At 48.0% G+C, this 135356-nt stretch overlaps 1 protein-coding gene and 1 non-coding gene across 4 annotated transcripts; one reads left to right on the plus strand and one right to left on the minus strand.

Moving 5' to 3' along the window:
* Positions 1-7794: 7794 nt before the first annotated feature.
* On the plus strand, positions 7795-115453 carry ARHGEF37 (Rho guanine nucleotide exchange factor 37). Of its 3 annotated transcripts, none has more exons than XM_040497399.1 (13): positions 7795-8073; positions 27561-27757; positions 29283-29406; positions 38830-38977; positions 49248-49447; positions 50750-50880; positions 51583-51687; positions 53645-53755; positions 54548-54877; positions 57301-57429; positions 59749-59944; positions 61462-61619; positions 114858-115453. In XM_040497399.1, the coding sequence occupies exons 2-13, from the start codon at positions 27572-27574 to the stop codon at positions 115134-115136; spliced, it is 2097 nt and encodes a 698-aa protein (XP_040353333.1). In that variant the 5' UTR covers positions 7795-8073; positions 27561-27571; the 3' UTR covers positions 115137-115453. The 3 variants fall into 3 exon arrangements, with proteins under 3 accessions (XP_040353333.1, XP_040353352.1, XP_040353343.1); XM_040497418.1 differs by lacking the exon at positions 114858-115453 and adding an exon at positions 77333-79279 and having other exon boundaries at positions 7798-8073; XM_040497409.1 differs by lacking the exon at positions 114858-115453 and adding an exon at positions 64109-67024 and having other exon boundaries at positions 7801-8073.
* Positions 115454-134154: 18701 nt separating this feature from the next.
* On the minus strand, positions 134155-134262 carry LOC121016825 (U6 spliceosomal RNA). The gene has a single exon (XR_005784475.1). It is a non-coding gene; the product is annotated as a U6 spliceosomal RNA (small nuclear RNA).
* Between the last annotated feature and the right edge of the window lie 1094 nt (positions 134263-135356).

Consider the following 135356-nt stretch of genomic DNA (forward strand, 5'->3'; position numbering starts at 1 on the left):
TTTTTTTTACATCTCTTGCCTGAATTACTGGAATAATTGCCTCCTTAGGCAATCCAATTGTCTCCTTATTATCTCCCTGTTTCCACCCTTATCGGCAGAGTCTTTTCTTTTATTTATTTATTTATTTTTTTTATTTTTTGTTTAATTTATATATGAAATTTATTGTCAAATTGGTTTCCATACAACACCCAGTGCTCATCCCAAAAGGTGCCCTCCTCAATACCCATCACCCACCCTCTCCTCCCTCCCACCCCCCCATCAACCCTCAGTTTGCTCTCAGTTCTCAACAGTCTCTTATGCTTTGGCTCTCTCCCACTCTAACCTCTTTTTTTTTTTTTCCTTCCCCTCCCCCATGGGTTCCTGTTAAGTTTCTCAGGATCCACATAAGAGTGAAACCATATGGTATCTGTCTTTCTCTGTATGGCTTATTTCACTTAGCATCACACTCTCCAGTTCCATCCACGTTGCTACAAAAGGCCATATTTCATTTTTTCTCATTGCCACGTAGTATTCCATAGTGTATATAAACCACAATTTCTTTATCCATTCATCAGTTGGTGGACATTTAGGCTCTTTCCATAATTTGGCTATTGTTGACAGTGCTGCTATGAACATTGGGGTACAAGTGCCCCTATGCATCAGTACTCCTGTGTCCCTTGAATAAATTCCTAGCAGTGCTATTGCTGGGTCATAGGGTAGGTCTATTTTTAATTTTCTGAGGAACCTCCACACTGCTTTCCAGAGCGGCTGCACCAATTTGCATTCCCACCAACAGTGCAAGAGGGTTCCCGTTTCTCCACATCCTCTCCAGCATCTATAGTCTCCTGATTTGTTCATTTTGGCCACTCTGATTGGCGTGAGGTGATACCTGAGTGTGGTTTTGATTTGTATTTCCCTGATAAGGAGCGACGCTGAACATCTTTTCATGTGCCTGTTGGCCATCCGGATGTCTTCTTTAGAGAAGTGTCTATTCATGTTTTCTGCCCATTTCTTCATGGGTTATTTGCTTTTCGGGTGTGGAGTTTGGTGAGCTCTTTAGAGATTTTGGATACTAGCCCTTTGTCCGATATGTCATTTGCAAATATCTTTTCCCATTCCGTTGGTTGCCTTTTAGTTTTGTTGGTTGTTTCCTTTGCTGTGCAGAAGCTTTTTATCTTCATAAGGTCCCAGTAATTCACTTTTGCTTTTAATTCCCTTGCCTTTGGGGATGTGTCGAGTAAGAGATTGCTACGGCTGAGGTCAGAGAGGTCTTTTCCTGCTTTCTCCTCTAAGGTTTTGATGGTTTCCTGTCTCACATTCAGGTCCTTTATCCATTTTGAGTTTATTTTTGTGAATGGTGTGAGAAAGTGGTCTAGTTTCAACCTTCTGCATGTTGCTGTCCAGTTCTCCCAGCACCATTTGTTAAAGAGACTGTCTTTTTTCCATTGGATGTTCTTTCCTGCTTTGTCAAAGATGAGTTGGCCATACGTTTGTGGGTCTAGTTCTGGGGTTTCTATTCTATTCCATTGGTCTATGTGTCTGTTTTTGTGCCAGCAAAGTAGATTTAGAGGGTATCTCCTAAACTTCAAAACTAAGTTTTCACATCTTTCTGCACATTAAGAACAGGACTATGACAGAGCTCAGGGCTGAGTCTGTGTGAGAAGGTTGTGCTCTTGGGGCGCCTGGGTGGCTCAGTGGGTTAAGCATTGGACTCTTGATTTCTGCTCAGGTCATGATTTCACGGTTATAGGATGAAGCGCCACCCCACCCCCATCCCACTGGGCTCCTGTGCTGAGCATGGATCCTGCTTGGGATTCTCTCTCCCTCTCCCCCACCCCCCCTCTCTGTGCCCCTCCCCCACATGCTCTCACTCTCTGTCTCTCAAAAATAAAGAAATAAACATTAAGAAGAAGAAGAAGAGGGGCGCCTTGGTGGCGCAGTCGGTTAAGCGTCCGACTTCAGCCAGGTCACGATCTCGCGGTCCGTGAGTTCGAGCCCCGCGTCAGGCTCTGGGCTGATGGCTCGGAGCCTGGAGCCTGTTTCCGATTCTGTGTCTCCCTCTCTCTCTGCCCCTCCCCCGTTCATGCTCTGTCTCTCTCTGTCCCAAAAATAAATAAAAAACGTTGAAAAAAAATTAAAAAAAAAAAGAAGAAGAAGAAGAAGAAGGAGAAGGAGAAGGAGAAGGTTGTGCCCTTGACTATGGGAAGAGGGAGCTGGGAAACTTGGAAGGGAACAGGGAAGAGCTCTGTCTTTATATGGTGATTATACCCATGACAAGTTGGGAACACAGATGGAAGCCACTGGAAACCAGGAGAAAGAAACAGAAGAGATGCTAGGTGGTGTTTCTCAGTACAAATTATAGAAGTGGCCCAGAAAGAGCGTGACATCGCGGACCAAAGGAGGCTTCAGAGTCCCGGTTGCTGAGGCTGCGGTCCTAGGTTTGCCCCTTTGGAGCAGCGAGGCCCCTGGCGAGTTTCTGTCGCTGAAAATCTCAGGTTTCTCACTAATAAAAAAGAACATGGTTAAACTCATCTTTTAGGGCTAACTAGCATAGTAACTGGCTTGTAATTTGGGCTGAATAAAGCAGACACTCTTGTTATAAAAATTTTTATACATTAGTAATGAGGTTATTAAACTAGCCTGTTAATGTGATAAAAGCTTAATTCTGCTAAGGACACGCAACCGATAATTTCTTGGCTTGTCTTTCCGAAGATTTAATATCTCTGAAGATAGAGGAAATCATTACATTCAGACTTAGTAGAATTAAAAAAAAATTTTTTTTCAACATTTATTTATTTTTGAGAGAGAGAACATGAGTGAAGGAGGGGCAGAGAGAGAGGGAGACACAGAATCTGAAGCAGGATCCAGGCTCTGAACTGTCAGCACAGAGCCTGACGCAGGGCTCGAACCTATGAACTGTAAGATCATGACCTGAGTTGAAGTCAGACGCTTAACCGGCTGAGCCACCCACGTGCTCCTTCAGTATGATTTTTTTTTTTTTTTTTAAATGGCGATGAGAATCTTTGGAGAAAGCAGCCATCTGAGATACAGAATTGTGTACTGGATAGACCTGGCTACAGATGTCACCTATGAGCCATGTAACCTTGAATGGGTTAATCTTCCTGAGCCTCCATTTCCACAATTATAAAATGTAAATCATATAGGGTGGTTGTCAGGATTAAAGATCATCCATGAGAAATTTCTGACATGTATTAGGCATTCAGTAAATAGCACCTATTTTTTAAATTATTTTTTTAAATGTTTATTTATCTTTGAGAGAGAGAGACAGAGAGACAGAGTGCTAGCGGGGGAGGGGCAGAGAGAGAGAGAGACACACACACAGAATCCAAAGCAGGCTCCAGCCTCTGAGCTGTCAGCACAGAGTCTGACTCGGGGCTCAAACCCGTGAACCACGAGATCACGACCTGAGCCGAAAGAGGATGCTTAACTGACTGAGCCACCCAGGTGTCCTGCACCTATTTGTCGTATCAGTGTAGAAATTAGAGTGTGGATTTAAAAAAGATGAATGAAAAAATCGATATGGTCTCAAGACCGAGGCTCTAAAAAGAGGGAAGCAGTTTGAACAAAAACACAAACTTATCAGAAAAACAAATCCGATTCATTAGGCTCATGGCACTGCCTGTGTTGTGCTGCTAAGTACACATTTGGCATAATTTACCTCTTCTCAACCTTTCTTTGCTCAGCTGTGCAATTAGAAGTGATTCCACAGAGAAAGAGAAGGAAAGGCTTGGGAAGAAAATACTAGTGCTATAAAGAAGTTCTTAGATGGATGAAATTTTAAAAGGTTGGGAAATGGGCACCCGGCTGGCTCAGTCGGTAGAGCATGTGACTCGATCACGGGGTCATGAGTTCAAACTACACATTGGGTGTAGAGCTTACTTTTATAAAATTTAAAAAAGATTGAAGGTTCGGTAATAACTGTAATAGCCACCTCGTCTGGTTTTGCGAGTTCAGCTCAGATGCTGTATTATGCAGCACTTTTTACAGATTATACTCTTTAATTCTTTCCCTTTGGGGCCTACAAATTACTAGAACATAACTACATGATGGACATTTATCATTTTCCTGATTGCCCAACCTCCAAATTGCCCTTGTAAGTTTGGAGAGCAGGGCCCTGCCTCTCACTCAAGGAAGCCAAAAGTGTTCCCTGATCGCTGACTGTTTGGGACTCAGGCATGACCGATCAGCCAATCCCACCTGGATCACGATTCTAGAGGTAGGAGCCAAGAGAAGCAGGCAATGTACAAAACTTATTCCGGTAGTGGTGGCACGCGATATCTGGTGGCAGCAATGACAGCTGGGTCAGTTGTAGCACCCGTCCTCAGTGCATTGCCGATGTCCAGAAGCAGCGTTTTTCCTGTCGTGTGGTTTCCTCTGCGGGTCTGGCCCCCCAGCCTCCCTTCACGCCTATCTGGTTCTCCAGCCTGTCCATTGATTCTCTGAGCTCAGTACTATTCAACAAATTCCTTTGATGCTTCAGTTAACCAGAAGCAGTGAGTATCGCTTGCAGCAAAAAGACTCTGGCTGGTACGTAATCTTTAGATCGTGCACCATCCAAAAGGGTCTAATGCCGCTGCTTTTTTTTTTTTTTAAGATTATTCATTTTAGTAGTAAATAATATTTTTTCAAGATTATTTAAAGATTTAAAAAAATTTTTTTAATGTTTATTTATTTTTGAGACAGAGACAGAGCATGAACAGGGGAGGGTCAGAGAGAGAGGGAGACACAGAATCTGAAGCAGGCTCCAGGCTCTGAGCTGTCAGCACAGAGCCCGATGCGGGGCTGGAACTCATGGACTGTGAGACTGTGACCTGAGCCGAAGTCGGACGCCCAACCGACTGAGCCACCCAGGCGCCCCTAAAGATTTTTTTTTAAAGATTATTTATTTAAGTAATCTCTGCACCCAATGTGGGGGTTCAATTCATGACCCCAAGACGAAGAGTCGCATGCTCATCTAACTAAGCCAGCCAGGCGCCCCTGAGGCCACCGCTTTTAATACAGATCTCTAGATAAAGTCGTGGTCAAATTTGCAACTGGTCTGGGAGTTGTTGCAACTGGCTCCTTTGAAGCCCACGCATCCCAGGCAAAATGTTTGCTGCCCCATCCTAACTAAACCACTTCTTCCTCTGTCTCCCACAACTTCTTCATCACACTCATCCACCCAGTCGATCAACACTTATTCATCACCTACTGTATACAAGGCAGCACGGCGGGCACCGAGAGGCACCCAAAGATCAATAAGCTGTAGCCCTAACGGTATACTTTTGAATTTTGAGCTAGGTAAATACAATTTCTTTTCAAAAAAGAAATTTGAAAATTGATCACTGTTGAGGATAGAAGAGAAGAGGAACTTTTAATCTTTGAATTAGTGTCACTGGGGGCAAGGTGATGTCCATTCATTTGTGTATTTTCTAGAAACCAGTCCCAATCCTCCGTTCGAGGTTTCCAGTTTGAAAACAAACAAGTAGCTGTCTAGAGCACCGAGAAAAGAATGCCTCCTCCGAAGTTGGCAGTTCTAGATTGCTGCGCATCAAAGTATTTGTGACCTAAGATAAGAAATGGGATATTAGTGTTAATACCTTAGGAATTTAACTCAAGATAAATCCAGAGTCCTCAAACAGAATCTAAGAAACATCAGTTTCAAATGAAAATACTCTCCAGCTTGTCTCCTTTTTCCTTAAATTACCAAATAAGTCCTTCTTGCGGAATTGGGACCCCGCTACCCCTGAGACCCCAGTGATACAGCAGTTGCCCGGGGAGTGTTGACACTTGTGTCTGAAATCACAGAATATTCAACACAAGCAAGGAGGAAATGTGCACATTAATAATATAAAGTGGAACAGAGAGAGCAGCTGATTCCATACTCCCAAGAAAAGACTGGTCTCACAGACAGACACACACACACACACACACACTTTACAGGAGCAGAACTGAGGTGTTGAGCATGTAAGACTTTCCCCACAAACAGAAAGTCTGATTTATTTTTTATTTTTTTTATTTTTTTTTTAATTTATTTTTGAGACAGAGAGAGACAGTGCATGAACGGGGAAGGGGCAGAGAGAGCGGGAGACACAGAATCGGAAGCAGGCTCCAGGCTCCGAGCCATCAGCCCAGAGCCTGACGTGGGGCTCGAACTCCCAGACCGCGAGATCGTGACCTGAGCTGAAGTCGGACGCTCAACCGACTGAGCCACCCAGGCGCCCCAGAAAGTCTGATTTAGAAGTCAGCCTTGCTTTGGGGTCAGGTCTTCACTCCTGGGGGGCTTTGGGTATGTCACTTAAGCACTCTAGGATTCCATTTCCCTCCAGAATTCCTTCAGAATGGGAAGAAAACTTAGAGATTCCTAACCCAGTCTTTAACTTTTACAGGACTCTTCTTTGAGGCATTCCTGATAAGCCTCTCTGCTTCAATGTTGACTATTTTAAAACATTCTTTTTATTATTGAAATATAGTTGACATGCAATTTTATATTTTTTTGTTGTTATTTTAAAGTTCATGTATTTATTTTTAATAATCTCTACACCCAACGTGGGGCTCAAACTCACAACCCCAAGATCAAGAGTCACATGCTCTTCCAACTGAGCCAGCCAGGTGCCCTACAATGTTATATTTTGAATGCTGACCCTTAATGGCATTTTCTCCAGGCGCTGATACCACTTGTGAAATGTTCTGTTGGAGAAATTCTGCCTTATGTGTTGCAATGTGTCTGTCCTTCATAGATTTCCCCATGCTAGTGACCTCTCAGGTCATACGTGCCAAGTCTAATCCATGGACAGCTCTTTCAGAAAGCTCTCACCTTCCCTTGTTTTTCTTGTCTACAGAATAAACCACCCTCTCCCCTTCCGTTTTTCTCATCCATCACATTGAAGACAACCTCATTTTGGTCTTCATATTTTTATGGGTGTAGAGTAGAGATGAAGGACCCTGAGGCCTCAGAGAGTCTGAATTTGAATACTGGTTCTGTTGCTTTGTAGCTATGCCATAGTGGACAAGTTACTTTTCATTTCTGGCCTCAGTTTCTCTAAAAGGAGGATAATATTAACAATAATGAGAAGTATGCCTATTGCATAGAGAAGTTGTGAATGAGGCTAATGAAAAAATACAAGTAAAATGTTTAGTATAGTGCTTGGCACTTAGTAAGCAATACTACTACTGCTGTCATTAATCATAATAAAAAATAATGAGCCCTAATAACGAGAATAAGAATAAGGATTAGGACCGAGAAGATTTAAGAAAGTTAATCTAGTCAATTCCTAACCCCACAAACAAGGTTTGGTTGTCCTGATGGGAACCTTTTTCAAAGCAATTATCACATTTTTTTTCTTGCAATTATCATTTCAATGTTCACTGACCCCCTTCACCCACCACCCCCCTAGGAGGACGGGGACCTTTTCTGCCCCGTGGACTGCTGAATACTTAGTGCCTAGAACAGCGTCCCATTTCACAGCAGGGAGAGAATGGAGAACACCTTCAGATCACAGAAAAGGAGACTCGGGGGGCAGGGAGACTGGCAGATTTGTCTAAGACTGACTTCACGGGAGGCCTGGGTAAGAACCCAGAGGTCCTAGGCAGCGAACTCTCGGAATGAAATCGAGGTCCAGCCCTAATGTCCAGTGCTTCGGGCCGGGGCACAGATAATACAGATATTCAGTGATCCAGGGGTCAACATTCCAACCGGGTGGCCTAAGCGCTGGTCCGGGTGTTGGGGGTGCCGCGCCCCCCCCGGCGAGAAGACGGCTGAACTAGAAGGCAGGGTGGGCGGGCCCCCGGGCGCGCTAGGCGCTCAGCAGCTCTCCGCGCTGGCGGCGGGCCAAGGCCAGGGCCACCCCGGTCCGGCCCGGCCGGGTCCCGGGCGCAGCGAGTGGAAAACAACCTGGCCGCAGACAATTGACAAAGGCGCGAGAGCGGGCCGCCCTTCCGCGGCGCACGCACGCGCGCAGCGTGGGCAGAGCCGCGCCCGCCCGCGCCCTCCGTGGGACCCGCGTCGCCGAGGCCCAGACGCGGCGCGGGGCAGGGGAGCCGGGCGCCCTTGGCGCCCCCGCGGCTGCGTCGCCGGAGGCAGAGATCCGCGAGGTGAGGGCTGCCGGCTATTGGGGCGGGGTGGGCGCGGAGAGGGGGGGCGCTCGGATTCAGGTGGGGAGGTGGGGAGCGCGGAAGCCGCGACGCCGGGTCCCAGGTGGCGCGGTGAGCTTTGTTTGCGTCACGGGTCTTACGGGCATGCTGGCAACCTGATCCATGTGACCTTTTACAGGTGGAAAACTAAGGCCCAGAGAGGTAAGGTGGCCTAAAACAAACAAACAAACAAACAAACAAACAAAAAAACCAACAACTTAACCCCTGCCTGCTTCAGTGTAGGATTTGGGGTGACTTTTAATAAGAACCCATAGGTTAAAACAATGGAAAATGCAAACAATATTAAAGAATCTTTGAGAAGGAAAATATAATTGTGACTAGTCAGTCCAGGCCAGGGTAAAGGGAAAGGAAATTTGCCTCCCTGCGGTGAGCAGCCTTGGCCAGGAACCCCAGAAAGGTTGTGCCAAAGCTGGGACCGAGAGCCGAGAGCCGGGGCTGTCCCGCTCCCCCTACAGTGCTCCGTGCACTGTGAGCGCTCAAAACTTGGAGGGGAGTAGAGAAACTTGACAGCAGCCTGCCCACATGCTTAACCTTCTGGGGATCCCCGACCCCTTAGAAATCTGAGTCTCTCCCCGCCCCAAGGTTCACGCATAACCTTGCACACGGTTTCAGGTTTGAACGAAGCATTCTGCTGTAAGAAGTGACTGAAGGCTGGCATTCAGGCTGTGCTGTTCGGAGCATTCTTTTGCTCCTTTAAAGGGAGGCAGCTGGGAAAGAAGTGAGTCCAATTGGACAGTCAGTCCAGTGTCCTGACCCTGCTAGCTGTGTGACCTTGGACCAGTAGTTTAACCTCTCCAGGGCCCAGTTTTACCTGTGAAATAGGGATAAGATTGTCTGCTTCATCCTTCAAGTTATATTCAGACTTAAGAATGAAGGCTGAGCCCTTCTGTGCTGGTGCACAGAATCCAGTGGCCCGCTGCTGTGCCAGTTAGGAAAGGTGATGCCCTGGGAGAAATCGGGCTGTGTCTGAGATAATTAAAAAAACTATGAACATGAAACTCTAAAGTGAACCCTGTTATGGCTTAGAAGAAGCAGCGCATGTTGTGATGACGATAGCCTAAATAAAACCATAGCAATGCCTAGCATCAGTATTTGGCCCAAGGTGAAATGCTGAGAGTAGAAGCTACCAGACATTCTTTTTTTTTTTTTTAATTTTTTAATGTTTATTTATTTTTGAGAGAGAAAGAGAGAGAGAGAAGGAGAGAGAGAGCATGAGCGGGGGAGGGGCAGAGAGAGAGGGAGACACAGAATCCGAAGCAGGCTCCAGGCTCTGAGCTGTCAGCACAGAGCCCGACGCGGGGCTCGAACTCACAGACCGCGAGATCATGACCTGAGCCAAAGTCCGATGCTCAACCAACTGAGCCACCCAGGTGCCTCTGAGAGAGAGAGAGAGAGAGCCCCACGCAGGCTCCACACACAGTGTGGAGCCCAACTCAGGGCTTGATCCCATCAACCCTCAGGGATGATGACCTGAGGCTAAATGAAGAGTTGGACTCTCAACCCACTGAGCCCCTGGGGTGCCCTGAAGCTACCAGACATTCTAACAAGGACGGTTTATTGGGCCTTACTTGCCTTTTTCGGATGGAGCCAACACCTGCATAGCTTGGTTTTCCATGAGAGGATAGAGGAGGGCATACATGGGGGCCTGGGCAACACACAGTCTTACCAGGTGATGGGGGCTCAGCTGAGTCCCTGCCAGGGGACAGGAGTTGCTGGCAGCTGGCTCTCATCCCTCTTCGATCAGCAGCTTGCCATGGTAAACAGTGCTCCCGTTGAGTCTATTCTAGATCAAATAAATGGCTTTTTATTTAACTCCTGAGGCGGGTGTTTGAGCACTGTAACTGAAGCAAAATGGCGTTTGTTGAGCTTGATTGTCCAAAGCCTATTGGTTGTTCATTAGGAGTTTTAAAGTCTGTGGATCCAAAATTGTGAGGACAGGGCCTGGGCAGGCCTACTTATAAAAAGAACTGCTCTTACAAAAGGCTGTGTGGTCTCCTTTCCCTACCATTTTAGGCCTTGCAAATAGAGTCAGGGAAATATGGCTTAGGGCAAATAGCTGCTATTTAATTTGGATTAAGACACACACTACCTGTCTGGTGGCTTACATTCCTCTCTGGGTATTTATAAAGGAGAGTTTTTCCTCAGAAACAGAGAATGTGTATGTGTGCATCTGGGATGCCTCTTGCCTCCTCTCTGTCTCACCTTCAGCCAGTCATTTCTCAACCTTTTTTTTTGCAAGCTCAGGGACTTTGGCAAGTTCCTTCCCTTCCCGGCTCTGTGGCCTGATTTTGTTTCACAGTAACTCTGTTACAAAGTTGTTTTTTCTCTTAAAGTAAGTGGTACACCCATGGCGAGGCTTGAACTCAAAACCCCAACAGCAAGAGTCACCTGTTCTACCAACTGAACCAGCCAGGCGCTCCTACAAAGTTTTTTCTCTAAAAAATATTTCTTTAATGTTTGTTTATTTTTCGAGAGAGAGACTGTGATCAGGGGCAGGGCAGAGAGAGGGAGACACAGAATCTGAAACAGGCTCCAGGCTCTGAGCTGTCAACACCGAGCCAGATGCGGGGCTGGAACTCACGGACCGCGCTAGATCATGACCTGAGCCGAAGTCGGATGCTCAACCCGACTGGACCACCCAGGTGCCCCTAGAAAGTTTTTTCTAATTTGACCTTTAGGTTCCAAACATTTGGTGCCCCGTAGGACGACATCAGGCAAATGTGCTCACTCCCTCAGGCCAAGGTCCTTCCTTATTTGAACACAGCCCACGCAGGCCTTTCCAGACTGGCTGTCTTCATTCTTTAAACAATTCTTTAGTAGGAAAAGCAGAATTTCTCAAGAAAGGATCTACAGACTACTTGCATCAGAATCACTTAGGGACTTGCCGAAATGAGCCATCCCTGACCTCCTGAATCAGAATCTTCAAGAGTGGGGACAGGGCACCAGGGTGGCTCAGTCAGTTGGGCTCTTGGTTTTGGCGCAGGTCATGATCTCATGGCACAGAGCCTGCTTGGCATTCTGTGTCTCTCTCCTCTCTCTCTGACTCACCCCCACCCCCACCCCTGCTCCTGCTCTTTCTCGAATGAACGTTAAATACGTACATATACAATAAACTTAAAAAAAAATCTTCAAGAATGGGGGCAAGAATTTGCCTGCCTGACCAGTGTTCCTGATGGTTCTTATGCACCTTAGGTTATCAGTGTGTGTGTTGGAGGTGGGGATTGGTAATAGGGGACTACATATTCTTTATAACATTCCGTATCATTTGTCTAAATTATGTAAGGAGTGAGAGCCTCTTTTGTAATTTGAACAAACCATAATGTCCAAGGAGGACATATGGGTGGCAAGTAAGCACTTGAAAAGATGCTGCAGATAATTCATCATTAGGGAAATGCATGTCAAAACCATAATGAGATATCACTTGCTACCTATTAGGATGGCTAAAATTAAAAAGACTGACTAGAGGATAACTGATGAGGATGTGGAGGAACTAGAAGTCACATACACTGTTGGTGGAAATGTAAAGGGGTACCACCACTTTTGAAAAGTTTGGCATTTTCTTAAAAAGTTAAAGGGGCGCCTGGGTGGCTCAGTCAGTGAAGCATCCAGCTTCGCTCAGGTCATGATCTCACAGTTCACGAGTTCGAGCCCCGCATCAGACTCTGTGCTGACAGCTCAGAGCCTGGAGCCTGCCTCAATTCTGTGTCTCCCTCTCTCTCTGCTCCCCCCCCCCCCGCCCTACCCCGCGCTCACATGCGCGCGCACTCTCTCTCTCTCTCTCTCAAAAATAAATAATAAACATTAAAACATTGAAATGTAAGTCATGTAACCCAGACAGTACATCTCTCCGTCTAGCTCTGTTGTAATAAATGGAAAACAACCAATTGTTTATCCAGTGTGATAAATAGAAAGCAACCATTGTGCTATATTCATGCAGTCGAATACCACTCAGCATTTAAAAAGTAATGAACTCTTGATACATGCCACAACATGGATAGATCTCAAAAGAATTCTGCTGAAAAGAGAAGAAAAAGGCCAGACCAAAAAGAGCCCATACTCTATAATTCCACTGATATAAAATTCGAGGGGGGTTTGCTATCTCTCACCTGACCTTGAGCTTTTTGGTGGCCCCTGAGAGTTGTATATGATTATACTAGTCTGACTCCATTTGTTACAGTGCCATTGGCAATTTGATCATTATTCCGCTGGTTCATCCTCATCATTCATTCATTCAATTAATTGAGCACTTACCATATGCTAGATCTGGAGTCAGCACTAGGAGATGTGTTGGAAAACAGATGTGATCCTCCCCCTGGCGGGGCTTATGCTTTATTGAATGAACCTGTAAAACAAATAGAATAAGAAAAATAATTACGGGGGGAGGGGGGGAAGGAGTAGTTTTTTGGAAGGAGGATGGGAATCAAGGGAAAGCTTGTCTGGGTTCCAAGCAGTCAGTTGCACGTTTTTGAAAGACGCTCCACTCTGGTGCTGTGCATCCAGTCAGGAGACTTAGCAGTCTTCCAGCAGAAAGGTGGTGGAGGTTTAGACTCAGGTGGTCTTGGAGATGGAAAGCACTGGAAGGACTGACAGATGGCCTTAAGCAAACGGAGCAGATCCCAGAGGTTGACACTGATCAACATTTTTGAATTGTGTGGTTTTATCAGTTTTTACTTCATATTATTGTCCTATGATTCCCCCCACCTTCAGTCCCAGCCTCCATCACCTTTGTCTTACTCCCTAGAGAGACTCCTTAAAGGGGGCACCTGGGCAGCTCAGTTAGTGAAGCATCTGACTCTTGGTTTCAGCTCAGGTCATGATTGCACAGTTCGTGAGTTCAAGCCCTGCGTTGCTGACAGTGCGGAGCCTGCTTGGGATTCTCTCACTGCCTCTCCCCTGCTCGTGCTCTCTCTCTCTCTCTCTCAAAATAAATAAATAAACTTAAAAAATATATAAATCTTTAAAAAAGAGAGAGAGAGAGATAGACAGACAGACACTCTATAGAAAGACGTCATCACCTTGTGGGGCCAGTTACCCTAGCTTACAGGATTCCTTTGATCCACTGGCCTAGTTGCCTTTCAGTAAGAGAATGAGGATAGTCTGGCATGACCTGTTACTCTGTTTTTGTTTTTTCTTCACCTATGCTGGCTCCCAGTGATCTCGGTTTCCCTTTCTAATGGCTGGCAGGCCATCTGTTTTACTCAGGTGGCAGAAACCCAGCTCAGAGTGGCCAAGTCTGAAGAGGCATGGGGAAAGAAAATGTATTAGCTCATGAAAAAATCCAAAGTCAATCGGTGTCCATCACGGCTGGACTGAGTAACGTCATCAAGGCTCAGTCTCATGATCCCTCCATTCTCAGCTCCATTTCTTTGGTGTTAGCGGCATCCTGAGTCAGGCTCTGGTGTACCGTTCCTATTACTTAGTATTGTCATCATAATCAACTGTTCTTGCCGTCTGCTTGAATGTGACCAGCCAAGTGCCTTAGACATTTCTTGATCCACTGGATCCATGGTGATACTATCCTTTACAGTTTGACATTAATAGTAACAAAAGCAACTGCTACAATTACTGATAACTTACCTTATACCAGGCACTCTGTTGAGACACTTTACATGGGTTATCTTATGAAACCTTATAATCACCCTACAAAGAAGGTTATATCATTATCCCAGAAAAGCCAGCCAGTTGATTGCAGAATCAGAATTTGAAATCAGGTTTCCCCGCTCCAGGGTCTGGGCACCAAGCTTTCACACTGACTGCCTCCTAAGTCCCTCTTTAGGGCTGAGAAGAGGAAAGCAAAGCCATCAAATAGTGTGCCTATTTCTTACTTTTTCTGAACATGCATCTTAAAATATATGTGGCAGTCATAGTAGGGGCAGAGCTTTGGAAGTTATTCTTATAATTAAAAAAAAATTTTTTTTTAAACGTTTATTTATTTTTGAGACAGAGGGAGACAGAGCATGAACGGGGGAGGGTCAGAGAGAGAGGGAGACACAGAATCAGAAACAGGCTCCAGGCTCTGAGCGGTCAGCACAGAGCCCGACGCGGGGCTCGAACTCACAGACCGTGAGATCGTGACCTGAGCCGAAGTCGGCCGCTTAACCGACTGAACCACCCAAGCGCCCCGTTATTCTTATAATTTTATCAATCCCAGCTCCTTCTGGGTGTTTAGCGTTTTGGAAGCTCTTTGTAGAGGACCTTCCTCTCTGACTGTCGTGTATGTCTTTGTAATTTTTTTTTAAGTTTTTTTTAATGTTTATTTATTTTAGAGAGAGAGAGAGAGAGAGAGAGCGTGAGTGGGGGGACAGAGAGAGAGGGAGACATAGAATCTGAAGCAGGCTCCAGGCTTATCAGCACAGAGCCCGACGCAGGGCTCGAACTCACAGACTGTGAGATCATGACCTGAGCCAAAGTCGGACGCTTAACCGACTGAGCCACCCAGGTGCCTCCCTCCCTTTTTAAATTTTTATTTTGTGTGTGTGTGTATATGTTTTTATAAACCAGGCACCAGGTTAGGCAGGATCCTAGCGTGGCTACTCTTGTTTCTATAGGTGTTTCCTTCCTTTGTTTTTCAACAAAGCCTTTTGCTATCATGATAGCACCTTTGACAATCTTCCATGAACCCTCATTTTTACAGTCTCAGACCAGATGCACACATCTTACTTTTTTTTTTTTTAATCTTAAGTATTGAAATTGATCTCTGTCTAAAACCTGGGGTGGGAGGCTCAGGGATGTTGGACTTTCTCTTCTGTGACATTTTACCTTCTGAAAGAACTTTAAGGTGACAGTTTCCCTTTCCCCAGGGATCTACTTCTTCTGTTCAGTTCTTTGGCCCGGTCTGACGTATATATTCTTTAAATTATTTTTTAAATAATCTCTAAACGTGGGGCTCGAACTCACAGCTCTGGTATCAAGAGTCATATGTTCCACCGACCAAGCCAGCCAGGGGTCCCTGGTTAGAATTAGATTTGATGCATCATTTCCCCTTGTCACTTCTTCTGTCTTGAAAGGGATGAAATAATCAGGATGTCCATAACATTTACCGAGTTAGTCCTTCTGCTTTTAGTGGAAAGAAACTTGGGGCAAATAACCAGATGTTTTATTTTTTTAATTATTTTTTTTAAATCAATTTTTTTTGAGTCTGAACATTTAAAAAGATTTTTTAATGTTTATTTATTTTTGAGACAGAGAGAGACAGAGCATGAATGGGGGAGGGTCAGAGAGAGGGAGACACAGAATCTGAAACAGGCTCCAGGCTCTGAGCCGTCAGCACAGAGCCCAATGCGGGGCTCGAACTCACAGACCGTGAAATCATGACCTGAGCCGAAGTCAGAAGCTCAACTGCCTGAGCCACCCCAGCGCCCCAATAACCAGATGTTTTAAAAAAAATTTTTTTTTCAACATTTACTTATTTTTGGGACAGAGAGAGACAGAGCATGAACGGGGGAGGGGCAGAGAGAGAGGGAGACACAGAATCGGAAACAGGCTCCAGGCTCCGAGCCATCAGCCCAGAGCCCGACGCGGGGCTCGAACTCACGGACCGCAAGATCGTGACCTGGCTGAAGTCGGACGCTTAACCGACTGCGCCAACCAGGCGCCCCTACCAGATGTTTTAAATACCCTGTCCTTATTGTAGATCTGTTTCTTTTCTTGATCTTTATATCCTCAGAATCTAGGAAAGTGCTTGGCATAAGGTAGGTGCTCCAAATATTTGTTGAATGAACGTGTGCTACAGAAAGAGCTGTTTTACACCATCCTGGAGTCTGAAGCTGTGGCTGCAGAACATTCAACAGGCGTTTAAAAAAAAAAAATTTGGTTTTTTAGTTTATTTATTTATTTTGAGAGAGAGAGAAAGCGAGCCCGAGTGGGGGAGGGGCACAGAGAGAGGGGGAGAGAGAATCCCAAGCGGGCTACACGCTGTCAGCACAGAGCCCAATGTGGGGCTTGATCTCACAGACCGTGAGATCATAACCTGAGCCAAAATCAAGAGTTGGATGCTTAACCAACTGAGCCACCCAAGTGCCCCATGAACAGACTTTTTTTTTTTTTTTTTTTTTTTTTTTAGCATCGCCTGTATGCTAAACTGATGTTAGTTCTTAATTGGCTATTACAGGGCATGAAAGAGATCTCAGGAGCGAGCATGACTGGACTGTAAGAATAGCCATGTTTTCTGAGCATGTTCTCTGAGACCAGAGTTCTTATCAGGCCAGACCAGGAAATGGAACAGGGACACCCAGCCTGCTCTCCCAGGCGTTTGAGTTCCGCTTGTCCAGAGAGAGTTGCAATGATAGTGGAAAACGTAAGCTATGTAATATTTTGTTTGTTTTTAACTTTTTATTTTGAAATATGTACAGGCAGGAATAAGGCGTACAGGCTTGTTTAACAGCAAGTTGCAAGGACAGTACCGGGGTTTCTGTGTGCCCTTGACCAAGTTCCTCCAGTGGTTCTCTCTTATTGAAATATAGCACACTATCAAAACCAGGAAATTGGCATCGGCACACTATTTGTGAATGCTTGTTTTGTGTTATTATATCACATGGCAAATTTGTGTAACTATCACTTCGATTAAGACACACAGTTCTTCCTCGTGTTCTTTCTTTACAGTAACACCCCCATGCCCTTCCCCCTTGTCCCTAACCAGGTGACCCCTATCTGGCCTCTGTCTTTATAATTTCGTTTCTCACATAAGTGGAATCACACAGGGTGTGACATTTTGAGACACAGTATAATACCTTCAAGAGCCATCCAAGTTATTGCAATGTATCAGTATTTTATTCCCGGTTCCTTCTGGGTGATCAGTGATATTGGATCTACCACAGTTGTTGTTTTAAAGCATTCACCTATTAAAACAGCATTTTGTTTTCAGTTTGGCTATTACAAATCAAACTTGTACGAGCATTTGTGGACAGGTTTTTGTATGGACTTAAGTTTTCTTTCTCTGGAATAGATGTCCTGAGGTATGATCGCTGCTAAGTGTTTCTTTTTCTTTTTTCTTTTTTTTTTTTTTTTACATTTATTTATTTTTGAGAGACAGGGAGAGACAGAGCACAAGTGGGGGAGGGGAAGAGAGAGAAGGAGACACAGAATCCGAAGCAGGCTCCAGGCTCTGAGCTGTCAGCACAGAGCCTGATGCGGGGCTCGAACCCGTGAACCGTGAGATCATGACCTGAGCCGAAGTTGGACGTTCAGCTGAGCCAGCCAGGTGCCCCTGTGTATGTTTTGTGTTTAAAGAAACTGACAAACTATTTTCCAGAGTGGCTGTACCCCTTTATATTCCCATCAGTAATATATGAGAGACCCAGTTTGCCCACATCCTTGCCAATAGTTAATGTTATTTTGGTGACAGCTTTATTGAGATATAATATGTATCATATAATTCGCCCATCGAGGATGCACAAATCAATGGTTTTTAGTGTATTCACTGAGTTGTGCAACCATCACCACGATAAACTTAGAACATTTTCATCATCCCTAAAAGAAACCCTGTACCCCATAGCCACCAATACCCCTATCCCTTCAGCCTAGGAAATCAATCATCTGCTTTCTGTTTCTACAGATTCGCCTGTTCTGGACATTTCACATAAACCAAATCATAAAATAGGTGGTCCTTTATGACTGATTTCTTTGACTGACTTCTAGCATAATGTTTTCAAGATTCATCCATGTTGGAGCACGTATCAGGAGTACTTCCTTCCTTTTCATTGCCAAGTAATATATTTTTAAAGAAATAAAAGTGTGTTCCTTTCCATTACACAGACTATAAGAGATAACAAAATGCTGTTACAGAGAGGTTTTGCCAGGCCTGCTTGGAGGTCTAGATTTCAATTAACCTAAGTGCAAATTAATGCCATTTTAAATAGTTAGCAGTTCTCTATAAAGTATTATTTGTGCTTTTTGTTTATTTAGCAAGAGTTCTGAGTAGTGGAACCTGAGTAGTTCTCCTGAAATCCTATTGGGATCTTTCTAGAGAACCTATGCTCTGGGTAGTGAGTGTCAGCGGATCAGGCCGGGGACAGGTCAGCAGGCCACAGGCAGTGTTCAGAAGCTGGAACAGAACTGTGCATCAGACAGATGCATTCCGAGAGCTTTCTAGGCCCATTGCTCTCCACAGTCAGTTTACATAATATCTGATGGCCCAGGACAGAAATTTCTGCTGCTACTCATGCCTCTCAAAGGACCACTGACATCCGCAAGTGTCTTCATTATTGTGAGGCACAGCGGGGGACACGAGGTGAATGGGTGTTTATCTTGTCTCTAAGTGCTTAGTGTCTGGCCAGGAAGATGAGGCCTGGTCCTAAATGACCCTAAATAACCAAGTGCAAGTTTGAATGGGATGTGTGCCGTTTTAAATATTAGGAAATATTTTAACCATCCAGAAAAAAAAAAAAAAACAAAGAACAGTGCAACAAATACCATGTTCTTACCATCTATCTATGTTTAATTTTAACGTTTTTGCCATATGTGCTTCATTATTTTTAAGCAACTAGAACCTCTCAGGTCCTCAGCAGTAAAAAGGAAGGAACTGTTGATCCATTCAACGGTTTACAGGAATCTCCAGGGAATTGTGCTGATTGAATAAAGTCAGTCCTAAAAAGCTTACACGCTATAATGATTTTGTTTACATACATTCTTAAAATGACAGGATTATAGAAATGGAGAACTGGGGGCGCCTGGGTGGAGCAGTCAGTTAAGCGTCCGACTTCAGCCAGGTCACGATCTCGCGGTCCGTGAGTTCGAGCCCCGCGTCAGGCTCTGGGCTGATGGCTCAGAGCCTGGAGCCTGTTTCCGATTCTGTGTCTTCCTCTCTCTCTGCCCCTCCCCTGTTCATGCTCTGTCTCTCTCTGTCCCAAAAATAAACGTTGAAAAAAAAAAAAAAAAGAAATGGGGAACTGATTTCTTTTAATTTTTTTTTTTTTTTGATGTCTATTTTTGACAGAGAGAGAGGCAGAGCATGAGCAGGGGAGGGGCAGAGAGAGAGGGAGACAGAATCCAAAGCAGGCTCCAGGCTCTGAGCTGTCAGCACAGTGCCCGACGTGGGGCTCGAACTCAAGAACCGTAAGATCGTGACCTGAGCCGAAGTTGGATGCTTAGCCGACTGAGTCACCCAGGCACCCCAAGAGAACTGATTTCTTGGGGGCCAGGGGTTAGGGATGGGATGGGGTTGGGTGAAAAGGGACCCTTGTATCAATGCCAGTATCCTGGCTGTGAGATTGTGTTGCAAAATGTTACCATTGAGGAAACTGGGTAAAGGGTACATGGAACCAATGTATTACTTATTACAACTGCATGTGAATCTCTATCTCCAAATTAAAAGTTTAACTTAAAAAACCCCAAACCGTCAGATGCCATTAAGTCATTTTTGATACTGTCTTAAATTCTGTTTCTCTGCTTCCCTTTCCAGAGGTTACTACCATTTGAATTTATTGTTAATCACTTCCACAAAAATTTAAAAAAAATTTTTAAATGTTTATTTTTGAGAAATGAGAGAGAATGTGAGCCGAGGAGGGGCAGTGAGAGAGGGAGACAGAGGAGCTGAAGTGGGCTCTGTTCACAGAGAGCCCACTGTGAACCCACGAACTGTGAGATCATGACCTGATCGGAAGTCAGATGCTTAACCGACTGAGCCACGCCGGTGCCCCACTTCCACAAAATTTTTAATACTGGTGTTCCATATGTATATATCTCTAAACACTATCTAGCATTGTTTTACGTATTTTAAATTTTAGAAAATAGTATTATAATCTATGTGCCCTTCTGGAACTTTCTTTCAAACCCCCCCTTCTAGAACTTTCTTTTTTTTCCCTTTCTTTACAGTGTTTGTGAGGCTATCCATGTTGATACATGAATTTATAGTTTGTTCATTTTCACTGTTGTTCAGAATTCCATGATATGTATATATTACAAGTTATTTACCCACTCTCCTGTTGATGGACATTGAGATTGTTTCTAATTTCCAGTCATTATCAGCAGTGCTGGAGTGAACATTCTTGTGTCCATTTCTTGTGTATATGTGAAGAAGTTTCTTGAAGACAGGATATATCTAGGAGTAGAACTGATTGGCCTGACACTGTGAGCATTTTTAACTTTTCTAGTCATTGCCAAATTGCTCTGTGCAGTGGTTGCAATACTTTCCATTACCGTATCAGTACGTGAGACTTCCCCATTCACCTACAGTCTCACCATTTTTATATTTTGCCAATCTGATGAGCATGAAATGGTATCTCATGGCAGCTTTAATTATTCCTGTTTGCCTAGTTACTAGGGAATCTTTTCTTCTTTTTAAAATGTTTATTTATTTATTTTGAGAGAGAGAGAGAAAGAGATTCCCAAGCAGGCTCCACTCTAAGCACAGAGCCCGACTCGGGGATTGATCTCAGGACTGTGAGACCCTGACCTGAGCTGAAATCAAGAGTTGGATGCTTAACTGACTGAGCCACTCAGGCGCCCCACAAGTGAGTCTTTTCATTTGTGTGTTAGGCATTAAAAAAAATGTTTTTTTAATGTTTATTCTTGAGAGAGAGAGGAGAAAGGGAGAGAGACAGACAGAGCATGAGTTGGGAGGGGCAGAGAGAGAGGGAGACACAGAATCCGAAGCAGGCTTCGGGCTCTGAGCTGTCAATACAGAGCCTGATGTGGGGCTCAAACTCATGAACTGTGAGATCATGATCTGAGCCACAGTCGGATGCTAAACGACTGAGTCACCCAGTTGCCCCGTGTATTAGGCATTTTAATTTCTTCTTTTGTCAATACCTATTCACACCTCTATCATCCGCAGTTTAGTTGGAGAGAACACAAGTCATTCTGTTTTAACCAGTCGGGTATTTATTTATTTATTTATTTATTTTTTCAACGTTTATTTATTTTTGGGACAGAGAGAGACAGAGCATGAACGGGGGAGGGGCAGAGAGAGAGAGGGAGACACAGAATCGGAAACAGGCTCCAGGCTCTGAGCCATCAGCCCAGAGCCCGACGCGGGGCTTGAACTCACGGACCGTGAGATCTTGACCTGGCTGAAGTCGGACGCTTAACCGACTGCGCCACCCAGGCGCCCCTCCCAGTCGGGTATTTAAAAGAGTGTATTAGGTGCTTACCATAGCAGCAGAGCAGCTGGACAAGCAGACCACAGAATAGGCCACTGGGAATGAATCCCAAGGCCATGCTACAGGAACGCCCCTCCAGAGGCATTGCTACCCTCTGCAACAATCAGGAAATTAGAGAATTGGGATGCTGCTGGCCCTACTGCTGGCTTCAGAATTCCATTACTTTAGCCACAATCTTTTGCCAGAATTGATGACTTTAAACCGTGCAGTACCTACCCCATTAAATGGATATCTCAAGCATCACCTCTCTTCCTACTTAGCTCAGTTCTAAACTCAGTGCTCACGTGAGACCATCTGATTGGTGGGGCTGAAAACGCATGTTGGAATGTTAGCTGCAAGGAAGCTGGGGTTTAGCTGTCCAATTTCAGTATTACGGGATGACTTAATAGGAGGAGGTTAACACTGACATTGAATGAACCAATATATTGTATGTGCAACAGTATGCTTTGTTTTTCTTTTAAATTGCCTGGCTTTAGTGATTCATAGAAGGTTCTTTATGTAGTGTAGATAATTAAACTTTTTGCAGGTTACATTCATCACAAATATCTTCTGGTTGGAGGCGTCTCTTTTCCATTTGATTGTAGAATTGTTTGATGAAGAGAACATTTCAATATTACTGTCATCAGATTTATCAGTCTTGTCCAATCTTTTCTTTTGGGGTTTCTTTTATGTCTTGTCAAAGAAATCCTCAGAGAGCATAAAAATATTTTCCTATGGGAGCGCCTAGGTGGCTCAGTCTGTTAAGTGTCTGACTCTTGATTTCAGCTCAGGTCATGGTCCCAGAGTTGTGGGATCCAGCCCCGCACTGGGCTCTAAGCTGAGGTGGAGCCTGCTTGGGATTCTCTCTCTCCCTTTCTCTGTGTCCCTCCCCGCCGGGCACACATGTACTCTCTCCCTCTCTCAAAATAAATAAAAATATAAAAATATTTTTTCTATGTTTTCTTCTCAGAATTTTAGAGTTTCGTATTTGACGTTTAGGTCTTTAACCATCTGGAGTTTATTTGAGTGTGATATGGGATTACATTCGTTTATTTTTCTATATGGGAGGCCGCTTATGCTATGACCATCCTTTCTCAGTGACTTATACTTATGTCATATAAAACGTTTCCATTTTTATTGTGGTCTATTTCTGGGCTGTCTAATCTGTCCTACTAATGTGTTTGCCCTGTATCAACACCATCCTTTTTAATTACTATTGGCTTTCAAGTAGATCTAGATATCTCATAGGACAGGTCCCCACCTTGTTCTTCAGGATTGCCTTAGCCAGTCTTCGCCTTTTACTCTTCCATATATGTTTTAGAATTTTCTTGTTGTGTTTTAGCAAAAAAGCAAAAAGTGAAACTCTGTTGGGAGTTTCATTGGAACTGGAATTGAATCTGGTTGGGGAAAATTTTTTTCTTTTCTTTATAATATTGAGTCTTCCTATCTATGAACATAGTGTATCCCTACTTATAATTGTTTCTTCAATTCAGTAAGTTCAATAAAGTTTTATAATTTTTTTCATAAAGATCTTATATATCTTTTGTTACATTAAGATATTTCAGAAGGAATAAATAATATTTGTCTTTATTATATGATCAAACCTTTTTATCTTTAAATTGCATTTAAAATATATTGTTGGTATATACAGTAATATGCTTTATTTTTGAATATTAATATCCAGCAAAATTGAGGAACTCTCACTTTTTCTTACATTTAGTTTTTAGTTCATATTAAGGCGATGAAAGCATATAATTTAAAGAGATGGGTGGTTGTATATTTGTTATGAGAAACAGAAACAGATGATTCTCTAATGTTTATTATGAAAAACAGCTTATTCTATTTCCTTCCTGACTCAGGCCTGACCAGGCAATTCCGTCTCTCATTTTTCACTGATTATTTAAAACTTTATTTCCTTGTTTTTTTGTTTTGTCTTTTTACTCCCTTGTTTTTTTTTTTTTAATTTTTTTTTTCAACGTTTATTTATTTTTGGGACAGAGAGAGACAGAGCATGAACGGGGGAGGGGCAGAGAGAGAGGGAGACACAGAATCGGAAACAGGCTCCAGGCTCTGAGCCATCAGCCCAGAGCCTGACGCGGGGCTTGAACTCACGGACCGCGAGATCGTGACCTGGCTGAAGTCGGACGCCCAACCGACTGCGCCACCCAGGCGCCCCACTCCCTTGTTTTTAAATAGCATGTATGTACTGTTAAATCTTAAGTTTTTGATTTAGGTATTGTTCTTTGACTTTCTGCTATGGAAGATGAGGATTTAGGTTTTTGGTTTTTGTTTTTACTCCCCTGCAACTACGCATGTATACCCCTCCCATTATCGTATTCTCCCGGTATAGTTATACATGATATTAATTACATCACTTGTATTATAATGTGTGTAAATTGTATTTACAACTGAACCAGGCGGTAACATACAATTACTTTCATTTTTTCTGCACAGTTTTTTTTTTTTTTTAACAACTGTGTTGTATTTGTTCTTTGGTTTGCCTCTTAGTTTTGTATGTATGATCTATGTGATTATCTCCTAAAGAAACACCATACTCTCTACCAATCCAATACATCTATTCTCAAGATATTCTATTACTTTCTGAAATACTCTAATTTGAACTGTTTGTCATCTGCCTGTAGCCAACGGTCCATCTTAGGATTTTCCTTCACCTGTCTGGGGATTTCCTTGGCTGCTGTCACATTTGATCACCAGTCCCCTGTACCCCATGTCTTTTTTTTTCTATTTATTTTGCTGGAGCACATTCTCCCATAGTTTCCTGAGAACAGGAACATAAAAAGATAAATTCTCTAGGCCTTCGAGCTTCTGCAGTTTCTCTTCAATGTGTTTAGATGTGAATTTTAAGTTTTTTTTTTAACATTTATTTATTATTGAGAGGCAGAGAGACACAGAGCGTGAGCAAGGGAGGGGCCGAGAGACGGGGAGACACAGAATCTGAAGCAGGGTCCAGGCTCTGAGCTGTTAGCACAGAACCCGGCGCAGGGCTCCAACTTACAAACTGCGAGATCATGACTTGAGCTGAAGTCGGTCACTTAACCAACTGAGCCACCCAGGCGCCCCATGGATGTGAATTTTAAAAAAAACTTCTCCTGAGAGGGACTTGTACTTCCTGGATCTAATAATTCAATTTTTAAAAAATGTTTATTTATTTTTGAGAGAGGGAGAAAGAGTGCAAGCTGCGGAGGGGCGGTGAGAGAGGGAGACAGAGGATCTGGACCGGGCTCTGTGCTAACAGCAGAGAACCTGATGAGGAGCTCAAACTCATGAACTGAGAGATCATTACCTGAGCTGAAGTCAGACGCTTAACTGACTGAGCCACTCAGGTGCCCCAAGAATTTATATATTTTTTAATAAATTCTGGACAATTCTTACTCTCATCTCTTTGAATATTGCCTGTTCTCATTCTCTTTATTCTTGCCTTCTGGAACTCAGATTTGATGCATGAACCTTCTTATTTCAATATCTACATCCCTTAAATTCTTTTATATTTTCCATGTTTTTCTCTCTCTTTAGCAGTCTAGATAATTTCTTCAGATCTATATGCCCTTTTGCGATTTCTCTTTTCTAGATGTCTGTTAAATCTGCCCATTCAGGGGGTGCCGGGGTGGCTCAGTCAGTTAAGTGGCTCAGGTCATGATCTCAGGGTTCACAAGTTCAAGCCCTGCATCTGGCTCTGTGCTGACAGCTTCCAGAGTCTGCTTTGGATTCTGTGTCTCCCTCTCTCTTTCTCTCTCTGCCCCTCCCCTGCTTGCACTCTGTCTCTCTCAAAAATAAATAAACATTAAAAAATTAAAAAAAAATCTGCCCATTCAGTTTTTAATTTCAAAGGCTAAAATTTTAATTACTGTAAGTTTTATTTGGTGCTTTAAAAAATCATACAGGTCGGGGCGCCGGGGTGGCTCAGTCAGTTAGGCGGCTGACTTCAGCTCAGGTCATGATCTCGCAGTTCGTGAGTTCAAGCCCCGCATCCGGCTCTGTGCTGACAGCTCAGAGCCTAGAGCCTGCTTCAGATTCTGTGTCTCCTCCTCTCTCTCTCTGCCCTCCCCTGCTCATGCTCTGTCTCTATCTCTCAAGAATAATACATAAACTTAAAAAAAATTAATTAAAAAATCATACAGGTCTTTTTTTTTTATATAATATGGAGTTTTTTTTTCCTGCTTATTTTATACTTTGTATGTGATAGTTTGACTCTCTGATGTTCTTGGGGTCTAATTCTGCTCATTTTCATGGAGTTCTTATAATTTTGGATTGTCAACTCATCTTCAGGACAGGGTTATCTACTGGTGTACCACATGGGCTAGGCTAAGGATATATTCTTCTGGATACATTATATTTCTTTTTTTTTAATTAAATTTAATTTTTTTAATTAAAAAAATTTATATCCAAGTTAGTTAGCATATAGTGCAACACTGATTTCAGGAATAGATTCCTTAATGCCCCTCACCCAGTTAGCCCATCCCCCCTCCCACAACCCCTCCAGTAACCCTCAGTTTGTTCTGTCTATTTAAGAGTCTCTTATGTTTTGTTCCCCTCCCTGTTTTTATATTATTTTTGTTTCCCTTTCCTTATGTTCATCTGTTCTGTGTCTTAAAGTCCTCATGTGAGTGAAGTCATATGATATTTGTCTTTCTTGGACCAACTAATTTCGCTTAGCATAATACTCTCTAGTTCCCATCCACGTAGTTGCAAATGGCAAGATTTCATTCTTTTTGATTGCCGAGTAATACTCCATTGTGTAGATATACCATATCTTCTTTATCCATTCATCCATCGATGGACATTTGAGCTCTTTCCATACTTTGCCTATTGTTGATAGTACTGCTATAAACATGGGGGTGCATGTGCCCCTTCGAAACAGCACACCTGTATCCCTTGGATAAATACCTAGTAGTGCAATTGCTGGGTCCTAGGATAGTTCTATTTTTAATTTTTTGAGGAACCTCCATACTGTTTTCCAGAGTGGCTGCACCAGTGTGAATTCCCATGGAGACATTATCTTTCCATGGGCACTCAGAATAGCATTGGTCTACAACTGTTTCTGTTAATTTCACAGCTTTGGGTTACTTGGACCACATGTGTAATATCACTTTGAACCTAAAGCCCAGTGAAGGCAGGGCTACTTTTATGAATTTTCAGAGGGGATTTTTTTGGTCCTCTGTTGGACCCAGACCAAGATGACCTTATCTTCTGTGTGAGTGGGAGACTTTTTTTTTTTTTTTTTTTTTTTTTGATGCACCATTTCATTGGAGTCTTTTGGTGTCCCAGTTCTGTGAAGAAGCTTGTCTCCTGCTCTGGTCTGAACACCAGCACCTAAGTCCCTGGTTCGCTGAGTTTGGCTATGTCCTCTTCCCTGCCCACCTCTCCACTTTGGGCCCCAGCTGCTCCTGCTCTGGTTTCTAGTTCCCTCTATTTGGGGGCCCTGCTATTCCCTTTATTCTCTTGCAAGCCCCACCAGGCTGTGAAAAGGAAGTTGGTTATACCTGATCCAGCATTTCTGGGTGTTTGTAGTAGGGGGTTTTCAGGCCGTGTTGGTCCATAGTATTGCCATTTGTACTTTTAAACCTAGAGATAAAGGGGTCATGGGAGTTTCAATGAGGGAAATTCCATCTGGCTGGGAGGATCTAGGGAAGATGAATGTCCAAGGATAGTGTCCTGGGAGGGGGGCACAGCAGGTGCAAAAGCACAGAGGCAGGAAGTGAGTGTGCACGCATGGAGGAAAGCACGTAGCTCTCTTTTGCTGAGAATGTCTGTGGAAGGGAAAAATGAGGTTGGAGCCGGACCCCAGAGCAGCAGGGAGCTGTTAAAGCCTCACAGCATGGAACGCGGTGATCACAAGCTTCGATTCAGGAAGTTTAAACTGGAAGCACATCCAGGATGAATGGGTGTGGGGAGCAGCAGGAGGGAGAGGGGTTTGGACTTGGAAAGGTACTCCTGGAGGCTGTGGAGATAGCCCAGGGGATGGATTGTGAGGCCTGAATGAGGTAGTGGGGGTAGAAAGGAGGCAATCCCTGGGATAGAGCGTGCGATAGACTTGGCTGAACCAGATAAATAAATCTGGGTCAAGAGCTGGGGGTGGAGGGGGGTGGAATAGAAGAAAAGCTAGGCAAGCACATTATCTGGATCCTGGAAAATGTCAACAATGATCTGAGCTGCGTTCTGCCTTTTAACATTATTCAGATACTGCCCACAAATGCTAACACATAGTTCATCTTGCAGTATGTAAGCTAGAGATGTTTTTAGGCCACTTGATGAATAGTCGTCTTTGGATGAGAGACAGCATGTTCCAGCAGAGCTCCCGGAAGTGAGTTGGGATATGTTTGCCTTTCCTAGAACCTGCTGACATGGCTGAACATGGGACTGATGAGCCGTCCTCCAGTACAGGGAGTCCCGACGGAGAAGGTCGGGACTCTGGGGGCAGATTGTTGCTGCATCAGAGGCTGGCTGTCAGAGAGCTCATTGACACCGAGACCTCCTACCTGCACATGCTCCAGCTCTGTGCCTCAGACATCAGGAGCCGCCTGCAGCAGGTACCTGGGTGGGGCTGCGCACAGCCTCCCTTTACAGGGGCAAACGTGGGTCCTGGCTTCTGAGACCGCACGTCTGTTCCCGGGGCAGGCTTGATGGAGGGGAAGGCGTGGTGGGCGTGAAGTCACCTGGATGTAAGCCCCGGTACTTCCCTTTATTGGCCATGCCACCTCCAGCGAAGCCTTTAACACATTGAAGCCTCCGTGTATTCATCTGCTGAATGGAGAGGAGTAATTGCCTCAGAGAATTAAATGAGCTAATAAAAGGGCTAATAAAATAGCCCTTTATCAGATTTAGAACAGATTGCTTAAAGTGACCTATACTATTTTTAAAAAAATGTTTATGTGTTTATATTTGAGAGAGAGTGTGAATGCATGTGAGCAGAGGGGAGAGGGCAGAGAGAGGGGGTGGGGTGGGGTGGGGGGGAAGGTGGAGTGGCAGAGAGAATCCCAAACAGGCTCCTTGCTGTCAGTGCAGAGCCTGACAACGGGCTCGAACTCATGAACTGTGAGATCATGACCTGAGCTGAAATCAAGAGTTGGATGGTTATCTGACCGTGCCCCACCAGGCGCTCCCAAAACTGACCTATATTCTAATTGTCTCATTTAGGAGATGGTAACCTGGAGAAGTTTTCACTATGATGGGTTTTTACATCTTTTTTTCTCCTGATTTCAGAAATAATACAGGCTCTCTTTATAAGATTTTAAGAATCCCTTAGCATGTAAGCTCAGTTAGGGCAATGCCTGTTTAGTTCAATATATCCCCCAGTTCTGGACACATAAATAATAGGCTTCAGTTCATTTTTTCTTGAATGAATGAAATACTCAAGTAGGAAATGTGGAAGGTGAAAGGCCTCTCGTATTTTACCCTCCGGAAATGAGGATTTTTCTCTGTAGGCATTAAACAAAAAATATAGATTGTTACGTACTCTAACAAAAATGAGAGCCTACTCTAGATATTTTTCTACAGTTAGCTTTTCCTACTTGATTTTGCATTCAGGATAGACACACACGCGCGTGCACACACACACACACACACACACACACACACACAATGTCCTGTATGTGCCTGTGCACATATATAGATGTCCTGCATTCTGTCTCACGGTGGTACCACCAGTTAATAGTGGCTGGAGTTCAGAATACATTTCAAGGTAATGGTGGGGGGGGGGCCAAGTATATCAGAGCTCGAAGGAAGTCCAGCTTCCCACCCTTATATGACAGATGGGGAAACTGAGAGCAGAAAAATGATAGCTTCCAGCAAATCTAGGGGAAAAAAAACCCAGTTCAGCTTTTATTCCATGCTGAGCACTCCATCCCTTCCTGTTTCCCCAGAGTGATAAGAGTACCTAATTTATACCTAATTTGTAAAATTTTTCTAAGCCTTGCAGACATTCCACTGGGGCGGTCTCCCCAAGAGTCATAGGCCCCTGATGGTGTGAATGTTCTGGACTGCTCTCCAAAGCCCATGAATAGAGCCACTCAACCCAAATCCCAGATAGTCCTATGGCTCCTTTGTTTCTTCTAGCTGCCCCAGGGAGACCTGGATGTCCTGTTCTCAAACATCGATGATGTCATTGAAGTGAACAGCAAATTTCTTCACGATCTCCAAGAGACAGCATCCAGGGAAGATGAACAAGTGCACTCAATTGGTAAGCAAAAGACAAGGCAGCTGTCAGCCTCAGATTCCCACGGAATTGTCCTCAGCATGTGGGCATTGCTGAACCGCCTCCAGTATTCCAGGGAAATGCAAATCAATGGGAGCTTCTTTTGGGGATTCCTGAAACACAGCGTGTCAGAGCTGGTAGGACTCTCAGATAATGTCCAGCCCAGTCCCATCACTTTACAGAAGAGAAGACCGGGGCCCAGAGACAGGGAGGAACTAATGGGTCAGTGGCCTGGCTGAGCTTTTCATTATTTACTAGACGCAGTTATTTACTGAGCACCTGCCGATCCCTGTGCTGTGTGCTGGCATCACAGTATCAACAAGCGAGTCCACGTTCCCACTCTGAAAGGTCTGGCAAGTTAGAGTGACGGAAGATAAACAGATAAATAAGAGAATTTTAGGTAACAATTTGTAATTTGAAGAAAAGAAACAGTTGTAGTAACTTTGGGGCATGAGAGCAGTCCTCCTGAGAAGGGGACATTTGAGCTGAGACCTGACTATTGGGAAGGAGACAGCTCTGAGATCTGGAGGGAGAGCAGAGAGAGTGGCTGTGCAAAGGCCCTGAGACAGGGATGAGCCTAGAATGTTGGGAGGATGGACGGAAAGAAGGCTGGCGTGGCTCCAGGGGAATTAGTGAGGAGAGTGTGTTAGGGGATAAGGTGGAAGAGGCAGAGAAGGACCAAATCACGTAGGGCCTTCTAGGCCATGGTAAGGAGTTTGGATTTTACTCCGAGTGTGATGAGAAACCATTGGCCAGTTTTGAGCAGGAAAGTGATATGGTCCGATTCATGCTTTTCAAAGACCTCTTTGGCCCTTGTGGACAGTGGGTTGTGAGGGGGTGGTGACAGTGGAACCATAAGACCAGCGGGAGCCTTCCTGTTGCCCAGCTGAGAGATGGTGGGAGTGTACTCATTCTGGAACGGTTAGGATGACTGTAGGGCATGAAGGAGGAGGGACAAGGGGGTATAAACCTCACACCCGTGTCCCTCATTCTCATCTGCTGCCCTGGGGTCACTTGACAAAACTTGTAGGTCAGGGGTTTTTGAGTGGAGTTGGGGGAAGGCAGAGGAGGGGGGGGGGACACCCAGCACCGTGACCACCCTAGTGGCCTTTTACATCCCCAATCTTCTACCCTTTCCTAGACATGATGGGGCTTAAAAATAACAAACATCCAATTTTTTAAAAATGTGTTTATAATTATTTTTGTAAATGTTTATTTTAGAGAAAGAGTGTGAGGGGGAAGGGGCAGAGAGAGGGTGGTGGGGACTGAGGATCCGAAGCACGGAGAGCCCAGTACAGGGCCCGAACTCACAAACTGCGAGATCATGACCTGAGCCGAAACCAAGAGTCAGATGCTTAACTGACTGAGCCACCCAGGCACCCCACAAATATACACATTTTGTAGAAATCCTACTTTCTGAGTGTTTACTAAATGCTTAGCATTGTCCTGATGTACATGTATTAACTCATTTAATCTTCACAACCACCCTGAAAGGTAGCTGCTGTTATCTCATTGTGCAGTTGAGGAAACAGAGGCACAGAGAGAGGAACTAACCTGCTCAAGGTCATTTGGCTAATGACGGAGCTGCGATTTGAATTCGGGCAATTGGTCTCCAGAGCCAGTGCTCTCAACTACTGCCCCCAATAGCTTCAATGTAGCAGATATGGGATTAAAGCCTGTGTGTCACATGTTTATTCTTCCCTTGAAAATAGAGTTCCTGGGGTGCCTGGGTGGCTCAGTCGGTGAAGCGTCCGACTTCGGCTCAGGTCATGATCTCACAGTCCGTTAGTTCAAGCCCGTGAGTTCGAGCCCCGCGTCGGGCTCTGTGCTGACAGCTCGGAGCCTGGAGCCTGCTTTGGATTCTGTATCTCTCTCTCTCTGACCTTCCCCCGTTCATGCTCTGTCTCTCTCTGTCTCAAAAATAAGTAAACATTAAAAAAAATTAAAAAAAAAAAAGAAAATTAAAAAAAATAGAGTTCCTTATTAAAACAGCAATGTGAATGAGTTACTATTTCCTCAAAAAGACGGATGAATACAAAATTAAAGAACAAGATTTTTTTTTTTAAGTACCCGGGAAGCTATTCTCAACTTTTATCATTTTGTCCTTGTTTCTGTTACTAATCACCACCTGCTTGAGTGGGAATCAGTATAGCCTCAGGCCAAAGACACTCTTAAGGGGCTGCAGACTGAGGTTAGGTTCTTCTGTTGCTATGGGCTTGAGGTTTGATGTGGTGTCTTGTTTAAGGGTCCTTGCCTGCCAGTCTCTGCCTTCCTACTTGACTGGCAGCAAAGAGTCAGAGTCAGGATGTCACTTTGTTTCCCGACCACACCTGGTGACAGCTCTATTCCCTGCGTTCCTAGTAGAGTTGCCAGATGAAATACATGTGCCCAATTAACATATCTTTTTTTTTATACTTACATATTTATATATTTGAGAAAGAGAGAGCGAAAGAGAGCACACTCAAAGCAAGGGGAAGGGCAGAGAGGGAGGGAGAGAGAAAATCCCACGCAGGCTCCATGCTGCCAGCGCAGAGCCTGACGCAGGGCTCGGACCCATGAACCGTGAGACGACAACCCGAGCCGAAATCAAGAGTTGGGCACTCACCCGGCACCCCTACAGGTACCCAATTACATTTGAACTTCATGTAACCAGTGAGTAATTTTTTTTAGTATCAGGATGTCCCATGCAACCTTCGGGATATACTTATACCAAAAATTTATTCATTGTTTACCTGAAATTTAAATTCCACTGAAATGTAGTCCTATATTTTTCCCCCTCTAATTTGGCAGTCCTATTTCCTGACTGTAGAGTCTACACAGAATAGCCTCCTCGTCCGCTGCCCATTGTGGTTAGCAAAAAAAGAGGCACAAAGAATCCACGTGGCTTTTCTTGTCTTTGGTGCATTCTGTGCTGGGTCAAGACTGCCCTGGCTTCTGCCAGCTCTTTATTCCCAGTCCAGCCCCCACGCCTTGCTATGCTAGGATCGCCTTTCTCGCAATCCTGTAGCCACAGCATTTTAAGAGAGTTTGGGCCTCAAGCATGACTGTTTTTAACAGCCTTTTTTCCTCCCAGATGACTTAGGTCCCCTGTCATTACGAACGATTCCAACGCAACTCCGACGTTCCCAGGGGGCCCTCCCAGGGTGGTCTCACGACAGGGCACCATGCTGTAGCTCAGTGCAGTCCCATAGAAATGTCATTCCAGCCACACATTTATTTGAAAACTTTTGAGAAGCTACATTTGAAAAAACTTGAAGAAGCAGGTGCAGTTACTTTTAACGATATATTTGATTTTATCCTGGTATGTCCGCAGGCTAACATTTCAGCATACAATCAATATAAAAATTATTCATGACATATTTTACTTTCTTTCTTTTTCTTTTTCTTTTCTTTTCTTTTTTTTTTTTGGCACTAAGCCTTTGAAATCGGTGTCTTTTACAATGACAGCACATCTCAATTGGGATCCTGAAATTTCAAGTGCCCAAAAGCCACATGTGGATGGTGACTGCTGTATCTGGGCAGTGCAGGTCTAACAGTTTGGAGTCTTGACTGGCAAGGCTGTGTCACCCACAAGTCCCTTCATGTCTCTGAGCCTCAGTTTTTGCCCTTTGAAATGTGCCAGCCGCGACTCTGAGTACCTAACATGTACGAGCTCTTTCATTTCATGATGCTGTTACTTGCTGATGACTATTTTTACTGTCCCCATCTTACTAAAGAAGAACCTGAGACCCGAGTGACAGGGCTTGTCAAGGCTGAACAAGAGTCCTAACTCTTGACCGTCCTGCTTCCCTTTTTTTTTTTTTTTTTCCTTTCTGACTGATCCTAGGTCTCGGCAGAGTAGTCTTTTGATACTGGGAGGAACTTTTTCACTACTGTGACTTCCTTGCAATCTGTGACCACAGGACAAGAGGGAAAGAAGTTAAGTCTTTACTTTCCTATTCCTGGCATTCCTGCTCCTTTGGCTAGCTCTGCTTTCTGGGAGTTTGCCTTCCTCTGCCATTCAGTTACTGGAATGCCCCGGCCCTGGTCACACTGGCTCTGATACAGTTTCTTTGCTCTCAGTCACATGCCTGCCGACGCACCCAGGTTCAGGAGAATGTGGGAACCGCCCTAGATTTTAAGGCTACGCCCAGGCTGTCTCTTTATGATCTCTGCAGTTGGCTGACCTCCCGGCGTGCAGATTCCCCCTGGCTGCAGCTTTGTGTACTCTTCCCTGTTCCCCCTCCTTCTGGGGGTTCTCCTGGGGGAGTTCTCTCTGGAGACTGGCTGGACCAGCATTGGAGAGGAGGACCGGTCCTGGGTGGCAGTCTCACTGTGGGCGTCTTTGCCGAGGGCTGGACCACGCTGGGCTAGGCACCAGCCCGTGTGTCCCCATGTGACTCCGTGGGGGGCTTGGTCGAGGTCAGGGGCCCAACCTGTACCTACAGCAGACAGTGGGGTCAGCTGGGCTTCCTGTGGTCCACGGCTCCCCACCCACTTTCGTGGCTAATACATTTGTCTTCATCCTTGCCACTTCCCCCTAGATGGACAACCAAAGACTCTTCTGGGTACTTGAGGTAGCTCGCGTTCTCACAGCCATTCCTATTACCGCTTTTAACTCCTAGTTTAGTCTCAACATACTACAGCTAGTATAGATCTTTTTTTTAATGAATAGACTTTACTTTTTGGAGTACTTTCAGGTTTGCAAAAAAATTAAGGGGAACGTACAGAGAATTCTCATATAGTCCCATTCCCCCAACCCCAGAATTTTGTAGTTTCCCTGCTCTAAAAATCTTCCTATTCATCCCTCTCCCTCCCCTCCCCCCTGGGAAAACACTGATCTTTTTGCTGTCTCCATAGTTTTGCCTTTTCCAGAGTGTCCTATGGCTGGAGTCGTGCAGTACACAGCCTTCGCAGAGTGGCTCCTTTCACTTAGCAATGTGCATTTAAGCATTCTCCTTTTCCTGCTTAGATAGCTAATTTCTTTCCTTTTTCTTTTTTTAATCACTGAATGATATTCCATTGTATAGACATAGCACAGTTTATGCATTTACTTCCTGAAGTACATTTTTAGTAACTTCCAAGTCTAGGCAGTTATAAATAAAACCGTTATAAGCCTTTGTGTGCAGGGTTTTTTAAAAATCACTTTTTTATTTTTTATTAAAAAAAATTTTTTTTAACGTTTATTCATTTTTGAGAGACACACAGAGAGACAGAGCATGAACAGGGAAGGGGCAGAGAGAGAGGGAGACACAGAATCTGAAACAGGCTCCAGGCTCTGAGCTGTCAGCACAGAGCCCGACGCGGGGCTTGAACTCACGGACCGCGAGATCATGACCTGAGCTGAAGTTGGACGCTGAACCGACTGAGCCACCCAGGTGCCCCTTTTTAAAACTCACTTTTTTTTTTCTTTTTTTTCTTTTTTTCTTTATTTATTTATTTATTTATTTTTTTTAATTTTTTTTTCAACGTTTATTTATTTTTGGGACAGAGAGAGACAGAGCATGAACGGGCGAGGGGCAGAGAGAGAGGGAGACACAGAATCGGAAACAGGTTCCAGGCTCTGAGCCATCAGCCCAGAGCCCGACGCGGGGCTCGAACTCACGGACCGTGAGATTGTGACCTGGTTGAAGTCGGACGCTTAACCGACTGCGCCACCCAGGCGCCCCTAAAACTCACTTTTAAACTTTTTTCTATAGTGGTAAAATACACCTAGCATGAAATGTACCATTTTACGCATATTTAAGTATGAGTCCAATGGCGTTAAGTACCTTCACATTGTTGTGCAACCATAAGTACTGCCCTTCTCTGGAACTACTTCCTCACCCTGAACTGAAACTCTGTACCCATCAAATAATAACCAGCCCCTGGTCACTTCTAGTTTACTTTCTGTCTCTGTGAATTTGACTACTCTAGGTAACTCACAAAAGGGGGATCCTACAATAATTTGTCCTGTCGTGTTTGGCCTTCAGCATAATGTCTTCAAAATTCTTTTTAAACTTTTTAAATCTTAAAAAATGAATCTTAAAATCAGCTTAGACTTACAGAAAAGTGGCAAAAATAATGCAGAGGTCCTAAATAACCCTCGATACAGCGTCCCCTAATTTTAACATCTCAGACAGTCACAGTACAGATGTTGAAACCAGGAAATTAACAGCATTGGAACACTATTGACTCTCCTGACCTCACTCACATTTTGACAGCATACCTATAAACGTCCTTTTTCTGTCCCGGGATCTAACCTAGGATACCACATTTCATTTTATTGTGATGTTCCCTTAGACTTCTTTAGTCTGTCTGTCTTTTGGGACCATAACACTTCGGAAAGTCCAAGCCAGATTTATAGTATATCCCTCAATTTGAGGGTTTCAGTTGTTAAAACTAAAAAGATTTTATAGATTTTGTAAAATTTTATAGATGTATAGTTTATATTTTATAAATTATAAATGTTTTATAAACACTTTGTATTTCATTCTTAAATCGAAGCTGGACATTTTTGGCAATAAGATCATGGTTAACGTCCTGTCCCTCTTAGTGGCTCAGAACAGGGGCACATGATGTTTCTATATGTTATTACTTAAAATATTGTTAATTTTGATCACATGATTGATAGAAGATAGTGTCTTCTGTGTTTTTCCTCTACAAAGTTACAATTTTTCTGTTACAATTAGTAAATATGGAGAAAAACTTTTATATTACACAAATGTTCTATTTCATTTCAAACTTAATTTTAAGTAAGCATTAATTTTAGCATCCATCAGTGGTTCTGCCCTGCAGTAATTATTACTGGTGGTCTTGTGGTAATTTTCTATTTCCCTTATTCCTTCTACATTTATTAATTGCAATTTTTCTATAAGCAAGAATTGTCCTTTCTTGCCCATTCATTTATTCAGTTATTTATATCAGTATGGACTCTTGGACTTTTTATATATATATTTTTTATTTATTTATATATTTATTTATATACGGACTATATGTTTTATATTATATGTATTATATATATATATAATACGTATTATATATATATATATATAATATGTATTATATATATATTCTTGCTCAGATTATGCCAGTGCTGGCCGTTGAGAGCTCCTTCACATTGGCTCCTGTGTCCTTTCTGTATGCCTCCAACAGTTTTTGAGCACACCCTTACTTTCAGACACCACAAGACGTTCCAGGTTCATCTTGTACTTCCCTGTCCCATCCTTGGAATCAGCCATTTCTCCTAGGAGCTCTGGTTCCTATTTTGGCGGAATGGTATTTAGACACCAAGTTCTAGGCTCTAGGTATGCTCATTGCCCCTGGGGTGTCATTACCCTCTCAACTAATAGAGCTGGAAAATATATGTGTGTATACTAATGTGTGCATATGCACTTATCTACATTTCTTTCTATCTCTATCTTTTTTTTCTATCTATCTATCTATCTATCTATCTATCTATCTATCTATCTTTATATATTTAAGACCATGAGTTTGTACTGATACCTACAATTCCAGTCCATCCAGTCCATGCTCCCTCTCATCCCTACTATCGTATCCTGTTCCCTCATTCTTTCCACCCCATTCCATCCACCTGCTGCAGTAACCAACCTCATAAATTTCTGATTTAAAAATTTGGAATGCTCCACAGACTTGCCTTTTATTCTTGTGCATTAACCTTCTCCATATTATTCCAACTTTGGTATATGTGCTGCTGAAATTGAGCACTAGAGTAATCTATTTAAAACAGAAAGCAGATCGCCCCTGTTCAGACCCCTCTGGTTGCTTCTTACCACCATTAGAATTAGAATAAAATCCAAACCCCTTATCCCACCTTACCTACTTACTTTGAGGCCCTCTGGGATCTGACTTGTGTTTTCTGTTTATTTTCTCTGCTTTCTGCTCTCGTTCACTCTGCTCTGGCTATTCTTCCCCCTCTTGCTCCTGCCCTTATGCCAAGTGCTCTCCTGCCTTAAGCCCTTTGGATTTTTTCCCCCTAAACCTGGATTGCTGTTTCCACCACACACTCCCAGGGCCATGTGCTTCTGGTCTCTGATAAGCATGCACATCTTCATGGAGGCCTTCCTTAAATAGCTCTCCTACTACTTTCTAATGTTTTGTTTTGATTCTTGGTAACAAGAATCAGTATAATGTCATATATTCAATTTGACGAATATAATATATTTATTTACTGTCTCTCTTCCCCACTAGAATATAAGCTCCATGAGGCAGGGGCTTTGTTTTGTTCACAGAGCTTAGAAGAGTGCCTGGCATATAGTCCATAAATAAGCAGTCGGTAAATATTTGGTGAGTAAAGTTTGTGTCAGGTGTTTTTACATGTGTTATTTGATTTAATCCTCATAAAAAGACAATTGGAAGTGAATACTATTTTTATTCCAATCTATCGGTGAAAAAATGGAGGGTCCAGGAGGTCAAGTACTTGCCCTAGGGTATGCCCTTGGGGAAGGGTTGACTGGAGATCTGGCCCTCGTTCTCTCTGACTCCAGAGTCCGTGTGTATGCTCTGCTTGCTATAGTGTGTCTTTGTAAACTGGGGGTTTGAAGTTGTACTTGCCATGTTGCATCCACGCGACTCCTGAAACAGAATGCTACAGGCACCAGTGACAGTTGCAACAAAGTTTATTACAATGAGAGGCAAGGCCGACCGATCGGGACCAACACTCTTGATAAGAGTGTGGCCCTGAACAGCCGGGGTACAGAGTTTTTAAAGCCGATCACATCATTTTATCGTTATCTGGGAACAGAACAGAGAAACAGTTCCCAGATGAGTTAGAAACAGTTGCCAGATGAGTCAGAAACAGTTATCGAATGAGGTGATTATTTTAGACTTTCTGCCGCTAAGTTGCAACCAGTGGATCTCCTTGACCTTGTCTCTGATGCTCTTTTTTGAGCTTTTGTTTCCTTCATTGGTAAAGCCTGATTCACAAGAGTATGAAGTATGATTTACAAGAGTAAAAGCAAGGTTGTTATCTTTTGACCTTCAGTGTCAGAACAAAGTTGTTATCTTTCAAGCTAAGCCTTAGCCCTACAGTACAATTTAACCCTTACAGCCACACACAGTAATTGTCAAGATACAATTGTAAAGCTATAACACGAGTGTGTTTTATGAGCTGTAATGCACTGTACAGATAGGGGAATTATTAATATCGTTGCCATAATTATACCTACCATTTATTAAGACTCACAGTGCACCAGCCTGAGCCCTGTATCACCCTGTCACTTAATCCTTCTAGCTGCCTTTTGAACGTGAGATGAAAAACCGGAAGCTCAGGAAGAAGCGTGAACGTGCCCAAAGTGACAAAGCGGGTCAGGCCTGGCAGCCTCACTCCCCAGCCGAGGGCTTAGCTGTCTCTCTCAACACCTCCGTGTCCCAAGCAAGGGTACGGACAGACATGCCTCTGAGGGTTTCTTGTCGCTCTTTCATCACCAGGCAACTTATTCCTGGAATTCCAAGAGGAGCTGGAGCGAGTCTATAAGGTCTACTGTGCCAGCTACGACCAGGCCTTGCTGCTGGTGGAGACCTACCGGAAGGAGCCAGAGCTTCAGCGAGAGATCCAGGGCATCATTGAGGCAGTGGTGTAAGTAGTATGACCAGTGAGCACTCGTTTCCACTGCCATTGACTCCGAGGTCAGGAGCCGTTAAGGTCTCACCCCTCCTCGGTGCCGCTCACGCTGCTTCAGGAGTGTCTCAGTCAGGCGAGGCTGCAGAGACAAACAGTCCCCCCCCCCCCCCCCCCCCCCGCTCTTGGTGGCTTCAAACAGCAAAGCTTTATGCCTTCCTTATGCGCCACTGCGGTTGACTTGAGGCCCTTGTTTGTGTCATCCTCACACTGGGGCCCAAGCTTGATGGGAGCCACTCTCTGGATTATTGCCAGTAACTGTGACAAAGGGAAAAGAGCTCTGCAGGGTCTAATGCTGGTAATTAAACGCTCCCGACCAGAAATGGTCTCTATCAGCTCTCGTGATCCGTGGGCCAGAACTAATCACGTGGCTTCATCCGACCACCAGGAGGCCAGGTCTTCTACCCTGCCATGTGTCCAGAGGTGGAAGAACAGAAACATGTGGCGAACAGCACTCGTGTCTACCGTAGGAAGGGCAGTGAGACGGTTGGAATTACGGGCTGTGGGACAGGACGGCAGTGGCACGAAGCTGGTTTGTATCACCCGGGAGGGCCTCTCTCCAGAGAGCTGAAGACTGTCCCACGAAACAGGATCAGAACTGCCCTGGGTGGCTTCACTGCCCAGAGCTGGCCCCAGCGGGTGGAAGCTCTAGCAGGAAATATGTAGAGAACAAATATATTTTTTTTAATTAAAATTTTGAATGGATAGCAGTTATGGTTCAGAAACTTAAAAGCATCCACATTTAGGCAGCCAAAAATTCTTCCCAACCCTGTCCCTTCCTCTACCCAAGTCTTACTCCCAGCCCCAGCGTTAAGGTAGCCACTTTGAAATTGCTTATGGATCTTGGCAAAGTTCCTATGTGCGAACACAAGCAAATACAAATATATACTATCATTTTACTGCCTTTTTAAAGAACGTTTGTATTTTTTTTTCACTTACACTGTATCTTGGATAGCTTTCCATTTATTTGTTTAAATTTTTTTTTAATGTTTATTTATTTTTGAGAGACAGAGAGAGACAGAGTGCAAGTGGGAGAGCGGCAGAGAGCGAGAGGGAGACACAGAATCTGAAGCAGGCTCCAGGCTCCGAGCTGTCAGCACAGAGCCAGACGCGGGGCTCGAACTCACGAACTGTGAGATCATGACCTGAGCCAAAGTTGGATGCTTAACCGACTGGGCCACCCAGGCGCCCCAATATCTTTCCATTTCAATTCCAATTTCCATCTTTCCATTTCCATTTCAATACATACACGTGTGATCCTGTGAATGCCATTCGGTTTTGTTTTGTTTTTTTATGTTTATTTATGTTGAGTGAGAGAGAGAGATGGAGTGAGAGAGCTCTGAGAGGGGGAAAGGCAGAGAGAGAGAGAGAGAGAGAAAGAGAGAGAGAATGAATCCCAGGCAGGCTTTGCTCTGTCAGCACAGAGCCCGACACTGGGCTTGATCTCACAAACTGTGAGATCATTACCTGAGCTGAAATAAAGATTCAGACATTTAACTGACTGAGCCACCCAGGCGCCCCTAACTGGTCTCTTATTTTTTTTTTTTTAATTTTTTTTTCAACGTTTATTTATTTTTGGGATAGAGAGAGACAGAGCATGAACGGGGGAGGGGCAGAGAGAGAGGGAGACACAGAATTGGAAACAGGCTCCAGGCTCTGAGCCATCAGCCCAGAGCCCGACGCGGGGCTCGAACTCACGGACCGCGAGATCGTGACCTGGCTGAAGTCGGACGCTTAACCGACTGCGCCACCCAGGCGCCCCATAACTGGTCTCTTATTAACGGACATTGGTTCACTTCTTTTCTTTTGATATTACAGGTAGTGTTGAGTAATTATTTATGAGCATATGTCATTTTACTCAGGTACAGGTATTTCTGTGAGGTAAATTCCAGACATGGGTTGCTAGGTCAAAGAAATTATGTATGGATAATTTTGATACTATTGCAAAATTTCCTTCTGTAGAGGCTACACCAAGTTGCATTCCCGTGACCAAGGTAGGGGTGTCTGTTTCCTCATAGCCTCACCAGACTATGTTATTAAACTTTAGAATATTTGCCTCTGAGACAGGTGACAAATGGTGTCTCAGTGTAGTTTCATGTTGCATTTGCTTCTTGTGATTAAAGTTGGTCATCCCTTTGTATATTTAAGACTTGTTTATATTTCCTTGCCTGGGATTGTCCTGCTTCTTTTCTGTTTTACAAAGGCTTATGTCTTCCCCAGGACAAGCTCACCAAATGGAGAGAGATGAAGGTTATTCTCTGGAAATCAGAATAGTGCAGGAGGAGCAAAGGTTATTACCATTTCATCTTGCTTAGACATTCCCTTTACACCCAAGAGAAACACAGTATATAGATTTAGATCTTTCTCTCTCTTTTTTTTTTTTTTTTTTGAGAGATAGAGAGCAAGCAATAGGGATGGGTAGAGAGAGAGGGAGAGAGAGAGAATACGAAGCAGTCTCCACACTGTCAGCGCAGAGCCCAACGCAGCCCTCGAACTCACGGACCATGAGATCATGACCCAAGCCAGAGTCTGGAGTCGGATGCTTACCCGACTGAGCCACCCAGGCGCCTCGATTTAGGTCTTTGAAGATGACGGTATCTCATGTGGAACCTCCTGCTACCTCCCCTCCTCCTCTCTCTTACCTTATGCCCTCAACCCCCCTGAAGCCTTCTTTTCAAGTACCCATGTCCTAGCCCCTCCCTGCCCCTCAAAACCTACATTCACTTCCTCCTTTGATTCATCCTTCCACGGGTCTTAACAAATTTAGGCTTTCGCAACGGTCACTAAATACATTTCAGTAGGAGAAAGGCAGATAACGGAAATGAGGGAAGCAAGGTGCCCGGTGCGAGGCAAAAGGGAGCAGTGGAGACTGAGGCCAACCGGAGCCAACAGACCCTGTGGAGAGAGTGGTTGCAGCCCACCTTCCACTGATTGTTGCTCTATCAAGTAGCTTTTGCTATGTAGCAGACCACCCCAGAATGGAATGGCTTAAGACAAACATTTGTTTGGCTCACGTTGTTGCCTGTTAGCAATGTAGCCGGGCTCAGTAAACCGTTCTGCCAGCCCTGGCCGAGCACCTTCACGTGACTGTGATCGACCGAAGGTCAGCTTTGCTGATCTTGGCGGGGCTCTGTCGTGCATCTGAGACATGTGAGCTGACTCAGCTCTGGCGGTACAGCCTCTCATCATCTGGCAGGTGGCCCAGGCTCGTTCACACGGTGGTCACAGGATAGAGAGAGGGAGAGAGCAGGAGGGAGGGAGAAGGAAGGTGAGAGGGCAGGGCAGGCCTTTAGAGGTCTTGGCTGGGAATTGGCATGCTGCGACAGACCCAAGGGGTGGAAAAATAGAATAGAGGAGCTTCAAGGTCATATTCAGAGGGTGTGGATGCAACCACCACCACCACAACAAAGGGTGCGAACACAGAGAGTAGAATGATTACAGCCCTATTTTACAAACCATCTGCCTCAAATGCCATGTAGGAATGAGATCCTCTGATTTTTCCAGAGAAGTCAGAAACTTTGATATAACGTCTCCCAGGCGCCAAATGCTGGCATCTAGCTCTGACATGTTAGAAGCACTGTTGGGGGGCCGTGGTTGGTACAGAGGCTGCTGTTTGTCGTGCCTTCCACAGTCTGGTCTTTCCCAGCCAGGCCAGTCCAGACTTTTCTCATGGGCTCCAGTGCCACACGGCCCAGTAGCGGACCTGGCTCTGCTCCTAACTCACCTTGGTGAAGCCATTTCATGAATCAGAACCTAGTTTCCTTACTTAATGGGGGAGTAATAACTACACCTCATGGGGACACGGACTCATTGTACCCAAGTGACACTCTATGAACCCCAGCTCTCATCCTTGTCTTGGCTGTCCTTGTCCCTTGAAACCACATCATGGCTTTCAGATCGAATGGTTCCAATGCTCCTTTTTTATAACAGACATTAAATTATTATCCTGAGGGGTGCCCGGGTGGCTCAGTCCGTTGAGCATCTGACTCTTGATGTCAGCTCAGGTCATGATCCCAGGGTCGTGGGATCGAGCCCCATGTTGGGTTCCACACTGAGCGTGGAGCCTGCTTGAGATTCTCCCTCTTCAGGGGCGCCTGGGTGGCGCAGTCGGTTAAGCGTCCGACTTCAGCCAGGTCACGATCTCGCGGTCCGTGAGTTCAAGCCCCGCGTCAGGCTCTGGGCTGATGGCTCAGAGCCTGGAGCCTGTTTCCGATTCTGTGTCTCCCTCTCTCTCTGCCCCTCCCCCGTTCATGCTCTGTCTCTCTCTGTCCCAAAAATAAATAAATGTTGAAAAAGATTCTCCCTCTCCCTTTGCCCCTCCCCCCCACTAATATCCTGAAATATATTCTCGAAATCTACATATATATGCTACCTATATACAGAACTTAAAAAAAATCAATATAATGGCTCAAAATAAAAAGGAGAAGTAAAAGGAAAATAATGTCTAATCAAGTTATATGTATTTCTGTGTGCAAATACTTGGGCACCACTACCCTAGAAAATCTAATGAAGCAATCAGATGCTGGCACCTACTTATAATAAAATAAGTTTGGATTCAAGGAAAGGAAAGTCAGAAGCCATTCTGCATAAGAAAGAAGTAGGGAAAAAGGAGAGAGCAGAGAATGTGCGTCCCCTAGAATGACAAGTAGCAATGATAGCAAATTTGACTTCCCTGTGTATGATATGAAAAAGAAGGAAACGACATAGGTGATGTAGGGATAACATCACATCTGGGCGGGGGTGGGGGGGCAGTGGAAGTGAGGAAGTATGATGTTCTTGCAGATGACCTGGGTCTTGTTTTTGAAAGGTAGCATCATAATAATTTCCAGTGTTCTGGTAAGTGACTAGATGGAGTTCAGATCTCAGTTCTTGAAATCACAGCTCATTCTGAGGCATTCATTCAGTCTCTGAATGTTCAGAGGGACGTAGGAGACATAGCACTATTCTGCACAGTGTGGGACTGTTGTTGCAGATGTCCCGCTTCCCTGGTCCCTGCCCACTAAGTGCCTGTAGCTGCCTGGTGCCCGAAGGTTTCCACAGTGCCCCTCGGGGAGAGCCTCTGTCCAGTGTTGCACCAGGGATGCCGTTCTTCCTGTCAGCATTGCTGTCTCCTCTCTCTTGAAACAATAATCCTGGCTTTCTTGTGCTTCTGCAGTGAAATGCTCTACCAATGAGCTATACCCACTCTTGGCTTTCTTGTGCTTATGATCATGGGACTCTTTCCAGAGCTTAGCCAACCAGAATCCCCACACCGACCGTAAGTGGTTCTTTCTCGTCCGGATAGGATGGACCATCTGATCAGATTCTTTGTGATTCCAAAATGCATGCTGCCTCCCGCCCTTTATTTGGGTGGGTGAGTGGGTGAGGTGTTCAGTTTATCCTGTCTCTTAATGCAGCTCCCACCTTGAGGGCCAAGGGGATCAAAGGCTCGCCCTTGCCGTATGCAGCAAGTTCTGCCTCTGATTGTACAGCTGTCAGCCGGGGGAGGCTGCCTTGCAGAGGCACGAAGCACTCAGAATGATGGCGGAGGCAGTTTGCAGAAGGCAGATAAACCTTCTTTGTTTTCCTTTATTGGCAATCTTGGTTTGTTTTATTTTTATTTATTTGTTTGTCTATTTTAATTTTTATTTTAGACAGAGAGCACGTGAGCTGGGGAGGGGCAGAGGGAAAGAGAGAATCTTAAGCAGGCTCCACGCTCAGGGCAGAGCCTGACACAGGGCTCAATCCCATGACTGTGAAATCATGACCTGAGCTGACAGATGGCTCAGTCAGTAAAGTGCCCCACTTCGACTCAGGTCATGATCCCACAGTTTGTGAGTTCAAGCCCCGGGCTCTCTGCTGACAGCAGGGAGCCCACTTCAGATTCTCTGTCCCCTTCTCTCTCTGTCCCTCCCCTACTCATTTTCTCTCTCTCTCTCTGCCCCTCCCCTACTCATTCTCTCTCTCTCCCTCTCTCTCTGCCCCTCCCTTGCTTGTAGGCACAGGTGCATGCACTTATGCTCTCTCTTTCTCCCTGTAAATAAATAAACTTTAACAAATAAATAAATATAAAAGTAATGTATGCTTACTAAAAAAAAAAAAAAAGGAATATTTAAACAATACACAGATATATAAAGTAAAAGGTAAAAGTCCATTCCCCGTTGGTCTCACATTTCCCCATCTCTCCACCTCATAGTTAACCTTTTCTATCCAGGTTTTCTTCTGTTCATTTAAAGACAGGCAGACAGACTTTACACGCAGAAGTCTAAGTGTTGGATGGATGGATGGATGGATGGATGGAAAGAAAAGTAATGAAGGAAGGAGAAATTTAAAGGGGCTCTGACTTACCTGCTTTTCTAGAACTTACTTTTTCACTTAACCACGGTCATGAATATCTTTTCACAACACTAGGAATACTTCTAGCATGTTCTTGTTAATGGCCCCACAGAGTTCCTTTCTAGGGCAGCTCAGACTGTGGTTTATTTAACCAAGCCCCTACTGATGGATATCTGGCTTGTTTCCAGTTTTTTACTGCGATAAATAGAGTTGTTGGTAGCTCCCACCTTTATCTTTGCTCACTTGAGTTGACATTTCTGTGGGCAGATATCTGGAGTAGAATTGATGGAACAAGGATTTGTACATTTCACAAATTGCCAAACTGTTCTTCAAAATGATCTTACCAATTGCTGCTACCACCAAGAGAATGTAAGCGGGCCTGTTTCCCCTTCCCACACCCATTTTCTTTTTCTTCCTTCCTTCCTTCCTTCCTTCCTTCCTTCCTTCCTTCCTCCCTCCCTCCCTCCCTCCCTCCCTCCCTCCCTTTGGATTATCTTTCAGTTTTTGTTGCCTGTCTGAAAGGCTACTTAAACATTTTCTCCAGATTACCTTAGAAAACCCATAAACATAAAAGGCTGCTGTGATTCTGTCATGACTGCTTGATAATTCTGGAGAAGAGCTGTGATCATTTCTTTGAAGACCCCCCCATCCCCTTATTTGTGGAGTGACAGCTGTCCCCAGGAGGCAGTTGGCCCTTTCCCATGGAAAGTAAGCTCAGAGGATAGAGTATTGCAAATATCTGGTGACTTTCTCCATCTCCCCTGCTCGTGGTCAGCCAAGTGCTAGGAAACCCGTGGCGAGAGCAGATGGTTAGCATAGGCATGTCCTGACAGGTAATTCTACCCCTACCCACCCCCCCAACCCCCTGCAGCTAATGAAGGGGCACCCACCTGCTCTGCCTATTCTTAGCCTCATGACTGATCTTTGCTGGACATTTGGTCTGGAAATATTTCCTTTGGAGGAAGAGCAAGAGGCACGGGTACCATGGAGAGGGGGGCAGAGAATGGCTGTGAGCAGCGTCTGTGAGTCTTCTTGGAGGAGGCATGCGTAGACACTGAGGCTTGAAATCCTCGCAAGCTTCTTGAAAGGCAGGTCTAAAGGCTGCTGGTCACGATCAAGGGAAGACTGTTGGAACCTCTTCCCAGATGCCATTGACTTGAGCATTCTTTCTGCAAATGCCAGACATCGTCAAGAAAGGGACTAGAAATGGTCATCCATTCATCAAATAGTGCATCTGGAAGGGGTCTTGACGCTAGTTGTTCATGTGTTTTGTTTTATTTTTTAGCTTTTTAGTGAAAATTTTCACACCTGTAGAAAAATGGAAGAATGTAATAAACGTATGCCACTTCCTAAAATTAACCAGTGTTAACATTTTGTTTCATCTATCTTTATACTAAACTATTTAAAGACAAATGTAGACATTATGACTCTTTACCCTTAAATACTTTAAATGCATCCTAAACATAAAGTGCCTGTGATTTTTTTTAAATCTTTTGACTTTGATTTTTTATTTTTTTAAGTTTTGTTTACCAAGTTTTTATTGACAAATTTTGTAACAGCGATAACATGAGCTTATTTTAGTAAACCTGGGTAGAATAAATATTTCATATTTAATGTTGATGACTGTAGAGATAGACCTTTTTAAAAAATGTTTATTTATTTTTGAGAGAGAGAGGGAGGGAGGGGCAGACAGAGAGGGAGACGCAGAATCTAAAGCAGGCTCCAGGCTCTGAAGTGTCTGCACAGAGCCCGATGTGGGGCTTGAACTCACAAACTGTGAGATCATGACCTGAGCTGAAGTCAGATGCTTAACTGAATGAGCCACCCAGGTGCCCCAAAACAAGCCTGTTTTAACTAAACTGATAAACTAGCTTTATTACCAAATCTTGTCCCAGATCATATAAACCTGAAATTCACGTTGGTTGTTTTTATTCTGTTTTTGAGAAATTTTAAAGAAGTTTTACTTAAGTAATCTCTACACCCAACATGGAGCTGGAACTCATAACCCTAAGATCAACAGTTGCATGCTCACCAACTGAGCCAGCCAGGCACCCCCATTTTTGAGAATTTTTATGAATACTAGGATTATGTAAGTGCTTCATTTTCTTTAAGCTGGTTAAAGAGAATTGTTTTACCAAGTAATTTTAGCAATACCTTAGAGGTAGAAAGTGCCATATATTCAAAATAGATGCAACGTATATAAATAGACAGACAGATCCGGAGATTTTGTTGTTATTAGTATTTGTGAAGAAGGTTTTTGAGATTTGTATTTGTCCCTGGAGGAAATCTTGAGGCTGAGGTCTAGAGTTTGGGCAAGCGAGTCTTTTTAGCAGTTCATTTTTAAAAAATATTTATTTTTTGATTGATTGATTGATTTGATTTTTATTTTTTTAAAATGTAGTTTATTGCCAAGTTAGCTAACATACGGTGTATACAGTGTGCTCTTGACTTCAGAGATCGATTCCTGTGATTCATAGCTTACATACAACACCCGGTGCTCATCCCAAGAACTGCCCTCCTCAATGCCCATCACCCATTTTCCCCCGAGTTTTATTTTTTTTTTAATTTTCATTTATTTATTTTGAGAGAGAGAGTGTGTGCATGTGCACAAGCAGGGTTGGGGCAGAAAGAGAGAGAGTCCCAAGCAGGCTCCCCACTGTCAGCGTGGAGCTCGACGAGGACTCAGATTCACAAACTGTGAGATCATGAGTTGAGCCGAAATCAAGAGTCAGATGCCTAACCGAATGAGCCCCCCCAGGCGCCCCTACAACTTTTGATTTAAAAATTGTTTTAAATGTTTTATTTATTTTTGAGAGAGAAAGAGAGAGAGAGACAGAGTACTGGTGGGGGAGGGGCAGAGACAGAGGGAGACACAGAAAACTTTTGATTTTTATTTTTTTTTTTCAACTTTTATTTATTTTTGGGACAGAGAGAGACAGAGCATGAACGGGGGAGGGGCAGAGAGAGAGGGAGACACAGAATCAGAAACAGGCTCCAGGCTCCGAGCTGTCAGCCCAGAGCCTGACGCGGGGCTCGAACTCACGGACCGCGAGATCGTGACCTGGCTGAAGTCGGACGCTCAACCGACTGCGCCACCCAGGCGCCCCGAAAACTTTTGATTTTTAAAGCAACAGAACCATTTTAATGAATGAAATATAAAATGGATGTCCCGCATACAGAGTTGTGCTTGAGACAGTGCCAAGTGGGCGTGTCAAGCAGGCAGTTGACTGTGTGAGTCTGGAGCTCTGGACAGAAGGTGGAAATGGAGATCTGGGTTTGGGATGTGCTTAAAGCCACAGGCCAAGAAAATGGCCCATGGAGAAGGAGAAGCAGGACAATGGGCATCTATGGGGCCAAAAGAAGAAACTGTTTTAAGAGCAGGGAGCAGGGGCGCCTGGGTGGCTCAGTCGGTTAAGCGACCGACTTCGGCTCAGGTCATGATCTCACGGTTCGTGAGTTAGAGCCGCTCGTCAGGCTCTGTGCTGACAGCTCGGAGCCTGGAGCCCATTTCTGATTCTGTGTCTCCCTCTCTCTCTCTGCCCCTCCCCCGCTCACGCTCTGTCTCTCTCTCTCCTTCAAAAATTAATAAACATTAAAAAAAAAAAAAAAGAGCAGGGAGCAGTCAGCTGTGTCTGCTGCTGAGAGGCCAAGGAAGCTGAGGACAAAGAACTAACCGTTGCATTTAGTACAGATGGGGACTCAGGGCCCAGAAAGAGGTACAGTGAGAAGTAGCACTGCCTATCTAACATCTAGACCTCACGCGTTACAGATGAGGAAACCGAGGGCCATGGAAGGAGGGTGACTTACCTGAGAGCCCACGGCGAGTTAAACGGCAGCTCTGGGACCAGAGCCCAGTCCTCCTGGTGCCTGAAAGGGTGGGCTTTACCTACCTAACGCCAGCCTTCTCCCCCAGGCCACAAGCTGGGCCCTCAGGCCTCAGTTTCTTACTGGTAATCCCTCTGCAGAGGATTACCAAGTACCCATTGCTGCTGCAGAAAATCCTGGAGAACACAGATCCTGATGCCAGTGCCTACCCTGTACTTCAGAGGGCTGCCTCTGCCCTCCAAGACGTGAACGCCAACATCAATGAGTACAAGAGGCGCAAGGAAGTGGGTAAGGACTGGGGGGATTTAGGGGCTGTTATCAGCGAGAATGCTTCCAGATCCAAAACTCATCTCAGACTGTCTTCATTAATAAAGGGCATGTAGCAGCTCACGTAACCACAAGTCCAGAGATAATATGGGCTTTCGGTAGGATTTAATCAGGGGGCTGGCTCCATTTCCCATAATTCTCTTATCTCTGGTCTTTACTCTGTGTCAGCGTCATCTTCAGGCTGGCCTCCCTCATGATAGTAGTTCCAAGACTCACATCTGCACAGCAAAGCCTCTAGGAGAAGACGGGGCCTTTCTCCCCTTAGTCATAAAATTAAATTGGAGCTTCATGCTGAAAGGATCCACTTGGGTCATGTGCTCCCCCTGAACCAATCACCACGCTTAGGAGAATGCCATGAGCTGATTGGCTTGGGCCTGGTTTATGTTTCATTCTTGAGACCAATCACTGTGGCCAGGGGTTTGGGATTACGTGAACTGGCTTATGCCCGTGAGCCCCCACCCCCTGAGCTAAAGTGAGATCAGTCCCATCCGAACCAGGAGGCTGCTCTACTGCGGAGGAGACATGAATAAGGGGAGGCCAGGAGCCGTGTATATATACCTTGGGAAGAGCAGCTAGTGGGTGGGAAACTCTGTCTCTCAGGTTGTTGGAACTGGAGGACTTTGAAAAGGAAGCCGTGTCCCAAGCAGGGAGAAAACGCAACCGCACGACCTAGATGGTACAGAGGTGCTAGTTTAGCCAGCTCACGTTTCCCAGGGCTGACAGTGACACGTCTTTCATTCATTATCTGGGCTGAGCCTTACAATCTACACTCCAGGTAAAATGAGAGCTGACAGAGCTGGGAAGAGGCAGAGCTGGGTGTCAAACTCAGGCCCCGGGGCTGGGTGGCAGACCGGTCCTAGACCAGGACTGGGGATGTGTGCGCCCCAGCCTGGCCTGGCTAGCACTGGCCACAGGGCCCCAGGCGAATCACCTCCCTCTTCTTTAGAAAGTGCCTTCAGACCCACTATCTTATGTGACCCTCCCAGCAATCATACGAGGGGGCTGGTCTCGTGTGCAAATGAAGAAATGGGCCCAAGAAGTGGCGACTTGCCAAAGTCCCACAGCTCCTGAGCCGGGGCTCACACCTTGGAGCGAGGGGCGCCGAGCCCTGTGCTCTTCCTCAGCAGCCTGCCATCCTAGTGGACGTGACGCTGATGTCTGAGAAGAGGGCTCTGGGTGGGTGCCGGACCAGGTGTGTCCGGGATGCCTCCTTTCCTGTGTCCGCTTTGGTTCCCATGCCTTCTCTGTCCTCTGTTGGTGCAGCCTCCAAGTATACCAAAGTGGGGCAGCTGACGCTCCGGGAGAGGCTGGCCCGGATCAACACGCACACCCTCTCCAAGAAGACCACCCGGCTGAGCCAGCTGCTGAAGCAGGAAGCTGGGCTTGTGCCCAGGGTGAGCTCCCAGGGCGGGGGCGACAGAGGAAGGGTTGCATCCCAGCCATCCCAAGGAGCAGGATTATGCAGTGGGTGGGGCAGTCTTAGACCCCTTTCGGAGAAGAGGAAGCTGAGGCTAAGCGGGTGAAGGGAGTGCCCAACACGGCATAGCCAGGAGGAGGCAGAGGTGGTCCCCTCATGTGATTCTGAAGAGCCAGGGTAGGGCTTTCTCCTCTGCCTCCTGTGCTACTCTTTCTCTGAGTATTTTTTTGTATGCGGACAGGAGAGCTGATCTCTGGGTTTGGGCAAGGAATCAGCTGTGAATAACTATCAGCAGCTCAGGCTGATCGAATACCTCCTCTGAACCAGGCATGGTTTGATCCACCCAGTGAAGTAGGTGTTTTGATTACCCCATTTGCAGATGACAGAACAGGCTCAGAGAGGGTAAAACACTTGCCCAGGGTCCCACAGCTAGGGAGCAAGTGAACCAGGACTCATACGCTCGCTCATGTATCGGAGTTCATGGTCTGAGTACAAACCGATTAGGCCGCACTCACTGCCTCTAACCATCCCACTCCGCTTTGGGGCCGTAGGAAGTGGCTCTGAGGGGCAGGGCTGGGCGAGGTGGTCCCCCGTGAGGATTTGGGATGCGGGTGTGGGTCTACACTGCCTCACTGCCTCCCCCAGGGATATTCTCAGCTCTCACGAACTCTCCTCTCAGACAGAAGACAAGGAATTCGATTACTTAGAAGAGAGGTTGCACTGGGTGTCGCTGTGTGTGACCGAGACGAAGAACAACGTGGCTGTTTACCTGGCTAATCTGGAGGTGAGGATCTTGCAGTTAATGATGGGTGGGCTGGGCTGGGCCCCCCAGGCAGGAGGCACGCCGGGCTAAGCTGACAAGCTGGCAGAGGCAGCAGCTGCGGGAACCAAACGGAAGAGGTCACCTAGTCACTGGCTGTAGGTCAGAAGAAGGCGCTGGGCAAGCCCTCCCCAACCCTTAGCTTCCAAGCCCATTGAGCTGGTAGGGAATGGGCTCAGTTAAAATTCACTGGCGTCCGAGCCCTCTAGAGGGATCCTGCCATTCTGGTACCTAGAGCAGGGGACAGACTCAGGTGCCTGAAGGAGTCAGGCAGGTAATATTGCCGAGTGAAATGTGCAGGTGTTCACGGCTTAATATCTAACAGGCTATTTACGAGACTTTTCAGGAGCGTTAAATACATAATAATATTTAGAATTTGACTGACTGACTGGATGGGCGGATGGTTCCAAGCTAAAGGGGCAGCTGTTACTTGGCTCGGGGAAGCTGTTGCTCTTTGGGAGTGTGGACCCAGAGTAGCCAGTTCTGATTTTAGGGGGGAAAAAAAGACAACAACTGAAAATTCAGACTTTTAGACGAAATCCCCTGATGTGTCCATGTGAACGACAAATGAAAATTTAAATGCTGTACGGGCCCAAGAAAAAATATTTCTAGACGCTGAATTTAGCCTGCAGGAACCCCAGTTTGCATGCCTTCCGACGCGTGCCCAAAGCGTCCTTGACTTTTGTCATGGATGCTGACTCATTCCATCCACTGTGTCCCTTTCCTGTGGTTTCGCTCTCAGTCATGTCCGTTGGTGCAAAGCAGTCTGGTCAGATGATCACAGGCTCTTCGTACAGTGGGGTTTGGGGTGGCCTTATGGGAAGTGTGTAAAATGAGGGAGCCCACAGTTCCCTCTGTGTGGGGCAGATCCCCCTGCTCATTCCTGCTCCATCCCGGGCCCCCCGGCGGAAGGATCCGGCAGCAGGATCCTGTCACAGTACAAGGAGCTGGGCGGGGAAGGCTCTCAAGAAAAAGGATGGAGAGGCCATGAGAGAGAAACCAGAGGCATATGAGAGACACATGTGGCTCTGCAGGTAGGACAGATATTTGGAAGCATTTGGCTGCATTTCCCCAGACTCAGGCTTATGTGACAGACACAGCGTTGACATGCAATCCCGTAACAAGCACGCAACTCCCTCTTGTAATCCCCAGTCCAGGAGAACCTTCTTTTGCCTGTGTGTCTTTAACACAGGCAGAGCGAGGGGCGCCTGGGTGGCTCAGTCGGTTGGGCGTCCGACTTCAGCTCGGGTCGTGATCTTACGGTCTGTGAGTTCGAGCCCTGCGTCGGGCTCTGTGCTGAAAGCTCGGAGCCTGGAGCCTGCTTCTGATTCTGTGTCTCCCTCTCTCTCTGCCCCTTCCCCGCTCAAGCTCTGTCTCTGTCTCTCTCAAAAATAAACATTAAAAAAAACAAACAAACACGGGCAGAGCGAGTCTCGGGCTGGGAGCCTTCTGTAGGCAACGATGTCCAGACAGAACTTAACGATGTTGTTTTTATTGCAATTACTCTTACGTGCCTATTTATGACAGTGATTGCTGGTTTTCCTCTTATGGTAGTGTCATCAGTGGGTTGTTGTTTTTTTTTTTTAAATTCTTTGATACAAATAGGCATGGTTAGTTGATTTCAAGGGTTAATAGAATGTGTGGAACATGGACATGGCAGTAAAACCACAAAGGTGATCGGCAAAGGCATGAAGTTTGGAAAGCGCTGGAATAGGGAGAGAGATGTTGGTTCAGTCCAAGGAAGAACTTTCTAATCACCCAAGTTGTGCAAGGATTGACTAGGCTGTGTGCTTCGCTGTCACGGTGGGTGTGCAGAGAGCCTGGACAGTCTCTTTGAGGGTAGAGTTGGGGGGTGGGGATACAGGCGTGAGATGGCTGTGATGGGCCATGACTGACTATCTCTCCTTTGCTCGGGGTCCAGGCTTTCCTCCGCTTCAGGCCGCAGGAATCCGAGCTGGACATCCCTGGGGGGCCGGTGGTGCAGTACTGCAGCCTGATGGGAGACCTCCAGCTCCAGGCCTTCCCAGACTTTGTAAGTGCAGCCTCTCCTTTCCCCTTGCTTTTCAGGCAGGCGGCAGAGCCTATTAGGAACGATATTTAGGGGGCGCCTCGCGGGTTCCATCGGTAGAACATGCAGCTCTTGATCTCGCGGTTGGGAGTTTGAGCTCCACGTTGGGTGTAGAGATTACTTAAAAAAAAAAAAAAAAGAAGAAGAAGAAGAAAAAGAAGAATATTTAGAAGTCAGGACCTTTACACGGTTGTCACATCCGCAACCGCCCAGAGTTGTCAGCAGGGCAGGGATTATTATTAATGCATTTTACTGATAAAAATAGCCCCTGCTAATGTTTGTTGTGCCTTGCTGTCTGCCAGGCACATAAGCTGCTGAGCCCTTTACAGTCTTCATCTCATTTAATCTTCACAACGTGGCTCACGGGGTCGATGCTATTAAGAGCCCCATTCTGCAGATGAGAGCTGGAGGCTCGGAGAAAGTGACTTCCCAAAGTGACTCAGATGGTCAATGGCAAGTTGGGATCTGAGCCCCCAAAGACTGTGTTTGTGATCACCACTCTATACAAGATCTTTTCAGACCTGTGCACAGATGCTGGGAAGCGCCAGGCACTCTGCTAAGCTCGTATGTGCACCGTCCCCGTTTTTCAGATGGGCACGTGGAGGCCCAGAAAGGTTACATAACACGCAAGAGGCCACGGCTAGTCTGTGGGGGCGGGACTAGAGCCCAGTCCTACCTGCCTCCAAAACCCCTTCTCCCAGGTGCCTGTCCTCTGCCACTTCCTTGCCCAGCCCCCCAGCTCACCTCTCCCCACAGAAGCAGCGGCTGGAAGGCCTGGTATGGCAGCCATTGTGCAGCCTCGCTAAAGCCCTGAGTGGCCCTCAGAACCTGGTCAGGAAGCGTCTGGACAAACTACTGGACTTCGAGAGGGTGGAAGAGAAGCTGTTGGAGGTGGGCAGCGTGACGTACGAGGAGCAGGAGGCCCGGCACACGTACCAGGCCCTCAACTCCCTGTTGGTGGCTGAACTCCCCCAGCTTAACCAGCTGGCCATGCGGTGGCTGGGCCAGATCTTGCACACGTTCGTGGACCTCCAGAGGGACCTTGCGAAGCAAGTGCTGCAGAGGGCAGAGGGCAGCTTGGCTCAGGTAAGGCCTCTGTAGGATAGCCAGGCAAGGCCTCTTGGCCCCCTCAGCTGTTTGCGGGGGCTGGGATGGAATGAGATGGGGCCTTCCAAAGAGGCCATCGGGTGCTTGGGAGGAGCCCACGGGGACCTTCTGGATCTCTCTGATGCCGGTTCTCCTTCCATCCATGGAATCAGATCATGTAAACAAGGGTAGAACTGGGACTTTAGGCCATTCCTGGGCTCTGGGATTCAGACGCGGAAGAGGCTCTGCTGGGAAAATAGCAGACCTTGGGGCCAGGTCTTGGGGTGTATTAGACATTGGTGACAGAGGCCAGGACCCTTCTACACAATCAGGAGTGAATGTCCCAAGCCTCATTCTGCTGCTACTGTTCTTCTAGCAGCCGCCTCCTTGTGAGCACTTAGTGAGCACCTTCCGTGTATTGTCTCACCTAATCTTCACAGTGACCCTGTAGAGTAGGTGGTGTTACTGTCCTCATTCCAAAAGGAAGCCCCGGGCACAGAGGGGTTAAACGGCTTGCCCAAGGCCACCCCGCTGATAGCAGGATTTGAACCCTTGCAGTTCAACCCTGGAGCCCAGGCTCTGAACAATGCTTGACAGCCTGTTAGAAGAGCTGTCTGCTGAAAGCATAAAGAGCTTGCAGAGAGGTTTGGACAAACTTCCAAGGGTAAACTTTGATTCTTGAAAACTGGGGTTGACACAGGAAGGCAGACTCAGCTGCTTTCCAGTCTCTCTCTGATGTCAGCATCCGAGCTGAGGGGCTTGTGGGTCTGGCCCCCCGGGAACTTCCAGCACTCCCCATACCACATGCTGTCTCCTCTGCCTCATGGTCTCCAGCTTAGCTGCCCCCATGCAGTTTGTTGCATGAGATTTCCTCTAAATCACACATGCTCCACCTCCGTGGAGGCTCTGTGCCTCACTGCACCCCCGCAGCCCCTTCCAGCACACCTCTTCTGAGTGTGACCACGGCCCTTTGCACCGACTCCTTCCTTGGCCTGGAACACCCCTACCCCATCGTCCCCCATGCCTTCCACAGTGCCTGGCGTATGGCGGGAACTCCCCAAACATGTGAAAGATGAACAAGTCTCTCCATGAAGCCCTCCGGATCCCCTCTCCCCGGCTGGGAGAACCCATCTCACCGCCCTCTGTCCTCCACCAGCCCTTCGGATGTGCTCTGTGAAGCACCTAGCAGAGACTGCCTTCTGCTGGGCTGCTGGATGAAGCTGTTTCCCCTTATTGAGGAGGGCTGGGACTGTAGGCTTTATTCTTTTTGGCCTTCCAAGCATTTAATACAGAGTTCTATCTCAGACACTCTTTTTGAATTCAATTAAGCCTGAACCATCTGCAAAAAGAAGCATTTCTCTTTCCTGAAGGCAGAGGGTAAATCTGATTAGATGATCTTGTCACTCTCTTCCCGCCCTCTAGTTTTCCCTCCAAGGCTGCCAGGCCCCTGGTGTTCAGACCGGGATGTGCGGGGCTGGGGAGTATTACAGGGTGCCAATAGCGGGAAGGTCAGCTTTATACAAGCTGAAAGGGGACATTTCCTGGTTGGGCCTGTCAGTGATTGGTGCCCGCTTCCTGTCTGTGGCCCATGGCCCCTCCCCCTGGACCGGTCCTGTGGAGTCCAAGAAAGGCCTGCACGGTGGAGCCTCAGTCTGTCCGCATCCTGGGGGGCGGGGGAAGGGCTCTGAGTCAGAGCCAAGAGCAGTGAGTTTGGTGACAAGCAGAGAGAGGACATGTCTCTGTTAGCTGTGGGGTCTAACTCATTCCTAGGTCGTGTGGTAAGAATGCTGAAGATGGCTAGCACGGCCAGGGGCTCAGCGTGGAGCATTACTCAGAACTCCTTGGGCTCCAACCCAGCTTAGGCCTAAAGAACAGCGTCGTGACTTGCATAACTGGGAGGTTCCGGAGGGGATGAGCCCCGGGCAGGCTGCATTCAGTACAGATAGTGTTGTCGGGGCTCTGACTCTCGCTCCCCCTCCTGGCTCTGTGTCCTTCTCCGGGTTGGCTTCATTCTCAGGCAGACCCTTTTTCTGCATGGTGGGAGAGACAGCTTCACATCTCAGAAGCTAGGGGAAACGTTATTCTGTCGTTCTCAGCCTTCACATACTAAATCTGCGGGAGGACGACTCTGAGCCTTGCGCGGGCTGCTTGTCCAGTCGGTGGGCTGATCACGGTGGATGGGAGAAGGGTGTCCGTGCCTGCCAGCCGTGTGGCTGCAGCACCACGGTGGGCAATCCCGCGAGACCCTCCCAGAGGGATGCTTTCTTGAAGGACAGAGAGTGGGGCAGTCGGCAGGCAAAAATGGCAGCCGACAGAGACGGAAAGACCCATCGTAACACATCGGGGCTGGAGTGTAGGCTGCCAGAGTCCTTCTGTCCCCTTTCTCCAGAGCGTGCTCTGATGACAGTGTCTGCCCCACCCAGCTGCCTCACCACCACCTCTCCGAGCCAGCCTTCAGGAAGCTGGTGGAAGATGTGCTGGGCCAGACTGGTCACCAGCTTCGCTCCTTTCAAGAGAACTTTGAGAAAGTGCTGCCACCTCCCACCGTACAGGTAAGTGTCCCTCCTTGTCCCGTAGACCGTTCGGTCCTTCACCTGCCAATGGGGTGCAGCTTTTTTTTTTTTTTTTTTTTTTTTGTAAAATATTTTTCTCTAAAATATAAGGAAAGGGTACTTTCCAGTCCACTTGAAGGAGATACACAGGTAATGTTTTGTTTAAAAAAAAAATTTTTTTTTTATGTTTTATAGTTGAGAGAGAGAGAGACAGAGAGCGAGTAGGGGAGGGGCAGAGAGACAGAGACGGAATCGGAAGCAGGCTCCAGGCTCTGAGCTGTCAGCACAGAGCCCGACGAGGGGCTCGAACTCACAAACCATGAGATCATGACCTGAGCCGAAGTCAGATGCTTAACCGACTAAGCCATCCAGGTGCCCCTAGGTAGTCTGTTTTGTAAACAGAGCTGAAGTAGCTAAAGGAGAAAGAGTCCCCAGAGGAGGACGGGCCTGGATTTGAGGAAATTGAAACTGGGTGCTCAGTCGTACGTGGAATTGCGAAATTAAGGGTCAGGAGACAGTCCCAGGATTCCCCAGAAGGGGGAAGGGGACACAGAGGGACAAGTAAAGGAGCCCAGCAGAGCGCGCCCATACAGGTGGCCTGGGCACGTGGCTGGAGTGCAGAGAAGGTCAAAGACCATCAGAGATGCATGGCCGTTCCGAGGGGTGCTGACTCCTGCTTGGGCCACAGCCGTCCCCACTTCCTCTCCTACGCTGACACTGCCCCAGCAGAGGTCTCGTGGGGGGTGTGGCAGGGGCCCTGCTATGCGGGGAGAGGAAGGTGCAGAAAATCACAGAGCGGGCACTTGTATGGGTCCCGGGGCGTGGGAGCCTCCTCTCTCTTTCTACTTAAGACACAATAACGTTCTTATCGGAAAAGCATCCCAAGCTGATTGTAGAAAGAAGACACAGAGAAACAAAAAAGAGAAAACGAATGGGAACATCATAACCCCAGTATGTGTTGCAAGTCAGTAGAAGAGAACGGAAGCCCCTTCTTTTCCACCTTTGTTTCTGCCCCACCGCCCACACTCCCCCTATCCATTCCAGACTTCTCTGCCTGAGGGTGCAGAACCCACAGAAGCGAGGTGGTCACCCAGGAGTGCTTCCGTCCCATCACTCCTGGTGGTATTTTTCCCTGGCTCCCCTCGGCTCCTCCAGGGAATACTGCTGTTCTCTTCCTAGGGCCTCTCTCAGACTTGGGAAAGGAGGCAAATGTTTCTACACCACTGGCTTTTATACTCGGGTTAACACCAGCATTCTGGAGCGGGGGGGGGGGGGGGGTGTTGCGCAGCGGGGAAAGCCACCCTGTCTCCACTTGCATTTAAGGGCCTATTTAGAAACACCAGGTCCTCCTGGTTCTCGATCCTGACTAGCGAACCCTCTGGAGTAGGGCTAATGGCAGAGTCTGTGCCCAAATGCCCCTGAAGGGCACCTCTGCCTGTTTTCCCTACACCAACACCTCTTCTCCCAGAAATAACCATATAGAATATGATACATAGTCAGAGAGTATATGGTAGATCTATATAGAACATCTTAAATTTCTCCTTTGTTTCACAAAAAGGGGACAGTTGTCTCCGAGTCCCTTCTTGGTGATACTTCTGGAAACCATGAGCAAGAAAACAAAGGCAATGCCAGGAAGTCGTTGGATGGGCAGACAGTGCCACTGAGTCATTCTTCCCAGCTGGGTGGCAGTTCGCATCAGGGCAAAGCTGTCTTCTGTGTTTCCACTACCCCATTCACAAGGCTTCCTGGGCCTTGTGAACAGTAGGTGCTCAGTGAACACTTGTGGAATAAAAGATAGCACTCCCTTCCTTCGCACGTGAGGGAGGGTCTGTGTGTGTCACCCTGTGCTGGCTGTCACAGCAGCCACACGAGGAAGGCCAGGTGGCCGTGGGAAGCTCACAGCCCTGCTAAGAGCCCTGCCGGGCTTTTTCCTGTGGGATGATTCAGCTTGAGGCTGGGGCCAGAGTTTAGGGCCCAGTCCTAGAGTGCTGTAACTGAGAAATTTCAGGACCCGAATTAGGATTTTAGAAAATCCCAGAAGTGTAGACCTAGAGGGGCTTTAGGGGTTAAATTAGAGGGTTTTTGGGTTGTTTTTTTTTTTTTTCTGAGATCCCTTCGGCTGCTAAGAGTATGTGTTCTTCCTGTGGTCCAGCCATCTGTTGGCAAGGAGACTGTTGCCCGGCTGGGATGCCTGTCGGCAGCAGAGGTTGGATCAGCCCAGGTCCCCTGGCTGTCGGCACGTGGGCAAACACTGCACCGGCTTTGACACGCCAACTCAGGCCCCCGTGTCTCTGTCTGTCCCTCCCTCCCGCCCCCCAGCCGGTCCTTCCAGGGGCTGAACGCCAGGTGCAGGTGCTGCTAAGCAGATATGGCCCGGAGAAGCTGTACCAGGTGACAAGCAACATCAGTGGGGCTGGGACTCTGGACCTGACGCTGCTGCGGGGCCAGATTGTGGCTCTCCTTCAAAACAAGGACACCAAAGGCAACAGCAGCCGCTGGCTGGTGGACACTGGGGGTACGTGGGACTTCGTGGGCTCTTCCCCTTCCTCTAGGAAAACCACCCAACGGGAACCAGCGGGGAGATCCGGGCACTAGTGTGGGCCAGAGCCTGGCTGTGCAAACCCAGGATGGGGATCGGCACAGGGGAAAATGCAGGGCTTGGGGCACAGCCAGCTGGTATGGTAGGTGACATGCCAACAAGAGGAAGGCAGTCTCATGTTGCTGCGTGCATTATCAAGCACCTATTGTGTGCTGAGCGCTGTGCAGAGAAGACAAGGACCCTGCCTGGGGACTTCACAGACCACCGGGGTAGACAGAGATGTATGGAGAGAACTCCAGCCTCGCTCTGAAAGATGTAGATTCGCAGACAGGGGACGCTTGGATCCCAGCCACATGGGAGACATCTGACATCCAGAATGAGGGAGATGTTGTCCTGTCTCCTGCGCACTGGTCCCGCCCTCGGGTGTGCTGCTCAGGTCTGGGCGCCCCAGTGTAACTGGGCAGGAGGCGAGGGGCACTTTGAACCCAGGACAGGATGGCCTGCAATGTCTTCCAAAAAGGGGCACGTGACCCACGAGGTGAGGGTGACACAGGACCCGGTGGGGATCCACAGACAGCTTTTCCCCTTCAGACTGTTTATTGTAATTGTTACTGAAATGTTTTTCTGCGTTTGAGAAAAACTAGAACCAGTACAGAAGCCGATATTTTCTTCAAATTATTGATAGAACAGGTCTAAGGTTTAAAAAGTGAGTCTATCAAAAACTTAAGAAAACGATACAATCGAGCGGAAATCGTGAAAGGGCACTCTTCGTGACCCAGCCGCCTGGGTGTTCAAGCTGGCCCCTGGGGTCAAGAGGACGGAGCCGGGATCCCCAGCCTGCCACCCGACTAACTGCGTGACCCCAGAGAAGTTACGGAGCCTCTTAAGCTGTGTTGGCTCAGCCATCAGATGGAGACAAGAGTCCTGACCCGGAGGGTGGATGTGAAAGCTAGACAATAGAATGCCAGTCTGGCACCCCGTGGGCCCTTGGGAAGTGCTGACCATGCACAGCCATAGCAGCCGGAACGGCCCTGGAGTCGTTGTTCCTGAGCAGGAACTGGGGGCACTTGGAGAAGGGAAAGGCAGTTTCTGCCTCCTGGAAAAGGCCGTCCTGGGGTGAGGAAGCAGCCCTGCTCTGGGCCTCTGCTAGAGGCGGAGGGGACACGTGGGCCCAGCACCGGAAAAGCAGTTTTCATACCAGCCCCAGGAAGAACTTTTTAATCTCTGTCAAAGCTGTTCAAAACAGAGTAGGCTGCCTCAGTAGGGAATGAGCTCCCTGTCAGTGAGGGTGTGCAAGTAGAGGCTGGAAACAGTGAGTGGGAGTGGGTTGGGGATGGCTTTGTGAGGTTCCTGCCATGACCTCTTCAGGTCCTCTTTTGGGCTGGAGAGCTGTGTTGGAGGTATTCACTTCGGTGAAATGGTGGTAACGTCCTCTACCCCTGAAGGGTGGGGAGGGCGGTCCGCAGCCCGATAACGTTCTGCATGTCCTGTAGGGCATCGAGGGTACGTGCCAGCTGGGAAGCTGGAGCTGTACCGTGTCATCCCCGGTCAGGAGGAGGTCAAAGAGCAAGTGCAGCCTCCCAAGGACTCCCATCATCTAACACCAGAGCCCAGCCCAGCCCCAGTCCCCTCCGTCCCAACAGTGACCCAGGTGAGTCTGGGGGAGGGGTGGGATCTGTCTCTGCATGGCCACCTGGAGTGGGGCTTTCACTTTCCTCCTGTTCCAAGAGGCTACCGTCCCATGAGGCCAGGGCCTTGGTCAGTGGCCACACCGGTGTCCTGGTCAGGAGTGGACCTGGAAGAAGGAAACCCCCATCCCTGCCACATCAGCAACCCCTTGCTCCCTATCAGCAGGACAAGTGGGATTCATTCATTCGTTCGTTCATTCATTCATTCAATATTTGCCGGGCAGTGTGCTAGAGGACAGACCTAATAATGAGCACAAGTAAATCCTGGTCCTTGCCTTCCTCAGATTTATAATCTGAGCAAGTAATAAAATAATCATGTGGATAATTGTAAAGTTAGAGCAGTGATACATGCCAGGGCCCCAGGTGTGGGAGAGGTTCAGAAAAGGCTTTTCTCAGAAAAATGATGGCTTTTTCTCAGATTTGAAGGGTGAGCGGGGACTGATTGGCTGAAGGGGGTGTGCTGGGATGTGGAGGGGAAGAGCTCCCCAGAAAGCGTGCTCCGGGAATGCAGAGGCCCAGACAGGGGCTCGTGAGGAACTGACTAAAGCAGGTGTGGTCCAGGAAGAGGAGGGCAGGGGTGAGGCGCTGCTGGAGAGGTGGGCAGGGCCAGGCCAGCAGGGCCTGGTGGTCTCGGTGAGGGTGTCAGCCCTTACTTAAAAACCAATGGGAAACGTACATGCACGTTCACTGCAGCACTATCCATAACTGCCAAAAATTAGAAACAAGTGAAATGTCCACCAGTAGATGAATGGGTAAACACAATATGGCATATCCGTCCAGTTAATTATTACTCAGCCATAAAAAAGGAGGTGCCAATACCTGCCACCACATTCAGTGTGATACGAGAGGCCACGTGCTGTGTGATTCCGCTTATATGAAAAGTCCAGAGTCCAGAACCGGCAAATGCAGAGACACAAAGTGGATCAGTGGCTGGCAGGGGCTGCGGTTGGGGGATGGGACGTGCTGCTGTCTGGTATGGGGTTTCTTTTTGAGGTGATGAAAATGTTCTGGAATCAGTAGTGAGGGTTGCTCAGCCTCTGAACGTATTAAAAACGATTGCATTGTACGCTTTAGAAAGATGACTGTCACGGTATTTGACTTACATCTCAAAACACAAGTCAGTGATGGGAAGCCACGGAAGGGTTTGACTTTGCTGGGACAGAGTTCTGGAGGGAGAGCAGCTCAGTGGGGTCGCCGTGAGGGCTGGATGGGATAGGAAAGCCGGGCGGGCATATGTGAACCTCAGTAAAGGGAGGCCACGCTCCCAGTTAGAAAGGAGGAGCTTCACAGGTGACAGTTGAGCAGCAGAAGGGGCCTGGGGGGACAAGGGGTGGGAACCCAGAGGCTTGCAGTGAATAGCCAGGGGGTGTCTCAGGCCAGAGCCGAGCCTGAAGTGGGCCGCGTGGGGGCTGCATGGAAGCCTGTGGAATCTGACGTTTGCGGCTTGTGACGCGTCCCTGGGAAGGCTCCAAGGGCCAGTGCCTGGAGCACCAGCCACAATTAGTGCATCAAGCCTGCCTCCTGCAGGACGTTCCCACCTATCAGCAAAGGACCCACGAGGATCTCACGAGAGGGCCTGGCCCCCCAGTTGAGTCCCTGCTCCACCCAGGGTGGGCAGTGTCTCTGGGTCTATCTTCCCAGACACATCAGCTGCCTCCCTGTTCATGGGTCCACACATGTGGGGTCCTCCCAGTCTTCCCTTGCTCCTGATTGTTCCTGAGGCTTGGCCACAGTAACAGTGGGAACGGTAAAAATAATCAGAGCAGCCTTCATTTACTGAGCCCTTACTGTGTACCAGGCACAGGCCTTCATCATTCATTAAATTCCCACAGCCACCTGGCGGGAAGGATAATATCACATCCATTTTGCAGATGATGAAACTGAGGCCAGGGAGGTGAAATATTAGCCTGATAAATGCCCTTCCCTCCAGTTTTTCCTCCAGCTCAGTGCTTTTCTCGAAAACATGACCAAGTCACCCAACCTCTTTTCTGTACTCCAAGCTGGGAAATGGGCCTGAGCAGATGACACCTTTAGATAGGGCGGGGTGGGGGGGAGGTGATGAGGCAGAGAAGGCCATGCCTTCTAGTCAGTGAGATGGCAGCAGTGGGCTGAGGCCAGACAGGCCTGGCTTCATTGCCATGTGATTTCTGAATAAGTTGTTTGACCCCTCGGAGTCTCAACTTCCGTATCTGAAAAATGGGCCAACTGGGATTATATAATTGTGAGCGTCAACACGAGGTAAAGTGCTGGGACGGAACCTGCCACATAGTGGGAAGTAGCAGAGGTAGCCTTCATCTGTAGCATACAGGATGTCCTTGGGAGGTGGTGACAGCCCAGCAGTGGGGACTGAGTCGGGTGGGAGGGAGCAGGACGAACAGCCTCTCTGGGTGGAGTCTGTCTGTCTCCCCCCCCCCCCCCCCACCATTTCTGTGTCACTTTCCATGTGTTTCAGGTGGTGGCAGTGTACCCCTTCGTGGCCAGAAGCAGCCATGAAGTGAGTCTGCAGGCAGGCCAGCTGGTGACTGTCCTGGAGGCCCAGGACAAGAAGGGGAACCCAGAATGGAGCCTCGTGGAAGTGAACGGGCAGAGGGGATATGTGCCTTCCAGCTTCCTGGCCAGGGCCCCAAGCCCAGCTCCGTGGGGCTGGAGTCTGCCCTCTTAGGGTGCCCTCCTTGGAGCCCGTGTTGCCAAGGGATGGGGAGGCTTAGATGCCGTGATCCTGCGAAGGAAGAGAAGCCAAGAGAAGGCGGGGCTGGAAGGGGGGGGATCAGGCCAAGGTTGGGTGAAGGGCAGCCAGAAGAGGTGGGTGGACCTTGCAGAGTACCCGGCTTGGCTTGGGTGAGCTTGGAAGGCTCCAGGCAGAACCACTGTTATGCCTGCAAAGAAGGTGGTTCCCATCTGAAGTCACAACAGCCTGGATGGCAGGTCAGATTGATAAGGACTTGCTGTAGCTTATGGCCAATCTTACCTGTGCTTTCATCCAGCCCTGCCCATGGGAGTGGGTCACCCAGGTGAAGGGTACCTGCGTGCGATGGGGTTACGGGGACACACTGGAGAGGTCCAGGACTACCTGCCCTGACGGTTCACTTCCTTCATGTGGCATCAAGAGACACCACTGCCGACCGGTCATCTTTTATTTCTCCACGCTGGGAGCTGAGCTGTCCTGGGCATCGGACCCCTGGGAGCCCTCTTGAGCAGGGAAGCCAGGCCATGTGGGGCCCGTGGGAAGGTTCTCAGGAGACCGTTGGCCCAGCCTGGGAATGGGCGTGGCCACATCACAGTTCTGGAATGTGTTTAGGCAAATTGAGAGGCTGTTCCGGGGAAGGGAGGGACTTTGAAAGCGTGTTAGGTGGGGCCCGTGAGGCTGTTGCACACTGCCAGATTAGGGAGCGAAAGGCTATGCAAATGGCAGAGGCAACTCTATGCAGCAAGTGGTCAAAAGCCTGGTGGGTGGGGGAGCTTAGGCATGGCTTGGTTTCCAGTTTCTGGAAGTTGGGAGCCAGGGGGAATCCCCGGTGGTTTCAGGGCCTGGAGGCAGCAGTGAATGTGAAGTCAGTTGGCCGTGGAGCCTTAGACACAGGACACAACCTGTTTTTCCCTCCCCGCCACAAAGATCCAACTCACAGGGTTGTGGTGAGAATGAGCTGAGGCTAAGGTTGGGAAGCTGCTTGTAAATTGCGAAGTGTGGTATAAATGTAAATTGCCTTTGGTAGCAGGATGTGCCCAGCATCACCTGACCCAGCTGCAGCTAGGAGCGTTCGGCTCCCCATTCCCCCGTCCAGGCATTGTCAATCAATGTGGCGTCCTTTCCCACAAACCCAGGGTATACTTCAGGATCCTTCTCAACACTGCATTCTAGGCAGCCAGTCTCTTGAACTTGGTGAGATCAAACCCATTGTCAACTCTTTCTCAAACCTGGAAATTGAAAAACAGTTCCTGTTCAAGGAAGACTGGCCCACTGGGGCAATTTGGGGTGCAGCCACTGTTGAATCATCATCTCTGTGTTGTCACTTTGGCTAAGATAAATCTCAAGGTCCAAAGAAGGGGATGGTCCAGCATGATCTTTAATGCAAATGATCAATTTTGGAACGAACCCAGGTTAGAGTGTGTGTAAAAACTGGTGGCAGTTTTGGCTTATTTCCAAGAACATCTCCATGTTATTATAACTGTAGGGCCTAACGCCGTTAGCTCTGGTTTGGGGAGGGCATTTGAGAAATATGCATGCCTGTGTGAGAGTCTGCACCTCACTCCTCGGCTTGTGAAAGCAGAAGATGCATAATGCAAGAGAAACTCAGTCCCCGCTGGCCCTTTCCCAGCACGAAATTCACTCTGTAAGATGCCCTCGGCTCACTTTCCTTTCTCTTTCCTGCTCAGGTTTCTAGTACCAACAGGAAGCCTAGGGGAGCAGATAATAAAATAGAAAATGCATTTGTGTGTTCCTCACTGCCGAGAATCTGCCGTGGGCTGGAATCCTAGCTCAGGGCTTCTCAACTTGGCTACTTGCTGTGGTCCCTGGGCAACTTTCAGCTGTGACTGATGCCAGGATCCCACCCAGAGATTCTAATGGAATTCATCTGGGGTGTGGCCAGGGCCTCAGGAACTCAGAAAGCTCCCGAGGTGCTTCTGGTGTGCCATCGGGGCTGGACAAGACACTCAGGGGTGGACGAGAGGGTGTGCAGTCAGAAGTGGCCACAGGCTATAAGCTAGGATGTACCCCATCTGAGCTTTGTCCTAGCTCAGATGTTTGGAATGGACGGCTGTAGAGGTGGCTTGAAATAGGACAGCCTGTTCTGTCGGGTCCCAGAATGTATATGTATTAAGTGCCATTAACAGGGACCTGAACAAAAGTGGGTGTTCTTGAAGGCGTGAGGGAGAAACCTGAAATACACTTGGAACCAAATCTATCTCGCGAGGGGAAAATGAAAATGTGTTCAGTAGCACATGGGTTGTGGTGTCTTGTAGATAAGAGGATGAGATTAAAAGTCACTGACAGGTAAGAAATTGCATGTCGAGAGAGAGAGAACGGCCTGAACTTTCTCCAGGGGACTCTGGGTAATGTGCCTTTTCCCCCCTAAATGCCTAGATCCATTACACTGTGTCTTACTTATTTCATGGTGGGCTCTCACCTATTAAACTTGCTAAGGTTACTTGCCTGTGAACCAAACAAGACTGATTCACGAGGGTAGCCCTCGCTCCCTGCGACAGAGTGGATCCTCCTTAACCTTTTGGGCCCAAACCCTGTTTTGAACATGAGGATAAGATTACAATGTCAAGGGAAGATGAATGAATTCTCGCGTACGATATGGAGGTCTAGCTTGGTGAATCAATGATGTGACCTGCTGAGAATAAAGGACTTCACCGATGAAAATGTCTCTGGGGTTTGTGGGACTCTACCCATTGGATAGTCGGATGCCACAGTGTGACCTGTGCTCACTGGATACCTGCTGTTCATAAAAATGGCGCCTCATCTGCTCCTGGGTTCATTTAATGAGTGTCTAACACCCACCCCTTGGTGCCTCCAGGAGTTGGCCTCAGCTGCTGGGATCCGGTGAGGAGTCAGACGGATGGGGGCCCTGTCCTCCCGAAGCCCACGGTCTGGGGAGGGAGACAGACAAATCAGTAGTCAGTTACCGTGCAGTGTAAGCGTTTGGGTGGGGCAGTAGCAAGTGCCAGCGGAGGGGTCACCCCCCGAGACTTGGCAGCTCAGGAAGGCTTCCTGAAAGAAGCGCTGTCTGAGCTGAGGCTTGATGGGTAACTTGGGTGAAGGTGGGAGGGAGGGCACATGCCAAGGCCCAGGGGCAAGCATGAGCATGTTTCATCGGGGACCTGAAAGGCTGTAGAGCTAGGACACAGCGTGTGTGGAGGCGTGGTAGGTGTCGTGGGAGACGGCTGAGAGAGGGCAGCGTGAGAAGGAGCGCTGGGTTGTGTTCTGAAGGCAATGGGGAGCCACCGAAGGGATTGGAGTAGAGGAGTGACATACCCAGGGCTGTATTTAAGGATACAAGCTCTAGTGCATTCTGGAATTTCCCCAAGGTCCTGTCACACTGCTCAAGAAATAGATTTTCCATGCGTACTGCTTACATAAACATCCCAGAGGGGCTGGGAGGCCCTGCCTCCAGGGACTCGATCTCCCGGCCAGCTGGAGAAGCAGGACAGGGCAGGATGCCGTCAGCGCCAGAGGGGTCCTAGGGACCAGGCTTGCAGGTGCTCAGATAGGAGGGAGTTCTGGGGGAGTGGGGAGCTGAGGTGCTCAGGGAGGCTTCCTGGAGGATGCAGGGCAGGGGCCGGGTTCTGTGGGATAAGTGGGATTGGGGGACGCGAAAGGGAAAGAGAGGCCCTCTCAGGCCTGGGGAGCTAGCGTGGTGGTGTGAAAAGCTCCTGGGCCTGAGAAGGCCTCCCTTTCCCTTTTGCTCGGCCTCAGGACTCCTGAATTCAAGGTCTCCTTGACCACAGGCAAGTAGCAAGTGCACTTATCATGGTTTCTGCATGTGAAGAAATTTGGTGAGGCCCCCCAGCCTGCCCTGTCCTCTCCACTCAGCCCCGAAAGTACTCATTGTTGAGTCCTGGTTTATCCCAAGGAGTCCCTGGCTCCCTCCACCGGGACCTAGCTTCCAGCATGGAGGTCACTGTAGGGCCTGTTATGACAGGGCAGAGCCTAAAGTACCCTGGACCGGGGTTACGGGAAAAATTGGATTCCACTTTGGCAACATCAATCAGGAAGAGCAGGTAACCTGAACAGTCCATTCATCTCACCTTGCTTGTCTGTTTTTTGTTTGTTTGTTTTTTAATTTTTAAACATTTATTTTTGAGAGAGAGAGAGAGAGAGAGTGGGGGAAGCGCAGAGGAGACAGAATCCGAAGCGGGCTCCACGCTGTCAACGCAAAGCCTGACATGGGACTTGAACCCACAAACCGTGAGATCATGACCTGAGCGGAAGTTGGACGCTCAACCGACTGAGCCGGCCAGGCGCCCCTCATGTGTTCTTATCGTAATTTCTGAACTTGTCTTTTCTGTCTTCTCATCTGTAAAATGGGCACAACTCCTGGTCTCACAGGGTGGTGGGTGGGAGTAGTAAATGGAACAGTGTGACGGCTCATGGGTCACACATCCAGGAGCCTCACTGCTGTGCCCTGAAGGAAATGGTGAGCTCTGGCCACCAGGTGGCAGCAGGGCTCTACCCGTCCGCTGCGGGTCCTCCCGAAATGCCCTGGGGCTGGGCAGATGGCGAAGTTGAGAGGAAGGACCGGGTGAGAGCTTAGGGAGTGGTGGGGACTGTGTTGGACCAGAGCACTCCCCCACGGTCCAGATTTGCTGGCAGCTTCTCGGCTGCAACCAGTGTTCCACAGAATGAGGGCCCAGCGATGCCAGACGTTCTGATTTTTCAAGAGAAGCCAGAAACCAGGGTTGTGTCTGTTTTTTTTTGTTGTGTGTGAAATCCGTGTGGAGATTGTATGGGCCACAACAAGCCCCGCTTTGCATCTTCTGCCTGAGTGTGGGTGGAGAGTCTCCTCTGGAGAACGAGCGTCATTTCTTTATAGTTCCTCTGAAGTGCCTTCGTGTGTCCCCACTTTACCCAGACATTAATCCCCCTTCCTTGGATCTCTGCGAGCACGGATTCCTTTCATACTCCTGTTACTATTGCCATCTTCGAACTTACTGGATGGTGTCCCATATTTTCTGACCCACCCATGAGGATCTCCACGGTACCTATCCCACAGATTTCTTTCAAGTTTATTTATTTATTGGAGGGAGAGAGAGAAAGACAGTGCCACTGGGAGAGGGGCAGAGAGAGAGAGAGAGAGGGAGACCACAGGCCCCACGCTGCCAGCGAAGAGCCCAGCTCGGGGCTTGGAATCACGAAACCATGAGATGATGACCTGAGTGAAAACCAAGAGTCAGATGCTTAACCGACTGAGCCGGCCAGGCACCCCTCCCGCAAAATTCTTTTAAGGATTAAATGAGATACTGCTATAACACCCAGCACCCAGCACATTAGTGCTCAACAAACACAGTTATCATCATTATGGGGACCTCAGCAGAGACGGCATGACATGCAGGGACAGGTTCGTAGGGCCTGTCTTTCTCCCTTGTACGTGGGAGGGTGATGAGGCCTGCTACTTCCCTACGGGGAGGAAGCCCCTGATCCTGGCTCCTGAGAGCCTGGCTGTAGTTGGGCACAGCCCTTCCCTCAGAGGCTGCCGTCACGCCCCAAAGGCATCCCTGGAATCTTCCCTCTTCTGCCCTCTGTGGTGTGGCCAGGGTGGGCAGGTTTCCCGTCCAGGGCCACGCTGGAGGGCACCAGTGGCCCGGATTCTGCTGCTTCTCTCCAACGATATCCTTTCTGCTGTCCTGCGCCTGGACAAGTGGGCCAGGCACCCAGGCAGCAATCAGCCTCCTGATTCTGCCGGAGCAGCAACTCCGGTCACAGGCTTGGGGCCTTCTGCACCCGGGGGCGTCTTCTCGGCGTATTCCCTGGAACCAGAGCTTGCTGGGGCTCCCGTAGCAGATTAGGGAGCAAAGGTTTGTCCTCCCGGGCTCTGACTTCTGGCTGGGCTCAGGAGCACCGGCTGCTGCTGTCCGGTCCCTACCGAGGCCCCAGGCGGCCCCCGTGCTTCTAGCACATCTCAGGTGGTTCTGGGTTCCCCGTCTTGGGCCCATCCACCTGTCCTCAGGGGACAGGGCATCCTTGGAGCCTGTGAGCAGAAAGGGGGCTCTAAACAGTAGCCCCAGATTCGGGACAGCCCTGGGCCGCGGGAAGTTTAAGCCGGAGCGAGTGTTGGGGCCGCAGCTATCCCCTCTGGGCAGCTCGCACCTCCAGAGGTTGGCTTTTGGCTTGCTCGCCCTCGCCTTCATCCTCGGCCCTGCTCTGCTCTGTGCTTCGGGGAACTACATTTCCCGGGCCTCCCGCCCTCTGCTTTCCTGGCAGGGGCAAGGTGGGGAGAACCCGAGGTATTTCTCCCTCTCTCTCTCCATCGCTCCTTGTGGCTGGTCTTCTCCATGGTTCCAGCCCCTAAGGGACAGCCCCTCTCTCCCCGTGGCCTCAAGTCTCGTTGAACAGACCTGGCTATGCTTCCCCGTTTCTGTCAGTAGCTTCCAACACTGGACACTAATAACACTGCCTTTTCCCTGCGTCCCTCCAGCCAAAGGACTGGAGTGTCTTTTTTGCTGTTGTTAACCTCTGGGGTGCTCCTTGGATCTTCTATCCTCTGCGTAACCTCCTCCCTATATTAAGTTTTTCTGTTCAAAATGCATCGGGTGGTTCTCTTTCCAACCAGACAGTGACTGATAGGTTGCTCAGTAGCTAGGGGTGCAGGGAGGGACCGGGCAGTGGAAATATGGGGCTCCCAGGTGCCCCTGTGTGAGGCTGCCCAACCCTCAGGGAAGATTGGGACCATCACCAGGTCTGCTGCACCTTCCCTGGGGCAGGGGACTGTCTAGCCCTCCCATCTGGAGCTCTTGGAAGTGTCTTCAGCAGCAGATAGCAGCTGAGTGGGTCACACCCCAGGGTCAGTGGCTGTGAGAATCTGAGCAGCCCCTAGTCTTGGCCAGCTGAGGCTGTGCCTGCAGGGCTCTAAGCAGGCAGAGGCCCAAAGGCAGCTGTATGAGAACAAAGCCAGGCTGTGGGCAGGAGGACGGGGTCACTTCCTTCCAGCCATAGTGCCTGGAGTCTGGTCCTAGCTCAGGAGGGGCAGTGAGCCCCAGGTCAGGGAGATAGGGGGTGGAGGTGGGGCTTCTGGCCAAGGAGGAGGCTGCTTGTCTTGATTCTGGGGTCTCGGGGTTTCTGGGCGTATCAGCAGAGCCTCTGACCTGGGGAAGGACCAGTGCATTAACAGTGATCACCACAGCGTCTTGTCACAGCTCGCGGGGCTGCTTGAGGGTGACATGAGGGAATCCACTTGACATGATTAATTCAGTACCTGGCACATAACAAGCTCTCAAGGGCTGCAGGCTACAAAACAAACAAACAAACAAATACAAACACAAACACAAATCTCACCAGCAGCCCAGCACTGTGGAACTCATTCTGCAAGCATTTCACGAGCCATGACGGTGTCCTAGTTAGGATTGAGCCCCGGGCCTCTCCCCTGGGACACAGCCAAGGCTGGGGGCACAGATCCAGCGGCCAGGGCAAGGAAGGGGGTTGGGTCAGGTGAAGGAGTTGTGAGCTTGGGAGGGCACACTCCCTAGGGACGTGGGGGAGGTGGCAGGTGTCCAGCAGGCGGTCAGAGCCCCCGTGGGGCACTTGAGGACAGCTCTCTCCTAGTGTCCAGGAAGGAAGAGATCGAGGCCAGGTCAGAGAGTGAGCAGTAGGGGCCCAGTCTTTGGGTTGAAGTTCAAGTCCCAGGCCCTGAGGACCCAGGGATCAGGCTCAATAAGGACACAGAGATCCTGGCAGGAGGCAGAATTGAGAGCTGAGCACCAGGTTAGGAGGTTCCAGCACAAGGGACTTCATGCTGAGCCCTGGGACCTAGAGCTGCTTGGAACCCACCCACTCCCACCCCGTACGAGGGCAGAGTTGAACCTGGTGGGTACAGTGGACCGGATCAAAGATACAGAGGTGGTGGTAGTCAGGAGCCCAGCTTCGTGTTGCAAAATGCTCGAGTTCAAACCCCGGCTCGACACTTACCCACTGTGTGACCTCAGTGAGCAAGTTGGTCCATCTCTCTAAAACCTCACTTTCCTCTCTGTGGGCAAATCAGGAAATGGTCCTGCCTCAAAGGGTTGTTGGGATGTCGAAATGGGATAAGGTAGGGAAGTGCCTGCTGTATCTGGTGATGCACCGTATCGAGTGCTTAATAAATGATTGATCCTTGAGCACGTAAGCCACCCCCTCCACGGGATCCCTTCCAAACTTTGCAGGCAGTGACCCTGCACCTGAATTTTCTTGCCTCTGGGCTAACACTGCCTGCGTCTTCACTCTTCCTCCAACGTCTGTGTTCCCGACCCTCGACCACCTCAGACTCTGAAAAAATACCCCCTCACTACAGGGCCTCTTTTCGAAACTGAAAACAAGTAGATATCTTCAGAGGCCAAAGGTTGTTCCCCTGGGAATGTAACTGCGACCATGTCCTCCAAGACTCTCTGGAGATTGGAGTTGGCCATCTTGAATTACTTCACTCTCCGGAGAGGCCTCCCCAGCAGCCGTGGGCCCAGTGGCAGGCAGATGGCCTGGCTGATACGGCCAGCGTTTGAGTGTGCCTTCCCCTGACTTTTTCAAATTCCCAAATGTTTCTACCTCAAATTATTTTTCATACTCCCCCCCCACACACCCCCAAAAAGCCATGGTATGGAAGAGCATGCATAAAATAAAAACACAAGCACAAGGATCACCCCCCCCGCCACCTCGCCACCCACACATACCCCTCCCTCATGTACCCCCCACACCTACCCACACACACCCGTAGCCACACAAACACACACATCCCCAGAGCACACCCCCACCCCCCACCCCCCATACACATACCCAATTGAAAAAATCTCAACATCCATTTTCTTCTCCTTTATATCACACCCCTGGCCACCTCCCAGGCCAGAGACTCTAAGCTATGGCACGTCTCTTAGGAGTCATGTGTCCCCACCCCCACCTGGAGAATCACAGCCACCAGCTGGAAACTCTGGGCGCAGCGTTCCTTTCTGTAGTCCTACTGGAGTGATACTGTGTTTTTGTCAATGTATTACAATATGCAGGTACCACGTTATGTTTAACAAAATTGAATATGGAATTAGAATTGTATCACTTGCTCCCCAAGAGACGGTCACACTTCTGCGCCTCCTCACAAGGCACGGCAGCAACCAATACCTACTCGGCAACCGCCACCCCAAAGCCCCCAGCCTTCTCCTCTCCGTAAATGGCGCCAACCGTCCCTTCAGTCATTCAAGCCCCCCACCTGGCATTCGGCCTGCTTCCTCTCTTCCTCTCAGCCCCTCACATTCAACCCCTCAGCGAGGCCAGTCAACCTTCCTGCTGTCACTCCACTCCCTGCCTCCACTGCCTCCTGACGGTCACTCTGTTCCCACCCTCGTCCGTCACCCGCAGCCCACTGGCCACAAAGCGGTCAGAGTGACTCTCCAAACACGCAGAGAATGCCCTGCCCCTGCTCGACACTGAACAAAACCCCAGCTCCTCACTCTAACCTAAAAGACCCTGCCTCCTTCCCACCACATCACAGACCTTCCTGCCCTTTGATCACCATATGAGGCCACACTGGCTTTCTCTCTTTCTATTCCTCGTGACTCGAAGCTTGTTCCTGACTTCGGGTCTCTGCACTGGCCCTTCCCTTCTCTGGCCGCTCTACCCCCCAGATCTTCCCATGGCTTAGCTTCTTGCCGGGAAGGTCAGGTCCTCAGTGATACCTTTGCTGACCACTCCACCTGGGTAGCTTCCAACCCTCCCCACCCCGACCCCAGTCACTCACTATTACATCACCCTTACTGTCATTGCAGACTATATCATTCCCTCTTATTATTAGTTAGTTTGTTGTCTGATTCTCCCTTTAGAAAGTAAGTTCCTTGGGGCGCCTCGCTGGCTTAGTCTGTAGAGCATACAACTCTTGATCTTGGGGTTATAAGTTCGAGCCCCACATTGGGTGTAGAGATTACTTAAAAATTTTTAAAAATCTTGGAGCTCCTGGGTGGCTCAGTCGGTTAAGCGTCCAACTTCGGCTCATGATCTCGTAGATTGTGAGTTCGAGCCCCGCGTCGGGCTCTGTGCTAACAGCCAGGGCCTGGAGCCTGCTTCGGATTCTGTGTCTGCCCCTCCCATGCTTATGCTCTGTCTCTCTCTCTCTGTCTCTCAATAATAAATAAACGTTAAAAAAAATTTTTTTTTATTTAAAAAAATCTTAAAAAAAAAGAAGACAGTAGGATCCTCAAAGGTAGAGATTTTATCCATCTTATTCAGTCCTAAATTAAAATATGTGTTAGTATGTCCCCAAATGGGATATCCTTATAGTAAAAAATTATTTATGGTTTATACTCAAATCAGATTTAACTAGGTGCCCTGTATTTTCGCTGGTAACCCTACTTAAGGCCCAATGGGTCCACATCTTGGGAACATGGTCTCGTGAGAATGAAGCTGGCACAGGAAGGGAAGAGAGGAAATGTACAGGGATTTGCCGAGGGCCACATAGATGTTAAGCAGATTAGATAGAACAGGTTCTACACCTAGCTTCGTCTGATGCCCGGTCCCGTCTCTTGTCCCCTGTACTCACCCGCTGACCTACAGAGAATTCCCACAGAGCATGACATCTCTCAGGTCCTCCAAAGTCACCCACTCCTCTTCATCCCCACTGCCAGTGAACTTGCAGCTTGGGGTTCCCCAAGCGCTCACCTGCCATCTTTTTTTTTTAATTTTTTTTTTCTTTAACGTTATTCGCTTTTGAGAGAGAGACAGAGACAGAGTGTGAGCAGGGGAGGGGCAGAGAGAGAGGGAGACACAGGATCCGAAGCAAGCTCCGGGCTCCGAGCTGTCAGCACAGAGCCCGACGCGGGGCTTGAACTCATGAACCGTGAGATCACGAGCTTAAGTTAGACACTTAACCAACTGAGCCACCCGGGTGCCCCATCACCTGTCATCTTACAACAGCCTCCAGCTGTGTCTCCAACTGTGTTCCTCCTGCCTTCCCTCTGTTTTTCACAAGGCCACTGCCAGGGAGAGCTTTCAGGGACACAAATCTGAATCCAGGCTTTGGCAGGACCTTCCGGGGTTCCTGACCGTGGCTTTGTGGTGTGGACCCTGTTTATTCCTTCCCTTCCTTGACCTCTGCACACTGCATTGCTCTCTCTGGCCTCCTTTGCACTCTTTCTTTCATTTGGGTGATAGGTACACCCTCCCTCAACCTCCTCCCCCTGCTAAATCATCCTTCAAGTCTCAGTGATACATCACTTCCTCCAGGAAGCCTTCCTTGCTTATTCAGGTCCTTTTCCTATGTATACCTCTACCTGGGGTCCTTCTCCCTCTTTGAAATTGCCTTTTTACTCGAGGGTCTCTCCATGGAGTTAGCTCCACGAGGGCGGGGGCTGTGTCTATTTGCACTGCACCCCCAAGCCCGGCAGGGTGTCCGACATGGTGGATGTTCAGTGGAAAAGCTGGGGAAGGAATGAGGGTTCTCTGAGGACATTATGTTTTACTAAACTAAGCACCAAGGTTCAGTTTCCTGGCACACAGTAGGCTCCCAGGACACATCTGTTGAATGGACGGTGGATGAATAAATGAATAAACAACATGGCCCAACCCCTCCTCCGCCAGACACACGCTGGATGCGTTCACCTCTGCGCTTTGCGGTCTCTTGCAAAAGAAAAGGCATCTCGACTCCCGGTTTGGATACTGTGGGGTTTTGAGTAGGAAACAAAACAAAACAAAACAACAGTGCTCCTTCCACAAGAAGTGTTTCAGGCCATAGAGGCCTTTCGTCTTGGCAAAGGGAGGGGGGAGGGAAAGGGCCTCAGCCCAGTTTCCGGATGGCCTTAATTGGCCCCAAACAGACTAATAAGGTGTGAAATTGGCTTCATCCTCCACCACATCTCCCCAGCCAGCGTGTCCCTGTAGCGTCTCCCTCTGCTACCACGGATGCAGCACTGTCTCCAGCCTCTCTGTCCCCGGCAGACAGGCGGGTCATGACGCCCACGCAGCCCATGGCACAGGGCTCTGCAGAGCCCATGAGGCCATTTGGCCTCGGGCCAGGATGGGCTTTCAAAGCCAGAAGCATCCGATGTGGCGCGTCTGACGCACCTCCTAAGCCAGCCCCTGGCCTCTCCTGTCCTGATTTGCTCCTCTGGCACTGGCTTCTAACGCAGGTTGCGGGGGCTGGAGGGGGGGGCACCGCGTTAGGGGAGCTCTTTGAGACTCTCCCCCCGACCCTCCCCCGGCCACCGTTGCGCCAAATGCAGGGCTGGAGAATCAGAGCCAAAGGGACCTCAGAGAGCAATGAAATTGGGGAGCTCAGGGGAACCCCTGGGGTGCCTTTAGGGCTGCTCGGGGGATAGCTGGAGGCTTCTGCGCCCCTCCTTCCACTAGGACAGGACCATTTTTGCATCCGTATTGTTTACTGGCTCCTGTTTAAGAGTTCCTAGGAAGAAAGGGATTCCATGGCTGTAATAAGTCCTAAAACCAGCACTCATTCCCAAACCTGCCTGTGAATCTGAATCAATGGGTGACTTGGTCAGAGATACAGATTCTGAGCCTTGTAGTGTGTTTGCCCATTCAGCACCCATTTTCTCTCCCCCCACCCCAGGAGAGCCCCTATGTTAGGTTACAAAGCTATGCCCCTCCCCACATGCGACCCAGTGTGGTTCGGGTGGAGACCCGCCCCCGGGTCTCTAGGAGTGAGCATGTTCCCCAGGCCTGGCGAATCACAGGCATGGTCAGCCCAGGGTCAAAGCTCGCTGCAGTGGCAGCCCCAGGATTTTGGCAGAGCTTTAGGGGAAGAGATGTTCTCTTTTCTCGGAGGCCCTAGGCTGTAGCTGTCAGCTTGGAACTACTAGCTAAGAATGAAGCCGACACAGAGGCCGACCACGACAAGGGATCAGAGAGAGAGAGGCAAATGGACATTCCTCGTGACATGTCAAGAGCACCTGGACCCAGCCATGTCTGAGGTTTATCCCCCTGGACTGTTCAGATACACGAGCCGATAAATTGCCTTTTTTTTTTTTTTTTTTTTTTTTTGGCTTTGGCCAGTTTGATTTGGGGTTTCTGCTACTTGCACGCAAGAGTCCTGACTACTACAGAGACCCCCGTCTCAGATCTCCTGAATCGTGGTGTCTGTGGATGGAGTCCAGGAATCTAGAGTTTTCAAAAAGCTTCTGAAGACATTCTGCTCAAGTGTCAGCACCTCGTCAAGTCCTTGTGGGGACATCACCGAGATCCCGGTCCAGCGATGCGCAGATAAAAGTGATCCTTCCATAAATAGCCATCATCATCGTCTGTCAGAACGCTATTCGGGATCTCAATCCTCACCACGCCTCCGTGAAGAACGCGTTGTTCTTCCCATTTGACAGAGGAAAACGCTGAGGCCGAGAGAGGTGCGTGCGAGTGTTCAAGGGCACACAGCTAGTAAGTAATGGATCTGGGAGTGTGAGTCTCTGAATGAAGCTCATCCACTTTCCAGGATTCTGCACTTCCCAGAATAGTCCCTCGGCTTGCCTACAGCCTCAACAGCTGGTGTTGAAAATGTCCTCTGTCTTCAGAGACTCTCAACACGCCAAGCCTGTCTGAGTCGCTTCGTGTGCTGCGGCTGCCGTAAGGGAGGGCTCCAGTGCGGCTGACGGAAACAAGAAGGGACATGTATTATTCTACCTTCTAAGATGCCCCAAAGTAGGAGGCCTCCAGCGTTGGTTAATTCGGAGGCTCGGTTGTCACAATCAAGAGCTCAGGTTCCTTGCATTTTTCGGCTCCGTCCTCTTTGGGTGTCAACTGTCCTTCACGCTGGCTTTCTTCTTGGTCACGAGGTAACTGCTGGACTTCGAGACATGACGATGTCCAGCGAAGGGGAGGCGGTCTGTTTCTTCCGGCGTGTGTCCTCTCATCGGTGAAAACATGGTTCCCCAAAGACCCTCTGGGGAACCATGACCAGATACGTCACTGGTCAGAATTGCATCACGTGTGTATTCCTAGTCCAATGGTTGGCAAGACGGGTCGGAGACTCACGATGGGTGTGGACCACTCACGATTCACCCTGAGGCTGGGCTGAGTGGACACCTGAGCAGCGCAGGGCTCTTCAAGAAGGAAAGAAGGAAGGGGACAAAGGGTGTTGGGTCGTGTCTGCCAACGCAGTTCCTCTCCTGGCCCAGAATACTCTAGAATGCTCCAGAAGCATCTCTCGTTCCATTAGGCACGATCCTTGCGGGACGGTCCATTTTCAAAGTTCAAAATCCTTCACATGGCTTCCTCAACCATTTCTCCAGTCCTCTCCCATAGCCACTAAGACGTTCCAAAGAAACACAGGACTTTCCCTCCAATATCCAGAGCTGCTCTACCTGGCTTTAGTTCCCTCACTGTCTGTTGGACTCATACCAGTGGGCTGGGTTGCTGGGAGGACTGATGGGCACGTGGGGTGGCGGGCATGCGGGGTTCCCTGCCCATCCCCTGTTTCCCCTGCTTCTAACTGCAGAATGCACGTTGTTCCTTAGGGACCCACCCCCTTCCACTCTCAAGCCATGTGTCATAAGCAACAATGACCCTCCTGCCAAGCCCAACCCCTACGAGGCCTCTTCCCCTGCATCCTGGGGCATGAGACTTAGACCTATCCAATCGCTGCGTTCGGTGCCTCTTGCCACAGGACGTGACTTAGGATGGACAAGAACCCCAGTCTGCTCCATGAAAGTCAGTTCCTGGGCCTTGGGCTCAAACTCCTGGGAGGAGACAAATTTTATTTCCACCAGGCTTGTTGCGCTACAGGCTCTCAGCGACCGTTTTTGCAACTTCCCGGGGAAAGCCGGTCTGAGGGCGAAGCTAACACGAAGCCAAGAGACCGAGACCCAGAGACCCTCGGCTGCGGGACCCAATCGGGCCCGGCGCCAGACACGGCTGCACATCTCACTTTCTTGGGCAACCTAGTCTCACTGGGCACTCTGCCCCTTGTAATCAAAAAACAACTAATATAGCATGTGTTTTTGAAAAGCTGAACTGTGCTCGCCTTTGGCTGAGTCGTCTGTGTGTAAAGGGGAACAACGGGAGATCACATTGGGAAACTTGGCTGGAGACACATGGCACAGGGCCTTGAGGACTTTGACACAGCGCCCCCCACCTCCAGCCCCACCCCCCTGTCTCTGAGACCCCTGGGGGGTGGGGTGGGGCGTGCAGGATCTCTGGAGGCCAGGTGGGGAGGTCCCAGGAGTTGCCAGGCAGGCTAAGCTTTGCCCTCGGGATCCGCTAAATGTTTTTGCAGCTGCTGATAAAGTAGGATTCTTGACCTGCAACAGGACTCAGCCTCCAGGCATGCTTTCTCCAGGGGACAGTTGGGAGAGTCCTGCAAAGTTGACAATGCTTGGAAGAAAGGAGCTGTGACCATGATCAACTGCTCCGGGAGGTGGGGGCGGTGGGGGGCGGGGATCAGGGATGGTGATGGTGAGGAGAAACCCAGTGCAGCTGCTGAGAAGGTCTGGGGATGCCACCAATTGTGTCCACATCCCTGTTAAGTCGCCTGGAACGGGACAGTGGGCTGGCCAGAGTAGGGGCAAGGACATCTCCTCCCTCCTTCCACAGACCTGCTTCTATTAATGCAGCCGGAGATGGCACACACTTTGGGGACAGCATGTTAGGCTTTGCATTTAAATGGACATCAGCTGCTGCTACTATGTTATATCCGCCCCACCCCCCCCAGTGGCCCCAAGTCCTCCAAACTGTCTCCCCCCTGAGGAGAACCGTCTCCACCCTCAACTCCTTTTCAAGACTCCGCGAATCAAAAATCTGGCCCTCCTGGGGAGGTGGGAGGTCTCTACTACCGTCTGCAAGAGCCTGGAAACACCACGGGCCCAGCCCCTGAGGCAGTGCCTACTCCCTAAAGAAACCACTTTCTTGATCAAGGCATATTCCATTCGGCTGGTCCTTCAGGTGTTTCTCGGGAGGATTCTGGGAAGGAAAAAGACAGCTCTCACACAGCTGTGGCCGCTCCATGACAGGTAGGCCCGGACGTGGGTGTCAGAGCTCTTTATCGATACATGGATACTCAAACACAAATCGATTTATTTCCCCAAGTATACCGACAGTGTGCTAGGGGGTGGCTGGGTTGGCACCGGTTTCCAGGCTCCGCTACAAACTGTCCCTAGAAGCAGCAGCAGCCCCAGGGGTGCCTGGGTGGCTCAGTCGGTTAGGCGTCCGACTTCGGCTCAGGTCATGATCTCACGGTTCGTGGGTTCGAGCCCACACATCGGGCTCCGTGCTGACAGCTCGGAGCCTGGAGCCTGCGTCAGATTCTGTGTCTCCCTCTCTAGCCCTCTCCCGCTCATGCTCTGTGTCTGTCTCTCAAAAATGAATAAACAGTAAAGAAAAAAAAGAAGAAGAAGAAGCCCCAAGCTCTTGCCCTCTCTAGGCTCACTAGAGGGTAGCTCTGGGTTTATAGCTGAACCTGGAAACTGGGAAACCATTTCCCTCCCCGGTTTCATTAAGGAAGTTGCCTCCCCCTGACGGTCTTGGGCAGGGGTGGGGTAATTTTTGGTTCCATCCTCCTATGCTGGCCTCCTCCAATTAAAGTCAAAGAGGTCATTCACCTGGGTAAATCAGCAGGGGAGCATGCTTTCTAAAATATTCTTTCTCTGGACTTTGGCTCTGGCAAGGGCAGTGGCAGTGGTAGGGTCATTGACAGCATCTAGTTAAAGGCAATGGTTGCTTTTCCTGCTTCCTGCTTCTTGGCCCTCAGAATTTCCTTAATTCCTGCTGACCCAAGCCTGCTCTTCTAGTCTTTCATCAGTTGTGGAAGCTTCCATTGGCCTTCCCCCCGCCAAACCCCTGTTCTCTATATTCTGGAGCTTGTACCAATCACCCTGTGTGATACACCCCCCAAGGGTGGAGTATCTTTTTCCCTCTCTTACTTCCAGGACTCGCCCGGATTCCTTCCTCAGAGGATACTTTACGTTCCCCAGGACAGATCCCCACCTTGCTTCATATGAATCCTCGCAGAAAGAGCAAAAAATGCAAAAGAATATGCTTCCCGAATGTTGTCACTATTCGTGCAGGGTGGTAAGATACCCGGAGGGCTTAATTTTCCCCTTCTAGTACATCTTTGTCTCCTGAAAAATCGTTTCCTATGTCCATACACTCTATTTATGATCTTTATGATAACAATGATGCTCACGCGTATGCTTGTTGGATTGCAATTACAGAAACTGAGACACTGAGCAAAGGGCAATGAAGCCCTTTTTCGTGCTGAAGGAGTGAGCCCCGTCCCTGCATGGGTATCCTTGAGCGGGGGCTCAGCACTGGCGACTGTTATCACCCCACTGCTATGGGTGAATTTATTAACAGAGCCAAGGGCTGACATCCCATTGGCTTTGTTGTACGCATGACTCAGGACCAGTCCTCGCCCTTCTTTGGCCTCCAGGTCACCCCACGTGAACAAGGAGAGGATGGGACTAAATGACCCGTTCTGCTGTTCAGTTCCGGGACCTTTTGGAAGGGCATTGCCAGATGGAAGCAGCAGCCGGGAGAGAAGTTGGAATCCTACTCTGGGCAGAAAGGCTCTTGAGGCGTGCTGTGTTACAGACCCTTTGAGTTCCACACGGCAAACACCCGCCTCCATTAACTCAAGCGAAAAAGAATTGGTTGGCTTATCTAGCTGAAACATTTAGGCCGGGAGTCAGGCGTGGCTAGATCTAGGGTGTAAGAAGGCGTCACGGGACCTGGTCTCTATTGGTCTCTTCTGCTGTCTGTTGCCTGCTTCGCCATCAGACAGACTCCGCCCCTGCAAAGGCACGATGTAGCAGCCCCTTGCTTACACCTTGCCAGCGTAGAGCCTCTTCCCAAGCATTCTGGCAAAAGTCATAGGGCTGACTGTCACTGGGCTCTATTCGGTGATATGCCCATCGCTGAACCACTCACGGAGCCAGGGTATAGATTCTGTGGATTGGCTAGATTTGGTCATGTTCCTGCTCCTAAGATTGACAAGCAAGGTGAGGACCACTCACACCACTGGCCTAAGAGGTGAGGAGGGGTAGGGTGGTTGACGAAAGACAAGTCAGGAGCTATTACTAGAGGGGAAAGGATGCCGGGAAGGAAAGGACCTCCCCACTCGGGTGGGAAAAGCCCATTCGGGTTCATCTAGATCAGCTGGTGTCAGAGTGTATCCTCCAGATGGGCAGCATCGACGTCACATGGAAACTTGTTAGAAACACAAGTTCCCAGGCCTATGGGCTGGGCGGGGCCCGACCCTCCGGGACATATGGACACACAGTGAAGTTTGAACACCACTCACATAAACCAGTGGATCTCACGTCTGACTTCAGTTAGAATCCCCTGGGGAGTTTTAAGCTGCTGACCCCACTCCCAACCACCGTGATCAGGGTCAGGGAGGGCATGGGGTCCAGCCCCTGGCATTTTTTGAAATGTTCCCCCAAGTGATTCTCGTGGCAGCCAAGGCTGAGAAAACTTTGAGCTCAGTGGAACTCTTGTTCTCAGCTCCTTCTACCTTACGCAGTGGTGATTAACGAGGGTGTGTGGCCTGTCCCGCCACAGTTTATTGAAGCGGGACTCAGCAGGGGGCAAGTCAAGCCAAGTCTCGTGGGATGACAACATGGAGGCGACACGTGACCCAACCAAGTGCGTGGATTCTGAACCAGGAATCCCCTGCCCGTGATAAATGAATCTTTACCACCCACCCACCCACCGCCGAGTCACCCAAGGTGGGGAGAACTAACTGGAGGGGGAGAAATAAGAGGCACAGTTCACTTACTGGGTGCTTACTACATGCCAGGCAATGTGTTTGGCTCATTTCAATCTGATATAAGCCTGTGAGGTGGGTACGTCAGACTAAATGGGACCATCACCCTGTGAGGTAGGGAAGATTAACTGTCAGAGAAAAAGACCCTGAGGGCCAAAGGGTAAAGTAAGTAGGCCTCAGAGGGCTGAGCTGGGATTGGAATCCAGAACAGTCTGGTTTGAAAGCCAGGGCTCTAACCCCTGCTCTCTATGCTGCCTTCTGGGGAAAGCCGTGGTATCCAGTTAGGAGACTAGGAGCTTGGGGCAGGGTTTTGAGGGGGATCTCAGATTCCACATTTTTGTTTGTTGATTTGTTTGTTTTTCTTGGTTTTTAAATTTTTTTTTAATTTATTTTGTTTTTAATTTTTTTTTTCAACGTTTATTTATTTTTGGGACAGAGAGAGACAGAGCATGAACGGGGGAGGGGCAGAGAGAGAGGGAGACACAGAATCGGAAACAGGCTCCAGGCTCTGAGCCATCAGCCCAGAGCCCGACGCGGGGCTCGAACTCACGGACCGCGAGATCGTGACCTGGCTGAAGCTTAACCGACTGCGCCACCCAGGCGCCCCGGTTTTTAAATTTTTTAATGTTTATTTCTGAGAGAGACAGAGTACGAGTGGGGAGGGGCGGAGAGAGAGGGAGACACAGAATCCGAAGCAGGCTCCGGGCTCTGAGCCGTCAGCACAGAGCGTGATGTGGGGCTCGAACCCACAAACCCTGAGATCATGACCTGAGCTGAAGTCAGTCGCTCAACTGACTGAGCCACCCAGGCGCCCCTAGAAATGAATTCTTAAAACCTCAGAACAGTACATTTGGTTAAAAACACACATGCCCCACCATGAGATCCTGCTTTCTACCCACCGGGACGGCTATAATGAAAACAAACAAACAAACAAACAAACAAAAAACCCCACCAGGTAATGACAAAGGTTGGCGAGGCTGTGGAGAGAACAGAACCCTCATGCATTGCTGCTGGGAAAATGAAATGGTGCGGCCACTTTGGAAAACATACGGACAGTTCCTCAAATGGTTAAACGTAGAGTTACGACGTGACCCAGTGCTTCTACTCCTAGATACATAAACAAGAGGAAAGGAAACATATGTTCACACAACAACTTGTGTATGAATGTTCACAGCAGCATTCCTGCTAGCCCCAAAGTGGAAACAATCCACATGTCCCCCGAGCTGCTGAATGGATACATAAAATGTGGTATCCCCGTACAGGAGAACATCACTCTGCAGTAAAAAGGAGTGAAGGGCTGACCCGCACTGTGGCCGGGATTAACCCTGAAAACCTCACGCTAAGTGAAAAAAGCCGGCCACAAAGACGAAATATCTTATGATTCTATATACATATCCAAAATAGGCAAGGGAGACAGAAAATAGGTGAGTAGTTGCCCACGGCCCAGGGGAGTGATGAGGGATGGGGATGATAGCTAAGTGTGAGGGGTTTATTCTGAGGCAACGACAATGCTCTAAAATTATGCTGCTGTGTCACAGCTCTGTGGATATACTAAAAGCCCTTTAATGGGACACCTAGAATGGATAAATTGTATGACATGTGCATTATATCCCAAGAAAGCTCAAAACACATACACACAAATAAGTGATCGGCTAAGGAAATTGTGATAAATGTATGTTCACGGGCTGGGGCATGTGGGTGGCTCAGTCGGTTAAGTATCCGACTCGTGGTTTCAGCTCAGGTCATGATCTCACGGTTCGTGAGAAAGAGCCCTGCACTGGGCTCTGTCGGAGCCTCCTTTGGATTCTCTCTCTCCCTCTCTCTGTCCCTCCCCTGCTCGTGCTCTGTCTCTCTGTCTCAAAAATAAATAAATAAGATTTTTAAAAAGGTTTTATTTATTTTTGACACGAGGGGGGGGGGAGGGGCAGAGAGAGAGGGAGACACGGAATCCGAAGCAGACTCCAGGCTCTGAGCTCTCAGCCCAGAGCCCGATGTGGGGCTCGAGCTCACAAACTGCAAGATCATGACCTGAGCTGAAGTCTGACGCTCAACTGACCAAGTCACCCAGGCGTCCCGATAAATACGCTTTTTTTTTAAAAAAAAGAACGTATGATCATGGAATAAAATGTAATATTATGACAAAGGCAAAAATGAAGACGTTCCGTATGAAATGATGTGGCATGATCTCTAAGACATATTGCAAAATGAGAAAAGTAAGGTATAGAACAATGTATATAGTATGCTCTCCTCATGCAAGAGAAAGGGGAAGCCATATTCGTTCTTTACGTGTGTAAGCCAGGGTTGGCAAACTACGGTCCAAGGGCCAAATCCAGCCAGCTGCCTGTCTTGGTGTAGCCAGCAAGCTGAGATTGGTGTCTAGATTTTTAAATTAGTTGAAAAGCAATCCAAAGAAAATAATATTTCCTTACATGTGAAAATGCTGTAAAGTTCACAATGCCACGTCCTTAAATAAAGTTTTATTGGCACACAGCCACGCTCATTCATTTATGTGTGGTCTATGGCTGCGTTCTCAGTACAATAGCAGGGTTGACGAGTTGTGACAGAGACCATAAGCCCACAGAGCCTAAAGTATTTATGATCCGGCCCTTTACAGACAAGGTTTGTTGACTTCTGTCCCAGCTTATCTGGAAGAAAGCACTGGAAATTGGTGAACCCAAGAGGCTGTTCTGGGAAGGCACCGAGAAGCTGGGGGACGGAGTCAGAGGGCGTCTTCACTGCGTCCTCTTTTGGATTTACTTTTTAAATGTCAACAAAGCAAAAGCTGTACGTGCCTGCACGTGAACATATTGGGACGCACATATGCAGAAAATATTTCGCCAGCTGTACACCAAATGAATAATGGAGGTAGCTTTGAGGGAGGACCTGGCTGGGGAAAATCAAGTGGCCACAGTGGTAAATATATTGTTGGACTACCTTCCAAAGAGAACCAGTTCGTGCCTAACTTGTGCAATTAAGAACAAAGAAGGCACACTTTCTAGATCTGCACATTCTGTGAGCTTGTGGGCGATGCCTGCCTGGGGATTCACTGTGGCTCCTGGCACAGGGTGGGGACCATTGTAGATGCTAATCTCGCTATTGAATGAATGAATACAAGCGCCCAAGAGATGTGTATCTGGAGCGGAGGAATACATTCAAAGGAGGAACGCATAGTTCAGAGGGTGCTGGGGTGGGGGTGGAGGGTGGTCTGAGAAGAAAGGAGGGGACAGGTAAGGATGGCTGAGCAGGGACATCATCCCCGATGCCACTCCGGCCCGAGGCTGCAGCTTCCCACGGTCTTTGGGCACCCTGGTTGAGGGGTCCTAGCCTTCCGGAGACAGCTGGGGGCATTTTGGCATCTCTCCCCTCCCCTCCGCCAATAACATCCCCCAATCTTTGTCGTTTCCAACCTCTCTTGAAGGACACTAGGAAAATACAGCTGGGGGGCTTGGGCAGACCAGCTGTGCCTGCTGCCTCCTAGAGATGCCCTTTCAGCGAGCACCATCTGTTGTTGACCACCCCGAGGGGAGAGACTCCTCCCACCTGCCGCCCAGAGCCGCCGGAATCCCCTTGCCCAGGGACCAAGCCCGTGATGGCTGTGGCACACCTACATGGATGGTCAGGTGCCCAGGAACTTGGCCCCAGGGACAACTGGGCCACAGGGATGTCTCACACGGACAAACTGAGGACATCTCTCGTACTGGGTCTCACCCCTTCTTCCAGACACAAGGCCCCTATTTTATCCAGGGGACTCCTTATGTTCAGCCCAGGGAGTTTGGATACCAGACTGCACACATGACACAGGCCCGGCCAATCGGAACACTCCATTTTCCCGGCCACACTGATTGGTTCACTGATGGGCGTGTGATCCAAGCCAAGCCTCAGGATTTTTGCCAGGGCGGGAGCTGCCACAGAAGAGATGCCGCCTCTCTGCTGGGGTTGCCCCCTGCGCAGCTACGCTTGCAGCGGCTGGTTGGCTTTTCTCCACAACAAGAGCAAGCCTGTCTGAGAACAAAGCCAAGACAGAAGGAAGTCAAGCCGGGAACTGGAGACTGGTTGATGACGTTATGTAAACCGGATCCATCTACCTTCCACCCTTTGCAGCTCAGTGAATCAAAAATTCCCTTTCTGGCGGGGGCGGGGCACCTGGGCGGCTCAGTGGGTTGGGCGTCCTCCTCTTGGTTTCGGCTCAGGTCACGATCTCCCGGTTTGTGAGTCCAAGTCTTGCGTCGGGTTCCGCGCGGGCAGCGCGGGAGCCTACTTGGGATCCTCTCTCTTCCTCTCTGCCCTTCCCTGGTGCCGTCTCTCTCTCAAATAAACAAAGTTAAAAACAAATCCTTTTTTGTGTTGACGCCAGTTTGGAATGGCAAGAATCATGACTGCTACCCGAAGTTGGCGGAGCCAAGATCCCCATCAGATTCTCCAAACATTGAATGGACATTTCATTTCCACCCCTTTGGGCTGAGATCTTTCCCTCAGCACCAGCCCCCTCCTCTGGGTGTGTGTGTGTGTGTGTGTGTGTGTGTGTGTGTGTGTGTCTCAACGTGTACTCTTCACTGTGTACTCTTTTGGATTGACTTTTTTTTTTAATTTTTTTAACGTTTATTTATTTTTGAGACAGAGACAGAGCATGAATGGGGGAGGGTCAGAGAGAGGGAGACACAGAATCTGAAACAGTCTCCAGGCTCTGAGCTGTCAGCACAGAGCCCGACGCGGGGCTCGAACTCACAGACTGTGAGATCGTGACCTGAGCCGAAGTCGGACGCTTCACCCACTGAGCCACCCAGGTGCCCCCACTTCACCTGTACTTCTAACCTGAGTGAGCAGCAGGGTCCCCTGGGACCCTGGTGCCCATTCCAGGGCCACCCTGCTCTGAATGAGGAGAGTGCAGGCCTGACATGGGATCTGGGGATCTACCTCGTTAACAAACGCGCCAGGGGATACTGATGCCAAAGGTACCCAGGACCTCACCCTCAGAGTAGCCACTGTCTTCCCCTCCAGGGCTTTGGCCCTAGAAAGCAATTTGGCATTTCCAGGCCTATTCTTGCCAGGGCTAAAGCTCTGCCCTAGCTTAGGAATGATTACGGGGCAAGACAAACTTCTCTGCTGACGGAAGGAAACAAGAGACCGAGGGCATGCAGGATGAGCAACTCGTGCCTGGGAGGAAAACAAAAAATCAAAGCACAGGGGCGTGTGCGGCACAGGAGGTTGGTGCCAGGCTATGGACTTTAAGAGGGAAAGGTGTAAGCCAGGGCCTGGGGGAAATTAAAATTCAAGGGGGCTTCTTAATTTTTCCCCCTGAAAAGAAATGGCCCTCACTGCTCTTAGCGGTGCGATTCAAAATTCAAACAAAGCTTAAAGCCCAGCGCGAGCTGGTTGCACTCTCTTGACATCCGGCTTTCAGGCTCGCTGCCCCTTCTATCTGGAAGGCTATCGCTTCCCTTCCTCTCTGCTTACCAAGTCTCTACTCATCCTACAGGTCCCAAATTTGGTTGCATTTCCTCTGGGAGGTCTTCTCTGACCACCAAATCTAGCTCAGGTGCCCCCCCCCTCCCTTGACAGTGCTCTGTTAGCTGCCTATAGGAGGTCATGATCTTACCCTCGGATTTTTTGTGTCCTCTCACTAACTATGGCGGGTTCCTGAAGGAAAGACTGTATCGATACTGTTCCCTATTATATTCTCAGCGTCCGGCACACGGTAACAATGCATTAAATGAAGAAGTAAATGAATGAAGACTTAATGAAATCAAAACAGAAAGCTCAGGGTCGCCTGGGTGGCTCAGTCGGTTAAGTATCAGACTTGATTTCGGCTCAGGTCATGCATGATCTCACGGTTCCATGGGATGGATCCCCCACTTCGGGCTCTGCACTGGTTGTCTCTCTCCCTCACTCTCCGCCCCTCCCTCTCTCGTGCGCTCTCAAAATAAATCAATAAACTTAAGAAAAAAAAAAGAAAAATTGGGAAAAAAAACAAAACCCAAACCAGAAAGCTCACCGCAATTACTTGCAGTAATCATTTTGACCACTAGATGGCATGCCACCATGACATGTCAATTGCGCTGGGAAGGGAGTGGGGGTAAAATTGAAGGATGAGCAAGTTGATGGGGGGAGGCCAGACTTCCCAGGGGGCATCCAGTCTCCTGCAGACTAACAGCTGGAGACTTTTGCAAGCCCTGCATTTGTATGTGTGGCGGTCTTTGCTCGGGTATTTGCATGACTCCCCATTTCCATCAGGGTTTCCATCCACACGTCAAATGCTTTTTCCAATTCTCTGCAGTGTCTTCTCTGGCTTACCAAAGAGTTGTTTTGTTAGTGTTGTCATTGTTGGTGCTGGTGATTTCTTGAAATGGTTTCGTAAATTGTTTTTTAAAGTTACCATTAGAGGGGCGCCTGGGTGGCTCAGCTGGTTAAGTGTCTGACTCTTGATCTCAGCTCAGGTCATGATCTCACCCACCTCAGCCTCTGCTGATGGTGTGAAACCTGCTTGGGATTCTGTCTCTCCTTCTCTGATTCTGTCTCTCCTTCTCTCTGCCCCTCCCCCGCTTGTGCTCGCTCAAAATAAACAAATAAAAAACCCCACAAAGTTACCATTTAGAGAAGGTGAACTTGGTCACTTTTAGGATCTGAGCCCCCACTGGGTCCAACCTTCCACTCTGCAATTTATCCAGAACTTCTCTTTTCTGGCGTAGGGACCAACATGAACTTACACTTCTCTTATTCTTCCGTTCTATCAGCAACACAGGTTGGCTTATTTTTCAAGGAGCCATATTTTATAGAAAGTCAAAGATCTCGTTTTTGGTTGCTTTTTTGTTTTGGGGTTGTTGTTTTTCTTGTTGTTGTTGTTGTTGTTGTTGTTTTAATGCTACCTCCTGGGAATTTCAGGAGATGTGACAAGTGGCAACAACGAAGCAATGCTGAAATGTAGCCACTGGGCCGCAGGCTGGGCTTACTTACTGGCTGTTAATATTTCCGGTACACCAGCTTCCCAGGGCTGCGACAGAAATTTGGGCTGGAGCAAAATGCCACATCCATACTTGCCATGAGCGTTCTGGTTCACGCAATAATTAAAACCAAAAATTTAAACTGAACACTGTCAAGAATCCAGAATACCGAGCTGATGACTACCTGGTCTGATCGCAAGCCCTCCGGAAGGAAGGTGGTGAAAACCTCAGTTTGGCAGAAATTCAGTAACTTGGAGATCTGAAGAAGTCAGGAATTCGCTATTGGCCTAATGGGGTTAATTCTTGACTAACCCATTGATGTTCACATGACTATATTAACCTCTCCGTCTTTGCTTCCTTATCTCTCCAGTGGAGGCAGAGAGACGGCCAGCCCTGCCCAATGAGGTGGGGTTCGAGCCTCCTCTTTGTACATATATTTGACTTGGAGCTGGTTCCAGACTTATAGCCGCAGAAACACAGTCACAGAGGCCGCTGGCAACCTTGCTTTGCCCGCCTCCCCCACCGATGCCAGTCGCTGCCCATTACAACCTTCGTATCTCAGCAATTTGGGAATTCTTTAGAAACGGCCTTATTTATACTTTCTGCAGTCCAGCTAGAATGACAGCCATAAAGATTGCTTCGAGGTTCTTTGAGTTGTTGATTGAAGGGTGTGTTAGTTAAAAGCTGACTTAGTTAGTCAAGGGCTTTTCCCCAAGGTTGTTCCAAACACATTGGTAGTGGGGGCCAGGCTAAGGCCCAGGGCCCAGATATGGCTTGCGCCCTCCCCGGGGCTGTTTCCAAGTGGGGGGTGTGGTGGGAGGGGGGTAGATATGAATTACTCAGTCACCGTCGTCCCTCGGTGATGATGTCATGAGCTGCCCCCAAAACGGATTCAGTGCTCAGCTCACTGTTATTGGCGGGGAAGTGGGGGGTGAAACAGAAAATGTGAGACCCAGTGTCTACAGTCTAGTCAGGAATGCAGAGTGTTAGCAAACAAAAAAGATACTATAAAGCAAGGTTCCTCATCATTCTAATGTTAGCTGAGGTCATATGTCCTCTGAAATGAAATCAAATTAGCTGGAGTCCTATCCCTCCTCTGTGAAGAGTGTGATGCCCTCTCAAGGTTTCCACAAATTCCCAGGGGCCTCCGTCACCCCCATGTCCCCAGGCCCCGGGTTCCTGTTCTTTCTGAGGCTGTTTGGATTCCAGGCAATTCAAGCTATCTTTCCTTGTTTGACCCCAAATCTCTCCCTCCAGGGCTTTGAGTGCAGCCAACTCTACTGAAACCTTGGTGTAGCCAGTAAGGCCGATAATGGTAATGTCGATCCTGGCCAGCTCTGGGCCCGGAGGCCCTCAGGCCCCCCGGCCCTAAGACCTCCTCTCTGGACACCGCCTTGATGGACCTGGGAACTCCATTCGAGGGCTTGTCTCCTTTGCTCTCAGCGTCTACTTTTCTACCCCCGGGGGCTCCCCCAGGCATGCCGGTTTCCTCACTGTATCACTCACGGATCCCTACCTCCTTGCACACTCAAAGATTCATTAATGTGGTGTGCTAAGGAGAAACCATCTGCTTTTGGATCTCCTACCACGTGCAGCCGTGATTTATTCCCCCAAACCGAGTACCTTTCCGAAAGAGGCCTTCTTCTCAGGCCTTCACCTTTCTTGCAGAGAAAATACAGCACCACCAACCGAAACCACAAATGCCGCGTGAGTTCAGCCTGCTGTCTGTCCTCTCCACCAGCCTCTCCAAAGGAGTAAATCGTTTCAGGATTTCTTTTTCCACCGATAGGAACTATACTGTCCCTCTTAGAAAACCGAAGTCGTTGCAGTGAGCTTGAATTTTAAGTGACGTTGTTTTCTCGCGCCGTTCCATTTATAAGATGTCTCATTCATCCGTCCATTCATTCGTGCAACAACTGCACAGATGTTGTGGGGGTTCAGCGGAAGAGAATTCTGTCTGGGCTAGAGTGATCAGGGATGACTTCATGGAAGAGGCAGGAGCTGACCTAGAATATCAAGGCTGGGAGAGGCAGGATTTAGTCAGATGAAGACAGAGGGGAGAATGGGGGGGAAAGTAGAAGCGGAGATTGATCTGTGCAGGGGATCAGGAACCCTCCATTCGATCCACGAGTGGTTCCGTGCCTCCGCACACAGGTCTGATCCTGTGCTAGGCATTGCACCACAGCGGCAGGCAGACATAGGCAGTTCCTACGGAGCGTGAGGGATGGGAGAAACACAGGGCCACCGAGGCCCGGGGTCAGGGTGGGGGGACTGCTTCAAGGGAGACTAGGGGAGGCCGCCCAGAGAGAGTGCCATTTGCACGGAGACAGGTCGAATGTGTGGGTAAGCAGAGGGAACACCGGTTGTGAAATTGCAAAGTCAAGGCGGGGGGGGGGGGGGGGGCCGGGTAAGGAAATGAAGTAGCCCAAGATGGCGAGCTCCTACGGCTGGAGCTGGAAGCGGTGAGGAATGAGGCTGGGAGATGTGTGGGCAGGCAGGGCCTCATGGGACCTCGAGGGAGGAGGGACAGGATCCCGAGGGCTGTGGGGGACGTGGAGAGGTTTTCGGCAGTGACGTGGCTTTAGAAGGCGCCTGGGTGTGGAGGATAGATTGAGGGGGGCCGAATGGGAAGCAGAGGGAGCACTTAGGAGGGGCTGTGGCAATATGGCGGAGCTCTGGGGGGTGCCTCGCTAAGGCAGCGGGTGGGTTAGAAGAGGGGTCTCGTGCTGGGGTGTGAGCAGGCAGGGATGGAGCCTGCGACCTCACGTGAGGAGGCAGAGACCAGAGGACCCGCAAAGGATAGCCTCTGAGACAGCCGGGGGTGACGGTAGGGGTGGTGCTCGGGGGAACCAGCCTGGAGGTCAGCAAGGGTGAGGCCTCTGGTCTGTGCCCAGGTCTTCCCAAGAGCCAGATACACCCTACTGGGGGGCTGCTGCCTACAAGAGAAGAGGGGCATGGCGCTGTCACAGGGAGGAAGTTCAAGTTCTCAATCCTGCCTCAGTCCCTCAAGGAGCAAGCCTCCACTGGGAGGTCTTTAACACCTCTGACACTCGCTACCCTCCCTTTTTACAAAGACAGATCAGGCATCAGGCTCAGAGCCATGAGCAGGCAACAGTGTCTAGCTGGGATGTGATAACATTTCCTTGCCTTTATTTTTACGGCTGCCTTCCATTTATGGTAAGTGACACCAGATTTCCAAGTAGGGCAGTGAAATCAAGTTTCGTTTTGAAGCAAAGGCCTTTAAGCTAAGGAAACAAGATGGGCCACCTTTAAAAAAATACTTCTAATGGACGGTGACGGGTGGCATAGGGACCCGGCGAAAGTCAGGTGGAGGACTTGAAGGATGGGAGGTTGGGAGACCCTGTGACAGCAACGGGAGCACTGGGTTTGGAGTCAAGCAGCTGCGCGGTAAACGTCCGGCCCTGCTTCTCAAAACGGGGGTGACGATCTCTGGCCTCTTCCCGGCCGTCATGAGGGCTGGTCGGTATGGTGGACGGGAAACCAGCTTTGGGACTCTGAGGTGCAGCCAGTGACGGACGGCTCGTGGGACAGGCCCCGAGTCAGGCTCACAGAAGGAGGCCGCCGTCCCCGGCCCCGATCCTCCTGCCAGGTGGTGGTCGGGCAGGTGCAGGTGGGATTAGAGGCCTGGGGGGTGGAGACTAAGTGTCATTTTTATTCCAGGGACTTCTTTGGCTCCTTGAAGACGTTTTGCCCCTGAAAACCAAATCTCCCTGGAGATAAAATATTTAAGATAAGTTGTCCAAACACTACCAGGTAGACTTTGCTCTCCCGAAGTCACGTCAAAAATCAAGCCACACGGAGGTTTTGAACGTAAAGCTCTTGCTGGTGTCAACTCAGTACAGTTCCCAGGCACGGAGGGCAGGGTGACCTGTGCGTGGGTCAGCAGGGGAAGCGGTTCCTCTGTGGCTGGGGAATTGCCTTTGTTGCAAGACTGAGCACTCTGTGCCCCCTGGCTTGGGGCCTTCCTCTTCTAAACTTTCAGTTTCAGGGAGGTGGGTGTGTCCCTGCCCACCCCCCAAGCCCCGGTGGCCGGGAGCTGTACTGGGCACTGGCATTGCCAGGCTGCAAACTGGGATTTCCTTCTGAGCACTGGTACAGTCCCCATGATTTAATTCTTCTCTCTGTTTCCCGGTTTACTGTCATCACCCCCTGGGGGGTAAGCCCAAGGAGGACGGAGCCTTGCTCTCTCTCTCTCTCTCTCTCTCTCTCTCTCTCTCTCTCTCTCGCTTGAGTTCCCAGCGACTTTCAGGGTCTAGCACTGCATTAGTAAGTGTCACCGTGCATGGGAAGGGCCGGAAACATGATCTGCTCCCTGACAAGGTCCCACGCAGACCAGTAGGAGCATCCTGAGAAATACGGGGCTGGGAGGGGATTAGGACCTGGCCTTTTCTTGTCCCAGGGACCCCGTCATCTATAAAAGGGATTAAAGAAAGAATTCTTTTAAAATGAAATTTCAGGGGCGCCTGGGTGGCGCAGTCGGTTAAGCGTCCGACTTCAGCCAGGTCACGATCTCGCGGTCCGTGAGTTCGAGCCCCGCGTCGGGCTCTGGGCTGATGGCTCAGAGCCTGGAGCCTGTTTCCGATTCTGTGTCTCCCTCTCTCTCTGCCCCTCCCCCATTCATGCTCTGTCTCTCTCTGTCCCAAAAATAAATAAACCTTGAAAAAAAAATAAAAAATAAAATAATAAAATAAAATGAAATTTCAGGAGCGCCTGGCTGCTTCAGTTGGAAGAGCACGCGACTCTTGGTTTCGGGTTGTGAGTTCGAGCCCCACAGTGGGTGTAAAGATTAGAAAAAATAGAAACAACATAAATAGACTTAACAAAATAAAGTAAACTGAAAATCTGAGGAGTGTACAAGTGCTCTGAGCTCAAAATCTAAAGCTGTATTTTAGGAGCGTCGGTGAGCTTGTATCAACCCAAGTCACCAAAGTGTCCCCGTTGTGGTGGGATCTGGGAAGAAGAGGGTGCTGTGTGGCGCGGTGGGATGATGGAGCTCCAGAAGGGGAGTTTGCTCTGTTTTACTTAGAGGAGGTGACGTAACTAAGGGCAGGCTGACCGGAGCCTAATTTTCACACCAAACCACCCACTGCTTTGCTCTCAACCTGCGTCCAAATCCTGATTCTGCCACTTTAGTGGCCAGGGGATCTTAGACGAAGTCATTTTGCTTCCTTAAACTTAGGTTTTCTCATCTGTAAAATGGGGATAATAATAGTGCCTATGTCATAGGGCTGTTATTGGGATTAAATGAATAAATGAGTGTGAAGCCATTAGAGCACTGACTAGCTACCACATAGTAGGTGGTCAATAAATGTCAGCTTTTTTTCCCCCTAAAGTGTATTATTATTACTACTATTTTGAGAGCAAAAGAAACAGAGAGAGCGAGTGGGGAGGGGCAGAGCGAGAGAATTCCCCGACTCGGGGCTCAGACTCACGAACTATGAAATCAAGACCTGAGCTGAAACCAAGAGTCGGAGGCTTAACCGACTGAGCCACCCGGGCGCTCCAATGAATGTCAGCTTTAATAATCATTTCTCCAGTTTTCCCTTTCTGTGATCTAGGGAGCCCAATTCCAAGCACCTAAAAGCACTGTAAATTATTCTGAGGGGGAAAAAAAACCCATGATTTACATTCGCTAGAAAATAAAACATACACTTACAGTGATGAGATAAGTTTCCGAGGTCAAATGTTGTCATCAGTGAGTTGGGAGTTTTTCCTCCTACACAGTCTTGGCAAATTTCTTAAAAGATGTGCAGTGTCTCTTTAGAAAGCCTGAGCTCCCACACATTAGAGGCTTTATTGGAGTCCGGTGCGAGTTCTCTGCGTCTCCTCAACAGGCAAGCTGAAGAGATTCCGGAAATTTAGCAGCGACACCTCCGTTTTTTAAAAATTCAATAAATTCAGAGTAAATCACAGATCTAGAATTACTGCCTGACAACAGGGATTATTCTTTGACATGTAATATGCTGATTGTGATTGCTTGTGGTGAAATCAGTTTATACATGACATATTTTTTTAGGTCCCTAAATTAACGAAATGACTTTTGACCTAAAAAGGGGTGGTATGGGTTTTGGTGTCCCCCTTTCATTTTCATCCATCCCACCCCATCTCTTCCAAACGCGGCAGAATGCTTTCCCTGCGGTGTCAGTATCAGAGGAAATTTCAACTTCTACCCTAGAAGACTTTCCACTCCCTCTGGGATTTGTTTCCCACGGCTACCCCCACATGGGCCCGTCTCCTCTCTAAAATTCAGCTTCCAGCTGCAGAAACCAGGAGAAGCCAAGGTCCCAGGATGTGCGGACACTGAGGCTCTGGTCTGGGGATCTTCTAGGAATGAGCTTTAACTCTCTCCCTGGCAGAGGCACTTCCTAGTTTTTTCTCCTGCAACGACCAGCTGGGCTCCCCTCTCGGAGGAGGGGGAGAGGACTTGGTACACACACCTCCCTCCCTTTCTGCCCGTTCGCAAGAACAAGTCTTACTGTGCAAAATGAATTCTAGAATTTGGATGTCCTGCGTGTCTCGTACAACATCAATCCCCACTCTGCTGGTGAGGAAAGGGTTAAGTGGCCTCCCGTAGAGGATTGCACTGTATAGGCCATTCCTTTAAAAGGGTTTTGCTTTGTTTTGTCTTGAGCCCCTGCTCTATGGGCGGCAGCACAATGTCGAGCAAGACCCATTGTGCTTTTCTGGGACTGGAGGATCTTCATCTGTATAATGGGAATAATGATCATGTAATCATGACTTGGCCCTTTCCAAGGGGATTGTGTGGGGAATCAGAGGAGCTAATGGATGTGAAAGTGCTTTATAAAATATTAAAGCATCCTATAAATATAAGAATGATCAGGTATGGCATGAGAGAAGACGTGAGAAAAGAAGGCGTGGTTTTCGGCTCCACTTCCTTCGTGATAATAGAACAACAACTACCAAGTATTAAGCACCTACTATGTGGCAGCCGTTTTGCTCGAAGGCTGGCTCGTCATCCCAATGACCCCATTGAGAGCCATACACTCTCTTGCAGGGGCAGACAGGGCATCTTGCCCTGGGTCACAGCCTAGTAGGAGGTGGAGCCAGCTCAGCCAGATGGTTTCCCTTTTGCCAGACTCTCTACGGGGCAGCGCCTGGGCATCCAGGAACGAAGGGTCAAGGGAAGCGCGAAGGTAGAATTGAAAAAGAACGGGTATGTGCATTTCCCCCTGGACCACGGAGGCAAAGTTGAGGCCGAGGGGCTCCAGGCAACTTCTCAGAAAAGAGACAGGAACTAGCAACCAGGGACAATGACCTAAGGGTTTTGTAAGTTTCTAAACCACTAGGACTTCCTCTTATTAGTTCTTACATTTTTCAGGGTTTTTGCCCATGGGGAAGAGCAGTGAAATCCATCCAGGGTCCGTGCGTGTTTAGTAAGCGCCTACTCTGGTGCCAGGCAGGCCCAGGGGATGGGCCTGGGACATCTCTTCAGAGGCAGGAAGAAGCGATGTGTTGAGGGGTCCTGTTCTGCACTCGCTGTGGTTGAGTTCGCAGAGTGCGGGAGTGGCCAGAAAAGCAGAAAGGCCATGGGTCCCTAGGGTCTTCAGGACAGAAGAAAAGGGGAACACGGGCACATGGGGCCAGGATGGTCCTGAGATGGGCTGGGCCAAGAAGGGAGAGGGACTTGGCCTTGTCCCTACAGGAGGCTGTCACAGGGCTGAGCTCAGGACCTGCGCCGGGCTGTGTCCTCCCTGGCCTTCCAGGCCCCGAGGTTCCTCTTCCTCCTCCCTCCTCCCTTCCCTTGCTTCCGAGGGGCCCACCCGCATTCTTGGGGAATCATGGGCTAAAAATAAACGGCTGCCACCAGACTCTGGGCCCAGGGAATAGGTTCAACGGGGATCCTGTGGACAGTGGGTTGGGGCTGGGCCAGAGGGTGGAAGGGAGGGCAGCTGAGGGTCCTGAGCCCCCCATCTGGTGATGCAAGTAATCCCCCGGGCCCCCCAGCTTGGCCCCTGGAGAGCCAGGCCTTCTAGCCTTCAGCTCCGTGACCTTCTATGGCTGGGGCTATTTGATCCCAAGCAATGTCACTGTGCCTGCCGGAGAGATAGAACATGTGGCAAAAAATAGCTTCACCCCCTTGCAATATTCCTACCCATAACTGGACAGGGCGAGTCTTTATCAGTCCAAAGGCACACTCCCACTGAAGCAAAGGTGCTTTTCTGGGAAGGCAAAACCCGTGACTCCTCAGCCTGGAGAGGACTTCGTGGGGTTCTCATTACTGACAGCATAGTCGGAATCCTTTGGACGGGAGTCCAACTTTGGGCCGGGAGGCCGGGGTGGGAGTGGGCTGATGTCAACCAGCAGCACCAATCTGTCATCTAAGGAACCTTCATGGGTCTTAGCTGTCCTCTACCCTCCAGCCTGTGGGACAAATGCAAGTCTACTCCCAAAACATACTTGATGTGTTGAAGGATGCATTCAAGGAATGTCATTCCAACGGTGTCATTGCCCGGGTTTTTGTGGACAAGAATCCAGAGGCTGGGAAGAGCCTCCCTGGCTCCGTGTGAGCTCCGTATTTAACTGTAGAGAGGCTGCGCTTCCGGGACCAGGCACCCTGGTGCCTCTAATAATACTAATAACAACCCAAGCTACCAGGAACCAAGTGCTGCTGAAGTCCCATGCACCGTGAGGATGATCTCATTAAAGCGAATGCGTTATCGTTTCATATCCATCCGATAGGCGGGAAAAATGGCCCAGAGAGATTAGGCTGTTGCCCGTTTTCGCACCCATAGGGAGCTCATAGGAGCCCAGGTCTGGTGCGTTTGCATCAGTCTGACTTCAGATCCGATACCCTGAGCCTTCCAGGGAGTGTTCAGACTCGAAGGGAGGACATACAGGGCTCGAAGGGAGAGGGGAAAGGAGCCACAATGTGGTGAAAGTCCCCAAGACATTTCCTCGGAGAGCTCTCATCGTGTCCTGTGCACCGCTGTGACCCCAGGACCCGCCAGTCCCCACCATGCGTGTGAGCCCCCCAGGCCCTCGCAGATGCCGTTCCCTCCGCCTGGAATGGGCTTCCCTCTCCTCTGAACCCGGCCGGCTCCTGCTCACGTTGCCGATCTCAGCTTCATCCCTTTCCTCGGGGAAGCTGGCCTGGCCAGCTTTGTTCCCACCACCCCAGGGGCTTCTGTTGTCCAGGCTTCAGCACAGATGCTGTGAATTAAATGCACGGTAGAATCATTTTGCGGTTCGTGGCTATCTCTAGATCGAATGGGAGGGCCGGGAGGGCAGGAACTCTGCGGATCTCGCTCACCAAGGTATTTCTGCGACTTAGCGCCGTGCCTGGCACATACGAGTGAGGAAGCAGGGAACAGACGCGTGAATGATTTGCTGAGTGTTGACTAGGTGGTCCAAACAGGGATTGCTAATGGAACCAGCCGAGTGGGAAGCGGCTTCCAGGGGACCCAAAGCCTTGCCGGGCGGGCCTGGTGTCAGAGAGGGACAGGAAGGGCCTGGATGACCTTTGACGAACCAGGCCACTCTAAGGCTTGGTCTAAGGCTGTGAAATGCTTTGACGTGGTGGGAGGCTGGGCTGGCATCCCGGATGTTAACCTTTCAAGGTCATTTTCCCCAGGGCCCTCCTGGTTTCCTTGAACAATCAATCAGAGTAAATCCCACCATATGGGTTCTGAACCTTGTGAGGAAACAACTGTACAAAATTGCTCTGAAATGGTTCTGGTGGAAGCTTCTCTCCGTGTTTAATTCTGGAAGGTGGGATTCCTGAGGGCTTTCACGTCTACACACATTTCTTTAATGATTGAATTCTTCCTCCCTCCCTTCCCTGCTTTCCAACAGAAATGTGTTATCTTTGTGTGCAGAGCAACAAACCAAGGTTACTAAGGATGCCTTCAAATATTTAGGGGGTGGAAGGTGCCTCCTCTTTTTTTTTTTTTTTTTAATATTTGTTTATTTTTGACAGAGAGAGAGAGAGGGTGGGGGAGGGGCAGAGAGAGAGGGAGACACAGAATCGGAAGCAGGCTCCAGGCTCTGAGCAGTCAGCCCAGAGCCCGACGCGGGGCTCGAACTCACGGACCGTGAGATCATGACCTGAGCCGAAGCCAGATGCTTAATCGACCGAGCCACCCAGGCGCCCCTATGCAGCTTTCTAATTGAATAGACTTGCCACAGTTTGTTTATCTCTTCACCCCTTGAAGGATGTTTGGTAGCTCCTAGTTTTTGGCGATCGTGAACAGAGCTGCTACGCACATTTGCGTACAGGTTTCGTACGACCGTCAGCTTTCATTCCTCTAGGGAAGCCACCTAGGAATGGGGTGAAGTCAGATATGAAGTGTAGGTTTAACTCTGTAAGAATATGCCACACTGTTTTCCAGGGGGCCCGCACCACACTGCACTCCGGCCAGCAATGTGTGAGGACTGCTTTCTCCCATCTTGGTAGCTCTTGGGATTGCCACGGTTTGGGGAACCATCCTAATGAGCGTGTCTCAGCATGCTTTTATTTCATATTTCTCTAATAGCTAATGTGGTTGCATATCTTTTCATGTGCTTGTCTGCCACCATGCATTCTCTTTGATGAAGTGTCTGGTCAAGTCTTTGGTCCATTTCTTTCTTTTTCTTTTTTTTAACGTTTATTTTTTGAGACAGAGAGAGACAGAGCATGAACGGGGAGGGGCAGAGAGAGAGGGAGACACAGAATCGGAAGCAGGCTCCAGGCTCTGAGCCATCAGCCCAGAGCCCGACGCGGGGCTCGAACTCACGGACCGTGAGATCGTGACCTGAGCTGAAGTCGGAGGCTTAACCGACTGAGCCACCCAGGCGCCCCAAGTCTTTGGTCCATTTCTTAATCGGGTTGTTTTCTTGCTGCTGAGTTTTGGAAGTTCTCTGTCCATTCTGAATATAGGGCTGTTGTCGGATACGTGATTTGCAAATATTGCCCCCAGAATGGCTGTTCATTCTCTTAGCAGTGTCTTTCACAGAACAAACCTCTAACGAAAAAACGCCAACAAAAGAATGGGGTGGGGACAACTGTGTGGCTCTGTTGTTTGAGTGACGACTCTTGATTTAGGCTTGGGTCACGCTCTCGAGTTATGTGAGATCGAGCCCTGTGTCAGGCTCTGCACTGGCAGTGCAAGGCCTGCTTGGGATTCTCTCTCTCTCTCTCTCTCTCCCTCTCAAAATAAATAAATAGACATTGAAAAAATAAAATAAAAAATTGTGATTGAAGGAGAGTTGAGATACAGTGCTATATTAGTTTTAGGTGTGCAACAGAGTGATTTGACAATTCGACAATTCGATATTCACCACCCGTCAACATACAACAATATTACAATATTACTGACTATATTCCCTATGCTGTACTTTTCACCCTCGTGGGTTATTTATTTTATAACTAGAAGTTTGTACCTCTTAATTTCCTTTCTAATTTTGAGGAAAATTTTTATCAGTATTTTCCTTTATAGAGTGTATGTTCCTCTTTCTTTCTTTTCTTCTTCTTCTTCTTCTTCTTCTTCTTCTGAAAGAGAGAGAGACAGAGCACGAGCAGGGAAGAGGGGCAAGGGGAAAGAGGCTGGCACTATTTTTATACAACCTCATAAAATTCCTCCTACCTATTACAGGGGCAACAAACCGAGGCAGCATAGAGCTTAAACGATTTGCCCAAGGTTCACTCAGCAGAGCTGGGTTTCAAGCGTAATGTCTCCAGGACTTCAGAGCCCGCCCTTTTCACCACTTGGATCAGGTTAAAACTCTGCCTGTGGAATCTCTCGTTGGAACATCATCAGAGCAAGGAAACCAGTAACATTTGCTCCTACTTGTCATTCGGTTCTTAGCTTAAATGTCACCTCCTGAGGGACAGCTTCGTTGGCCACTCCATCTAACATAGGCTCCCTCCCCATGTCCCCGCTTCTTTCCACCTCTCCTCCCTCATCCCCTCTCCTGAGAATGAGTGTCTTCAAGGCACGTTCCATTATCTGAACTTTGTTAGTTTTCTTTAATTATTTGTTTTCTTCTACCTAATTTGTTTCTTCCCTACCAGAGGGTCACCTGGGTGAGAGCAAGGACCTTGTCTTTCCTCTGCTTTCTCTCCAGCTTCTAGCCTAGCGCCTGGCACAGAGTGAGTGTAGACAAAATACTTGTTAGACAATGTAAGTGGGGTGGATGGATGGACTGCCTCAGTTGGGAAAATTTGGTTTTTCAAGAAGGAGAGAAATGCACCCTTGGAACTAATCAGGTTCCGACTAGAAGAAATCGAAAGGCATCTTCCGTATGAACATACTTGTTTGTGTATATAGACACGATATGGAGCATTTGCTTTAACAAATAGAATTTATACGTGCATATGCTAGTATATGCCTAGAATATCTCTGGAAGGATACACAGGAAACTGGTGTAAAGCTGGGTAATCAGGATACTGGAGACAGAATGAGGGTCACCTTTCACTAATACACTCTCGTTCGTTTTGATTTTTTTTTTTTTATCATGTGCGTGTATTGCGTATTCAGAACATATATTTCATTTTAGAATCGCATCAGATTTCTTCCTGGGAAAGGCTGAGGAGCAGAGCTAGTCAAGAGGTTAATCAGAGGAAGCTGTTCCAAAGGCAATTAACACCTTTCTCCAACCAGCAGCTTATTTGTAGGAACTGAAGCAAGGTAAGTGTTAATGCAGAAAAGGTTTTATGAGAGTAGGCAGGCAGGCAACATTTATTGAGTCATTACTAATGAGCAGGGCTTATTAATTAATTTTTAATAAAATGCATGTTCATTGCAACAACACAAACTTAAAGACGTATCTGAAGCAAAACTAACGCCCTCTGGTCCCGCTCTTTTGACACACTGTAATTAGAAATTTGATTCTCCTACTTTTTCTTTGCTTAACCCTGTGTTCGGGGTGATTTGGATATGTTTCTTCTGCTTTCCATGAAATTAGACACTGTTCTTTACCTTCACCTGCTTCATACATTTTAGAGAGAATTTTAAGTTGGCACACAGAAATGTACCTCATTTGTTTTAAGAGCTACATACTATGCAACTGTATTGATACAATCGGGGCGTTTCTAAATTCTTGTTGTTACAAAAATGTTGTGATGCCTAGTCTTGTGTCTATTTCACTCGGTGTTATTGTTTTCATTTCTGAAGATGGTCCCACTTTTTTTTTTTTTTTTAAAATAGGCTCCACGCCCAACGTTGGGCTTGAACTCGTGACCTTGAGATCAAGAGTTGCATGCCCCACCCACCGGGCCAGCCAGGCATCCCACACTTTTTTTTTTTTTTTGATACCATTTTTGAGAGTTTTTCCTAAAAGACTGTAATTTTTTACAGCCGGGTGTAGCAGTGTTGGTTTCTGATGCCTTCAGAAGTGTGAATGTTATCAATATTTTTCATGTTTGCCAATATGAGGAGATATGTGGGGGTTCATTATTTAATTTTCACTTCCCTGCTTATACATATGTATGCTGCCCATTTTAATTTCTTCTTCTGTACAGTGTTCACAGTTTTTGCCCATTTTCCCACTGGGTCGTTTGTATTTTTCCGGTTCATCTGCAGAAACATGTTCACGCCGGGGATGGTAAGCCTTTGCTTTACGAAGTTTAAATATTTTCTCCCACATTTTGACCTCATTTGTGATGTCTTTTGTTCTACAGAAGTTAACATTTTTCCTGTAATCAGATCTTTCTATTTTTTTCCTTCATAGTTATTAATAACCACAGATGTTTCCATAACCCAGTGGTTTTTGTACTGCACTCCTGACCTTCGGATTTCGAGGGGATGAATGGACGTCAGGGGTGGGACCGAGCCGGCTTGCGCTGCTGGGGGCTCGTGCCCCTGCTCCTTCCTCTCTTGTCACTGATTTTTCGCACGCTACCCTGATACTGCTGTGGCAGAGGGCCTAGGATCTGGAGCCAGAATTATTGGGCAAAATATTCAACCTCCCTAGGCCTGAGTTTAATATCCTGAGGATTTAGAACAGTGCCTGCCTCTGGGGTTATGCTGAGACTCAGCGAGCTGATCCGTGGAAAGCCACTGCTTAATGAGCAATCGCCATGTACCTGACAATGCATTAGGCAATGTGTGTACGTGTATTGTTACCCTGTCCTTCGAAGCTGTCTGAGAGGCCCGCGGGATTATCCCTGTCTCGCAGAGGAGGAAACTGAGGCCCGGAGAACTTAGGTGACTTGCCTAAAGGCACAAGGGTAGTGAGTAATGGAGCCAAGATTTGCTCCCTGGTTTCTCTGTGACTTCAAGGTCCTGCTTCTCCTCTTATCCCCTCTCTATACCACATCGATATTGAATTGAGCATCTACTCTGTTCCTGCCTAGTGGTAGGCACTGGGGAATCCAGCAGTGAACATGACAGTGTCAGTCTCTTGCTGACAATCTACTGGGTGAGGTGGTCACGAACTAGATGACTTCAAATTATGGGTCCCTGAAATTATGAGTTTTGCAGGGAGAGACAATACGGTAATTGCTCTTTTTAACTGAAGGATCAGGAGAGGACTTCCTGAGAAAATTCTACTTGCCCCGAGACATAAAGAGTGAGTAAGAGCTGGCCAGTAGGAAACTGCACCGTAACAAGTGGGTTGGCTCTTTGGCGGGCTCCAAGAATGGAAGGGAAGGTCTGTGCAAGGTTTGAGGTAGAGGGGGAGAGGTCAGGGGATGCCAGAACATGCAAGGCCTACATGGGTTGAGATTAAAAGTTTGGATATAACTCTAAAGGCATTAAGAAGCCATGGAAGGTCGAAGCAAGGAAAGGCTACATATGACCATGCTTTGAAAATATCGCCCTGTAGACCTATGCATACTCTGTGATGAAGTAATTCTACTCCTAGGTAGGTACCCACAGAAATGTGTGCTTAGACGAAAAGACGCCAAAGACAAAAATATTGACAGGCACACTCTTTGGAATAGCTGCAAATTGTAAACCACTGAAATGCCTCTCAGTACTTGGCTGAATAAATACTGATATAGCCAGACGACGGAATACTATACAGCAATGAAAATGAACACATTAGAATGATAGGTAATGATATGGATGCGTCTGACAAAAGCAGTGACGGATGAATTAAGGCAGATATAAAATGGTACCTGTGGTATTAACCCATGTATATCAAGTTCCAAAGCAGGCAAAGCTAATCCAGGGTGCTAGAAGTCAGTAGAGCAGTGATCCCGGAGGAGCAATGCGGGTGATAGGGAGGGGGCATCCAGGGGCTTCTAGGACGCCAGTGGTGCCCTGCTTTTTGAGCCAGGTGCTGGTTACACAGGTGGGTTCGGTTCATCAAGCCTAACACTTATGATTTGCGCGTGACCCTGCAAGTATGTTCCACGCTGGCCAGTATGTGAGCATTGAACTTGGAAAGGGGCAGGTATGGTCTGCGGGAGATGAGGTAGGGCTATCGCAGCAGGATCCAGGTGAGTGATGGTTGGTCTGGAGGGGCGGCAGGGGCGCTGGAGGCCTGAGATCCGGGAGGACACCCACCCTGGAGAAGAGGCCACGGGCCCGGTGATAGTGGGGGAGTGGTGACCTGGGAGCACGTGTGTGGGGGCAGCAAGGCTGACCCTCCAGCTTCTAGCACGAGCACCCGGGTGGCAGGAGGCATCAGACTAAAGGTGGAGAAGGTGGGGAAGGAGCAGGTGTGAAGAGAACGGCAGGCTCCGGGGCTTGGTTCTGGACATGTGAGATTTGAGATGCTTCCCAAAGGCGACATCACAGGAACAGATGGATATACGGATGTGCGGTTGAGATTTCATTTGGAAAAAGAAAAGACTTCTGCTGCTTTGGAGAAGGCCCTTGTGCAAAGCACGTTCAGTTTCCTTCTCTCATTCCGCTTCATGACAAAAATCCTTTCATTTTTTTTTTTTTATTTGAGTAGAGTTGACACATACCGTTACATTAGTTTCCGATGTACAACGTAGTAATTTAACTTCTCTATATGTTATGCTACGCTCCCCACGCTCACCACAAGCACAGCTACCATCTGTCACCGTGCAACGCTGTTACAATATCACTATGTTCCCAATTCTGTGCCTTTTATTCCCCTCAAAGTCTTATCTGTGTGGGAGGCGAGGTGGGGTTGGGTGGGGGGGATGTTTCTTTATGTAGAAAGTAGAGTTCTATTCATGTGTGTGTTGCTACATGAACGCGCCGTATTTATCTGTTATAAGAGCAAGCCCTGGGATAGGAACCTGGGCTGACCTCCAGGGGGACTGAGTTCAGAGGTCTAAGACCCAAGTGTCATGGGGAGAGGAACTTTCAGAGAGCCCCGGCCCCCTGGGACAGGCCACAGGTGCAGAAACATGGGCCCTGTTACCCTTTTGATTCAGTCTCTCCCTGCCTCCCTGAAGAACAGGGGTCACACCCTTCCCTTCCTGGAACTTCCAAAGGTCCCCGTTGCCCTCGGGATGGAGCTCTTGGCGTGGGCCACTAGGGCTAGCCAGCAAGAGGCCTCTCATTGCTGCAGCCTCAACTTTCACTCTTTTTACCAGATTCTCCCATGTTCCAGACATAAGGGACTTTCTTCCCTTCTGCTGAATGCTCTCCGTTCTTTCCTAGTTCCAGGCCTTGGTGCCATCTGCTTCCTCTGCCTGGGAACTTGGTCACTCTCGTTCACCCTTCATTGGGCTCAGCACTGCATAGCCTTCAAGTCTCAGCTTCATCCATTTTTGTCAGGAGGCTTTCCCATTGTCTGAACAGGATGAACCCCTGACCTGTTCACCCAAGGCATCCAGTACGGCCGGATGTGACCCGCACTGCCCTTCATGGTAGGTCTCATTCAGTGTCCTGCTGTTGCCACCGGACTGGGAGCTCCAGGGTGGTGGGGACTGTGCCTCGTCCCCTGTACCTGGGAACTGGGCTCAGTGCTCAGCACGGGGACGGTTGGCTGATTTGTCTCCCAACCTCCCAGATCAATGACCGTGACCTGCTCCCTGGCAGGAGATGTCAGACACGTTCTCACAGCTATGTTCTTCCCTTGCCTTCTGGGATAAACCTCAAGACCCAGCCAGTGACCATGAAGCTGGGCATCCTTCATTTATACCCCTAAGCCCAATGAGGCCCAGTGTCCCCCGTGTTGTCTTTGTGTTTACAAAATCCTCTGAAAGTGCTCGTGACCATGACTGACCCCACATCTACTGTTTTCAGTAGAAATCTTGGACACAGTTTATAAGTGGATTGGAGCCCAAACCTGGACCCGTCCCCTTGCCAAAACCGTTGAAGGTCAAACTCACTGGGGCCAACGCAATCTGAAACAATGAAAACCATGAAGGCGTCCAACAGCAGTGTAGATGGTGACACTGGAAGAGGCAATGGTCACCGAGCATGAAGGCAGTAAAAAGCTGTGTCACAAAGCCTTAAGAATTCGAATTCCCTTTGCTGTAGCAATCTCACCTCTAGGAGTTCTTTGTAATGAAATAATGCATGGAACAGAGACGAAATCATGAGGATGTCTACTAAAGTGTGGCTCATCACAGTGAAAAACATGGGAATAATCTAGATGGCCAACAGCAGGAGATTGGTTAAAAGTAAAAATTCCGACAGCTCTCTGCCACCATGACAAATGATGTTGTATGTGTACGTTACTTACGTGGAATTATGTCCACGACGTGTGTGTGTTAAGGGCCGATCGGTGGCAAGAGACAGAAATCCATTTCAAAATGGAAAAAGCAAAGGGAGGACTTATTGGCTTGTGGAATCTAAAGGAGACTTGGACAACCAAGGTTTAGGAAGGGCCATGGTGTGACCAGACCTTAAAGACAACTGGAATGTGGGATTCAGACGGCTCCAAGATTTCCTCTCTATCTGCTATCTTTGCCTCTCCCCATGTCCAGACTCCCTTTCTCACTGCAGACCAGATAGTGAGGAAACAAGGTTTAGACACAGGAAAGACTGCACCCAAATCCAAAAACTTTTAAGCAAGGAATATATTGGCCACCTGTGGTCAAGGACCCAAACCAGAACCAGTCCAGTTGTGGGCAGGGCTGGTTGGCACTGTGGGTGACCCAGTTGGGGTCAAGACCTGCCACTGAACCAGTCAACTAAGACCAAGGGAGGGGCGTCCTTAACCTAACATGAGAGTTCCAGAATTAAACAGGGAAGAAGGGAACTGGCCAAAAATCTCAGTTATCCTCTACTTAGCATTAAAGGAAATAGATAACAAAACAGGAAGCAGAGTGATGTTCCATTTCTGTAAAAATGATGGGGCAGGGGGTTGGTCAACAGGAGAAAGAAGTCCAACAAGGTATTCTGAAGTGTTAAAAGTGATTTTCTCACAGCACCTAGGTGGCTCCGTTGGTTACGCGTCCGACTTTGCCTCAGGTCATGATCTCACGGCTGGTGGGTTTGAGCCCCGCGTCGGGCTCTGTGCTGACAGCTCAGAGCCTGGAGCCTGCTTCGGATTCTGTGTCTCCCTCTCTCTCTGCCCGTCCCCTGCTCACGCTCTGATTTTCTCTCTCTCTCTCTCTCTCTCAAAAATAAACATTAAAAAATTTTTTTTTTAATTAAAAAAGTGCTTTTCTTGCAGCCGGGCTGTGTTTTCTACAATGAACACCAATTCTTTGTGAGATTAAAATAATTTTAAGAGAGAAGAGTTAAACGGAGTGTGCCCTGAGTGTTCAGCATGTTGACTCATCAACTCAACCTTCCCTGCCTCTCCCTGCCTCTCCCCTTCAGCTAGCCCGTGCTGGATTTGAAATTCTGTGAACTGCCGACCTCATTTGTGTCTCCAGTCACCCATCCATCCAACTCATCGGCATCAACAGGGGTCCAGTAAGTGCCAGGCCACAACACGTGCTGGAAATGCAGTGCCGAGGAAGGGCCCCGCCTGTCCTCCAGGAGCTCCCAGTCTGGCAGCAAAAACAAAGGAGTGCGTATCACTTATGCCTTAGGAAGCTCAGCACAGAAGTGTAAGCAGCGTGCCAGGAAAATATAGACCTAAGAACAGCACCTCCTGTTTATGGGGATCTTGAGAGGTGGTTTGAGGCACTTGAGGTCTTGGGGCATATGCAAAGGTACAGGGTTCACCAGCAACTGGCAGGCAGCTGGGTGTGGCAGGAAGTCTGAGGAGGCAGGCAGTGAACTCCATTCACTGAGCACTGAGTGCGTATCTATCACGTGTCGGGCTTTTGGCTATGGGCTTGCCGATGAGATAAGAAAAGCATTTGGGATTCAATTCCAGAGGATCCTGAATGCCATTCTATCTCTTTTCCAATAAAACAAAGCTGAAATTGAAATGTGGGCTTATCACTTCCCCGCCAGGAGGGACAAAGATCTCGCCTATCTATCCGTGGGTCCTCTGAAGTATCTTCAGCTTCTGCACCTGCACATTAAGGGAGGGTCTGGGTGTGTGTATGGGGTGGTGGTGAGGGCTTCCCAGTACCCTGCTTCCTGGCTTTGTAATCCCACCCAAGTGCCAGGGATATCGGAACGCGGTATTCGGGGAATTCCCCCAGGAAATGTTACAGAGGTTGAGCTGTGTTCACAAGGTCCTCGCTGGGCATTGTATTAGGGGCCTGGAGTCACCATCATGGCACTACTGTCCAAGCTTTGGGTCTCCCAGAGGGGCTCTGGGGAAGGGGGGTCGCTGTCTCTGAAGTGCCTTTCATGCACTAAGCCGAATGACCTTGGCCTGAATCGCTGAGGGTTATGTAAGATTAGGTAGCCACTTAGTCAAAAATAGCTCTCATGCTGACTCCAGCCTACAGAACAGCATCCAAGCGAAGGGGACACAGATGGACCAGAGCTGGGCACGCACGGGGAAATTCCCTTCCTGGTCCTCACCACTGGAAAATTGTTTGAGAGTGTCGGATGGAACTTCAGAGCTGCCGACAGGTGATGTCCCATGCTTGTCTATTTGGCCGCAGCAGTGTGGCTGTTATGGGCACAGAAGACCTTGGGCACAGAGACCAAGGGACCATAAAGACGGAAACTCAGTACAGACATTTGAATAATTTACGTAAGAGAGTACAGCAGGCAGAAGAAAGAGCACCGGACTAGGAGTCTTCAGATCTTCTAACTGCCAAAGACACTCTAGAGCCGGGCACTTTGATTTATTCAGTCAACAAAGACAGAGCAGTCACTATGTGCCAGAGACTCTGCGAGCATTGGCGACGCAGAGGTGGTGACAGAAGCCATCCCTACTCTCACAGAGTTCCAGCTTGTGGTCAATTGTCTTGTCCCCCATCCTACTGAGAACTAACATTTTCTGAGATCTTCCCTGTCCCAGGTGCTTTACAAGACATTGGCAATCACGTGAACAAGACAGACACCGTCCCTGGCTGCATGTAGCTTCTAGCCTAGAGGAAGAAACAGACAACAGACAAGCCAGCATCAACGAAACCCAAACAAAGTATCTTTGTAATGACAGGCGGGGCCCCTTCCGCATCTAAGAGGAGGATCTCTCTATTGAACGAATGGGACTGTTCCTATTTTCTTCAAGGTTTCAGCCCAGTGAAGGAGCGTGCCAGGGGCCCTTACACTCTCCCTCTGGAAGTTACGCTGGCCTGGCGGAAAATCATGTGGACCATGTTTGAGGCAGAAACCCTTTCCACTGCTGTTCACAGTGGGTGTTGGTCTGATACTTTTGGAGGACAATTTGGCAACAGTCATCAAAGCTTTAGAAGTATGCCTCTCCTCCGACCTAAGAAGTCCACTTCTGGGAACTTATCCAAAGGAAATAATTGGCTAAGTGCACAAAGATGTACATTATAATGAAGCTCACGGCATTCTTATTTATGATAGTTAAAAATTCGAAATAACTGTGCGAGACGACATTAAGAGATCATTGCAACAAATTGTAGTATAGCTGTAAAATGTGGTGAAATGATTAAGCGGTCCTCGATACCACAGACACGGCAAGATGGCCATATGTGAAGTTAAAAAAAGTTGTAGGCAGAGAAATTAGACCCCTGTGCATCGTTGGTGGGAATGTAAAATGGTATAGCTCCTGTGGAAGACAGTATGGCAGGTCCCTAAAGAATTAAAAATAGAATTATCAGGGGATCTAGCAATCTCGCTTCTATGTATACACCCCCAAAGAATTGTCGACAAGTTCCTGAAGAGACAGTTGTGTCTCTGAGTTGATAGCAGACAAAACACGGAAACAACACGTGTCCGTTGGCAGGTAAGTGGAGAAGCAAATGTGGCGTGCGTCTATCCAAGGGAACATTATCTGACCTCAAAAAGGAGGAAAATTCTGACGCGCGGTACAACATGGATAAACCTTGAGGACATTACACTAAATGAAACAAGCCAGTCACTAACAAAAGAAAAATACTGTGTGATTCCACTTACATAAGTCACTCAGTGTAGTCCGGTCATACAGATAGAGAGTAGCATGGCCGTCGACAGGGGCTGTGGGAAGGGGAGAATGGGGAGTTACCGTCGAATAGGCCTAGAGCTTCGGTTTAACAAGGTGAAAAGAGTTCTGGAGGTTTTTTTTTTTATTATTATTTTTTTTCAACGTTTATTTATTTTTTTTTTGGGACAGAGAGAGACAGAGCATGAACGGGGGAGGGGCAGAGAGAGAGGGAGACACAGCATCGGAAACAGGCTCCAGGCTCCGAGCCGTCAGCCCAGAGCCCGACGCGGGGCTCGAACTCACGGACCGCGAGATCGTGACCTGGCTGAAGTCGGACGCTTAACCGACTGCGCCACCCAGGCGCCCCAGAGTTCTGGAGTTTTTAATGCCACTGAAATGTACACTTCAAAATGGTTATCATAGTTAAGAAATGGTTGAGACGGTAAATTTTAAGCCAATTTTGCAATTCATCGGGAATTGCAAGAAATCCCAAAGAGCCAAAACAATCTTGAAAAAGGAAACTAAGTGTGAACACTCACACTTCCTGAGTTCAAAGCGTGCTCTGCAGCTACAGTGATCGAAATAGCGTGGTATTGCATGAGAACAGTCTTACATATAGGTCAGTGGAATAGAATGGAGAGTCCAGAAATAATTCTACACATCTTTGACAACTGGTTTTCAACAAGGATGCTAAACCCATTCAAGAGGAAAAGAATAATCTCGTTAACAAAGGGTGCTGGGACAACTGGGTATCTGACATGCAAAGAATAAAGTCGGACCTCTAGCTCAGGAAAAATAAACTCAAATGTATAAAAGTCTGGGATATGAGGATCTAAAACTATAAGAAGAAAACACAGGAGTGAGTCTTTATGACCTGGAGCACAAGTGAGGAAAGAAAAAAAAAAACAACACAGGTAAACTGGAATTCATAAAAATAAAAATCCTTTATGCATCGAGGGATACAACCAAGAAAGTGAAAGGAAGCCCACAGAATGAAAGAAAACAGTTGCAAATCATATATCTGTTGAGGGTCTGTATTCAGAACATATAAAGAAGTTGTATAAGTAAACCACGAAAAGACCCAACAGCCCAACTTTTTACCTGGGCGCAGGACTTGGATATTTCTCCAAAGAATACATGCAAATGACCAACAAATACATGAAGAGACACTCAATGTCATTAGTCATTAAGGAAATGTAAATCAAAATGGCAATGAGATGCCACTTCATATCCATGAGGATGGCTATAACACAAACAAACAAGTGGAAAATAACAAGTGTTGGGAAAGATGTGGAGAAATTGGAATTTTCCTACATTGCTGGTAGGAACGTAAAATGGTGCAGCTACTGCAGAAAATAGTCTGGTATTTTCTCACTAAGTTAAACATAGAATGACCATTCGACCCAGCAAGTCTGCTTTTAAGTATATACCCCAAACTGGGGCGCCTGGGTGGCCCATTCAGTTAAGTGTCCGACTCTTGATCTCAGCTCGGGTTTTGATCTCAGGGTCGTGAGTTCAAGCCCCGTGTTGGACTCGGCACTGGATGTGAAGCCTGCTTAAAAAAAAAAAAAAGTATACACCCCAAAGAATTGAAAACAAGTGTTCAAACAAAAGCTTATATGTGTGTGTTCACAGCAGCCCAAAGGAAGAAATAACCCAAAGGTCCCTCCACTGCTGAATAGATAAACAAAGTATGATATACCCTTCAATGGAATATTATTTGGCTATAAAAGGGAATGAAGTTGCTGATAAAGGTCACAACACGGATGGACCTTGAGGACATTATGCTCAGTGAAAGAAGCGACACACAAAAGACCACATATTACATGACTCCGTTTCATAGGAAATATCTAGAGTAGGCAAATCCGTAGAGACAGAAAGCAGATGAAGGGTTCCTCGGGGCTGGGAGACGGGAAAAGGGATGACCCCTTGATGGGTACAGGGTGTCCTTTTGGGGCAATGAAAATGTTCTGGAACTAGGTAGTGGTCGTGGTTGAACAACACTGTGAATGTAGCGTCACTGAATTGTGCACCCGAAAATGGTGAAAATGGTGAAAAAAATACATACATTCCTAAAAAAGAACTGGAAAGAGAGACACTAAAATGTTCACAGTGATTATTTCTGGGTAGTGGTAGGATTGACTTTTTTTTTTTCTTTTTTGGTACTTTCTGGTCATTTTACAATTAAGCATGTTTTACGTTAGTAATCAGAGTAGATAAAAGCCACGATGAGCTGTTTTCGTTTTAGAAAGCAGGAAGGAAAGGAAAGAAAGAAGGGGGGGCAGTGGAGGGGAAGGAAGGAAAGAAGGAAGGAAGGAAGGGAGGGAGGGAGAGAGGGGAGGGAAGCACGAGAGGGAAGGAGGGAAGGAAGGCAGGGAGGGAGGGAGTCAAGGGAGCTCTGAACCACCCCACTCCCTGTCTCTCCCATCTGCTTGGGGCTGCAGGCCTGAGTAGAGGGGCTGAGAGTTGTCAGGGTTTCTGGTTAGACACCAAGAAGGACCCTTTAGGTCAATAGGAGCGAGGTCACAGCCAACCGACTCTTTACGTGTGCTGTGGAAAGATCCTCCAACTGTACTGTGTAAAAGGCAAGGTGTAGAACGCAGTACTTTGATTACTGTAAACACACACACACACACACACACACACACACACATCACTAAAAAATGTAAACACATACATTTGCAAATGCAAAGAGACTCTCTGCCAACATGAATAAAAAAACAGTAAAAACCCGTTTTCCCCAGAGAGGGGAACTGGGTGCCTAGGAGGCGGGAGAGGGAGGGAAGGGAGCTGATTTTCACTCTGGACCTTTTGAGTTATATCATTTTCAAAGATATATACTTTTTTCTTGAGTATTTGCTTTGCATCCTAAAAAACAAAGTTTCCCAAACATTAGATGGAAGATATTCAGGTAAAAAAAATATACTGTTTTTGCCCTATTTTGTGTTTACCAAAGTAACAGTAGACATTACTTAACATCAATAAAGTAGGTGTTCCTCAAACATTGAAACAACACAGGAAAGTTTAAAGGAAACACAGAACACTCCTCCTAGCTTACTTTCAAAGGGAAAGTATATTTAATAATAAAATGCATTTGAAAATAAAAGAAATGTATCAGAAAAATGGTCATTATTTTTACTTCTCTTTTTTTTCTGCATTCTCTATAATGATATCTATTATTTTATTTTGGAAAAAGTCTGTAATTAACCAAGTTCTTAAACATAAAGGCACTGGCTTTAGGCGGCTGGTAAAGCATGTGCTGGCCTGACCTTGACCTCTGAGCAGCCCCTGACCATTCCCTTCGGCCCTGTTCACTGTAGCCTCCTTGGCCCAAACCCTGGGCCCTGTCTCTCCAGCTGCCCTCGGATGGCCTGCCCTGCCTGCCTGCCAAGGCGTTCACTCTGTCCCCATCGGAAGCCTCCTTAGCCCTCACGACTCCCTGGTGGAACCAGTGCTTGGCAGAGGGCAGGGGCTTCCGGATTCCTCTCTAGGAGCGGCGTGGGGGCTGTTTCGAAAGGTATTTGTCCAACAAACGCAGTATTTCCACCTTGATGGTATGTTATAGACAAAGTTTTCAAAATAAATTTTTATTCTTCTTTTACAGTAGGTTGAGCAAGAATTATCCATTCTTAAAAAGTGGGTGTGCATGTGTTGGGAGAAAACCGATGGAGAGAAATGGGCCTGCCCTGGGGCCATCTTCCCTGGCCCCCTTGGTGTGGCCACAGCGGGGAGAGCTTGCTGTCTGCCTGCTGTGCAGAAGACAGAGGTAAGCCTAGATGCCTCCAGCTTCCTTGTGCCCCGGCGTGTCGTTGAAAAACCTTCCTGGGCTGTCCCCCATGGTCTGGGACCAACATTTGGAAGTTTTCTCCCGGGATGTGTTTTCTGAGCCTCACCCCTACTTGGCTTCTCTGCTCTGCTGTCCTTTGCATACTTTTGAGGTAATGCTAGGTCAGACCAAAGAGGGCCAGTCAGAAACTTCCCGGGTTCTCTAGTGGCTACTCTGGTAAGGTCCTTTTACCCCGGATAATTCCTCTGTTGCTTAAAATACTTCCATTTGAGAACCATCCTTTTGCAGTATTAATTCTAAATTCCTATTTAAGAACAAACAAAAGTTCATGTCTCCCCTGAATTACAAAAATATGCAATTGTGTCAAATAGGGAAAAGTAGACTCTTCCCCACCAAAAGTCACAAAATATTCACACAACGAGTGAGTACCTAAAGAGGATACTATAGGTATTATAGCATAGAAATACTATAATATTTTTTTGAGGTCTTTAAAAGTAAATCTCTGAGGAGTGCCTGGGTGGCTCAGTTGGCTAAGTGTCTGACTCTTGCTTTTAGCTCAAGTCACGATCTCACGGTTCGTGAGTTCCAGCCCTACATCAGGCTCCCTACTGACAGTGTGGAGCCTGCTTGGGATTCTCTTTCTCTCTGCCCCTCCCCTGTTTGCTCGCTCTCTCTCAAAATAAATAAGTAAACTTCAAAATAAATAAATAAATCTCTGAGTCATCATCATCATTATTATTATCATTGCTTTATATAATTGTGGTCATTCCATATATGAATTTTGATCCTTTTTAATAAAAACCATTTCAACAGAAGCATTTTGGTTGTTGTTGCTGGAAATCCTGGCGCTGCTGTGCTCTTAATGATTTTATCTTGGGCGTTTTCTTTAATCTCTCTGTGCCCCAGTTTCCTTACCTGCAAAATGGGGATAATACCAGTATTTACCTTCCAGGGTTCCTGCAAGGATTCAGTGAGACAATGCAGGGAAAATGCTTCGCCGACAGTGAAATGCAATTAAATGTTAGCCATTCATCCATTGCTAAGCATAGGCATGGCTGATTTCATTTTTCAGCTGTCATGAATAATACTACGATGAACACCTCTCTGTGTGGAGCCTTGTCCATATTGAGGATTAATTCCCTAGGAGCAGTTCCTGGAAATGGAATTGCTGGACCAAAGGGTTAAGACCTTTCTAAAGTTCCTGATACAGATCGTTACTGCCACTCCTACCAGGAACGAAAACATCCTGGCTTGATTTACCATTTATTTACTTATTTGTTTGTTTACTTATGCATTTATTTCCAGCTTTCTTGAAATACAGTTGACATATAACATTGTGTAAGCTTAAGGTGTACAATGTCATGATTTGATAACGTATAGATTACAGAATATTTTCCACAGTAAGGTTAGTTAGCACATCCTTTACCTCACACAATTACCGTTTTGTCGTTGTGAAGAATCCTGGTTTTAGGTATGAATCTGTCCTCTGCAGGACAGGACACGGGGCTCCCTTCCCCTACCCCAGCACCCCCAACTTTAGTGGGTGTGATTTTAGAAGCCTTCTCTCTCTGGGGCACCTGGGTGGCTTAGTCAGTTGAGTGTCAGACTTGGGCTTAGGTCATGATCTCATGCTTCATGAGTTCAAGACCCACGTGGGGCTTCCTGCTGTCATCATAGAGCTGGTTTCAGATCCTCTGCCCCACCCCTCTCTACTCCTCCCCCTGTTTGCGCTCTCTCAAAAATAAAACATTAAAAAACAAACAAGAAGCCTTCTCTCTCTGAACAAGCCCCAAGCCTGCCTCCATGTCTGATAAGACATCTCGGCATCATGCAGGGACCTGGTAGAGTAACTCTCAGTTGTACTCTTTGTGAGACAGGGGCAAGGATCTTGCCCAAGGCGTGGTGAGGAATAATCAATGGCTAATGGCTGGAGTGGACTTTTGTCCTCCTGGTCATAAAAGACCTTTGGTTTGCTTGGCCACTTTTGAGTTTCTCAGGAAAAGTGATAACACTAGGCCAAAGTTCGTGCCAATTGGTCAGACTGCCTCCCTCCAGTACCCATGAAGCTAGGGAGAGAAAGGGAGGATCATGGTCCCACATGAGCTGGGCCAGGTTCACTGGGGCTGGGGTCATCGGGGTAAGAGACACTTCCCCTTTGATCCTCCCACACATCACACCACAGGAAATATTGCTGTGCTTTGTCAGTCTACCACTGACCCCTGACATGTCTGAGGGAAGAAGGTTGGATACACAGTAGACAGAGGAGTTAGAATGAAGTGAGGCTCAGCCCTGATTTGAGGGACTGATCAAAGCCAGGCTTGTCCCTCCTTCCATCACCACCCAGCCACTCACCAATACTCTCCAGAATTTGATTTGACTAAATCAAAATCCCCTGTACCTATGTAGGGGCAGCTGGAAAGCCAGACTACAGGGAGGACAGAACTATCAGGTGGGATGTTTGAGCCTGGTGGACGATATAACTTTCCCTTACACGGCCCACAGAATCTTCAGGAAACCTATAGTGCCTGCCAGTGCTTTGGGGATTGGATGTGTTTTTGAAGGGTGAAATGAAATACAGAGACTGGCCTCAATCGGAGAATACCCATGGGTATCCAATCACATGTAGAAGAAAATTTAATGACATGGAAAACTGTTCACAACATGTTGTTAAAGAAAATAATTGGGTGCAGGAGGAAATGTGCAATTGCAATACCATTTTGGTCAAAACAGAAAAGCATTTGTTCTGTTGAAATGTGAGATTAAAGGATATATCTACATAAACATAGACATAGGCATAGACATAGACATACAGATATAGATGATATAGATAGATATAGATATAGATATAGATATAGATATAGATACAGATAGATATAGATACATACGCCTGGGTGGCTCAGTCAGTTAAGCATCTGGCTCTTGATCTCAGCTCAGGTAATGATCTTGGGGTTCATGAGGTCAGCCTCACATTGGGCTCTATGCTGACCGTGCAGAGCCTACTTGGGATTCTCTCTCTCCCTCTCTCTGTGCCCCTCCCCCACTCATGCTCTCTCTGTTTCCTTGTCTCTTTCTCAAAATAAGTAAACTTCAAAACAAGAAATATATATTTAATTATTCGTGCTTTATATTTTATTTAATGAACACGTATCGCTTATGAAGTTGGAAATAATCTGAAATGTTTAACAAGATGAGCTGTTCTTACTGTGCTGGATTAGTTGGCAAAGAAATGAAGTAACATGGTCAAGGTCAAGCCAAGACTGAGGGGCCCATTCATTCATGGCCAGTTTAGCGACCTTTCCATTTGACTGGAAGGAAACACCTCCCCAGTAGTGTATTGAGCGCTCCGGACACACGGCATCGGAAAGATCTGATAGACTGGACCATTCTGTCTCCCACTCACTTCCTTTTACTGGATTCCAGGGAATGAGCATTGTCTGGAGAGTGTCAGTGGCTATAAGTGCATTCTTTCTCCCATTTCTAAGTACACTCACCAGCTTTTCTTCTGCACTTCCGGTCAGTAACATGACCCTCGAGCTCTTCTGGGCAGAGAACCATGTCAGCAGGATGGGCTGGGAAGCCTCCTGCAGATTGAGCCAGTTTTAATCTGTGACTCATATCCACACATAATAATTTTCTCCAAAGGTGTCTGTTGAGTGAGAGGGACACACGGAGAGACAGAGACAGAGGGGCAGCCAGGCAACGTGCCTAGACTTACACCCCTGGACATGAAAGGACCCTTCCAGATCACCTGCCTCATCGCCGCATGATCTGGGAAAGGGAGGCCTGGGTTGCACAGGCCAGCAGTACAGCCAGGCCACAGCCAGCTGGGTTTGCTTCCTGATCATCTCTCCATGCCATCCTGCTCCCCGGCCCAGCCCACAGGGATACCCTAACTCCTCCCTGGCTGATCTTCCTTCCACCTACAGCTGTGTCACTGGGGGTCCTATGAACCATGTTGAGGGGCTTGGACATTAATCTGGGTCCATGAAACAGCATGGGAGAATGTTTAGTCGGGAGAGTAGTGGGGTCAGATCTGGATTTCAGGAGGCCGCTGAAACCCTCCGACTGCTGTGGCCAGACTGTGCCCACAGAGTGGGTCCACGGAAGTTAGAGCGGGCTCAGGGAGACGAGTCAGGAGGCTGCTGTGATTGTCTGGGTGGGAGGCAGGGTCAGCCTGGGCCAAGGCTGAGGCAATGGAGACGAAGAAGGGTGGGTGGTGTCCCTGACTTCTTGAAGCCCTCGTTGATCTCCTTCCGCATTTGCAGTCAGTATCAGCCAATTTAATCCTCAGTTATGGGCTTACATTTGTTAGGGCTCTTCTAGCTGTGATTGCACGGAATCCTGACTCGAACCAGCTCAGGCTCAGCACGGTTGAGCCGTGTAGGGCACATGGGAGGTGTTCAGTAAATGATGAATGAATGAGCGAATGGATGAATGCCTCTTGACTCCTGGACCATTGTTCTTTCTACTACGCGTTAGGCAATACTGACCTTAAGCCTAAATTTTATAACCCTAAGTACTCCAAGGCCATCTATCTGGGCTTGCACCCAACTCAGGAATCCCGTCTACTACATGCCTGACAGATATCCATTTGGCCTATCTTTGGAATCCTCCAGGGTCAGGACACTCACTACCTCAAAAAGCAATCCATGTTAACAAACAACGAAAGAGATATGTAGTTTAAAAATCAGCTATATTGAAGTGTAATTTAAATAAAATAAAGTGCACCAACTTAAGTATAACATTCAATCAGTTTGGCAAACAGACACAGTTATGTAACCACCACAATGCAGTCTAGAAAATTTCTATCATGCCAAAAAGTTTGCTTGTCTTAATAACACTTTCTTTTCTCTAGCTTACTTTAATAGGGGCGCCTGGGGTGGCTCAGTCGGTTGAGTGTCCGGCTTCGGCTCGGGTCACGATCTCACAGTTTGTGGGTTCGAGCCCCGCATTGGGCTCTGGGCTGACAGCTCAGAGGCTGGAGCCTGCTTCAAGTTCTGTGTCTCCCTCTCTCTCTGCTCCTCCCGGCTCATGCTCTCTCTCTCTCTCCTTCAAAAATAAATAAAAACATTGAAAAAAATTGTAAACAAAAGAATACTAGACAATACCTGTAACATACAAAAAATGCGTCAATTGACTATTCGTGTTATCAGTAGGGCTTGTGATCAACGGAAGATTATTAGTGGTTAAATTTCAGGGGAGTCAAAAGTGATATGTGGATTTTCAACTACACAAAGAATTGGTGCCCCTTGCCCCGGCCTTGTTCAAGCATCAACTGTATACACTCTCCAGTCATTTGAATCTGGCATATGTCACTTAGAATAATGCACTTAAGATTCATCTATGCTGTTGCCTGCATCAGTCTTTTTTTTCCTTTTTATTGCTGAATACTAGTCCATTGAATGAACGTTACCACGATTTGTTTATTTATTCATCACTTGCTTATTCATTCAATTTGTTTATTCAACCCACCATTGGGTTGTTTCCAGCTTTTGGTTATTGTTAACAAAGCTTCTATGATAATTCACATGTGCATCCTTATGTGGACGTATTTTTAAAAACATTCTCTTGTATAAATACCTAGAATGTGATTTCTGGCTCATATGGGAGGTATATGTTTAACTTTTTAAAAAACTGCCCAACTATTTTCCAAAGTAGTATCTCGCATTTGTTTTTTTATTAAAAAAAAATTTTTTTTTAATGTTTATTTATTTTTGAGAGAGACAGAGACAGAATGCGAGTGGGTTAGGGGCAGAGAGAGAGAGAGGGAGACACAGAATCCGAAGCAGGCTCCAGGCTCCGAGCCATCAGCACAGAGCCCGATGCGGGGCTCGAACTCACAGAGCTGTGAGATCACGACCTGAGCCCAAGTCAGACGCTCAACCGACTGAGCCACCCAGGCGCCCCGTAGTATCTTCCATTTGTATCGTCTTGCCCTCCTATCAATATTGTAGGAGAGGGGCACCTGGGTGGCTCAGTCGGTTAAGCGTCCGACTTCGGCTCAAGTCATGATCTCACGGTTCATGAGTTCATGAGTTCTCTGTGCCCCCCTTCCTCCCCCGCTCACACCCTGTCTCTCTCAAAAATAAGTAAACATTAAAAAATTTTTGTAAAAACATCGTACGAGAGTTCCAGTTGCTCCACAATGTTGCAAGCACTTGGTACGGTCGGTTTTTAAAATTTTCATCACCGCAGGAATGTATAGTGGTCGCACTGCATTTGTTCCCATTTGTGTTGCCCTGATGACTCACGACACTGTGCATCTTTCCAGGCACTTTGTATGCTATACACATGAAATAGATGAGGTAGGGAACTTGGGAGAACTTCCGTCTTGACTCTGAACTCTTTCTTCACAGAGATACAGGCTTGTTGTCACTCACCCATCACACAGTTGTTGAGCGTCTATTGTGGACCACACGCTGTGCTGGGTCGAGAGGTGGTTATGAACCAGACAGGCATGGTCCCCGTCTCATGGGTCTTACGGAGTCAGGGCAACACATTCATTTCCTTCCCTCGTGGCAATCTATATCAAAAATATGTATCTACTGTCAAAGAATTGCTGAGTGATTAGGAAACATCAAAACAGATTTATGCTAATTGTATATATTATATAATTTTAGGTTGATGTCTCATTAAGGTGTCTCTCACTTAAGATATGTGTACTTATTAAACATTTGGTTCTTTCACGTGGGTTCCCTTGGAGAGTGTCGCATGATCATCCAGGGAGATTAGGATTGCAACCATCTTTGAAACTGAAAGTCAGAGAGCTAGAAAACTGGCCCAAAGTCACTCAAAAGCAGAACCAGTCTTTGAACTCAAATCTTGGAACTTTAAGTCTAGATACTGCTTGGAATAGTAACTAAGTGCCACTGGCATATTTTCAGTGCAATTTTAGGACTAACACACTAGCTATAATCCATTTAAATTAAGGTCCAAGGGATTATGGTCTGGGTTATTTTCCAAAGTTTCCTAAATATCTATCCAAATCCCTCATTCAGCCTGTGAGACCAAAAAGGTCCAGAGGAATGGCCACAGGGCGAGTCAGAATCCAAGTCCCGGCCTCCCGACTCCAAGCCGTTGTTTTGTGAAAGTGTTGCCCCTCGGTCCTCCCTCCTTTGCTTGGCCAGTCTCCGTTTATTTAGTCTACAAACATTCAAAGCAGTCTGTGCTGCTGTGGGCAAAGGAATGAGGGAAGGTGAGAAGAGAGACCCAAGAGACCTGGATTCAAGCCTCAGCTTTGCCACTTCCAGACCAGATGACTCCGGCAAGGAACTCAACTTCTGAGTCTCAGTTTCCTCATCTGCGCAATGGGAATGATAACGGCACTGACGCTGACGTTAGAGAGCTTCAGAGAGGCCTCAAACTCCAAATGCATGGAAAGCCCTCCCCCTGAGCTCCGGATTTTACTATTTGTTAAATAAACGAAGGAATACAAGCGCTTCGCTCCCTGCTGAGCTTATAACAGCACTGGATGAATCACTCAATGGCCAGCTTTTCCATTTAATAATTGCACTGAAATTATGTTTTATGAAGATTGAATTAAAGGAAATTTTAGTAGAGAACATTTTCACTGAAATGAGAATTCAAATACACTGTTTCATTTCTCCGTGTTTTCTTCAAACTTTTATCCCCATTGGGAAGTTGCATTAAAGTGATTTATTGTTAAAAAGCTGACAACAATGAAAAGAAAATCCTAAAGGTACATTTTTATATAAAACCCATGACTCAAAACATTAATGGTTTTCATTTCTCTACATTGCCTTCCAACTTTTATTCAGAAAATTTTTACCTCATTAGAATGAGAATGGCTGTCTTTGGGTCACTCTTTTCGGAAAACATTTTATTATTTAATTTTTGCTTCAAATTGTTTAATAAATAAAGTTGTTCATGAGCTTTATGCTTGTGATTTCTAATGGTTCCATATGATTCTATCCAACAGAATTCATGCACTAACCTACAGAATCTCAACCCTGCAGGAAATTATATCAGATTATCATAGCTTATTATATTCCACAAAATCACTAAACGTTTGGATGTCACCACAACCCTATAAGGTTAAGTACTAAAATTACCCCACTTTAGGGGCTCTTGGGTGGCTCAGTCGGTTAAAGCATCGAACTTCCGCTCAGGTCATGATCTCGCAGTTCGTGGGTTCAAGCCCCACGTCAGGCTCTGTGCTGACAGTTCAGGGCCTGGAGCCTGCTTCGGATTCTGTGTCTCTCTCTCTCTCTCTCTCTCTCTCTCTCTCTCTGCCTCTCCCCCACTCACACTGTCTCTCTCAAAAACGAATAAACGTTAAAAAAATTTTTTTTTAAACTTAAAATGATCCCACTTTACCGATGAGGAAACTGAGGCTCGTGTAATTTTAATGACGGGCCAAAATTCATACAAATAGTGTCTCAGCGATCTATTGCCGTGTGGCAAACTGCCCCCAAATGCAGCGGCTAAGGCAATGACACCAGCTTATTTGCTCATGATTGTGCAACACGATCAGTTGGTGAGTTGGCTCATCTCTGCTCCACACAGATACTGACTGAGGCAGCTTCCCTGTAGCTGGAGGATCCCGGGGTGGGGGTGGGGGGGGCGGTTATTGAGACGCCTGGTGTCTCCGCAGGGGAGGCTGAAATGGCTGGGGGCTGGCTGGTTTCTCTCTTTGTGGTCGTTCATCCTCCAGGCCCTCTGTGTCCACACGGTGTGTCTGGCAGGCTGGCTGGACTTCTTTCTGGGCGTGTGGCTTCCTAGAGACCGAAAGCAGAGACCCCAAGGCGCCTTAAGACCTAGGCTGGGAACTGGCACGACACCCTCTCTGCTGCATTCTTTTGGTCAAAGCAACTCCCAGGGTTAGTCTAGAATCAAGGGGAGGAGAGTAGACCCTACCCCCTGCTTGGGGGAGCACCAGGCATGAGGATGGCGGGACTGTTGGCTGCCATCTTGGTAGCTATGGAACAGAACTCCAAGCATAGGCCTGCCCGACTCCGACCTCCAACTCAGCTTCCCCGTCTCCATTCTACCTCAACAAATCTTTTTGTCTCACTAGCTCTTTCTCTTAGTTTCATTCATTTTTAAGTGGAATTTCCAGGAACAGGGAGACCTGGTCAAAGGGCAGGCACGTTGCCGTGCTCTATGCGGAGACAAGTCGGCATCGGCAGAGCAGAGTTATCTCCTGAGCTTCTCCTTAGGCATGCTGCTCAAGCCCCTCCCCCCCCCTTCACAAAGGAGATGTAGGTTTAATTTAATTCAGCTAATTTATTCGATTTTATTCATTTAATTTATTCTGTTGCCGCACTTACTTTGACGGAGGAAATCTGGGTTCCTGCTATGGAGAACCTCTTTGGGACTTCTGGGCAACAACAAAGTTAGCAGAGACTTATGAGGATCAGCTGATCCTGAGCTAGGCAGGATAGTGTTCCCTGTGGGGCAGGGCACTCGGGGAAAGTAATTTGCTGACCTTGACTTTTTATAGAACTTGGGATGCGACAGCAAGAACATGGCTTACGCTTGCCAGAGTTTAGCGCCCCTTCTGAAGTGTGACCGTGTGTCTTTGTTTGCTGTTCCAGTTAACGGTTTGCTGTTCCAGTTACACCTGTTGTCCCATATTCTGTCCAGGTTAGCTTTTGTCCAGGGCCCAAACCTCCCAATTTGGACGATAAAGTTTACGCGTACCCTACCTGTCACAGAAACTGGGGTAAGTCATTTCTCTTCCCCTAGCCTCAGCTTCCTCATCTGGACAACAGGCCCAGCTACCAATTTCAGAGATGTGGATCACTTTTCATTTAATAGCATTCTTCCGTGTGGCAGGAGCTGTCCCAGGCTCGGGGGGGAAACTGTGGGTAACCAGACACTCTTCCTGCTCTCCTGTGTTGCTTGGGCTTCACGTAGACAAGCCAGCTAATTTCAGAGGTTGAATTTAGATCAGATAGCCAGGGAGGGCTTCTCCGAGAAGGTGATATTTGGGCCAAGGCATGAAGAATGGGAGCAGAGCATAAAGGGAGGTGAGGGCACAGCATTCCAGGTTAAGGGAACAGCAAAGGCAAAGGCCCTGAGTCAGGAGATAACTCACTACAAGGGATAAAATGGAGCTCATGAGCAAGGTCATGTTCTAGAAACTGTGAAGAGTCCCAACAGTAATTATTTTACACTAGAGGGCTTTAAAATACTCTCAACATCCCTATGATCCTTAAGCGATCCTTAAAATGATTCCAAAAAATGTTGGACAGGCGGGGCCGAAAAGTATTATTAGTCCTGCTTTGCGGAACAAAATATTCCTATGAATTGTCTTTGCCTATCTTTCCAAAATGGTCCCACTATACGTCTATGCTTAAATTTAATTTCATGTATCACCATTATCTTTTATTGCTTTTGAGGATGGGAATCTTCTGGGAACCAGAGACATCTTTATAAATCTCTTCCCATTATGATATTTAATTCTGTGCTTAAGTCCTCGTGTGTGTTGCTGTCACATCTATATTCATAAGAGATACTGGTCTGTAGTTTTCTTTTCTCATGATGCCTTGGTCTGGTCTTAGTGTTCGAGTAATGCTGCCCTCATAGAATGAGGCGAGAAGTGTTCCTTCCTCTTCTGATTTTTGGAAGGGTTGGTGAAGAATTGTACGGATTCTTCTCTAAATGTTTGGTAGAATTCACCAGTGAAACCCTCTGGACCTGGGCTTTTCTTTGTGCGTAGTTGTTTTTTTGGTTTGTTTTTTTGTTTTTTTGTTTTTAATTTTTTTTTTTAACATTTATTTATTTTTGGGACAGAGAGAGACAGAGCATGAATGGGGGAGGGGCAGAGAGAGAGGGAGACACAGAATCGGAAGCAGGCTCCAGGCTCTGAGCCATCAGCCCAGAGCCCGACGCGGGACTCGAACTCACGGTCCGCGAGATCGTGACCTGAGCTGAAGTCGGACGCTCAACCGACTGAGCCACCCAGGCGCCCCCAGACATTCTATTTCTTATTAAACTAGTGTTGCGTCTTTTAAAAATGTTTATTTATTTATTTTGAAAGAGAGGGAGAGAGAGAGAGAGAGAGAGAGACCCTTCAGGGGAGGGGCAGAGAGAGAGGGAGACACAGAATCCGAAGCAGGCTCCAGGCTCCGAGCTGTCAGCACAGAGCCCAACATGGGACCCGAACTCACAAACCGCAAGATCATGACCTGAGCCGAAGTTGGAGGCTCACCCTACTGAGCCACCCAGGCGCCCCTCATTTCTTATTTTAATAATTTTAATCATCTCTCTTTTTTTTCTAGGTCAATTTAGCTAAAGGTATGTCAGTTTTGTTGATCTTTTCAAGAACCAACTATTGGTCGTTGAGTTTTTCTATTGTTCTTTGATTTTGTTAATTTTGACTCTAAACCTTATTGTTTCCTTTCTCCTGCTTGCTTTAAGGCTTCATTGATCTTTTTCCAGTGTCTTAAAGTGGAGAGTTAGATTATTGATTTGAGGTCTTCTTTCCTAATACAGGCATTTAGCGCTTTGAATTTCCTTCTCTCCTGTGTGCTGTTGTTTAGCGTCAGGAGTCTGGGGTTTCCGTCTCAACTTCTCCACTGCCCCTGGAGAGGCCAGAGTAAAATAACCAGGTGTAGAGTCAGGGAGGCTCCCCGGGTCCTGAAACTGACACTTGCCAGGTGACCTTGGTTAAGTCACTGCCCCTCTTGGGTATTAGTTGTTGTTTCTTATCTATCAAATGAGGAGGCAGGGGGCACCTGGGTGTCTCGGTCAGCTGAGCGTCTGACTCTTGGTTTTGGTTCAGCTCACGATCTCACAGCTTGTGAGATCGAGCCCCATATCGGGCTCTGTGCTGAGAGCATGGAGCCTGCCTGGGATTCTCTCTCTCCCCCTATCTCTCTGCCCCTCACCTGCACATGCTCTCTCTCTTTCAAAATAAATATTTAAAAATAAAATAAAATAAAATAGGCTGCACCGAAGCATGTCCAGGGCTCTCTTCTAGTCTAAATGGCTTAGAGAGCAGGCTCACATCTGACACTTCTTTATATGTGTCTTTATATATCTTTTTGGGGTGGGCATGTGTTGTTTCTACTCAGCATTCTCTTCCCTCCCCTCCGACAAGGCACTTGGTTGTCCTTTGGGGAGACACCACTCTCCCACAATATATCTAGACCTTTTTGTGTGTGCCATGGACCCCTCTGGCAGTCTATAGAAGTCCATGGACCCTTCTGCAGATGGATGTTTTTAAATGCATACTATAGACTGCATATGATTTAAAAGAAGTCAATTATATTGATATCGTTCTCAAATAATTAGAAACACGAAATTTTGCTATGGTCTTATACATACACTTCTTTTTTTTAATCACATTTATTTATTTTTGACAGACAGAGAGAGACAGAGCACAAGCGGGGGAGGAGCAGAGAGAGAATGAGACACAGAATCCGAAGCAGGCTCCAGGCTCCGAGCCATCAGCACAGAGCCTGACGCGGGGCTCGAACTCACAAACCGTGAGATCATGCTCTGAGCCAACGTTGGAACCTTAACCGACTAAGCCACCCCGGCGCCCCCATACACTTCTTTATTAGCACATTAAATAATAAGATCTAGTTGGTCCGCTGCCTACCATATTTCAAATAGTGAGGAACATAAATGATACTTTGAGATACCGACAACTGTGATGCAATACGAAACACCCGTGATTTCTATTGGTGACAAAGTTGTAGGTACTTTCAATGCTACTGTGATGCGTTTGCTACATTTGTAACAGAAGGAAGTGCTAAATTTCAGGTAGAAGTCCGTGAAAAGAGAGCTATAATTTTTTCCTATGTAAATCAACCGTCCCTTGTTAAGAAACCTTTGTTTAGAAACTGCTTGACTCCGGGGATTCCGAAGTAAGCGTGCAACCCAGTAGCGGCCAATCAGAGCAGAGACTGGCTTAGCTATAGGCATTTAAGCCAAAGTGGTAGCATCAGAGTGCACCCTGGGCCTTTGCTGGAAGCCTGGGACGGTTCTTTCTGGTGGGTTTGCTAAAGAGGATTGGGTGTAGGCCTGGATCATACATACCTTGCCTTCACTGGGGAAAACCCGACCTCAGGATGAAGCCAGTACCGAGAAGGCAGAGCTGAGGAGTGATCATTCACAACTTCCTGGCAACATTCCTCCTTTTAATGTGTTAATTATGGAAGCCAATACATTATCTGTTGAAGCCAGTTTGAGTGGGGTTTTCTGTTCATTGAAATCAAAGCGGTCATAACTAATACGGTCCCATAAAGCTGGCACAAAGTAGGCGGCTCATGAAGGAATGATGAATGAATTTCAAACAATGTGGCAACGTGATTAATATTGTTTGCTAGACTCATCTGTACAGAACTGGCTTGATTGTGTATTAGAGGATGAAGGTATACTTAAAGCAAGCATTCCATGGGCTTTTTGTTGGCTGAAGGAATAAAAGGACTCAGGCATTGTCATTACTTTCTATTTTTAGCCTCGTATATTCCTCAGTGATACAACCAAGACCGCATAACACAAGTCTAGAGTCATTTGGGGCCACAGTTACAAGCGAAATCTGTGGCCCGCTCACCCTGGGGAATAGCATGCAGTGATATAAAGGAAGAAGGTAGATCTATATGTGCTGATATGGAAGCACCTCTAAGACTCTTCAAGAAGGAAATTACAGGGGCGCCTGGGTGGCGCAGTCGGTTAAGCGGCCGACTTCAGCCAGGTCACGATCTCGCGGTCCGGGAGTTTGAGCCCCGCGTCGGGCTCTGGGCTGATGGCTCAGAGCCTGGAGCCTGTTTCCGATTCTGTGTCTCCCTCTCTCTGCCCCTCCCCCGTTCATGCTCTGTCTCTCTCTGTCCCAAAAATAAATAAACGTTGGGAAAAAAAAATTAAAAAAAAAAAGAAGGAAATTACAAAACAGTAATGACAGTAAGGTTCCATTGTCATTAAAAACGAAATCTCCCAAGCAAAACTTTGAGTTTCTCTGTGAACATAATGAGTGTATAAATCAAAGAGAAAAGTCTGGAAGGTCACTCACGAAACACTAACAGTGGGCACCTCTGGGGAGGGAGGGGTATCGGGTGGCCGTGGTCACAGGAATGTCCTTTCTCTCTATCCTTTCCATTTTTTTATACAAGGATAAAATAATTACGGATCGTTTGTGTAATCTAAAATAATTTATGATGAAAAAATAAGAACTCTGGCAGAAAGCGGACTATTCCCTTTTAGCCTGCTCCCCACCCCCCACCGAGGTGTCGTCAGTATTCTCAGGGAAACTGAACATAGCAGGGATGTGCCCATGATGCTCTGCTGCTCCCCTGATGCTGTGCCCATGATGCTTTGCTGCGCCCACGATGCTGTGCTTGCGATGCCATGCTATACTCTCTGTACCTTGCCATGCCTATGAGGCCATGCCCTTTCCCTGGGACTCTCGTTCTGTCTGCTCCAGGAGCCAAGGAGATTCCACCCCATATAAAATGCTCCTGGGGTGGCCTACTGACCTGGATTCTCTTCTCAGTATCCTGACTCCAGCTGCCTCTTCTGCCAAACTCCACACGGCCCAGATGATTTCTCCTGCAGATGGGAGAGGGAATCAGAGCATCTCACGGTCAGGGCAGAGGCTCCCAGGGAGACCCCTATCCCACGAACGTTTGGGGTGGCCAATGCAGTCTATGGCTGTTGTGCAGACTTGGAATTTGAGTCTTAGAAGGGGGAAGAGGTTTGCCCAAATGTGAGTTTAGTGCCAGAGTGAGACTCTGACCTGCCTCCCAGTTCAGAGCTCATTTTCAGGAGGGTGCCAAAAGTTCCCGCTGTCACAGCTCTCCTTTACGTAGAGATCTTGTCTCCAAGATGTCCCTGTCACAATGCACATCTGTTACTTAAATCACACATTCAGCACTCAGCAACCTAGTTTCCCAGAGGAGCTGGGTTTTAGCATAGAAAGCAGATAGCAAGTTACATTTTATTTTATTTATTGTAAAAAACAAAATTGTAGGGGCGCCTGGGTGGCTCAGTCGGTTGAGCGTCCGACTTCGCTCGTCGATGATCTCGCTGTCTGTGAGTTCGAGCCCCGCGTTGGGCTCTGTGCTGACAGCTTAGAGCCTGGAACCTGTTTCGGCTTCTGTGTCTCCCTCTCTCACGGTCATGAGTTCGAGCCCCGCATCAGGCTCTGTGCTGACAGCTCAGAGCCTGGAGCCTGCTTCGGATTCTGTGTCTCCCTCTCTCTCTGCCCCTCCCCCGCTCATGCTCTGTCTCTCTCTCTCTCTCTCTCTGTCAATAATAAATAAACCCTAAAAAAACAAAAAAAACAAAATTGTAACGACACAAGTGAACATATTAAAATAATGTATTTCTGCCATCCTAATCCTGTTTCGTGTGCGCAGACGTCTTACGTTGCTCTAACATACATACTTTGCACGCGCGTTTATGCACACAGCTATAATCATTTCATAAGGATTTTTATAATTTTGTTTCACTTAATATTGTACATTTTCCCCATTTTGTTAAAAAAAATTTTTTTTGAACGTTTATTTATTTTTGAGGCAGAGAGAGACAGAGCATGAACAGGGGAGGGTCAGAGAGAGGGAGACACAGAATCGGAAACAGGCTCCAGGCTCTGAGCTGTCAGCACAGAGCCCGATGCGGGGCTCGAACTCACGGACCGCGAGGTCATGACCTGAGCCGAAGTCGGCCGCTTCACCGACTGAGCCACCCAGGCGCCCCCATTTTCCCCATTTGCCACATCGCTTTCTCCTGCCTTCTGCAGAGTATTTCATCATGTAAATAAACCATATTTACATAAGTACATCTTCATTGTTCTTCTAAAATATTCCAAACATACAGGAAAGCACAGGAACGATACGCGACACAGGTTCAACAAATACCGATACTTCACAAAGGTTTTTGAGACCTTTTCCAAGAAAATAAACCATTACAGGTACAGCTGGAGCTGTCTTCTGTACAATGGACTCTAATCTCCCAGGACAAGCGACATAACTTGCAAGGCTCAGTGCAAAGTGAAAATGCAGAGACTGGTGTTCAAAATCATTACGAATTTCAAGACAGTGACAGCAGAGCGTTCAAGGAAGCATGGGGCGTTTCTAAGTGTGCGGCCCAGGGTGACTGTGCAGGACGCACACCCACGAAGCTGGCCCTCAGGCCCCCTCTCCTGTCACATTCCTGAAAGTGATCTGTGTCTTTGCTGTCCCATGTTTACGCTTTTCCTTCATACACATGCATTGCCCAACATTATGGAGTATTAGTTTACATATTTTAAAATATTACGTAAGTGGCATAACAACGTGTATCCTTAGACTGCTTGCTTGTCTCGCCTATTGTTTTTGTGATTAATCCATGCGGATTCATGAAGATGTTATTGATTTTCACTATCGTCTAATATTCCATCATGAGATCTCACCACAGTTCATTTTTTTTAGAACCCTTCTCTTTTTACCATAATTACCAATGCTGCAGTGAACAGCCTTGGACACAGTTCTCTGTGCACATGTGAGCTTCTGTCTGCTCTCTGTGAGGAGGTGTGGAATCGAACTGCTCTGTCTTACTACATGGTGGGGTTGTTTCCGATTTTTTCCCGGGCATCAATGTGCTCCCCTTATGTGTCTCCGCTTGGAGATGCCCCACAGACATCCAGCCCCCCTTGGGAGACTTCCCCCTAGTTGTGTTTCCTCTAAGACCCATCACTCACTGAATCCAGAAACTGGATGTCCTGTAATCCTCCCCCCACCCCGGCCCCCATTTCCTACCTATGACCAAAGCCTACTGATTCCCAGTCTAAACTATGGCTTCCGCTCATCCACTCCTTCCTATCCTTCTTGCTACCTTCATTGTCTTGGCTTAGGATCCTACCTCTCCCCTGGGCACTTCTCCCAGCCCCTCCAGCCTCCAGCCTCCCAACTTGTTGCAGAACCTATGACTCTAGTGAACTGCATTTTGACTAGTCTCTCTCGCATGCATGTGGTGGAGATCAAAGCTGTGAGTTATACAAGAGCAAAGACTATATCATGGGTCCCATTTGGGGGCCTGTGGCACAGTGCCTGACACCCGGCAGGTTCTGAAAATATTTGTTGAATCAAAGTGTATGTAAACATCATGTTGTAGTTTCCCCATCTTTTGAATCAGACCCCTAGGATAAATCCCCAGAGGGAACGTTATGGAGGACTTAGGATAATGACTTCGTAAGTAAACTTGATCCACAGAAAATTCTAGGTCAGGTAGGGTAGATAGGATGATCCTCACCAAGGAGTCATTTTCCCAAGGTCCCAAAGCCAGAAAGTGACAGAGTGTCAAGAAGAGGTCTTCAAGTCTTGCCATCGGCTTGTCTTATTTGATAGGGATACTAAATTTAGATGGTGCCCTTTAATGTCAGGTGACTGTCTCTTTAAATGTTGCTGTTCTGGTATACATGTAGCAACCTGGTAGAATTCACATCTCTGTAAGAGCAAAACAGAACAAAATAACCGTCACATCTATGAGCCTTTGTTTCAGGATCTATCAAATGGGCAGACGATCTCTTTGCTCTGTGGACAGATAAGGAAGAAGCACCTTTCTATCCCCTACCCCGATCCATCCTTCCCATGCTTAGTGCACAGCTATTTATGAAACCGAGGAGGGTGAATGAAAAACAGCTCTCTGCAAAAGTGACTTAATGCCCCTCACCTGCTGATCTGGAAGCCCTTTGATCATTAGCATATGAAAGAGAAATCTGCTAAGTGTATTCCCAAAAGGTACTGGTGATTTCATAGGCTAACCCTCCAGGAAGAAAAGGGCATTGACTAACACTAGAAATGCCTTGCTTACGATGGATTTTCAAGCGCCCAAGATCCCCACCCCCCAACTCTGAGACCCTAGAATGACACCATCTAGTGTATCTTTCCAAAGGCTCAAGCCCTGCACACGCAGCCCCGCACACGCCTGGCTTGCGGTCCTGGCTCTGCCCCTGGAGGGCTGCGTGGCTTTGGCCACATTCTCCTTACCTGTACGGTGAAGGGGTAGATAACGCCTTCTCCCCTGCACCCCTGCAGCTCTCAGGTTCCGTGTTCAGCGAAAGGTGGAGATGGCTGTCAGAATTGACAACACAAAGCAGGTGTTTTTTAGTTCCTCTTGGCTCGAATTTCTGCCTCCTGGACAGAAACTGGGAAATAGGTGTGTTTCTGACTCCCTGGCATGGGTCACGGAATCCGAGTTGTGGGTGGCCGGCAGGAAACCCAAGTGATTCTAAAGACCCAGGTCCTAGCGCTCTCCCTCCCTCAAAGAAAATTCACCATGCCCTGATCCGTGAATAGAATACAGCCAGGTCGTCAGCCACCGTGTTCTCTGATTTATCCATGGCACCTAGCGCAGTGGCTGGCACGTAGTAGGTGCTCATTAAATATTGGCTGAACGATGGGTAGTTTCTTGTAGGAAGCGTCATCTAGGGGAGCCTCTTAAATGCAGATTCCTGGGCCCACTGCAGAGCTACCCGATTGTAATCTCTGGTAGCAGAACCCAGGTGACCGTCGTGCCCTCCAGAGTTTGAGAGCCACAGTTATAAGCGTCTGAATAAAGTATGCTCCTAGGATCAGAAGGGAGAAAATGCTGTTGTTTTTAATGTTGAGCATTTGTCAGTGGTGACTATAATCAAGCGAAAAAGGTTCATATTGCTGTCGCCATTTCCGTGGAACCTGGAGGAGTCTGGGCTTTGCCGGGTGTATGTGCAAAGCAAACTTTCACTAATCTCAGGAGAGGCGAGGCCAATAAAAAGGCAGAGCAGATAGGAGCGAGCCACATGAAGTCCAAGTTTGGCATTATTATTGCCCTTCACTTGGAAGTCATAAAACAAGAAATGTGCCACCGTTCCGGCTTCTTGGGAGTGGTTAGCTGGTGTGAGGTTTTTCTTAATTCCTTTCAAGGGTCTGTGGCTTGGACCAGACACAGACCTGGGTTCGAATCTTGGCTGTGCCTCTAACTGCTTGGTCTTGGGCTAATCACTTTAACCCCTCTTAAGCTTTAGTTTCCTCAGTCATTACGTGGATATCATAATGCCGACTACTCAGGGTTGTTGAAAACAACCTGAGATGATACACATTCAGGTATCTGGCCCATGTGTGGTATGGAAAAGCGAAGTTTTAGCCAGTAACCTATAAACGGCTATCATATTGGAGCTGCGGCGTTCAGGAAAGGGTCGTTTAGTTTAGCTCCTTTGTTTTATCCTTGTGCAGGGGCCATGCTAATCTTCTCTGTGTCGTTCCAATTTTAGTATACGTGCTGCCCAAGTGAGCACAGCTCTTTTGTTTTAAAGGCAGGGAAACAGCCTGACGGAGGGCAAGCAAATTGCACAAGATCACCTAGCACCTTAGGTTTCTTGAGGGCTTCTGTTCTCAACGAAGATCTTTGAGTCTTTCCATGGACCAGAGAGGGTGAGGAGGCTGAGCTCTGTAGGTGGCTTGTGATGGAGGCATTTTGAAATGTGCTTTTGAAAAGAAAGCTACATATCTCAGGTGGGGAGTCTTATCACCTGAGTTGTTTGCCAGCCAGAAGCCTGTTCTGAGGACATAGTGATTGGTGAGAAAGTCCTTGAAGCTGCTCAGTTTGTGGCTCTTCTGTCGACACCAGAGTTTAAGGACACCAGAGTTTCGAGCACTGTTGAGGCCTTCCCTGGGAGGCCCTGTCTGGTACTGTGGTTGTGCAAGGCCAAAGCCTGGAGATGGCTGGCCTTGGGGACTCCCCAAGTCTGGTCTCTCGGCTGCAAGGGGCTCAACGCCAGTCACAGGCCATGCTGGATCTGGTAGGGACATCTCTGGAAACTTGTCCTGCAGGGTTCTGACTGGGGTCTGTGGGCAGCGGCAGCAAAGTCCTGGGTGCTAATGACGATGACCTTGGGGACGGTGATGACGATGAGGGAGGACGAGCCCAGCTATCTGCCAGGTGCAGGGCCCAGCAATTTCTTTTACGTGCACTGATTTGTGCAACCCTCACAAGAACCCTATGGGGAGGAAACTGTGGCTCAGAGAGGTTGAGTAAATGACCAAGGGCACACAGCTAGCGAGCACCAGGATTCAAATCCGGATCTACAGGAGTCCAAGGCAGCCAGCAGCCTGTGAGTGCTGGAAGAAAGGAAAGTAACACCGGCCCGTTCCTTCAAGGGACGTGTATTTTTCTCCCCATTTTTACAGATGAGGAAACAGAGGACCAGAGTTTAGTGTTTTTCCCCGTGAGGTCAGGCACGGTGCCAAGCACTTTACATATTTTACCTCTTCACTCATCATAACATCCCTATGAAGTAAGTAATTCTATGATTTCCACTGGTGTAGATGAGGAAACCAAGGCCTGACACTAGATGATTGGCAGGGGTTCAGAACCAGACGGTCTGACTGC

The sequence above is a fragment of the Herpailurus yagouaroundi genome, unplaced genomic scaffold, assembly GCF_014898765.1.
Source record: "Herpailurus yagouaroundi ecotype Mexico unplaced genomic scaffold, PumYag 29, whole genome shotgun sequence".
Taxonomy (NCBI): Eukaryota; Metazoa; Chordata; class Mammalia; order Carnivora; family Felidae; genus Herpailurus; species Herpailurus yagouaroundi.

What these genes read in the sequence shown, in the direction of transcription:
- ARHGEF37 (XM_040497399.1), top strand. Translation starts at nt 27,572, where the DNA reads ATGGCTGAACATGGGACTGATGAGCCGTCCTCCAGTACAGGGAGTCCC. An exon ending in AAGCTGGGCTTGTGCCCAGG is followed by an intron (nt 50,881 to 51,582) that starts GTGAGCTCCCAG and finishes CTCTCCTCTCAG; the next exon opens with ACAGAAGACAAGGAATTCGA. An exon ending in TGCCACCTCCCACCGTACAG is followed by an intron (nt 57,430 to 59,748) that starts GTAAGTGTCCCT and finishes CCCGCCCCCCAG; the next exon opens with CCGGTCCTTCCAGGGGCTGA.